Source organism: Pinus tabuliformis, chromosome 9, assembly GCF_031772625.1.
Source record: "Pinus tabuliformis cultivar Carrire ecotype Pingquan chromosome 9, CPIR1, whole genome shotgun sequence".
In the NCBI taxonomy this organism is placed as follows: Eukaryota; Viridiplantae; Streptophyta; class Pinopsida; order Pinales; family Pinaceae; genus Pinus; species Pinus tabuliformis.
In genome coordinates this window covers 1,864,559,829-1,864,704,007 of record NC_142307.1, presented here as the reverse complement: position 1 = coordinate 1,864,704,007, position 144,179 = coordinate 1,864,559,829, and the positions used below count along the sequence as shown (strand labels likewise).

Here is a 144,179-nt window from a genome sequence, read left to right as displayed (position 1 = left end):
TGACTTTAAAGGAACCACTTGGCCAAGCCAAGGAAAAATTGTGGGCCAATATCATTAACTCTGTAAATGATATTTGGCCATCCATCAAAGTAATTTTTGAGCAAAGTGAAGGAGGCTACAGAAGCCATACAGAGAGTGAAAACAGAACTGGGAGATATGCCAGAGGAGGCCACTAGGATCATTCACTTCCTCAACTCCAAAAACAAGTATGAATTACAGGAACTGGAGATACCTGATAGGACAAGTACAATACTAGAAGTAAAAAGGGTCCTCACCAAGAGGAATTTAATGCTAAACCTAGAAGATAAGTGCCAAACCATGCAACTGGCTATAGATAGATTCATGGTTAAATTTGAAGTTTTGAGGCAAAAGGGTCTGCCAAATCCCTTAATAATAAATGATAAATTAATGCCATAGGAGGACTACAATAGAATAATTAGAGAAGTGGCCAGAGATCAAGTAAATACTTCATCTATGAAGGGGATGCCTACTGGCAAGGTCCTATACTAGACTTTTGAGAACTTGTTTTACCTCCAGCATGAGGTAAAACACCTTTTTGTGAATAAGCCCACTTTTGCCAAGTACATGGAGCCAGATGAAATTTATCGGAAGATGATGAATATCCAATTAATAGATGTAGAAACATGGGAGAAATTGAATGACTTACTCTAGAAATACACAGTCAAATGTAAAAATGAACAGTAAGAGTGAAAAAGCATAGTAAAAGGATAATGACAGCCCATCCAGAGGAAAGAGTACCAGGTAAAAGTGTATCAGTTGAAAGGTCAGAGTAAAAAGAAAATCAACTGTGAAGACCAACAACAAAGCAGAGAATAAAAGGAAAAATATTAGAGCTTAAAGATAGCACAACCTAAGAAACAGGGACATCATATAGCAGTTGAACATTTGTCTCTATCTTCTTGCATGAAGATATTTCTTTCTCCTAGAATAATTCCCAAGATAGTTTGGGATATTTTGTAAATTATTTTTGTATAAATACTTCATAATTCAAAGTATTGTGGGTCGATTGCTATACATTTGTAGAGTTATTTTGATCATAAACCTAAGGGTTATTGTACCAATTTTTCAAGTCAACAGACTGGACCAAGTAATAAAGAGATTGCATTATAGGATTCATGTGTTGAGCTATTACAGTGAAGTATTTTCTTTGTCAAATTTGTTATTTTCTTATGTATCTCAAAAACTTAAATGTTATCAAAGTGAATGAATTAACTGGAAAATTATCATAGAATTTGTTTAAGTACACTCTTTTTTGAACAGTTGATCATTTCTATGTTTTCTTCTGACATCCGGATCTGAGAATCCTTAATTTCTCTCCCATCTCGCTTGACCACTTTCACTTTCTTCATAATCTTGGCCTAAGGAACCCTTAATTTCTCCTTGGATCCAATTGGAAACCACTTCACCATCTAGCCTTGAGATCTGAAGTAACTCTATTATCTTGCCCTATAGACACTGTTTTTAGAACTTGATCCAGTCTTGTTTGCTTGACATTTGACCCCATAGCCCAATGGTAAAAAACACCCTTCTTTTCATCTAAGCAAGTGATCCCACCACCAAATCCAAATCAAAACCCATGTACAATCATAACTAGCCTAAAATCAAACAACTAAACAAAGTTAAAACATAAAGAGAGAGCCCTCTCTGAGCATTAGGAAGGCTAGATCCTAATCTCCAAAGTAGGTTTGTGGTTACCTCTAATCATTTCTTTCTAATCAACTCTAGAGAAATATTGGAGTGATAACACTTCCAACTTTAAATTCCGTAGTAGATGGAATCCCAAATTTGAAGTAAGATCATGAAGTTGTCTAAAAGGGATGTGCATTAAGCAAGAATATCAAGAAACCATTTGGAAGTAGTTCTTCACAGTCGAAAGAAATCTTGGATCTCATTCACTCTGATGTGTGTGGCCCTATGACTCCAAATTCACTTGGAGGTCTCTATACTATGTCACATTCATAGATGATCATTCAAGAAAGAATTGGTTTTACTTAATGAAAACCAAGGATTAAGTATTTACAAAATTTCAAGAATTCAAGGCTGAAGTGGAGAACCTTACAAAAAGAAGAATCAAGATATTAAGATCTGATAGTGGAGGAGAATATACATCCATAGAGATTATAGAATTTTGTAAGGAGTTTGGGATTAAGAACGAGTTGATAGTCCCATACAATCCCAAACAAAATGGAGTCACAGAAAGAAAGAATAGATCCATTGAAGAAAGTGTAAAAGAAATGTTACACGAACAAGATCTACCTAAGTTTCTATGGGGAGAGGCAACAAAGACATCGGTCTACATTCAAAATCAATGTCCTCACAAATCTCTAGATAACAAGATTCTGAAAGAAGTGTTCACTGGAAAGAAGCCATCTCTAGAGCATCTCCAGATCTTTTGGTGTCCTGTGTATATTCATATACCAAAGGACAAAAGAAAGAAGTTGGATCCTCCCGATATGAAGGGTATATTTGTTGGGTATAGTAACTCATTAAAATCCTATAGAATCTATATGAAAGATGGGCATCACATTGAAGTTAGTCATGATGCCATATTTGATTAGAGTATAGCATTCAAGAAATCAAAAGGACTTTCTATAGATTCTGATGACGAAGAACTTCCGATATTTGAGGAGGAAGTGGACAAGGAAGGTGAAGAATCACACCATGAAGAAGAAGGACCTAGTGAACCTGTTCAACCCTTGGTCATTCCTGAAACAAGGGAAATACCTAATTGGTGTATATTCATATACCAAAGGAAAAAAGAAAGAAGTTGGATCCTCCCAGTATGAAGGGTATATTTGTTGGGTATAGTAACTCATTAAAATCCTATAGAATCTATATGAAAGATGGGCATCACATTGAAGTTAGTCATGATGCCATATTTGATGAGAGTATAGCATTCAAGAAATCAAAAGAACTTTATATAGATTCTGATGACAAAGAACTTCCGATATTTGAGGAGGAAGTGGACAAGGAAGGAGAATAATCACACCATGAAGAAGAAGGACCTAGTGAACCTGTTCAACCATTGGTCATTCCTGAAACAAGGGAAATACCTAATTGGTTGAATTCCATACTACTTGATGTAGAAGGTCATGGGGCAACACAAGGATCATTTAGAGAAAGTAAGAGACCCAAGAAATATTCTAGGTACGCTGCATGCATGACTAAATTAATAGAAGTAGAACTAACAACCTTTGAAGAGGCTATAGAACATCGAGAATGGAAGGATGCAATGAATGAACAATATCAATCTATAATGAAGAATGGAGTCTAGGAGATCATAACTAGGCCCGAAGACAAATTTGTTGTTACTTCCAAGTGGATCTATAAGATCAAGCATGTAGCTGATGAAAGTATAGATAGTTATAAAGCAAGATTTGTGGCTAAAGGTTTCTCTCAACTTGAAGGCATCGATTATGAAGAAACATTTGCTCCAACAACAAGATACACATCAATTCGATCATTAGTCTCTCTGGCAGCATTGATAGGATGGAACATCCACCAAATGGATGTCAAGACTGTGTTTCTGAATGGCACTATAGATGAAGAAGTCTATATATAAAAACCCTTTGGATTTGAAGTCAAAGATAGGAAGGCATATGTTTTCATATTGAAGAAAGCATTGTATGGCCTCAAGCAAGAACCAAGGGCATGGTATGCTAGAATGGATTCATAACTATAGAGAATAGACTTCACAAAAAGTTCTACTGACTCGAACCTTTATATTAAGGTTGTAAATAATGAAAGTGTAATTATTCTTATGTATGTTGATGATCTTGTCTTGACAGGTGTAGAAGGTCGAATTGAAGAATGTAAGAAGCAACTAGCAGTAGAATTTAACATGAAGGATCTTGGGATGATGCATTACTATTTGGGACTAGAAGTTTGGAAAGGACCAAATGAAATCTATTTGGGTCAAGGAAAGTATGTGATCGAGATATAGAATAGGTTCAACATGATGGACTGTAAACCTATGACTACTCTGATGATCACAAACTTGAAGGGACTGAGTTCTGAATCAAGCCCTATGGATCCTTCCAAGTATAGACAAATCGTTGGCTCATTGATGTACTTTGTGAATACCCAAACAGACATATGTTTCGCAGTAAATGTACTCAATCAATTCCAAGTGGAGCTGAAGCATGATCATTGGATAGAAACAAAACATATTCTGAGATATCTGCAAGGTACCATCAACTACTGTCTGAAATATGATAGAAGGAATAATGTCCAATTAACTGGATTCACAGATTCTGACTAGGGAGGCAGTGAATAAGATGGCAAGAGCACTACTGGAGGATGTTTTAGTTTAGGATCCTCCATGGCCTCATGGATGAGCAGAAAGAAAGACATCGTTGCTTTGAGTAGTGTTGAGGCTAAATATGTTGCAGAATGTGAAGTAAGAAGAGAAGCAGTTTGGTTAAGGAAGTTTCTATCCAACTTGTTTGAAGGACCGATGAACCCTACGATGATACCTTGTGATAACACCATTTGTATTCATTTGTCTGAGGATCCATTGTTTCATGGAAAGGCAAATCACATCAACAACAAGTATCACTATATTCAAGAGCTAGTACAAAATGGTGTGTTGCAGCTACGGTATATCTCCACAGATGAACAGGTAGCTGGCATATTAACAAAATCACTTCCGAACAAGAAGTTTGTATACTTAAGGGACAAGCTTGTTTTGTTTTATTTTTCCTCCCTATTTGAGAGGGAGAGATAGACACACATTCTTGTCTTCACTTGGGAAGAAAGAATGGAGGATTGGGTAACCATATGGCATTCAATACTCTTTGAGAATGTGGTAGGGCATTCAAGATAAGAGTAGTCGTGGACCGATATTCTTTGAGGATTAGCTACCCAAGATAAGAATAGTCCAATGGAAGGTCATACTCTGTGAACACCTGGGTGGAGTATGTACCTTGGGAGACAATGATGATGGTGTCTATACATCATTGGTCTCGCCAACATTGTGCTATGATCTTATGGAGAGATAGAGTAGTTAGTCAAGGCCTTGATATATGACAATGTTGGTTAATATGATGTTAGACAGATGGGTTACCAATCTGACTCTTCTTATGAGATCTCTTCAGATTGAGAATAACCATGTGCCTCTTATGAATACCTCCCTCGTTAAGAGGAAGTGTTGAAAAATGTGTAACTAGGTCCGGTCTTCATAAGTATGAAATGTATTCTTGTAAATATAAAATGAAAAAGAAAAATTATTATTATTGGAGCTTGGGTTTCATGCTCAAGTTCCTTTATTTTATAGGTCAAACACCCATTGAGTGCTTCTAGGGTCTGTCCTAGGTATAAGAGTCATTGTCGTATATTGAAGACCCTATGGGCACATTGCAAATCGTAAAGAAAACTTTATTGTCTTTAAAGTGTTAAAATACGTCCAAGATCAAGTCGGCCTAAAGAGTTGTCAATTCGGCTTACATGAAGAGCCACGTCCACCCTTGAAGAAGCCTATATATAGAGAGGAACTCATCCTCCATTTGGATCATCTCACTCATCTCTTATGCGAAGAAGCAGAAGAAGGAGAAGTCAAAGAAGGAAGTGCGAAGAAGAGGAAGTCGAAGAAAGTCAAAGTGTTTTGGGTCTCATCTATCTTTTTGGGGAAGATCGAAGTTAGGGTTTCTGCATTGGGATCTTTTGGGGTTCAATTTTGGAAGCAGTAGAGAAGGGAAGGCAAGTGAACGTATCTTAGGGAATCTTACTAGCCCTAGGACTCAAGCCAAGGCAACTTCAGTTGCAACAGTTACTAGGGAGAAGAATTTTGGATCTACTAGGAGGTCGAAGATATTGCAACAAAAGGTTGTGGTAAAATTGATCTTGGAGGGTATTTGTCTGAGTCTCTAGGTCATGGTATTCGTCAATTGAAATATCTAAAAGATAAGAAGAGATTTACGAGTTTTCCCTTCAAGAGGAGGGGTTTTGGCCCTGACTTGCAGCCTATATACTGTGTCACTTTTTTTATTGTTTTGGTAGTTGTTTAATGTATTGCACATTGGAATAATAATGAACAAGGCTAATAAGTAAAAGGCAACACAAACAGTTATCAAGTTAAGAGAATTAACATATTCATTTCCCTATTGAATTCTCAACAAGAATAAGTAGTGTTGTACGAAAGGTTGTCGCTTGCCTAGACCATTGAGACTGTGAATTTTTATGGGAGGAACTTACAATTGGAGAGAAAATAGGGAAACAGTCTGCTAAGAAAGTGGTTCAATAGCTTGGTTGACTTGGAAGGATTTCTTCCCATCCTTCATTTGATGGTTCTCTTCCTGTCAATCCACACAAGAAAGATGATTCGGCTGAGGTTTGTGGGCTCATTAAACCATCCTATGTCTTTGGATTAAATCCATATAAGTAGTTTATTCATTCAATCTCATCCAAAGGAGGACTTTTCTATCATAATATGGGAATGAAACAACCAATAACACTTTTTAGGAATTTGATGACCCTTCTACATGAACTAACGATTGGCTATGTCGGAACAATAAGAAATACTTGTGGAAAAATTCTGATTCAATTTGAATATGGGGATGAAATCTCTTCAGTAGCGTGCAATTCTAGCATGGATATTTCCATAGTCAATAATTTGATGTTGATGATGAAGATTCTAGAGAACTATGTGTTACGATATTTGTTATTCCCAACGTTTCGAGTGAACCCTTCATCGTCTTCTGTTGATTTCTCATACCATTAGATGTGCTTTAAGTCTCAAAATTTGCAAGTAGTCTTAGACACATGCATTCTCCAATACCCAGAAATCATTTTAGGAAAAATTCCCCCCAAAGACAGTTTTATTAAAATAACTAAATATTTTTAATGGGACCCAAAGTCTAAACTTAGGAAATTAAAATAATTAAAGGGTATTAATCTACACTATGGGTGAAACTTCTAGAATATGACAGAGATTGAGTCCAAATGATCTGAGCCATTGATTAGAATCTATTTTGGGTCGTTGGTTCTCAACTAGAGGATTATAAAAAGGACATCGATGGGCACTTGGAGAACAAATCGAGTAGAGTTTAGAAGATCGAATTTCTGAAGCAGATCAATTGTTGGTGAGAAATTCGAAGTGAGATTTTGCAGTGAAGGGCAGGGATAGTTCCAGTTGGAGATTTCTCCTAATCCAGGAATACTTAGTAGAGGAGGCAGAGAAAGATCCGGGAGAGGAAGCACAGAGCCAGAAGAGGCTGTTGCAAGGCCACACAGAGGCAACATAGGTTGACATAGAGGCAACATAGAGCCTTCAGTAGATCCGAAATTTGTTGAAGGGATCGATTTCTGTAGCTGGAAGCGAGGTGCGAGAGCAAAAGAGTAGAATTCAAAATCTCATAGGCAAATTGATCAATCGGGAGGATGCAAACCCCAGATAGTGTGACGTTGGGTTGATGCAGTAACTGTGCAGAGGCAGCTAAGGGCTAGTCATTCAGTGGCTAGATCAACCAAGATTTCCAATGATAGTGTGAGGTAATATCACTTATCTCTCTATCAGTGATATTCTCTATATTGGATAGCCATCAGGGCATCCAGAGATTGTGTTCAGAAAACTACTGCATAATAATAAAACCCTCAACCGCTGCACCGATTTTCCCACATTGGATTTTTCCGAGGACATTTGTCCAAAAATAACTATGTAGATGTGTTGTGTATTTCTTTCTTGTTCAATTTCTTGTTTCCGCATATAATGATTAAAGAGTGAAGGCTATAGAGTATTTACTTCGATATTTATAGTAGAACACCGTAAATAACTTGATGGATTAATAGGAGAAGTAACATCAATTTTCTGTAGTAGGGATTCTGATCTAAGAATTTTCACATTTTCAGGGTCTTGAAGCTTACTAATGATGAGAAGAGTGTTGAACACCTATAAAAGAGGATGGTGATGAAATATAGCCATTATAGGAAGAAAATAGTAACAAATAGGAAGATATTTTATTAAAATAATTAATTAATTAATTAGATAGATAAATAAAAATTAAATATAATTGAATTAGTTAAATAAATTAATTTATGGGAGAATGTGTAGAAATTTTGAATAATATAACACTTATTCACAGAGATTATCCTGATTATACACTATTTGCGGAGTGCATGCATAATACATAACCTCCTCTACTATTGATCATCAATTTGCAGTATTAATAAACAATCGCATGCACACATTGAAGCATCAATCACACATATCAACACAATATATCACGGGGAAAGCATACAGCTGAAAACCCCCAACTATATGTATATTATATTGATTGAGAACATGTAACAATACATAGTAAAATACTCCTCGCAAGTACTCAGTACTATCTCCACCTGTTACACACAAACTAGCTCAGATCTGAATCAATCATAGGTTCAAATCTCCTCCGCTGCTTGCCTGCCTCCACTGCGCAATCCTGCATGAGAATAATGATGAATGGCTGAAGCAAACTCATATTTCCTTGGTTGAACCACGCAATCCTCATTGGAAATACTCAATCCATGCATGTGTAAAATCTCATGCACAACTATAGTCACAACTGATAGCAACCTCAACCTCTAACACCTGTCTCCACTGAACTGTCCATGCACTGAGTTAACTGATGTATTCTTTAATTGCTTTATGAGTTAATAATTAGTGAATTAATTAACAATTAATTCACATCACTCATCACTAGTGTATTTGCGGTTAAACCAAACACAACTAGTTTAACCAAGTCAAACTAAACACAACTCCATCAACTCCTCAATCAACTCCACCAAACTCAACCACTTGAGTTCTAACTGAAGTCCACCATGCAATAGCTCAACTGACCCACAAGAAAAGCGTATTTCCTTCTGACAGCTGCATGTGCCACATCTGTAGCTCAAACTGAAGTGCTCCAAGAGGATAAGATTGTTGAGCTAGGTTGTCATTGATGTCAATATGGCAATATTTTGGATACTAGAGGATGACATGAAACCAAGGGGATGCAGAGCAGATTCATGAAGAGACAGGAGCAAGCCCATTAGGATAGCCAAGCCATAAGCAAAGAGGAGTTACCTAAGGAGGCATATCAAAGCATATTATAGGATATCAAAGCAAGAGAGGCATTCATATATGCAAGGAGGTCTTTGAAAGACACTGCCAAGCACGAGGAGCCACATTGGACTAAGAGGAGCTGCAGGGGGAACCATAAAGCAAGGAGGCATATCAAAGTCATCAAGAGCCATCGGAGGAGCAATGGATGCGTTTAAAACAAAAAGGAGCAGACAGAGTCACCAGAGGAGCATATGGAGACGAAGAGGAGCTAACAAAGCACGAAGCACCACCATTGGAGCCATAGAGGAAGCAGACAAAGCTAGAGGAGCCCAAGTGGAGCACACAGAGTGCTGTAACACTATCCACGGCATAAACATGCATATGGCAACAAAGACCTATATATGCATTTAACGCAAACAGAGCTATCATAGGCGGAAGATTTAGACTCATATGCAAATACACTGACGGAGTGAAAAAGGTAGAGTTTATATTGTATGAGCAGGCTACGTTATCGGGCTTGTAACACCCATGTATGCATGCTTTAACAACTGTTGAACACTGTTGAAAAAGTTGGAGAAAAGTTGCTAAAACATCAATTTCTCTGTTGCTGAAACACCAGTTTCGGCGTTGCTGAAACACCTCTGTGAAGAAATTATATTTCTACGTTGCTAAAACACCTCCGTGACGAAATTATATTTCGGCATTATTGAAACACCTCGGCGACGACATTATATTTTTGTGACAACACATCAATCGAAGGTAAACATGAGGAAGATAAAGTGAATGGAGGAGGGAAGCCGGAAGGTCAAGCGAGTGTTGAGGAAGCTGAAGCTCAAGCGAGCGAGGAGGAAGCCAAAGAGCCATTGAGTAAGTGGAAATGAACGGACAAAGGCATGAGAATGTATAAAATAGTAAAAACAGAGAACTGTTCAAGCTACTGTGGTTGTGGCAAAGAACCAAAATGTATGCTAGCAGACGCAACAGAGGTGGTTAAGCTTTGTATGTAGCTACTGTTGGTGTTGTTGTAGCTGCTGTTGCTGTTGCTGTAGCTTCTTTTGGTGTTGTTGTAGCTGCTGTTGCTGTTGCTGTAGCTACTGTTGGTGTTGTTGTAGCTGATGTTGCTGTTGCTGTAGTTGCTGTTGGTGTTGTTGTAGCTGCTATTGCTGCTGTTGCTGTTGCTGTTGTTGTTGCTGTAGCTGTTGTTGTTGTAGATGTTGTTGCTGTTGCTGTTGTTGCTGTAGCTGTTGCTGCTGTTGTTGTAGCTGTTGTTGCTGTAGCTGCTGTTGCTGTTGCTGCTGTTGCTGTAGCTGTTGTTGTTGTAGCTGCTGTTGTTATTGCTTCTGTTGTTGTAGTTGTTGTTGCGATTGCTGTTGTTGCTGCAGCTGCTGAAAGTTGCTGAAATACGCTGTGAAGGCCGTTACAACTGCTGAAAGTTGCTGAAATACGCTGGAGGAAATAGAGGTCGTATGAGGGTCCAACAGAACAGAAAGAGGGTGCCTCAAAAGTGAGAAGGATTGAAGTCCTTGGGCTGGTGCCTCAGAAGTAAGTAGGATTGGAGTCCTTGGGGTTGAAGCCTCAGAAGTAGGAAGGATTGAATTCCTTGAGAGTTTGTGCTCCTAAGTCCAAGATTGGTGTCTTGACAAAATAGAGTTGGTGCTCTGGAGGTTGGAGCCTCACCAAAGTCCAAGTTGGAGCTTGGCAACTGATTGCAACCATCTATATATTGTATCTATTTTACTACACAATTTATATTAATAAAAGCATTTATTCTTGCTGTTCATCTTGTGTTCTGAATATATATGTTTTAACTAGTAAAACAACAGTGAGAAAAAGAAATATTGATTCACCACCCCCTCAGTATTTCCAACAATTGGTATCAGAGCCAGTACCTTCATTCAAAGCTTAATAGCTTGAAGGTCAACATTAGGAACACAAATGGCGAAGTCAAGGAAGAAAGTCTCCAATCCTCCTAAGGATGTGTCTCCCTCTACTACTAAAATAGAAGGCAATCAATTTGATGAAGCTCCAAGGCTCAATGGGAACTTTAGTATATGGGAAGCAAGAATGAGGAATTTCCTACAAACTCAAGGCATTGAAATCTGGAAATCAGTGATTGCTGATAGCAGGATGGATGAGGAATCCAAGGATTACAATGCAAAAGCAATGAAGGCAATCTTGAATGGGCTACCTGATTCTGTAAAGAACAATCTAGGAAAATGTTCATCAGCAAAGGGCATTTGGGACAAACTTCATGATCTTCACTCAAAAGGAGCATTGACCATGACCATCAGCCAAGAAGATGATGGAAATCTAGAAGGAAATCCAAAACCCATCATAGAAGCTGAACATGAGAATGATGACATCAAGGCTAAAACAGACTTAGAAGATGAAGAGAATGAAAAAGATTTTGTAGAAGAACTCCTCGCTAAACTTATGATTTCCATGGAAGAAATTAACAATTTGAAAGAGGAAAATGAGGAACTTAAGAAGAGAGCACTAGTTGGTAACCAAGATCAAACAAGAAAGAAAGTTGACCTCATCAAGCTTCAAGTACAAGAAAGGGATGAAGAGCTTGCCAAGCTTAAGAAGGAATATCATCAAAGCAAAAGAAAGCATCATGAAGAAGTCATATCCATGACAAATCAATTGGACAAAGCAAAGAAGCAGGAAGATATCTTGTCAAGCCAACTTGAACAAAGGCACAAGAGCTTGAACAAACTTGAAGAAGAGATTGGTCAGTACAAGGTAGAGGTCTCCTCCCTTAAGTCTCAATTACAAGAAGCCAGGAAACAGGCACAAGGAGCTGAGAAGAGAATGGAAAGCAATCAAGCAAAGAAGGAAGAAATCTTCAAAATGAAGTCAGATATCATCTCCCTTAAAATAGAAGCAGATGAAGCTACTCGTATCAAGGAAGAAACTGAGGAAAAACTTGCTAAGAATAATAATGAGTGTGAAATATTGGAAGAAGAGATTATCTTCCTCAGAACAAAAGTTGAAAGGATGAACAAAACCTTGAAGAGCTCTCAAGCCTTGGATGACATGCTCAGCTATCACAGATGTCCATATGATAAATCAGGTCTTGGATATGTAGGTGAATCCTCAAACAAGAATGAAAATGCTTCAAACAAAAGAGATGTGAAGAAGCTAGAAAGAAATGATGATGCTCCCAGCTCCAGCAAAGGCAAGGAGAAAAATCAAGGCTGCAATAGAACAAATCCTCTTCTAAGGAGAAAACCAGCTCCAAGAAGAAATATAGATAATGACAAAGATGCAAGAAGAAATGGTTATCATCAAAGGATATCAAGGCAGAAAGGCTTTAGAAGTACATCAAGGAAATCCCCATCTCCCAGGTACCAAAGTTCATTTTTTGGTTATTGTTATTCTTGTACAAACTTTGGTCACATGGAAAAAGACTGTAAAGCATATCATAAAGATAAATGTTATGGTGCCCAACCACTCTATAGAGATAGATATTATAGTCCCCAACAATCTACAAGAAAGAATTTTGCAGGAAGAAATCATGAATTCTTATTCATGAACAATGTAGAATGCTTCAACTATCATAACATTGGTCATATGGCACATGATTGTAACTTACCATGGGCTCTTACACAAGCTAGAACCATGCAAAAGAAGAAAGTTACACAAGTATGGAGAAGGAAGGAAATACAATCTGAAAGTCCCTTGAGCTCTCCAGCCAACAACATATGTCATTGGCCTAAATTTTGACAATCTAAGCATCTTATAAGAAGACTCTGGCAAAAGGAGATGATGCATATAGTTAGGGGGAGCCTGTGATTCTTGATCATTATTGCTGAAGCTATTAGTGGAAGATTTCTTATGAAATCCTTGCTGAACTATATTAACAGTCATTCCTTGATAAAGATCATTTCTCAGGAATACTCCATTGAAGAACATGATTCTGTAATAGGGCAAATAATTATGGTGCTGATATTACAAACGCTGAATGTATTGACTTAGGAATTTTGATATGAGAACAGGGAAACTCTAGACACTAATAGAGGCAGTCTTCAAAAAAACAGATACATCTGGAATAGAGTTTGAGGTTAGAGCAGCCGGGAGCATATAACAAAACTGAAGCATTGCATGAAGATGCAAATCAGCAGAACAAATTTAAAGGACAATCACAGATTGGATATCTGAATCTACAGAGATATGTACAATAACACAAGGAAAGGATGGCAGTGAGTTAAGAAGAAGCACAGAGACACAAATGAACTCAAATCTGAAGAAAGACAACAAGAAAGACAATCTCAATGGCAGTTTCTCTTGATTTGGACTATGAAGATTTCTCAATGTTACCTGTGGAGACAACAATATGGATTGAAGTATAAAAATCCTGGACTTGGACACTTGGTGTATGACCGTTTGCAATCTAAATGAAAGCATTAAAGTAGAGCATCCTTAAGTATTGTTGAAGCCATGATAAAGCAATTCTGAGACATGAAGAGGGAATAATGTGAAAATTGATAATAAAATATCAATCCTTCTATCTTGAGTAAAAAGGAGAAGAGCACTATGACAGGGGGAGTCACAGACCCATGAAGATCTACCATTCATGAAGAACAGAAGCAGTTTGATAGGGGGAGTCCCAGAGCACTCCTTTGCCATTGATGTCAAAGGGGGAGAGAAGAAGAATATTGCCATCAATAACAAAGGGGGAGATTGTTGAGCTAGGTTGTCATTGATGTCAATATGGCAATATTCTGGATACTAGAGGATGACATGAAGCCAAGGGGATGCAGAGTAGATTCATGAAGAGACAGGAGCAAGCCCATTAGGGTAGCCAAGCCATAAGCAAAGAGGAGTTACCTAAGGAGGCATATCAAAGCATATTATAGGATATCAAAGCAAGAGAGGCATTCATATATGCAAGGAGGTCTTTGAAAGACACTGCCAAGCCAGAGGAGCCACATTGGACTAAGAGGAGCTGCAGGGGGAACCATAAATCAAGGAGGCATATCAAAGTCATCAGGAGCCATCGAAGGAGCAATGGATGCGTCTAAAACAAAAAGGAGCAGACAGAGTCACCAGAGGAGCATATGGAGACGAAGAGGAGCTAACAGAGCACGAAGCACCACCATTGGAGCCATAGAGGAAGCAGACAGAGCTAGAGGAGCCCATGTGGAGCACACAGAGTGTTGTAACACTATCCACGGCATAAACATGCATATGGCAGCAAAGACCTATATATGCATTTAACACAAACAGAGCTATCGGAGGCGGAAGATTTAGACTCATATGCAAATACAATGACAGAGTGAAAAAGGTAGAGTTTATATTGTATGAGCAGGCTACATTATCGGGCTTGTAACACCCATGTATGCATGCTTTAACAATTGTTGAAAACTGTTGAAAAAGTTGGAGAAAAGTTGCTAAAACATCAATTTCTCTGTTGCTGAAACACCAGTTTCGGTGTTGCTGAAACACCAGTTTCCGTGTTGCTGAAACACCAGTTTCGGCGTTGCTGAAACACCTCTGTGACGAAATTATATTTCTACGTTGCTGAAACACCTCCGTGACGAAATTATATTTCGGCGTTATTGAAACACCTCGGCGACGACATTATATTTTTGTGACAACACATCAATCGAAGGTAAACATGAGGAAGATAAAGTGAATGGAGGAGGGAAGCTGGAAGGTAAAGCGAGTGTTGAGGAAGCCAAAGCTCAAGCGAGCGAGGAGGAAGCCAAAGAGCCATTGAGTAAGCGGAAATGAACGGACAAAGGCATGAGAATGTATAAAGTAGTAAAAACAGAGAACTGTTCAAGCTATTGTGGTTGTGGCAAAGAACCAGAATGTATGCTAGCAGACGCAGCAGAGGTGGTTAAGCTTTGTATGTAACTATTGTTGGTGTTGCTGTTGCTGCTGTTGCTGTTGCTGTAGCTGCTGTGGTGTTGCTGTAGCTGCTGTTGTTGTTGCTGTAGCTGCTGTTGGTGTTGCTGTAGCTGTTGTTGCTGTAGCTGCTGTTGGTGTTGCTGTAGCTGCTATTGCTGCTATTGTTGTTGCTGTTGTTGCTGCTATAGCTGTTGTTGCTGTAGCTGTTGCTGCTGTTGCTGTAGATGTTGCTGCTGTTGTTGTAGTTGTTGTTGTTGTAGCTGTTGTTGCTGTTGCTGCTGTTGTTGTACCTGTTGTTGCTGTAGCTGCTGTTGTTATTCCTTCTGTTGCTGTAGTTGTTGTTGCGATTGTTGTTGTTGCTGCAGCTGCTGAAAGTTGCTGAAATACGCTGTGAAGGCCATTACAACTGCTGAAAGTTGCTGAAATACGCTTGAGGAAATAGAGGCCGTATGAGGGTCCAACAGAACAGAAAGAGGGTGCCTCAAAATTGAGAAGGATTGAAGTCCTTGGGCTGGTGCCTCAGAAGTAAGTAGGATTGGAGTCCTTGGGGTTGAAGCCTCAGAAGTAGGAAGGATTGAAGTCCTTGAGAGTTTGTGCTCCTAAGTCCAAGATTGGTGTCTTGACAAAATAGAATTGGTGCTCTAGAGGTTGGAGCCTCACCAAAGTCCAAGTTGGAGCTTGGCAACTGATTGCAACCATCTATATATTGTATCTATTTTACTGCACAGTTTATATTAATAAAAGCATTTATTCTTGTTGTTCATCTTGTGTTCTGAATATATATGTTTTAACTAGTAAAACAACAGTGGGAAAAAGAAATACTGATTCACCCCCCCTCTCAGTATTTCCAACAAAGATAATGTTTATAGTCCAAATATTATTATGGCTAATAATATTCGACTGTTCTATTTTTAGCCTAGCAGTCTAAAAATAGACTCTGCCCATATGTCTAAAAATAGAAGTCCATCTATTTTTACCAACATGACCAATCATCCACAAATAGCATCCTGCAACTCATAGACCATGATCCATATGTCTAAAAATAGACTTTGCGCCATAAATAGCCTGCGGGCCCACTTAGTGAAGGCGACTCCTTTCACTAAGCTCCATCATCTTGTTGCATTTTCAACAGAATGAAAAAATATTTGAAGTTAGAAATTAAAAGAATTTAAAAATATAGAAGAAAAATGGTCAAGAAGAAATTAATGAAGCTTTTTTAAAATAGGAATAAAGGTTTATAATAATTAGTAGAATAATAATAGTGAGTAGAATAGAGGAACTGGAGTTGAATATTGGCGAACATTCAGAACACTAGAAGGGGAGCTCTGCAACTCGAGCTAGGGTTGAAGTTGGCGCTAGGGTTTTGACTTTGGGTACCATGGCGGGACGCGCAGGGGGAAGTGTTTCTCCCTCCTATAGTCAGGTAGTTATAGATAGAAGTAAGGACGCGGGAAAGCAACATTTTAAAAAACCTTTGGAGAAGGTATCAAAGGCAAGAAGCAAAGGAACATTGGGAAGAAACGGACTTCAGGAACACGAAGGGGATCAGCCAGAAACAAATAAGGAGAAGGAGAATGGAGGCAGCAGTGGAAAACCTAATTCCATAAGGACAAATGGGGTCTGCAAACCCAAGTCGAGCATTATTCCCTAGGTCATATTGAGCGATCCAACACTTCAAGCACGTAGGGATCATATGACGGAACATGCGATCATATGCAATTTTATGGGGTTATGGCTAACGGAGAGGGCATTACACATCTGGATAAGGAGCCATTGGAAGCCAAAGGGGGGAATACACCTACATCTGGGTTCTAAGGGTTTCCTCATAGTGGTGTTCACGAGCCTAGAGGATAAAGATAGAGTATTCGAGGGAGGACCATATTTCTACGCTGCTGCAAGACTCTATATATGGCCATGGATGATGAACTCTGTCCCGAAACTTGAAACATTCACATCGGTACTGGTATGGATTAGACCATACTCCCTTCCTCTGGATTATTGGCTACCAGAATCTCTGAAAGCAATAGGAAACAAGCTAGGACATTTTCTAAAGATCTCAAAGGTGACTCTGAAAGGAAAATATACCTCCTACGCCCAAATATGTGTGGAAATGGACTTATCTGGAGCCCTTCCAGAAGCGATAATTTTAGAAGTGTATGATTAAAAATGGGTGCAGATTGTGGACTATGAGCACATCCCATTTAGGTGCCGCAAATGCCATGAACATGGGTATTTATTCAGAGACTACCCATTAAACAATATGGAAGGAAATGTGAAAATTACTGAGGATAAAAGTCATGAGGGTTTCACCAAGGTTGGGAGCAAAGGGAAAGGTGGTAAACATCCACAAAAGAAGATGAATGAGGATAGACATTCAAGACACAATCGTTTCAAGATCCTAGAGGAAGAAGAGGGGAACAAGGAAACAATCTAGGATATGGAGAACATAATCAATGAGAAGGAAAAGGAAGCTGACATGGAGGATATCACAGTGAACAACCAGCAAAAGGATGATCTACCAAGTTGTATGGAGATAAGTAGGGACCATGAGATGACTCCAAGTGAAGTGGGAACGGAGGACCATGAACTATAGGAGATTCTAGATAGGGAAAATCTAGATCTAGAAAAATTTGTGGAACAAGGGATGATCACAGGAGTGGACTCCCTGCCAAAAGAGGATTATGATAGGGTGCAACAAATCTTTCTATGGAGATCACAATTGAAGGGAATTGGAGTCAAAAGAAATCATGAAAGCTAGGAGCACAGTGGGGTCAAAATGATGGAGAATGTACAAGCACAATCTCCAAAGAACTCAGGTAGGAAAAGAGGAAGAAAAAGACAGAACGAGTTGCTGAACGAATGTGGAAAACTACTAATTAACTCAGGTAAGATGAAAGATCTTACCAGTTATTCCTTTACTAACCTTTCTTAATGAAGCTCACAACCTGGAATATTAGAGGCATAGGAAATAGAAGGAAACAAAGGAATCTCAGTAATAGAATTAAAGAAGAAAAACCAGATATGGTTTTTATTCAGGAGACAAAATGTTCGATGGATAAGATTAGAGAAATTCATAATAAGTGGCTAATCAAGTATGAGTATCTAGAGGTTAAAGCAAGCAACTCGGTGGGGGGGATTCTCACGCTGTGGGATCCACAAAAATTTGGAATCCTGGATGCTTCTATCTTTCTTTGGTATGTCAACCTATAGGTGATAAGGAAATATACATGATCACAAATGTTTATGGACCTCAAAAGCTAGTAGACAAACTCAAGCTTCTCATCTCCCTTGAGGATCTAAGAGCAAGACACCCCAATATGCCCTGGATCATTACAGGAGATTTCAATATGATAAGATCTCTCTCAGAGAAAAAAGGTGGTATTAGACAGCTAGGAAGAGACTCCATGGCCTTCCAGAACTTCATAATGAACATGGGGCTAGTGGACACTGAAACAATAAATGGAACCTTCACCTGGAACAACAAGAGGGGAGGGGATTCTCAAGTTGCCTCCAAACTTGATAGATTTATTATTTTAGAGGACCTCCTTCTCACAGGCCCTGCCATGACAACTTCTATTCTACCCTTTGGAGGATCAAATCACTGGCCTGTATAGCTGGAAGCCACCTTTATGCGCACACCAAGAAACAGACCTTTCAGGTTTGAAAATTCCTGGCTCTCCCACCCTAAATTCACCCGTAATATTGAAAAATGGTGGAGAGAGGATTTGAACATTCAAGGCACTAGAATTTTCATGCTCCAACAGAAACTCAGACACATCAAATCCAAACTTAAAGATTGGAACAAAAAGGAATTTGGTGATATCTTCAAAGCCAAAAGAGAAGCTGAGCAGAAGCTCCAGGAGATCAATCAGATCATCATCACAAATGGCTTTATCGAGGAGCGGAAAAAGCTAACTAACTCTTTGCAGGAAGAATGGGAAGAGCAATGCTTGCAAGAGGAAATTTTCTAGAGACAGAAATCAAGGATACAGTGGATTAGAGAGGGAGAAAGGAATACAAAATTCTTTCATAAATCCACCATGGCTCACAGGGCACACAACAGAATCACAAAGCTCAAAGATTCTCAAGGGATAGAGCTTGTCTCTCACAACAATATGGAATCAGTCCTTGTACAACACTTCCTCAGTATAGCAAAGGAACCTCTGGAGGATAGATCTAGGTTCATTGACCAATTCACTCAGTATATCCCTCAGCTGGTCACCAGAGAGGACAACCACAATCTTAACAGGCCAGTGTCGGAAGAGGAGGTCAGTGGAGTGATTAATGAAATGCAAAATGGAAAAGCCCCAGGCCCAGATGGGTTCAATGTAGACTTCTTCAAAGCCTGCTAGGAAACAGTCAAACAGGATATCCTTGAGGTTGTGGAAGACTCAAGAAAATCCAAAAAGGTTCTGAAGGCTCTTAATGCTTCCTTCATAGCTTTGATCCCAAAATAGGAAAATGCCATGACTCCAGATGGTTTCAGACCCATAGCCTTATGTAATGTGGTGTACAAAATTATTTCCAAAGTGATAGCCAATAGACTCAAGCCCCTTCTACCATCTCTCATCTCGGAGGAGAAAACGGGCTATGTGGAAGGAAGACAAATCCTCAACAACATCATCCAAGCTCATGAGGTGGTACACTCTCTCAAAAGCAACAAACAAGCTAGTATGATCATTCAGTTGGACCTAGCGAAAGCCTATGACAAGCTAAGTTGGTCTTATATAAGAGCAGTTCTAAGAGCCTATGGCTTCGACCAAAATTGGATAAGATGGGTTATGGCACTTGTCACCACGACCAGTTTTTCCATACTGCTTAATGGAGCTCCATCAAGAACCTTCACACCCTCTAGAGGTCTCAGATAGGGAGATCTGCTCTCACCTTTCCTCTTCATTCTCATGATGGAAGGGCTAGGCAGAGTGATCAAAATGGCAAATGCTGAAGGACGAATCCAGGGTATCAAACTCACCTTAGATGGAGCGGCAAACACTCATCAACAATTTGTGGATGACACTATGTTGTAGGGCATACCCACAGTCAGGGAAGCCAAAGAGATCAAACACATCTTAAATGACTTTGCTATGGCAGCAGGCACAGAGGTAAGCCTCAACAAATCAATTTTTTTTTCTTTAACACTAACATTTCTATTCAGAGAAATATTACTAGAATTCTTGGGTTTCAAAGGGAACAACTACCTTCCAAGTATCTAGGCATACCCCTTACTGATAAACCTCTAAGAAAGAAAGTGTGGGAGCCAATAATAAACAAACTTCAGGACAAGGTCAGAAAATGGACATGTAGGTCACTAAATTTGGCAGGGCGCCTTGTGCTCACACAGGCAGTCTTGCAGGCAATTCCCATTTTCATGTTCTCAGCTCTTCCTGCTCCTAAAGGTATTAAGTAGCAGATCAGGAGCATACAAAGGGATTTTCTGTGGGGCAGAGGAGAAGAGAAAAAGAAGTGGGCTTTAGTTTCCTGGGATAAGATATGCAAGCCCAAAAGCCATGGTGGCTTGGGGCTGCATGACCCTGAAACCCTCAGTAGAGTTTCGGGAGCCAAACTTTGGTGGAGATGGATTAAGGAGTCAACAGCTCCCTGGGCTAAGCTTTGGAAACAAAAATATGCCAAGTATTGGCAGGAGAAGGATCACATTAGAATGTCAGGGCAAATCAGGGGCTCCCATATTTGGAACCTTGCCTGGGAAAATAAAAGTATTGTTCAGCAACATAGCTTCTGGGAAATTCGAGCAGGGAACCTAGCACAATTTTGGGAGGATAACTGGAAACAGGAACCCAACCTATATAAGGATGAATCAACAACTCTCACAAGCGACACAGATAACAAAGGTCTGCTTATGGTCAAAGACTTCTGGGACTAGGAAAGGAATAATGGAAAATGGAGGAATTGGAAGGATCTAGGCCACAGTGATGAGAGTCCTCTGAAGGCCCAGGCAAAAGCTCTCACTCAAGATCTAGAGCATAGAAGGATTCTAGTATCCTCCTTACCTGACCAATTAATATGGGGAAAGAACATCGAAGGTAACTTTAACCTCAAAGAAGCTAAACAAGAAGTAACAGGATTTAACTATCTAAATCCTGATCAAGTCTAGAAGAAACTATGGTAGAGCCCCCACTGGATGAAAATAAAGTTATTCATCTAGATAGTGCATCAAAGGAAAATCTTAACTTGGGAGAATCTCCTAAAAAAATCTTTATTGGCCCTTCCAAATGTTACCTCTGTGGCTCACAAGAGGAGACGATGGATCACCTTCTCAACCTCTGTCCCTTCACATCCAACGTGTGGGACTGGGTAGCCTCAATCTTTAGACATTCAGATAGGGATAGTCTCAGCATATCCAATACTTTGAAGAATTGGAGGAACAACTTCTCAGGGAATGAAATTATTAATAAAGCCTGGATTCTGGTTCCAGGCTTTGTTATCTGGAATGTTTGGAAAGAGCGCAACACTCGGATCTTCAAAAACAAAGCAAGCAAGCTACAATACATAATTGAGAAAATTTTAAGGTAGCTCAAAGACACAGTAAGAAGCTTGTTGAGGACACTTCCTAAAGATATGGAGCTATGGTTTCACAAGAAGGATCGAAGTGGTTCAGGAGATAGGCGGGAGGATAGAGAACATTAAACTGTCTGCCCTTTTTGGGTATTGGCCACAATCCAAAGCTCAGTATTCCATCGGATGTGTGGCGAGAGGATCGACTCTAGAAGTACCACAGGTTTGGTTGTCCATTGACCAAAACTTTATGTGGAAATTTTGATGGTGTTTGGGGTTTGGCTGAGAATCTGGGAGGAAGGCACAAGAACCGTCCGATGTTCTTGATTAAAGGCTATCGCTTGGCGAAAGAGCACGCAAGCTATTCCGCGAGGCGATCGATTCTAAAACCACAAGTGGTTTATCAGGCAGGGTCCAAGTGGTATCTGGTTTTTCTAAGGAAGGCCCCGATTCCACTCTTCGTGCAACACGTAGCAGCGAGAGGTGAGAGAATACTGCTTTCATCGGGTGGTTATCTCTCGCGCTACTTGTCCACCTGATATCTGCGTAGACGGTTGGATCCTCGTCAGGTGATTAATGGTGTAGGTTTGATCGTGCATGTTGTTTGGCGTTTCAGAACGGAAAGAGTTTAGAAAGCTGGACTAAAGTTTTTGTTGGGTCCGTAAGACAGGTTTATATGTGGGTTTATAGTGGGCTCGTATTCAGAGCATATACGATGATCTTGGCAGGTCGGATCGTACGGTCTGTAGCTCTACAAGCTTACTGTTGTTTATAGTTGGTCTTTGGTGGCAGTCTTGTGGACCCTCAGCAGGTCACTTGTGGCATTTTTGTGGGCCCCGGTTCTGGGGACCCATCTTCCAAGGCATTCAGGGTTTCTTTTGGTGCTCGACAATATGACCAGAGGATCTACTGCTTTCTTTTGTCCAAAGTGTTTGGAGGTAACTCTTCGGTTTTCTTGTTCGGGCTTCTCATGTTTTTGGGTGCGTGGTTCGGAACTTTGCTTGCCCAGCTGCCTGTTGAACTCTCACAAAGTTGGTGCGGCTTCTTGTAAATTATGTATTATTGGCTAGATTAATAGAAAATACTACTTTTACTTGATCAAAAAAATAGTGAGTAGAATAGATTGGTAAATTTAGATTAAAAGAAAATAAAGAACTCATTTTAAGATTGGAAAATTTAGATTAATAAATAATTTATAATAGGTCAAAAGAATTATTATGGCTAATTATATTTAGAGGATAACAAATTATTATTAAAAAATATTAAAATATTAAAGAGAAAAACATTGTTAAAGGAAATAATGAAGAATTGAAAATATAATGGATTATTATAATTATTGAAAATGTAACAGTAAAATAAACTTTGTAAAAATAAATTAATAAAGGAGTTAAAAGAATAGTTTTTTTTTACTAACAAGAGAAGGAAATTAATAAAATAACTGAATTAAATTGCATTAAATTATAATTAACTAAAAATTTAAAATTAAATAAAATGGAAACAAAAAAGGCATAGGGAAGGAGGGAGTTAAGAGGGGTTAGAACTTGAAACAACGGAAAAGGGTTTAGAGGATAGGAAATGAATCATTGGTTTCTAGGATTGGCTTAAATGATATCCATCATCTTGATTAAAGTTGTTAGGGTGCTTTTCAATTTTGAGGGCTTCCCTAATGACTCGGTTGACATGGAAGGGCGCAGAGGCCAAGATTTTGGTTTTATCAAAACTAATAAGATGCTTGGTATTATGGGAGTGCTTGGCAATGACAAATTTAGTAATGCAATTATGGTAGGTGTCAGCCATATGTTCTTTGAGTCGAGCTTTAAAGGATCTATCTGTTTGTCCTATGTAAGACATTCCATAGGAGCAAGGGATTTCATAGACTTTGGGGCCTAGCATAGGCTCTTTTTTCTCCTTAGCTGACTTTAAGAGCTGACTGATGGTTTTTTGGGGCTTGAAAAGGGTCTTGATATTCCTTTTTGAAAGAATTTTGGAAATATGATCAGTGACACCTTGAATATAGGGTAAGGTTACCTTGGCCCGGGGGGCTTGAAAAGGGTCTTGATATTCCTTTTTGAAAGAATTTTGGAAATATGATCAGTGACACCTTGAATATAGGGTGAGGTTACCTTGGCCCAGGGAGTGTTATTAGAATGGATTTTTGGTTGCGGGTGGAGAGCAGAATGAAAGGCTTTGTTAATCTGGGATGAGGAGTAACCCTTGTATTTTGATTATATGGGATTTTTCTTTGCGAAATGATTGAGAGGAGGAGATCTGAATGGCTCTGGAAACAAGGGTTTTAAGCACAACAAACCTTTGAGTTGAATGATGGTGGTAGTTGGCATGAAGGTACCTATTGATATGGATTTTCTTTCGATAGACTTGGTGAGAGAGGGAGCCATCAAAGAGGCGAGAGACAAGGATATCAAGGAAGGGAAGGGAATTGTTCTCTTCAAGTTCCATTGTGAACTGAATGTGAGGGGAAATGTGGTTAAGATGGGAGAGGAAAGCCTGAAGCTTAGGAAGACCATGGGACCAAATAAAAAAGATATCATCAACAAACCACTTCCAAAATTTAGGTTTTAAGTGGAAGGTATCTATGGCTAATATTTCAAAGTGCTCCATAAAAATGTTCACCACAATGGGTGAAAGGGAAGAACCCATTGTTGTGTCTTCAGTTTGCTTCAATTTGCTCGTAGCAAACATTGTTAAAGGTAAAAAATGTGGCGGTAAGGAAAATTTTGATAAGGTTGAGGGTTTCAGAGTCAACCAGCTTGGAAATGAGATCAATCAATTGGAATTTTAATAAATAAGGAAATAACATCAAAGCTAACCATGATGCCATTTTCATCAAGATTGAAGTGTTTCCTTCCCTTATTAGTCCAAAAAAAATTCTTTAATTAAAAATTTGTTATCCTCTAAATATATTAGTCATAATAATTCTTTCAACCTATTATAAATGATTTATTAATCTAAATTTTCCAATCTTAAAATCAATTCTTTTATTATTTTTTAATCTAAATTTACCAATCTAATTCTACTCACACTTATTATTCTATTGATTATTATATTTTCAATAATTATTATAATCCAATATTCCAATTAAAAAAAGGCTTCATTAATTTCTTCTTGACCAATTTTCTTTTATATTTTAAAATTCTTTTAATTTCTAACTTTAAATATTTTTGCATTCTCCCTTAAATTGATTTATTTAACTAATTCAATTATATTTAATTTTTATTTATCTAATTAATTATTTTATTTTAATCAAATATTTTCATATTTGTTACTATTTTCCTCTTATAATAGCTATATTTCATCACTATCCTCTATTTATAGATGTCCAACACTCTTCTCATCATCAGTAAGCTTCAAGCCCCTGGGGATGGGTGAAGGGTTCACCCAAAACGTTGGGCATAACAAAGATTGTAGCACACAGTTCTCTAGAAGTCCTCATCATCAACAACATGCAATTCATCAAATAAGAGGAATTCTTGGGGTAACCTAGATCCTTCATCTTAAGAAGAACCTTTAGGGACATTGGCTACGTCATCCTATAGGTATACTTGGAACCTTGGCATTAAAGTGTAGATTATGAATTATTTACAGTGGAGATTCTTCAAGTATATTTGGGACCCAAGAATAAAGGTTTGGATTGCTTGGGACAAGTAATATTGGGCAAGGAGGATTGTAATGCCCCATATTTCTTGAGTATGAAGTCATATTCTCTGCTTGCCTTACTATTTCCTTTAGGCTAGCGAGAGGGGAAAATTGCTAAAGAGGCTAGGGAGTTTTTCCCCAACTCATTTAGATACTATTATTCTTAATAATAAAATCGGACAAATTATTATTAATAAAAAACGAGTAAAACCATTATCAGTAAAAAAACCAAAAAAGTCAAGAGAAATGTGACTTCATCAATAAAATATTAGAAGAGGGAATCGTACAAGTTTGGAGAAGATTCGGTGAAGTCTTATAAAAGGAAATTGAAAGCTATTTCACATTCATTCAAAATAGGTTGGGGCTCGAGCAAGTCTAGCCCGAGGAGCTCTCTAACTGGTTTTGGTGCACATTCATTTCCACCCTAGATGATTTCGATGGACATCATTGCCACTCTAGTTGGAATTGTGAGAATTCATTTAGATTTCTCTATTGTTCTTCATTGCAAGTAATTTGGAGCTTAATATCTATTTGTTGGAGACTATTTTCTAGAGGGATAAGTTGCTACAATGGATTGTTTTATTTTTATTTAGGGCTAAATTTCTACAGGAAATTGAAGTTCATACTGCATTTGTCAGAGTATTATTATGATCAGATTCACTGTTGTGGCAAGGTTGAATCTATCTTCTCATTGAGAATCGAATCCTTGGCATAATTCAGGGTTCCTGAGTTATCATTTTGAAAATTGAGATTATTTCCTTGGCAGGATGAAATAGCTTATTTTTCGGGGGCATATTCCCTCCTACTTCTGAGGCCAAATTCTGTGCAAATTTCTTGTCACATTCCTTATTATTTTGGAGGTCTGAATTATTCTTACAGGGTCGAGTTTCCTTCTATTATGGAGGGAAAATTCATCTTCAAAAAGGGGACCAAGTTTATATTATTTACTTAGCAGTTTGAGACCCTTACTTGGAGGCTGAATTCTGCCTTATTTCTTCTTTGAGGACCTTTTCTGAAGAGGCCAAGTTTATCATTTATAGGTTCGATTCTTCTCTTCATAACTTAAAGCTAAGTTTGACACATTTCTAGGTTAGTCTCTAGTTGAGACAAGGACCATTTTGGAAGCGTGTTAAAATTAGCAACTAGGGACAAATTTCACTTTGAGTAGGTCTTTTGAAGAAGATAATTATGGCATTGGATACCTTTTTTCAAGAGGACCAAAATTGACTTAAAGATCACTAAATTTGGATAAGGAAAATTATTTATTTATTCAAAAGAAATTTTATAAAGTATGACCTTATCAAAGCGGGAAAATTGAAAATTTGAAATTTAAATTTGCCTCCACAAGTGTGAAAGTTGGATTCACCTCCATAAGGACAAATCGTCATGTTTATATATATATATGTGTGTGTGTGTGTGTGTGTCCTCCAACCTCATTTGGAGACACATCCTATGAGCATCGAATATCTGAAATAGGGCAGCGAATATGAGGCTAGGGCAAGGAGGCAACTAGCACAAGTTTGTGGTAAAGGTGGTCTCCCTCTTAGGTGCAGATGTCTTGCAGAGAGAGGCCGCAGATGTTTGGGCTTGAAACAATCAAAAAGGAGGTGTCTTAGGGATGATTCAAGATGGTTTAAGACAAAGGACTTCTGGGCATATCAAGACTCATGAGCAGAGGTGAGTTAAGTGTATTTGTGGGTTTGTTTTATGGATCATTATCTTTGTTCAGTGGGCCACGAGATAGTAACACGTTTAAGGACTATTGTGAGAGCCGAGAGACCTAGCCTAGAGGTGTTTTCCCTAGCCACAATCAACCTACAACAAGCCACATATATACAGAGCTAGCAGAGGCTAACCAAGGTGTTTTTCTTGTCCTAGGAAGGCCGCATATAGTGTTGTTGTTGATCCATCTATTGTTGTGTGACCTGCAAAGGTTTTGTTGACCACTCCATGTCAACTACCCCATAGTTGTCAAATAAATATGTGCATGGATTTCCAACATGTCTGAGCACTCAGATCATCCATAGATTCATCATTATTAGCCATATGTACACTTTCTTTTTGTAAACCCATTCTACATTTTGTAATGTAAATGATCATAGTAAGACAAATGTATGTAACAATCTAAGTAAATTTATTTTTCTAATGATGATTTCCATCTTAGGAGGTTTTTCGTCTCACTGATTCATGTCTGTTTTTAAACACGGATGATCAGCAAAGTTTTTCTCTCCAGCCTCACCTCAAAGCTAGGGTGGATTTTGTTATCAGAATCTTAAATGAGTCATAGTGTTATTTAACGAGTTTCTGTAAAAGCGATTTGGGAATAATTCTAACTATTTGATTAGATTATTTTATTACAAGTCACTTAGTCTACTAGATCGTATTTTGGGTCACAGAAATGGGTAAATGTTGAGGTTCTATAACGAACGGATTTCCCCCCTTTATGGGTTAGAAATGTATTATTTCATGTAAATAATATTTTAGCTTTAATGCTAAAGTATTAGAGGGTTGGAAAATTTAATAATCCCTTCATGAGTCAATTAATTAATTTTTCTAGCTAAAATAAATTAAAATGCTAAACTCATAAATTTAATTAATTTAGGTCTTGGGAAAAAATAAATTTTCCAACATTTAAAATTCATGGGTTTTAAAGTTTTTAATTCTTGGAGGTCCCCAACCAAGGGAATATTGAAAATTTCAAGATATTTTGGATTCTTGGGCCATAGTAGTTAAGTCAAAGACAAATTTTTGAGTCAATTAACTCAAAATAATAATTTTTGAGTTAATTAAAATAAAATTAAAAGTGAAATTTGAATTTCCTCAAAAAGTAATTGTATTTTAAAGGTGATGATTGAAAGATCATTTGATCTTCATCGACGATTGAGATTACTTTGATGGGGATCAAGCTGACTAACCATTAGAGAATTTATCTATAAATTATAGGTCTCTTTCCATTATTTGGATCCGATTTATGAATTGTGTACTTGCTCTAAGAAATCTCTTGTAACTTTTTTCTGGTTAATAAAACACAAAGACTTTGGGGTTTCAGACCGTGGTGTTCCTCTTTCAGATTTATGTGGTAATATTGCTCTTAATACTTTGCTTCTTTTATTTGTATTTGCTAGATAATAGTCTTTGAGGATTGATCTGTGCACATGTATCTTGCACAAATTTCTGAGTTTTTAAAATATCATTTTGATTTGATAGAACTAGCAAATATCTCTATTTCTTGATGATTTTATGATTATTTTGAATCTCTATTAATCTAACAATTAGATCTAAGTTTGCAGAAGTTATTATTCAAGATTTGGGCATTTGGGGAAGTCCTCAGCTAGACCAACTGACTCTCAGATTACAGAATCTAAAGAGCTTATTGTTTTTAATTTTTGAAGTCATCTTACAAAATATTTTATTTGCAGGGTTGTTCATGGGCTTGCGCCTCTTTAAAATTTCCAGTTTATTTATAAATATGTGCAAAATTGTTTAATCTGGCTAATAGAGGGCTTTGACATGCAAATCTGCTAGATCTGTAAAATACCATTGTAGATTTGTAAATATCAAATTTTTTAATTCATTGGGGTTTTGGATATTTCATATTTTTGCATATACATATTTCAGAGTTTTCTATCTTTTGTTTGTGCAGGGACAGATCTGAAGATTGGAGTGATTTTTGTGGATTCTGGAGACAGATCTAAAACCTGGAGGGCATCTCCATTTTGTTTGCAGGTTGAAGAAAAATTTCAAGAAGATCGTGGGCAAATGTTTTAGGACCTTGAGGCCCTGCACTAGCCATCTCCAGCCTCCTTCTCAGCCTCCCTTGCCCTCTCGGCCTCCCTTGCTTTCTCAACCTCCTCCTCCCTTCTTGATCATGCTCTTCTCCTCTCGGCCTCCCTTATCCCTCTAGCTCATGGCCTCCCTCCTCCTTTCTCCCTTTACTCCTCTCGGCCTCCCTTCATTCTTGACCTCCCCTCATCTCCATCTCTCGGCCTCAAGGCATCTCCCTCAAGCCTCTATTCTTTCATTCCCTATCACCATAATTTTGTCACTAAATTTTTCCTAAAAATTCCCAAAAAAAATCTGAGTTGAAGATCTTTAGTGACCTGGGAAACTTGTTTCCAAGTGGCTTCAAGCCCCTAAGCACTGATTGGTGCACATCCTCTAAATCTTTCCTCATTTCATTTATCTTATTGAAAGAAAAGTTAATACTAGCATAAATTTTCAATTAGCTGAAGTTTAGCAACAAATTTAATTTACATCTTTTACTGCAGTGCAATTCAAAAATAAAACTAATTTTAGAAACTTTTTTGCATGCTGATTGACAAATTTTTGAACATTGTTTCACTACTTTTCAATAATTTATTTATGAGTTTTTAGATCAAATGCATCAATAGATTAGAAATAGTTAAATTCTGAAATTTTCTGAATTGTTAGTTCTCAATTTGTATGTGAAGTTTATGTTTTTATAAAAGAAAAAATCTGAATGGTAATATGACCACTGGTTTAAAATATATCGCTGGTATTGCCATTTGTTTTAAGAGCATATTACTAGACTAATATTTCATTGAATGTGATCTGAGTTTAAGCACTTAGTTTAATTTCTGAAATACTTTTGCTTTTACTTGTTCATGCAAGTAGGACTAATTTAATTTTACTTATGTATCTAATGATCTTTGATTGCTTACCTCATACAAATGGATTTTTGAATTTCAAGTGTTTTATTTCCAACATTCTACATTGGTTTCCTATTGTATGTTTAAGTAATTATTTATGCAAACTTCATATGTTACATTGCTGGTATAAGTATTTTTGTTTCGCATTAAGATCATTTTTCTGAGCCTTTAGTTAAAAAACACTTAAGACATATTTCGGAAATAATTTTAGGCCCTCCTTTTACAATCACATCATTTCACTTTGCATTTGCATATAAGATAGTCGAATCATTCAACAGTGGTTTCCCATCATTTACTTGGACTTTATTTCGTTCACAAGATAGTTGACTCCACAAGGCACTGGTATCATTTTCCTCAAATCTAATTGAATCATTCAAAATCTTGCACAATCTAAACAAGTATTGGTTGCTTAACACTGTCTCCCAAATTTCGGTTCCCAACTAATCTTCCCTCATTCCATTTCCATAGAGTCTACCCCCTTTAGTCTGCATTTGGGAGACAACTCAATCGGAGAGATTGGGGATCAGTGTAACAACCCCTGATCTGAGCCGTTGTCGTGGTGCCTAGACATTTTGTGCAACAACAGGTTCCAAGGCCTACAATAGTGCAGGAAGGCAGTGTTGAAGGGCAGTAAGTATAACTGTGTCTTGAAGAAGGATTAGGGTCATTGTGATACCCTAACTGAAGCTCAGTACTTTGCTCAAAACCCTTGAGCAGCAACAACGTATGTCACCAGCTTCAGAAGACATCATTTGACTACTTCAGAATTGCAACTCTGACCAGGCCATCTATTTATCTAAAGACAGAGATTGGCAAGTCAATTTTGACTTTGAATTAATGTATTTTCTCTCTCTGCTGAACATTTGATTCGAATAATAAGAAGAATTGATCAAGGGTTTTCCCCATCTTGGGGTTTTTCCCTGGCTTGAGCCATATTCTTGTGTCCTCTTGTCTTGGCTTGTCTTCTACATTTATCATTGATGTTCTTTCTTCAGTTACTGTCAATGATTTATGTGATTACTAATGGAAGTGAAATAGATTGATAAATGGGCTAATATGGATCATTGAAGTAACCATCCTAAGCAAAGAACATGTTTACTTAAAATTAACATGGTATCAAAGCTCAGGAGAGGACATGCCCAAGCAAGAGTAAAAGAAAAAGCAATCACAAGGAGAAGTTTATTGACAAATCTCCTCCCTCTGCAAAATAAGACAACATGAAATGGACTATGAGTGCACATTTGCTGTGTCTATCTTGCTAGAAGAAAAGGGTCTCGAAATCTTCAAATGGAAGCAAAGGGAGAAACCTTTTGGGAAGCCCTAATCAGTGACTAAATTACAGTCAAATGAGTAAAGATCAAGTACCCATGATCCCTGTGCTAGAAGTCGAAGAAGATAGTCAAATTGCCATTTAAGGTTGAGTATCTTATCAAAGGAAGTGTTCTGATATGAGAAGTGATCCAAATCCATTCAAGTGACCAATCCTTACCTGCTAATGGACTATAGCTCGCATCTGTTTCAGGTCTATGACTCTTATACCTCAAAAGGGACCTCACACACTCTACAGGACTATAACTCACTCTATAAATATCACTTTGCATCTCTATGTCAGAGATAATCCCTCATGACTGTCTTGCATTTTCATAGCTACAGGTCTGTTAACTAGCAAGAACTATCCAACTCTTTTATATTGATATGAATTACATCACTATGTTATGTATGGACATTACTTCAGCAGTAAAACCGTATTATGATTGGTCATAGTTAGTCCTGGCACTATAATATATCTCAAATGATTGTATTGATTGAATAGTCATCTCAGATTCGTAATATGCTCAACACTTCTGATATCATCTTCTGACTTAACAATAATACAAGCCTCTTCCTTGGCTTGACGTGATAGTAATATGAGTTTCTGAGTGATGTGTCCAAGGCAAAATAACTATGATATGAGGGGACAACTCTGTAATGACTCAAGTCTCCTATCTTTATCTGAAGAACAAAGTTCATAGGCTCTAAGATACTATTAAAATACTATTAAAAGGTATACTTCATGTTGCCAGATGTTACAGTGAGTATGCTACTGTGAGATCCAAGTTGTTCTAAGGTGACAAATGCTACAATTGCTTGATCCACGCGTTACACAGTTTATATGATCCAGTGTCAAAGTTTTGTTATATGAAGTGCTCAAATTGCATAGAGTATATAGCATGTACAACATAATATGTATGTGATGCAAGTGGTATGCATTTAATCCAAGCCATCTCCTAAGGTACGACAATATATGATGTGAAGCATTATCCAAAGTTGCTATTGTATGGTTGATTTATATAACTATTGCTAAGTAATGATGAGAGTTTGTGTACACCCTTATAGTATGTATGTCATTAACAGTGACAAAGACATGGCTGACAGTATATATGACATGGCAGACACCCTAGATATGTATGTCATGGCAGACAATATGTATGATATGGCAGTCATCTTTATGATATGTGTGACATGGCAGACATGATCCTCATATGGATATGGCACATTATATTAATGGCAGACAGGATCCTCATATGGATATGGCACATTATATTATATGGCAGTCATGATCCTCATATGGATATGGCACATTATATTAACGACAAGCATGATCCTCATATGGATATGACATATTATATTAATCGTATAGCAAACAAAATGTTCATATGATGAGACCTCATCTTTCATAATGGCAAACTTACTATTCGCTTGGCATGGCATACATGATACTCCTATTTTGGAAGAATAGGCTAGTCATAGAAGGGCTAGTATTTCTATAATCATCCCTTAGGTTGGATGCATGAATGCGAAGACTAAGAGGAAGCTGTCTAGATTTCAAAAGATAAGTATTGAACATCTATTTTAGTGTCTTTTATTGTCACTAATGTTTCTTGATGATGATGTAAATTCCTTAATGATGATGGTGATGATATGAACCCATAAATGATAAATGATACGTACTCCTTGTTGATAAGTACTCCTTGCTGACTATGATTGATGTCATGAATAATGTGATTGGACTCTTTAATGGTGATCTGAACTCCTTGATACTTACTCTTTGATGATGATAATCTGGATAATGATGAATTAGATGATATAGTTGATCTATATACTCTATTCCTTGGATTTCTTGATTATATAAATGATGTGGATCTCTTGATGCTAACATAATCTCTTAATGTTGATATGAACTCATGGATAATGATGATGTGGACTCATGAATGATGATGATGTGGACTCGTGGATGATGGTGAACTTTTTGATGTAAACTTCTTGATGATGATATGAACGAAGTTAACTCCTTAATGATTTGGGTAAGGTCACTTTCCCAATATTTAGAGGGAGCAATGATTGAAAATGCAACTATTAATGATGTTTGTTGATATCAATATGAGACTTCCAAAGCCAAGATGAAAATCCTTGATACACTAATCCCTACACTTGAAAGTCTGATGAGACGGAGAAGCTGTTGATCCCTGGTTTTCTTGATAAAAACCTATCACATGCCTCTAAGTCAAGCGATGGATGTGCTTTATATATTGAATCATTGTTTGTTGAGATATAACTATGATGCTACTATTATGGTCAGAAATTCACTGTTGGAATATAAAATTCTATGGATATTTTGATATTGGCTCGATTGGCAGTGTGATGAGTTAAAGGAGTACCTCTAGTGCTATATTTCTTGATTTTGTTGCTTTGGGAGCACTATTGAAGCAGAATGCATGGCTTATTATGAAGACAATGGTTATTGAATCTCTTCAGTGAGCTATTTGAGCACGTGCTAGAAACCACCAATGTATATTGTAGAATAGGATTTGTTTTTCAGAGAATCCAGTGTTCCACGATCGCTTCAATCATATTAGCACTACTTCAATCATATTAGCACTAAGAACCACTTTATTTGGGATATGGTACAACAAGAAGCAACTAAGCTCCAACACTACAAGATGGATGTACATATTACCGACATCCTCACAAACCTTCTTGATATGTTTAAGTTTATCTTCCTTAAGGGAAAGGCGAGTTGTTGTAGACAGACCATACAAAGAGGGTCCCACTTGAAGATTAAGCTCTAAGAGCTCATGGGGACTTGGGTTACTTCTTGATGCTATATGTGACCATAGGGTGAGTGGTTCACCTTCCCCTATAGCTAATGATATAGCATGAGTGGTTCACCTTCTCCTATGACATGTGAGCAGGATGAGTGGTTCACTTTCTCCTGCGGACACCCTAGTGTGAGATGCATATAGGCATTTGTCGGTTGTCACATGTGGACATGTCAGTGGGACATGGTTCATCCTTTCCCCGCATGTAGGATGCTCATTCCCTACAATCGATGGTTGACATGTTAATGGGATGTGGTTCATCCTTTCCCCATGTGCAGGTTTCTTCCTATGATTGTTGTTTGTCATGCATGTAGGATGTGGTTGATCCTTTCCCTACTCTCGATGAATTTGGGTAGGATGTGGTTTATCCTTTCCCTACGATGGTTGTGATATGTGATTATAGATGTGGTTCATCATTTCCGTATGTATGATTGTGAGTAGGATGTGATTTATTCTTTCCCTACTATTGCTCTAGTACCATCCTATCCATGTAGTCTGGGACACATGGGAAGTACCTCTCATCTGTCCAATGAGTTGCGAAAAGTGGATAGGTGTTGAAGAAAAGTGCAACTAGGTTCGGTATTTGTAAATGTAATTTTGATCTTTGTACTTGTCAAGAAAAATAAATATTATGTTTGTAAATTATTCGAAAGAGTTTCTTGCTCATTCCATAGGTCTAGGAAAGTCAAAGAATCAAAGTCATGTTAAATAGCTCTTCTTGAGCATGAATATGGCTCAACCCAGTGTCAAGTAGTCCTCCAATACAAGTACCATCCTCCAAAGAAGAAGATTGTCAGCAAACGATCAAGAAAAGTCATATAACTGTCAAGTCGGCTCATAAAAGACGACACACCGGTTCAGTGGTCATGTCGGCTTATTTATGGAGACTAACTACTATATATAGGCGTGGAAAGTATCTGCATTACAGGCAGAGAAATCTCGGATGTCTCTGAAGTTTCGGTGGTGATTACAGTGAGTAATCACAGTCTCAAAGATCTCCCATACCTCTCAGAAATCTCGGTCAAGTTCAGTATTACAGGAATCTCAAATGAAAGAGTATTACATTGTCTCGGTTGGAGAAAGATACCATTACTTTCAGATGGGTGTGACATGGGATACACTCTCACACAGCCTTGGCATAATTGTGGTCTTAGGGCAAGAAGAATATAGTTAAAATCTCAGTGAAGACATCAATAAGAGAGACACAGTGACATTCTTGACATAACTATTATGATAAGAACTTCGGTGATCCTACAGTAATGTTCTCGGTCTCGACATACATTCTAAGTAACAACCTTACTCTCATAGAAGTAATCATGTAAACATTGTCGCGATCTTGATGAAGACAAGGTCAGTATAAAGATCTAGTTGACATGGTGATAATCTTAGTAAATGTGCAACAATCATCTAGATGAAGGTGCAACAATGGTATTACTATAATGATGACCTCAATGAAGCAGCAGTGATGAAGATGATTTCAACAGTGACAAAGAAGAGGATTGGTGTCTTGGTCTTGGAGTGGCATAGTAAGTCAAGGGTCATGGTCTTGGTGTTCGTCAATTGGAATCTCTATAAGAAGAATTGTGTGTGGGTTTTCCTCTCTAAGAGGGAGAGGTTTTGACCCTAGCAGAACGCCAACATATTGTGTTATTGTCTTTGTTTTTTATAGCTATTTGATGAAATAAGAAGCACACACTCTAATAATGTCAAAGAGAAGATTGTGCTAATAAGAAAATTAAAAAGCCTCACAAATAGTTATAAAGTCAAGAAGAATCTCATTAACTACATGTGCCCTAGATTCTTCAACAATAGGGACCATAGCATTACCGATGGACGCATCGTGTACTGTCGTACTCCCTATGTCTAGGATGCATGATGTTAAAAAACTTGATCACTTGGGATCAAGTCTGATTGGGGTTTGACCCCTGGTTATGTGAACTAACTTTTGTCAGAGGAGAGTGGCAAGGTCTTGTGACTCACTCTCGATCAATTCTTCTTCATTATCTATATCAGTGTTCAACAGAAATGAGACGAGATACAAAGATGGTTCATGACAACAGGATGGCATGATAATGAATGGATTGACAGGTGGAATTCTCCCTAGTTGAGAGGGAGTGTTAAAATTGGAAACTAGGGCCAAATTCCACTTTGAGCAGGTCTTTTGAAGAAGATAATTATGGCATTGAATTCCTCTTTTCGAGAGGACCAAAATTGACTTAAAGATCACTAAATTTGGATAAGGAAATATATTTTCAAAAGAAATTTTATAAGGCATGACCTTATCAAGGCGGGAAAATTGAAAATTTGAAATTTAAATTTGCCTCCACAAGTGTCAAGGTCAACTTCACCTCCATAAGGACAAATCGTCATGTCTATTTGTATATATATGTGTCCTCCAATCTCATTTGGAGACACATCCTATGAGCATCGAACATCTGGAATAGGGTAACAGAAATGAGGCTAGGGCAAGGAGGTGGCTGGCACAAGTTTGTGGTAAAGGTGGTCTCCCTCTTAGGTGCAGATGTCTTGCAGCGAGAGGCCACAGAGGTTTGGGCTTGAAACAGTCAACAAGGAGGTGTCTTAGGGCTGATTCAAGATGGTTTAAGGCAATGAACTTCTAGCCAGATCAAGATGCAGGAGTAGAGGTGAGTTAAGTGTATTTGTGGGCTTGTTTTATGGATCATTATCTTTGTTCAGTGGGTCGCAAGATAGTAGCACGTTTAAGGATTGTTGTGAGAGTCAAGAGACCTAGTCTAGGGGTGTTTTCCCTAGCCGCAATCAACCTACAACAAGTCGCGGATATACAGAGGTAGCAGAGGCTTAACCAAGGTGTTTTTCATGTCCTAGGAAGGCCGCATATAGTGTTGTAGCTGATCTGTCTATTGTTGGGTGACTTGTGAAGGTTCCAAGGCCTACAATAGTGCAGGAAGGCAGTGTTGAAGGGAAGTAAGTATAACTGTGTCTTGAAGAAGGATTAGGGTCGTTGTGATTCCCTAAATAAAGCTCAGTACTTTGCTCAAAACCCTTGAGCAACAACAACGTATGTCACTAGCTTCAGAAGAGATCATTTAACTACTTCAAAATCGCAACTCTGACCACGCCATCTTTTTATCTAAAGACAGAGATTGGCAAGTCAGCTTTGACTCTGAATTAATGTATTTTCTCTCTCTCTGCGGAACATTTGATTCAAATAATAAAAAGATATGATCAAGGGTTTTCCCCATCTTGGGGTTTTTCCTTGGCTTCAGCGATATTCTTGTGTCCTCTTATCCTGGCTTGTCTTCTACATTTATCGTTAATGTTATTTCTTCAGTTATTGTCAATGATTTATGTGATTACTAATGGAAGTGAAATAGATTGATAAATGGGCTAATATGGATCATTGAAGTAACCATCCCAAGCAAAGAACATGTTTACTTAAAATTAACATAGCCGAGCACTGCTCTCGGTAAGGTTGAATCCCAACCATTTGTGGAAGTTGATTGCATATTAGATAGCCAACTCATCTTGAGGCCAAGCTGGTATTTGTGGGCTAAGTTTGTTTATTGAATGGGTCAAAATCATCAGTTGAAGAAGTCCATGTTCTTATTGCATTTTATCCCCATTTCTTCATAATTGGTGCCGAAGTATATTATCTTGCTGGGCTGAGCTGATCTATTGCTGGAGTTATACTCAGGTTCTTATATTGATCATATTATTGCAAATCTCCCTTTTGGTTAATAAGAATTTAGAAATCTCTGATTTTCCCCTCCACCATTACTGTTGTGAATACTGTTGTGAATGTGCAATTATTTAGTCTGTAAACTGTTTGCCGAAAGTTCTGTCCACTAACTGTTTGTTAAAAGCTCTCAAAAAGTTTTTTTTTTTTTAATAATGTCGCTGAAGAAAAGTTGCTTCCCTGGATCCATAGATGATATCCCTAGTGAACCCATCGGCGTAGACTAGTGCACCTAGCCCATAAGATTTGAATCAACCACCTGCAAGAATGGAACTAGCCAAATGCACAATAACAGTGGTCATGACCAATTAAGCTAACCCTATGGGATACAATAATAGGGTTTTGAATGATTACTCTTGAATCTACTTGAAATTGCTCCCAACTGCAAATTGTTGCTCCTAAATGCAAATTTTTTAAATCCTAAGCTTGATCCAAGTATCTATTTGTTGGGGTTTTTAGGTTTTCCAAAAGAATTAACTCCCTGCATTTTTGAAATCTAAAAACAGTCATCACTTTGGAACGAATGTTCTTACCCTTGTCCTAAGGTTCACATGCCTCTTTGCTGTGCCAAATCTCGGTATTAACTTTTAAGTGTAGGTTTCAGATCTGTCTTCAAACTCTCTTGAGATAATTCCCTTATATTCCTCACTTTTAAAGGTCGTGCTTAAAGTATTGGAGTATTTTAATAAAGCTTTAGTTGATTTAAAAGATAAATTTCCCTGAAACTCTTAAACTGATTTTTGGAGAGTACTTGTAAATGAAGAAAAAATAGAAGTCACTGAAAATAAGATAGTCAACCATTTAAAAACCCACTGCACCGATATGAAAAACAAAAATGTTTTGTTGTGAAACAACGATTCAATCCAAGAAATAAACACGCGCAAGAAATAGTATACTCTTAAAAAAGAACATATTTAGAACCATATTGCTGAAATTGCACTTAACCACTACAATTATTGTGCTCTTTTAACTCAAGTCTTCAACTCATGTCTACCTTCAATTCACTGACAACTACGATGGACCATAAAGCCAATCAGAAGGATTTTTTTGGTGTAAAAAGGTTATATAGAAATTCACACATTCCATGAAGATGTTACTACTAGCATCCAATTCAATGCAAACGTAAGCTTTAATGAAAGTGCATATAATATTGCAAACAACAAACAAAAACTTCTAGACATGACCATATGGTCAAACGCAAACTGGTTCCAAGAGAAAAACACATGTTGCAGGTTTCATCTTTATACATTATATATGCTGAAGGTAATAGTTGAAACCAGGCCAACTACCATTGCTGCTTGATCTTGTTATACTTACAAGACTTTTGTGCCAAGCAATAAATATATATCATCTTCAAAAGAAAGACAGAAGCTTTCCCTACCCTTTATTTGCTACCTGATCTTGTTGTATTTTGAAAGAAACATAGACTTACCTTATATATGGTTAGAACTAGACAAAAAGACATAGTCGACTTTCAATATGAACAAATCTAAGTAACTTAAGATTAAGAAAAAAAAAAAAATCTAAGCAACATACATCAGATTAAGCAACAGTCCGTTGCTTCTCTGTTCCAAAATATGCAAAATCATTGTCATTTGTACAAAATATTTAGATGGTCATTGAGTCTAGAAAGTGGGATTTTGCAGATATCAAAGGATGTTCTTTATAATACAACAAAGAGCTAACATCTGACTTGCTTCTTAACCACCAAGGGAGAAAGTTCAAAAGAAAAGCAAATGCAAATCCTTTGAAAAATTCCCCGCTAGAGAATGGTTAAGGTACAGACCAACCTACTATACGGATACCTGTGTGCAAATTTTCTCAGAAACGCATTTCAATCGTCAGAATAGTGAGAGCAAGTACCATCTAACTCGTTCATGCTTACATGCCCTAAACAAGAGTCAATGTTATGTAATACAACATAGATTAGAATACCCTAAAGCTAAGTGAAAGAATAAAAATCACCAGACAAATTCTGAGACCGACACAAGGAAACACCCACCTCTCAATACAGAAAAGGATGATTACTGCCACCCTTCAGTTATATGATGGGTTGATATTGGATATTTCTGCGATGAAGGCAATGCTTGAGGACTACTATCAATGCCTTGGGGTTCAACTACACCAGACTTGTGAGTTTCAGCCGCACCGTGTTGCTGCAACAGGTGTGTGAGTGACCACAAAATCTCCATCCTATGTACATCCCTATTTGCCTGTATTTAGAGCAAAAGTCACCAATGTAAGAGTCGAGTAAAACATATTCTTACCTACTTTCAAAACAAGGGCTCCTATTTACATCCTAGAATGTGTCCGGAAAACTAATAAACACTCTTTGATATTTGCTAATGATGTCTTTCACTGCTGTGACTTAATATCAGAGCACCAGATACCAACTTATTAAGAGTTTCATGTACCATCAAGACATATTTGATATGATAATATATGGTTCAGTAGGTTAATGTCTTTGATATGGTTCTAGCAGTCTGTCTTGCTATTTTCTGTCTTTGATATGGTTCTAACAGTTTGTCTTGCCATTTTCTGTCTAAATAGGTTTACTAAACAAAATATAGTATATAATTTGAAACAGAAAACTCAAATACGCCCACCAAATACAATTCTAATTTCTGAGAGCAATACTTTCTTGACAGTGTCCAAGAAGTCATTAAAGATAAGCTTTGATTAAGATGTTACCTCAACGACAAAATGTGCCCAGATCTTAACATTCTGAGCTTCCATAACGCCCTTTAAGATTGTAAGTCCCAAACGTTGAATAATGTCTGCTATTTCAAGAAAGACTCCTCGTTCCTCACAAAAAATCTGGAGAATATCAAAAACTCTTAGTGAAATTTGAAACATCAAAATAAACAATATCACAAATTCACTGACAATAGGCAGTTATGCTGTAATACGGTTAGCTAACCTCTACAAGCATTTGTCGAGGTTGATTCAAGTTCTCCACAATGATAGGACACCACACTGTCTGACCATCCAAATCTAATGCCCAGCTAGCACCACTATTGAGGTTGCCTTTTCCAAGCAAACTACCTTCCTTCAGAACCTACACAACAAGCAAAGAAATCAGAAACTATGCATGATTCTCAATAGAAACTTGTGGAATATAAACAGATTGAGTGTATTATTTCAATTCCTTCTGAATCCTGTGGATGAAAACAATGATCACCTACAAGATATAATAATTTATGGATAAAAGAACAAACTCATTTCTATAAGGTAAACAAAAGCACATAACAAGCTCAATAATTTTACACTATAGGCGGTTTTATTACAAGATTGTCTAAGCAGAGTGGAGGCAATCTCAACCGTACATTCATGATGATCTTCACCGTTCATTAGTCAACGTACTTGTCACCATTCCCTGTTGATTTTATTGTTGACTTGCTGTGCATGTAACAGCATATAGGACTCAACATGAGCTTGTTGTGCATGTAATTACTGTAGCATTTGGAAATGCTGGGATTCGATCTTGGGTTTTAACATAGTATTATACTTTTCTTGCATCTAATTGTCTGTATTTTTATATGCCAGACGTGATGGTAAGCATGGTTCGGATTACTCCTGATTTGGGACTGCAATTGCATGTTGCTGAATGGGGTGTCTAATTATGAAGAAGGTAGAAGCAGTGCATTGCAATAGGATGACGCAACCACTGCTCTTCTGCTTGATCATAACACAGACGGAAGAAGAATGGTAGTTAAGGTGCTTATTTCACTCTCGCGCAGTTGGCAGTATAAACCCTGACATAATATATTGGTACTGCGAGGATACGTTTGGGGTGGAGTGGACGACTCAGCCATAGAATATGGACTCTGGAGAATCGTGTAATCACAGGTTGGCACAAGAAAATCACAAAAATCACGGCTTGGCAACCAATATCTAGGTTACTACGCAGCATTAGCATTTGATTGTGGATATGGATTATCGAATTATTGATGTTAAGGATTCGAGCATCCATACCCCAGCGTGGAGATCCAACGATTCAAGTAATGTTCACCTGACAGCTGTACCACACGTGAGCACTCACACTCACTTTTGTACGAGCGAGAATACACTTGAGTGCCTCATGCCAGATATATTACACAGATACTACTTCACAGCTTTCTCTTCACCCACAATCACAACCCAAAGCTCTTCACCCACAATCACAACCCACGATCAGAGAATGCTATGGTACAAGATGGAAATTGCAAATTTGACCGAGTCAAGATGTTTAATAATGGGACATGATAGGGAATCACAAACTCCCTTTCACATTGGGCTAAAAAACACCTCTAGCCGCAATAAGAATAAATTATGATGATTGAATCGCAAGTGATCGCTCACACTTCGTAGGTCCATAAATAAACTTGTTACGGCATGCAACATGCATTACACCAACAATTACATACTTTGTGAGCCAGAAAATCATCTTGGGTGCCGCGCCACATGCAATGCACCAACACAATCATAATCCACTATTGGAATAGCTTTGATACTGAGATGGTAGGGAAAAATTAGGAATTGCCCCCTTAAAGTTGCTCTTGGAAGGTCCAAAAAGTTTGTTGTTATAATGTCAATATTTTAAATATAAAATCAAATGAAATGATATTTTAACATCCACGAGACTAAAAATAGTCTATGGAACCATCAATTCCCTGTTTTTTGCCTTTTGCAATTCAATCATTTTCTTATTCAAATTGATGATGAACTAGCCCAACCTTCTAACAATCCCCTCGCTGAAAAGACAATGCAAAGACACTGATGCTAACATATTCCCATAATTTTTGTTGATGTCTTTGAATGCATCACATTCCAAAATGAAATGTTTTTCCGATTCCACTGGCCCAGAAGTGCAAAATGTACACGCACATTCTTCCCAAGCTTCTTTAGGCCTTTTCCACCGTCCTGTTTCACACAAAAGTTGATGCGAGTTGGTTCTTAATTGAGCAATAAGAACCTTTGCCCTCCACGGAGTGCTAGCTCCAATAAACTCTTTTTGTTGTAGATCACATGGGTTGAATTCCTCAATGTAGTACTTTTTCTTTCTACCCAACTCTTTTCCCCATACCCGTTTATGAAACTTCTCCATAACAAAATTCTTTAGCTCCTTGCTTTTTGTAGAATAGGCATTGAGGTAGATATTCCACTTGTGCATCCATGTGTAGTTTTGTTTCATCTATGTTTTCTTTTTTTCACTCATGTCTTCATTGAAGATAACATTAGGCCATCTACCTACTCTCATTTGCTCAATTTTTTTTAGATATCTTATGACCCGCACCATAGCAATTGCTTCGATGGGAGATTCTCCTGTTTCACTCAACATTATCTCATAAGGTACTGAACTTTTTATTTTGAACTTGCTCATGATCAAGCGTTTTTGGATTTTCTCAATTTGTTTCCATTTTGAGACGAGGGTGCTGCTAGCCCACAATTCACACCCATATAGCATCACTAGACAAACTAGGAGTCCAAAAAACACTTTAATCGTTTTCCAATCCCATAACTTTGCCTCTCTACATCTGTTTTGAAGAGAATATAATGCTTTCCACCCTCCTAAAATTATGTTCTTTCTGCAGTCCTCACAATTAAGTTTGTTGTTGAAATCAATCCTGAGGTACTTGTACTCATTTACTTCTTCAAGAATGTTGCCTTCAAATAAGAATGTATGCTGGCTCTGCTTCCTTTTATTAGACAAAATCATTATTTTGGCCTTGCTAGTATTGACTTGCATCCCCACTGCTCTACAAAAATGCTCAAGGGCATATAGGTGCATCTGCAATCCATGGGCCGCTTTAGAAACAATACAAGATCATCAACATATAAAAAAAGCTTTATCACAAACTCCTCCAACCAAACACCATCTCCACCTTGCAGATTTAGCCACTCTTCCAGTTTATCAATATATAAACCAGAATGAGTAGCGGATAGAGGGCAACCTTGCTTGACTCCAATGTCACTTCTAAAGTTTTCTAAAGTATCCACTGAGGTTCTAATTTTGACTTTCACCTCTTCATAAAGTCTATGGACAACAGCTCTATAATACAAAGAAATTTCAAAGTTCTTCCATTCTACGTCACAACTTATCTCTAGGGCCTGTATCAATTACATTTTTGAAGTCAACAAATACTTCTTCTTTTTCCTCCCAAACCTTTTCAATGATGTGTCTCAACATGATACCATGATCCACTGTAGAATGCTTCGGCCTAAAACCCGCTTGTCCTCTTGCCCTCTTTTCTTTTACTTCTTCCCACTTACTGATTCTATTTTCTACCATGTTGCCGAAAAGCTTTGCAAACAAAGGATTGATCATAATGGTTCTATAATTGGAAGGATTATTAATGTCTCCACTTTTAAAAAGGGGTATTGCTAGGCTAGTTGTCCAGTCTCTTGGGAATCCTTGTTGAATGATGTTGTTGAATATTTCCATGATGTGCGGTGCAAGAGTGTTCATTCCCCATTTTAGATACTTTGCTTGAAGTTCAACCAAGTCCTTTGCCTTTCCTGTTTTCAGCTTCTTAATTCCAATCTCCACCTCCTGTAACGTGAAGAGCTTTGTAGTTGTGTTGATCCTGGGGGGAGGCTCAGCCTCTGATTCTTTCTCATAGAGTTGTCTTGCATATTCAAACCATTGATTGGCTGTAATATTATTTTTGATTTGCTTCTTCCTTGGTTGAAGTTCCTGCCAGAAAAGATTTGGGTTATTTTTAATTAGATATATTAACTCTTCTCACCTTGTTTGCATCAACTCATCTTTTTTCCTTTTAAGTATCTACTTATATAACTTTACATTCATGAGGCTCTTTCTTGTCCCTTGATCGAACTTCTGCAATGCTTGATTGATGATCCTAGAATGAGGTCGAGTCTTCCTATATATAGACTTCCTCATCCATGATTTGAGGCCAACTTGAAGCTATCCCTAGGCCGACTTGTGATTTGCTCTTATGACTTGGTCTTGGAGAGTTCTTTGACTAGACTTTGACTCAAATAAATTTTTCTTACAATATGTAACATGCCCAAATGGGTCTTTTCATACATGACAACGACTCTAATGACTTGATGACTTAATGACAAATCCTAAGAGCTCTCAATGGGAGCTTGAACTAAAAATAAATCTTCTTGAGAATGAAACCCATCCCTTAATATCAACAATAATTTATTTTTCTCATTACATCAAAATCATGATTACGTATGTCATTATGAAGACCGAACCTAGTTACATATTTCAACATAACTTCCATCAAAGATTGATCTTTTTAACCCTTTCCTTGTCCTATCTTGACCTGGCATCCTCTTAGGAGCCCTCCCTCTCATGATAAATCTTCAAATCCTAGGTCTCATGTGGACCCATCCTAGGACTCCAAATTTAAGCAACACTTATCTTGGAAGCAATTGCTTATTTCAAAGATCTTATAAAGAAGTCTTATATCATCTTAGGGATCTTGATTCTAGGCATACTCAACCCCATTGTATCATTATATATCCCTCAATCTTGTTTCCCTCTCCTTAGGCCTTTCTTGGAGAACCATCAAGCTTCACTGAAGCAAGTCAGCCTCATATTGAGCCTCTCCATTGGATGGGCCTTGGAAATCATTGCATATATCATCATTGATCTTATCATCTTAATTGATTTTCCCCGTATTGGTACTCCTCCCATCGATGAAAATCCGAGAAGAGAAGGGGACATAGGGTATGGTGACAGTAGGCATTTGTCCCAAATTGTTGTTGTGCCCTCTAACTTTAGCCTATTCACTAGGCCTTCTAGTGCAACTATTGGAAATAATACTGGAGGGGGGGTGAATCAGTATTATCAGAAAAACTTTTTCATTTTATGCTCAGAAACATATACGCTACTTCAGTTAAGTGAAACAACGTGTACACGCTACTGTGTCTAAAGAAACCAGCGTATAACAAGAAAACTTATGATTCAGTAGCTTATCTTCAGTGAATGCATCAGGACATTATTAACCATGATAGTAAAACAGGTGCAGTATAACAGAACAGATCATCACACAGAAAACACACACATGAACACCATGATATAAGGTGGAAACCCAATGTGGGTGAAAACCACCTGCTGCAAGTCGTCTCTATCTCTCTTTAATATGAAAATTCAGTTTACAATCTTTTGTACTGGTGCAGCCTTATACCAGTACGCAGGCTACAACCTGCTGAAGGCTTCAACCTTCTCTCGTTCTCCAAACTTCCTTGGAAGGGAGCTCCAACCCCCTTTGCTCTTGTAGGTGCTGGCCTACAATCTTCTTTCCTTCAGGTACCACTTTTCATACATTTTCAGACTGGATATTCCTGAAGCACAACATTACAATCTGAAGACCACAATTCATTCAACTTTCATCACAGATCATTGAAGCACAAAACAACCAATACTAGCATCATCAACCTTTGAATCACTGAACCACTGAAACCCTGTCAACACCAGTCACCAGAACACAGAGCAGACTACAGAACTCTGCAATAGCAGTCAGACTCAACTGCAACCCCAAATATCAAACTTCAAAAGATATACGCTACTTCAATGAGAGGAACCCGCGTATACACGCACTTTTACCAAAGACAACCTGCGTACAGATCTAAAAATAAATTCTCTTAACTTGCAGCTGTACCAGACATCAGTTAGACCCAGAACATAACATTGCGTCAGTATGTAGATCTAGAAATAGACATAATCATAATAGTGCATTTCAAACCATTAGATCCCGATCTGTCCTTAGATCTAGTCTTCCATCAACCGGTGTGATCTCTCCTTAGCTTAGATCAAGCCACCCAGAACCTGCATACAAGATCTCTTTCTTTTTCAGATATTCAAGACTTCTCAATTGTGTTATGCATAATGATCTTCTTCTCCTTATATAGCCTTAGGCCTTGCTCAATACCAAGAGCCAGAACCATAGAAATCCAATACCATCAACTTCAAAACTAGGGATCAACACGTCCGTCGAGACACCATGGTTCGAAACCATAGGCACAACTTCCAAGGAATAACCGCCACGGACCAAAGATAAGTTTTCCACATACACGCTCTTTTATTGAAGCCAACCTGCGTGTACACGCGACTTGGTATATAACGAACCTGCGTATACGCGACTTGGTATATAGTGAACCTGCTTGTATACGCGACTTGGTATATAGTGAACCAGCGTGTATATATTTTCTCTTCATACTTGTAGTCTGATCATCAATTCCTTGCTGCTATCCTTCTGCACTATGATTTGTCATCAGTGTGATTTGCCATCAAGGCCAACACTTGTCTCATACTACCAACAATCTACCCCTTTGAACTTGATGGCAACCCCAAGATCCTTAGAACCATTCTCCCCCTTTGTCATCAAGGGCAAAGGGCTGTGCTCCCCCTGAGTACATGCTGATATCTCTGCTTGGCTGTGCTGAAACATGCTCCCCCTGACTGTAGGCAATATCTGCAAAAGATGTTCTTCAAAAGAACGAAGACCTTCCTATCACCAAAAGACTCAATACATACATCCATACTCCAAGAGGGGATACATCAGAAAGTTACATATAACAACCAATTATATTACATCATTCATCCCAGGCATAGTGGGGAAACCAACATAGGTCATTACATGACCTTGACACCATAAAAGAGATACATGACATAGAGACAAAAAATCTAGACCAAGACTTATGAAAGTCACAAGCAGCATCTGATAAACATCTTTTAGATCAGCGACCAAGATTTCCTTCTGAGCTCCTTCTCCTAAAATCAACAACAGTTGTGTACTAGAACCAAAAGCATCTAAATGCCAACAATGCTTTATGAGACTTTAAGCTGTTCCCCCTGAACCTGTGCCTGCTGCACCCCCTGAAACTGTGCCTGAAGAATTCTGGCATACCCATCTCAGACCTTCTCCAACCAGAGTCTGCCCTTGCTGTTCAAAACTCCATATACGCGACTTCTCCTCCATAAAACAGCGTATGTACGCGGATATGCTTTCTACAACACGCGCACGTCATACACGCGACTTTCCCAACATAAATCTGCGTATATACGCGGATATCCCTTACGTGACTTGCGTATACCAACTTTTCTGTAGAACAGACAAGCTTCAACAGCAGGATGAAGCATCAACTACTCCCAGCTTTTGTCTGAGATATTCAAAAGTTTCCCTGGGCAGTGGTTTTGTGAGAATATCAGCAACTTGTTCCTTAGAAGGAACATACTCCAACTTGACCTTCTGCTCAAGCACTTGTTCCCGAAGAAAATGATACTTGATTGGTATGTGCTTGGTCTTTGAGTACATGACTGGATTCTTTGAAATGCTGATTGCACTTGTATTATCACATAAGATAGAGACTGGTGAAGTGCAAGTGATTTGAAAATCCTGCAAGGTCTGCATCATCCAAAGAAGTTGTGTGCAACAAGATGTCGTAGCCACATATTCTGCTTCAGCTGTAGATAAGGCAATCGAACTCTGTTTCTTGATGAACCAAGATACTAATCTGGAGCCCATAAAGAATGCACCACCACTTGTGCTCTTCCTGTCATCCACGCTTCCGGCCCAATCTGCATCTGTATAAGCATGAAGTGTGAGATCTGTATCTCTAGGATACCATAATCCATAATTTTGTGTCCCTTGAAGATATTTGAAAATTCTCTTCACTGCCTGAAGATGAGTCTCCTTTGGATTTGCCTGAAATCTCCCAACTATTCCGACTGCATGCATGATGTCTGGTCGGGTACCTGTCAAATAAAGCAAACTCCCAATCATGGATCTATAAGTTGGTTGATGAACTGCTACTGATTCATCATTTGCACTGAGGCTGCATCCTGTAACCATGGGTGTACATACTGGCTTTGAATCTTCCATGCCATACTTCTTCAAGATCTGCTTGAGGTACTTGGTTTGAGACAAGAAGATGCCTCCTTCATTTTGTTGGATTTGCAATCCAAGAAAGTATGTCAATTCTCCAAGTAGTGACATTTCGAATTCTTTCTGCATAACTAAGGCAAAGTTTTGACTCATAGTCTCTTCATTGCTGCCAAAGATAATATCATCTACATAAACAACAAGTATTAGCAATTTGTTATTTTCAACTTTTATATAGAGATTGCTATCTGCTGATCCTTTTGAAAAGCCTTGTTGGTGAAGATATTTGTCCAATCGATAGTACCAAGCCCTTGGAGCTTGTTTGAGACCATAGAGAGCCTTTTTCAATTTGCATACAAGGTTTGGATCATTCCCAAGAATGAAACCATCTGGCTGCTCAATATATACTTCTTCTTCTAAGTCTCCATTCAGAAAGGCTGATTTCACGTCCATTTGAAATACCTTGAAGTTTTGAAAGCTTGAGAGAGCAAGGAACATTCGGATGGCCTCAAGTCTTGCAACAGGAGCAAAGGTCTCTTCAAAATCTATTCCTTCTTGCTGCGCATACCCTTTACAAAAAAGTCTGGCCTTATTTCTAATTACTTCTCCATTTTCATTCAATTTATTTTTGAAGACCCATTTTGTCCCTATGACATTTTTATCTTTTGGTCTAGGAACCAATTCCCAAGTGTTGTTCTTTTCGATCTGCTCAAGTTCTTCATCCATTGCTTTGACCCAACATTCATCTTTGCATGCCTCTTTCGCATTTTGTGGTTCAGTGGAAGAGAGTAATGCCAAATAGCTTGAAGCTTCGGCAATTCTTCTTCTTGTTTGTACTCCTGCTTCTTTCTGCCCCACAATCTGAGATTCTGGATGATTCTTTTGAACATATCTGGATGGAGTCTTCTCTCCTATTCTTGCCTGCTCCTCTGGTTCTTCTTGAGGTTCTTCTTCTTCTTCATCATTCTGCCTTTGAGGGTAGCCTTCATCTTCTTCAATGTCTTCATGATGAACTTGCCTAGGAATATATCCCTTCTCATCAACCACTACATCAATGCTGTCAACAATTCTGCCAAGTCTTTTATTGTAGCACTTGTATGCTTTGCTATGTGGAGAATAACCAAGAAGAATGCCTTCATCTGCTCTTGGTTCAAGTTTGCCAAGTTGCTCATCAGTATTCTTAATATAACATTTGCTCCCAAATATTTTGAAGTGCTTCACCGAAGGAGTCTCACCACTCCAGAGCTCATGAGGTGTTTGAGTGCTGTTTACTCGGACATTTGTTTTGTTAAGAATAATAACCGCAGCATGTGCAGCTTCACCCCAGAAAGTTGCGGGAGTACCTGATTCATCAAGCATAGCACGAGCCATTTGTTGGATTGTTCTGTTCATTCTTTCCACCACCCCATTTTGCTGAGGAGTTCTAGCTGTAGAGAATTCTCTTCTTATCCCATGTTCTTCACAGAAATCGAAAAATTCGTTTGAGGTAAACTCTCCACCTCTGTCAGATCTGAGGCACTTAATTTTGTGTCCTGATTCATTTTCAACCAAGGCTTTGAAGGATTTGAATTTTTCGAATGCTTCATCTTTGTGCTTCATAAGCCCTAACCAGAAAAACCTGGAGAAATCGTCAATGAATAATATCAAATATTCTTCTCCTCGAGGTGTCCTTTTCCTAAATGGACCGCATACATCTGTATGGACTAGCTCAAGAGGTATGCTGGCTGATCCTTCCTTCTCTGGAAAGTTAGTTCTGGTTTGCTTCCCAAACTGACAAGATTTGCATATAGTGTTGTCTGGAATTTTGATATCTGGAAGACCACGAACTGCCTGATATTTGCATGCTTTCCTTATTTGTGAAAAGCTTAGATGCCCCAACCTCCGATGCCATAGCCAGTGTTCATCATCCTTGCTCAAATAGCATTGTTGTGGTCCTTCTTCAAATATGTATAGATTATTTGGAGTCCTTCTTCCTTTGATCACTGTTTTACCTGTATCAAGATCACGAACACAATATCCATTTGATCTAAATATTACCTCTGTTCCTTGATCGCACATCTGACTGACACTCAGAAGATTATGCTTCAATCCATCAACATACAAAACATTTCCAGCTTTGACCTTCTCTTTCAATGGAGCAACACCTTTTCCTTTTATGGCTACAGAGATATTGTTTCCAAAAGAAACTTTCTTCCCCTTTTCTAATGCGGTATATGACTCAAGCTTTTCTTTGTCCCCTGTCATATGCTTCGAACATCCGCTGTCAATGTACCATAGACTTTCTTGACCTTCTGCATAAAAGGCTATCCCACATCTTTCTGGTTGCGGTTCCTTTATTCTCCATGTTCTGACATTTGAGGTTTCTTCCTTCTGAGTTGTCTTCTGAAACCTGCTCCTGCATTCAGAGTCTTCATGACCAAAGTTATTACAAATAGAGCATTCAATTTCATTTTCAAGAACCGAAAAGTTGTTATAAGTCTTTTTCATGGTTCCAGTCATTCTCCCTTGCTTTTGAACTTCTCTAGTCATGATTGTCTTGTAGGCAACACATTGAGCTGCTTTGTGACCGAAGTTATGGCAAGAAAAGCATTGGCCATTAAAGAAACTTCTGCGATAATCAGATCTATCATCCAACCGATTGTAGCTTCTATTCACATTCATTCTTGGAGCAAATTGGGAAGATTTTACCTGTGGTTGATTGTAGCTTCTGTTTGTCCTTAAGGCAGTTTGTCCCCGAATTTCTTGATGGTCTTTATTTGTTCTTGAGATAAACTGTCATTGATTCACCTGATGACTTTTATTTGGCTTTTGCTTGCTTCTCCTTGCTGCATCAAGATAACTTTTAGAGGTAGAGGCTTGAGATGTTTCTCCATTATATCCAAGACCTGTCTTGATCAGAGGAGATCGTTGCACATTGATAATCTCATCCAAGGTTTCAGATCCTTTAACAAATTTAAGATTAATTGCTTTTGTTTTCTCAATCTCCTTTCTAAGGCAAACAATCTCACATTCCAATTTTTCAAGATGTTTTTCCTTTTCAGCTAGTTGATATTGTAGAGAATCAATAATAGCATTCTTCTCTTCTAAGCAAACTTTGAGATCTTTCATTTCTTCACAAAAGCCTTCTACATCTATAGCATCCACGTAGTCATCATCTTCAAAAGCCATTAAAAGTTTATATCTATTACCTTGTTCATCTTCATCACTATTTGAAAGACCATCACTATCTTCATGAGTGTAATAGCTTTTCTTCTTTTCATTTTGTTTCTTGTTCCATTTAACAGGTTCCTTTCCCTTGTCATTCTTATCTTTGTGAGGACATCTGGCAGCATAATGACCTACTCTTCCACAAGCAAAGCATTTAAAAGGTAACTTACCTCTGAACCTTCCAGAACCCCTTTGAAGATTTCTGACAAAATTTGATTCTTCTTCTTCATCTTCTGGCATGTGACTTGCTTCATAATAATCTCCTTTGCCTGAAGCCTTGAAAGCAGCTTCTCTTCTGTCTGATGGACCTCCCTTTCTCATTTCATAAGCAGTTAGAATTCCATGAAGCTGAGACATAGTAAGAATTCGTATATTTTCCTTTTCTTCTATTGCAGACACTTTAGATTCAAATTTGGGGGACAATGACCTTAGAACCTTTTCAACCACAATAGCCTCTTTTATTTCTTCACCCAAGTTTTTCATGCAATTAACAATCTCATTAACTCTAAGGAAATAGTTAGCCACAGTTTCATCATTATACATTCTGAGAGTCTCATACTTAATCCTGAGAGTTTGAAGTTTAGCACGCTTTACCTGTTCGTCTCCTTCATAGCTCGTGACAATCTTGTCCCATATTTCTTTTGCAGATTTATAGTGCATTACCTTCATGAATTCTGACTGGGATATACATCCCAATAGAGTACTGATTGCTTTCGCATTTGTTTCATATTTCTTTTTCTCGTCTGCATCTGTAGGAGTAGCTGAAGGAAAAGTGTAGCCTGTCTCTGCGATGTCCCAAACTTCTGTACCAAGAGATTGAAGATAGGCAGTAACTCTTACCTTCCAATAATTGAAGTTTGTCCCATCAAAAACCGGTGGCCTGATTGATGCTTCTCTCTCATAGTTGCTCATGATGAACGATCTACCTTCAAGCGATCAAGCTTCTCTGAAGGACCCGCTCTGATACCAATTGTTGGAAATAATACTGAGAGGGGGGGTGAATCAGTATTATCAGAAAAACTTTTTCATTTTATGCTCAGAAACATATACGCTACTTCAGTTAAGTGAAACAGCGTGTACACGCTACTGTGTCTAAAGAAACCAACGTATAACAAGAAAACTTATGATTCAGTAGCTTATCTTCAGTGAATGCATCAGGACATTATTAACCATGATAGTAAAACAGGTGCAGTATAACAGAACAGATCATCACACAGAAAACACACACATGAACACCATGATATAAGGTGGAAACCCAATGTGGGTGAAAACCACCTGCTGCAAGTCGTCTCTATCTTTCTTTAATATGAAACTTCAGTTTACAATCTTTTGTACTGGTGCAGCCTTATACCAGTACGCAGGCTACAACCTGCTGAAGGCTTCAACCTTCTCTCGTTCTCTAAACTTCCTTGGAAGGGAGCTCCAACCCCCTTTGCTCTTGTAGGTGCTGGCCTACAATCTTCTTTCCTTCAGGTACCACTTTTCATACATTTTCAGACTGGATATTCCTGAAGCACAACATTACAATCTGAAGACCACAATTCATTCAACTTTCATCACAGATCATTGAAGCACAAAACAACCAATACTAGCATCATCAACCTTTGAATCACTGAACCACTGAAACCCTGTCAACGCCAGTCACCAGAACACAGAGCAGACTACAGAACTCTGCAATAGCAGTCAGACTCAACTGCAACCCCAAATATCAAACTTCAAAAGATATACGCTACTTCAATGAAAGGAACCCGCGTATACACGCGCTTTTACCAAAGACAACCTGCGTACAGATCTAAAAATAAATTCTCTTAACTTGCAACTGTACCAGACATCAGTTAGACCCAAAACATAACATTGCGTCAGTATGCAGATCTAGAAATAGACATAATCATAATAGTGCATTTCAAACCATTAGATCCCGATCTGTCCTTAGATCTAGTCTTCCATCAACCAGTGTGATCTCTCCTTAGCTTAGATCAAGCCACCCAGAACCTGCATACAAGATCTCTTTCTTTTTCAGATATTCAAGACTTCTCAATTGTGTTATGCCAAATGATCTTCTTCTCCTTATATAGCCTTAGGCCTTGCTCAATACCAAGAGCCAGAACCATAGAAATCCAATACCATCAACTTCAAAACTAGGGATCAACACGTCCATCGAGACACCATGGTCCGAAACCATAGGCACAACTTCCAAGGAATAACCGCCACGGACCAAAGATAAGTTTTCCACATACACGCTCTTTTACTGAAGCCAACCTGCGTGTACACGCGACTTGGTATATAGCGAACCTGCGTATACGCGACTTGGTATATAGTGAACCTGCTTGTATACGCGACTTGGTATATAGTGAACCAGCGTGTATATATTTTCTCTTCATACTTGTAGTCTGATCATCAATTCCTTGTTGCTATCCTTCTGCACTATGATTTGTCATCAGCGTGATTTGCCATCAAGGCCAACACTTGTCTCATAATGCCAACAGCAACAACATCAATGGCTTTGTTCTCGTAAATCAGTTATCACTTGGACAATTTTTTAGGAAGAATTGGTAGCACATTATAAATATACAAAGAGCAATACCTTCTTTAGCCAATTGATAGATCTCAAACAAAAGGGTTGAATGTTGGAACACATTGAGGACTTCCAAAGATTGAATATCAAGGTAAATGATATTCCAGATGAGCATAGGATTGATGTCTTCATGGGGACTTTAAACGATAACATCCAGCATGAGGTTCGCCTTTGGGAACCTAGTTCATTGGAGAAGGCAGTCAAACTGGCAAGAAAAGTTGAAAGAAAAAATATGGAAACAAGAAAGTCTACCACTCACAACTATAAATATGGAAGTGTTGTTGCTCCTAGCCTCCCACAACCTACAAGGTTGACACTACAACAACTGAAGGAACAAAGAGAAAAATGGCTTTGTTACAGTTGTTATAGCAAATACACTAAGGGTCATAAGTGTGTTGAGAATAAATTATTTTACATAGATTGCCAAGAGGAGGAAGAAAATGAACAAGAAACATCAAAAGAAGAGGATATACACCAAAAACCAACCCTAGAGAAAGAATAAATGAATCTGACCATATCTTGTAATGCATTGGCAGGAATTACCACTCCTCAAACTCTCAAGATAGAAGGATATATCAAGAAAAAAAGGTAATATTGTTGATCGATCCTGGTAGTACCCATAATTTTATACATTGTTAGATAGCCAAGAAATTGAATTGCTTTCTATATCCAGCATCAAAGTGTCAAGTCATGGTTGCGAATGTAGGAATTATAAATTGCTCAGGGAAGAGACCTAATATCAATCTAACCATTAGGGAATATATATTGAATAGTCCAATGCTTTCCATTCTAATGGGTGGTGTTCATGTTGTATTAGGGGTCCAATGTTTACAATCTTTGGGGACGATAGCTTTTAATTTTTAAGAACTTTTCTTGAAATTTTTTGAAGAAGGAAAAGAAATTGAATTAAGGGGCACCACAGGGAAATCAGGGAAGATAATCAACTCTAATGTCATGATAAAGCTTTTTAATAAAGAAGAACAAGTCACAATTGCACAATTATGCTCATTAGATGTTCAAACATTGAAATCCTCTGTTTCTCCATATCTCCAAAGAATCTTGGACATTCATTCCAAGGTATTTCAGACTCCCATAAGCCTCCCACATATTCGCGATCATGATCATGTTATTCACTTGATTCCAGGGAGCATTCCTCCAAAGTTCAAACATTAAACCTTACATATATCCATATGCCCAAAAAAGTGAAATTGAATGTATGGTTGCAAAAATGCTAGAGGTAGGCATAACTCAACCTAGCCAAAGTTCTTTCTCTGCTCAAGTAGTATTGAAACACAAGGATGGATCATGGCATATGTGTCCGAATTATAGGGAGCTCAACAAGCTCATTATTACAGATAAATTTCTCATTCCTTTCATTGATGAATTGTTGGATGAATTAAATGTAGCAATTTAGTTCACCAATTTGGATCTTCGTATAAGATATCATCAAATTAGAATGAAGACTGAAGATGTTCTGAAAACAACATTCAGAACTCATGAAGGTCATTATGAATTTTTGGTCATGCCTTTTGGCCTTACTAATGCACCTTCCACATTTCAAAGGTTTCCATTTTCAAACCCACCCTTAGAAAATTTGTGTTAGTATTTTTTGTTGATATACTAATCTATAGCAAGCCTTGGAAGGATCATGTTCAACATGTTGACCGGGTGCTCAAACTATTGGAGGAGAAGCAATTGTATGCAAAAACCTCTAGATGTTTCTTTGGGGTATAGGAGCTGGAATATTTGGGTCATATTGTATCTCATGAGGCTGTTAAGTGTCGAAAAATCTCAGGGCAGCTAGATTAGGTGATTTCTCTTACTTTGATAACTTCTTGTGATGTTCTTTTACTTAACTTTATGTTCTTGTTATTAGCTTCTTCTTTCACTTGATTAATATTGTGTTTTCTATCATCAAAACAACTAACACACAATGAAGATCAATGAGACAAAAGGACACAAAATGTAGGCTTCTTGTCAGGGCCAAAACCTCTCTTCTTGAGAGGAAAACCCACAAGAATTCTTTGTGAAAATTCCAGAATCCCTGAATCACTACTGCAACAAACGGATATTACTTCTCCTACTTGTTAATCCATGCAAATTATTTACTGTGTTCTACTGTAAATATTGAAGTAAATACAACTGCAGCCTTCACAACTTTAAATAATATGCGGAAACAAGAGTCTGAGCAAGAAATAAATAACACACACAAATGACACCGTTGTTTTTGGACCAATGTCCGTGGAAAAACCCAATGTCGGAAAACCGGTGCAGCAGCGAATGGTTTGTATTATTAAGCAGTAATTTTTGAATAAAATCTTTGGATGCCTTGCTAGCTATCCAATATAGAGAATCTCACTAACAGAGAGATGTGTGAGATACACCCCACACTATCACTAGCGATCCAGCATTGATCCAGCCACAGCTTCTGGGGACTGCGTCACTCCTTTGGCTGATTGATTTGCCTCTGGAACTTCGACTTTCTTCCCTACCAGTCTCACACCCCAACATCTGGCTCTGGAACTTGATTCTCCATAAAATTTTGGATCTCCTCTGAAGCTCTGCGTGGCCCTACGCTGCCCAACGTGGCTTTGCGCTGCCTCTTCTAGATCTCTCTCTGCCTTCTTTGCGATGTATCTCCGGATCAGGAAATTCTGCAACCAGAAATTATCTCTGCCCCTCACTGCAAGAAATCACCTCGATCACTTCTTCGACAATTGGTGCACTGCTCTCTTCAAAAATCGATATCTTGATCTCTTACTCGATGTGTCTTCCAAATGCCCATCAAGCTTCTTCTTATAATCTTCTCGTTGAGAACCAATGACCCAAATTAGAATCTAATCAAAGGCTCAGATCATTTTGGCTTAATCCTTGTCTTCTTCTAGAAGTTTCACCCCTAGTCTAATTAATACCCTTTAATTATTTTAATTTCCTAAGTTTAGACTTAGGCATCAATTAAAAATAATTAATTATTTTAATAAAATTTTCTCTAGGTGGAATTTCCCAAAACAACTTCTGATTATTCTAGAATACATGTGTCCTAGCCTCCCTACAAATTTTGAGGCTTAGAGCACATCCGATGCTACCAGAAATCAACACTTCCTCTTAGCGAGGAATGTGCTCTAGTAATGCAACCTGTTGAAGCATTACCCTTCTCTGTAACATCTCCCTCTGCGTTGCTGATGTCTGACATCACTGCCCACCAGCTACTGCGCAAACGCTGCATCTGTGCTACTGCTGGCCTTGCCCCTGCCAACACTGCAGCCCTCGCAAATGCTGCATATTTGTTGTTATTGGCCCTACCAACACTACATCTGCACTGCAACCCTCTCCAACTGCTGTTGTTGCTACAACAACAAAAAAGAATCCAAAATACTAAACCAAGGGTGTTCAACATGATGCATCTGCTGCTGGAGTTGTGATTGTTGCTAGTCTCTAAGATGTCACTAAAGCCACTATGTTGTCGCTGACTTTGCTCTGTGCCAACTGCACTGCTGCCAACACTAGCTCTGAATTGTTCAAACTCTGGCACTCCTAGCCACTACAACTGTCACTCTGACACACCTCTGCACCAACTGACCCAGTCCATCCTACTACTTATGATATTGGCTCTCATAGCAACGTATTGATCCAAGAGGTGGACTCCTCAAGGATCCTACCCATCTGAAAGTTTTTCAAACTACAATACTAGATCACCCCACCTCCCCTGGAGGTATCTGGGTCATCATGGCAAATTCCTCTTCCTCGATCTTTGCAGATGTTTCTCATCCTTGTCCTTCTTCTTGAGAGAACACTGTGTAGCTTAGTGACCAAATTCACCACACCGGAAACATTTGATCTTTGAGACATATCTCTTCTTCTTCCGTTGCTCTTGCTGCCCCTTGATGCAAGGGCTGCATTCTCTTCCTCCTTGGGCTTCGTCTCACTGTCGTTGTTGCCATCAAGTTTGCACTAGACTAAGTTTCACCTCATCTCCTCTCGCTAAAGAGCAGCCCACATTCCATCCCAATTCAGAAATCTTTCTCTACCCAAGATACTCTAGACAAATACTTTCCATTCTTCAGAGATTAACTTCAGGGCCAACCTAACCATTTCTGTAAGCTAAGGTGTTGATCGTACAACTGCCAACTGATCTCGGACTTCCTAAAGCTTTGATAGGAACGGATCAATGTGTTCCCCTTTCTCCATCCTTGTTGATCTCAACTTCTCCTCCAAGTACATCTTCTGCTGCTCGGAAGATCCTTGATATAGTGTAGCCAAGGTATCCCACATCTCCTTGGTTGTCCCTTTTCTAGCAATGTGACATACAACGTGATCCCTCACTCCATCGAGGATCAACCACTTGGCCTTCGCCATCTCGGCCTTGTACTTTTTGAGTGGATCTGCATCACCAGGTACAGCTACCACACTATCAACATACATCTTGAGATCATGCTCATCCAGAAGGCATGATATCATCGCCTTCCAGATCACATAGTTGGATGATCCATCCAACTGATCTTGATCTCTCAGTCTGTTAGCTGCCATCTCTGCCAACAAAAAAAGTCTCTCATTTGCACAACTGCTAAGCTAGCCTACGCACTCCTTGCTGGAGTTAGTAGATCTGCTCCTCTCTACTGCTGCTCAGCAAATAAGAAATCAGACTTCTTGGCTGGAAGTCTTCTGAGGAAGAACTTACCTCAATTAGTGTCTCCTTCCTTCTTCTGACGTTTTTCTGCCTCCGCAACCGCTGCAGAAAACTATATCTCACTAGAAATTGCTATCCGCTGAAGTTTCTACTGCACTGCTCCCTCTGCCGCTTACAAATCTCGATCTGGAAATCTTACCTCTCTATTGACTCACTCAAAGAGATATCTTCCATAAAAATCATGCTCTCGTGGCTTGGATTGTGCAATCCCTCTAGGGATTTGATCTGCTGCTTATGCAACACTTCGATCTCCCTCTTTCTCTTCAGCGTTGGCTCTTCCGGTCTGCGTCGTTGCTTCACCTATGCTCTAATACCATGTGAAAATTCAAGAAGCCCGAAATCACCACTGCAACAAACTAATATTACTTCTCCTACTTGTTAATCCATGCACGTTATTTATTATGTTCTACTGTAAATATCGAAGTAAATACAACTGCAGCCTTCACAACTTTAAATAATATGCAGAAACAAGAATCTGAGCGAGAAAGAAATAACACACACAAATGACACCATTGTTTTTAGACCATTGTCCACGAAAAAACTCAATGTGGGAAAATCGGTGCAGCAATTGAGGGTTTGTATTATTAAACAATGATTTTTGAATACAATCTTTGGATGCCTTGCTGGCTATCCAATACAGAGAATCTGACTAACAAAGAGATGAGTGATATATACCTCACACTATCACTAGCGATCCAGCACTGATCCAGCCACTGAATGGCTAGCCCCTAGCTACCTTTGCACAGTTTCTACACAATCACTGCGTTTTTCTACGTCACAGATTCTAGGGACTACATCACTCATTTGGCTGATCGATTTGCCTCTAGAACTTCGACTTTCTTCCCTCCCGATCTCACACCCCGGCTTTTGGCTCTGGAACTCGATTCTCCAACAAATTTTGGATCTCCTCTCAGGATCTGCATGGCCCTATGCTACCTAGCGTGGCTCTGCACAACCTCTTCTGGATCTCTCTCTGCCTTCTCTGCGATGTATCCCCGGATCAGAAAATTCTCCAACTAGAAACTATCTATATCCCTCACTGCAATAAATCACCTCAATCACTTCTCCGTCAACTGTTGCGCTGCTCTCTTAATCGATCTCTTGATCTCTTACTCGATGTGTCTTCCAAATGCCCATCAACCCTCTTCTTATAATATTCTCGTTGAGAATCAACGGCCTAGATTAGATTCTACTCAATGGCTCGGATCATTTTGGTTTGATCCTCGTCTTCTTCTAGAAGTTTCACCCCCAATTTAATTAATACCCTTTAATTATTTTAATTTCCTAAGTTTAGACTTAGGCATCCATTAAAAATAATTAATTATTTTAGTAAAATTGTCTCCAGGTGGAATTTCCCAAAACGATTTCTGGGTATTCCGGAATACCTGTGTCCTAGCCTCCCTACAAATTTTGAGGCTTAGAGCACATTCAATGCTACCAGAAATCAACATTCTTATCTTTTAATAGAATGTTTAGATGACGAATTCCAAGACCTATGATCCTTGACAAACACCAAGACCCCTCCAAAACAAGTCAAACCTATTCCTTGATTAGATTCTCTTCCATAAAGTCAACGCTAGTCGAACTTGCTCCAATGTTTCAAATTTTGGCCTTTCTACAGAATTTCAGCTTGCTTCTTCTAGACTGCAATTTTCGGCTTTCATTGCAGAAACCCTAGGTGGCACGCGTGAGAGACTAATGGTGATTCTAGCCTCCTTTCTCCTTTGCTTGGTCAACCTTTTCTCCCTTGGTAATTCGGCCTACAATCTTGACTCTTTATGACACTAGATTTGGCTCCTTGTAGTGGATGCAATTCGGCTTTTCTGCAACAGAATTTTGCCCTAGTTCTTTTGCATGTGTGAAAGATTCTACCCAAAAACTGTCCTTAAAATTTGGTTTCTGATTCCTTCTTTTCTTTCTTCTTCTTCGTTGGTTCTAGATATTCTTCTCTTGGTAAAATGAATTTGATTGGATGCCTCTTCAAAATGGCGTCGAGCTCCTATCTATAGTCTTCTTTTGGTGGACAAATAGCCCTTTCATGAGGCTGACTTGTCTCCTTTTGAGGGACGACTTGATGCGGCAAGGTTGATTTGTCTTGAAGGGTCTTTTATGACTCAAATAAATTTCTCTTACATAATACAAGATGCCCAGTGGGGTTTTACATGTATAATAATGACTCAATAGACTTCTTGTCTTAATGAAAAAACCCTAGAAGCAATAAATGGGTTCTTGAACTACAAATAAAATAATCTTGAACATGAAACCCATGCTACAAAAGGATAATAATAAAATTTATTTTTCTCTTTACATAAAATCATGATTACATTAGACATTATGAAGACCGAGCCTAGTTACACATTTCAACACTCCCTCTTAACTAAGGAGGTATTCATAATCCATACAATGTATTTGGACATTCTCATACTGAAGAATTCTAATAAGAAAAGTTGGATTAATAAGCCATCTCATAAGCTATCATATCAACTTATATCTATGCATCTCATCATACTAACAACTCTATCTTTCCACAAGATTAGAACACAATGCTAAGGAGACAATGATTTATAGACACCATCATTTTCTCTCAAGGCACATACCCCATCCAGATGTTCACAAGGTATGTCTTTCTAGGACCATTCCCATCTTGGATTAACACATCCTCATGGAATTTCCTCTTCAACTACTCTTGCCTATTGGATGCCCTACAACATCCTCAAAGAGTATTGGAATCAATCTCAAATGATTACCCAATCCTCCATTCTTTCTTCATAACATGAAGACATGAATGACGTGTCTATCTCTCCCTTTGAACTAGGGAGGATCTACTCATTCCTATAAAAGAAATATACCCAAGCTCCCTCTTAACAAGGGGGCTTGTTGCCAACAACAACTCTCTTCGGTGGAGATACTATCAGCTACTTGTAGGGCGCATTCTTTCTGCACCATGTCATGAACTTCAACTTATTCATCACAGAGCCTTCTCCTTGTAGGGCATCGACCATCTTCTTCATCAATTCCCTTCAACGAAACATCGTGTTGAACCAATAATCATGTCATCCTTCTCTTCATCGGAATTCTAGTCAACAACTAGGTATCTTCATACAACTAGCTCTTCCAAGTCATGTTTCTTTCCCAATATTCCATCGCATCTCATGAATACTAGTTGTAGGTGACTTCTACAACTCTCTTTCAATAGCCCTGTTTCAACTTGTTGAAGCCCAAAATTGTCTCTTTTTGATAACCTTCTTACACTACATCCTCCTTTTTGAATAACTCTAATTGAGCATCAGTTTACAAGGTTCATGGCAATCACAGGGACTTAAACATCTTTTATTTCATAAGTTTCATTGTTCTTTATTATTTAACTCAATATTTGCATAAGCTACTGAAATGCACCAATTTTGCAGCTAATAACTGATTCTGCAGCATAGTTGAAGGTTCAATGGGTTCCGAAACTCCAACCGAGGAAACGAGAATTATGGGCAGGTGGCTAATAACTAGCATAATGATATTTACCTATCTTGATGACCTGGATCTATGATAAGAACATCGTATAAGCCCAATCAACACAGAAGTCAACCAGCGAAGAAGAAGCCAAAGGTGAACCAAGCAAGCGAGAAAATTAATGGAAGCAAATATTTAGCCTTATGATTTGGTTTTCCGATAGAAAATCATGTCATATTATCTTCTTTTGTTATTTTTAGTCTCTGTCGAGTAGGATAGATTCATAAATCTCTAAAACAGTTATTGATAGAGGTTATAAATCTACCTCTCAGCATAATAAATGACAGACCTAAATATTAGTTTTGAAACTCCATTTATAGTTATATAAAATCTTTATTTTGTTTGATACCCTTGTTGTGCGTTATCTCAAAGCGTAGATAATCCTTTAAATAAGTCGCCTTGTTACCTAAATCTCGCAAGAGGGCCCCCTGGAGTTGTAAGGTTTTATCATTTTTAATTAACATTTCAATTCTTCATTTTATATAGTGTTTAATTAGTTCATCTAACTGTCCAGTTTTGATTTTGAATGAATGTTTAGGTCTGAATTTAAAGCAGGATTTGTTTAATCATTTTGTTGTAGGATGGATGCGTGAAGTCGAGATCTCTTATGCACATGAAAAGTAGTATGACATAGTGTGGATTGATTTAGGATTTGTAGTATAGTTTGAGTTACATTTGAGTGAAGAAGATTTCAATTTCCAATTAGTGTGATTATAGAGTTAATTTATCTTTTTCTATCAGAGTGATTTAGATTTAATTTCATTATTTAGTTAAGCAAATGTGATATTTATTTCAAGCAAGTGTGATGTTTCTTTCAAGTAAAGTGTGATATTTCTTTTAAGCAAGTGCAATAATTTTGATTTCATTTTTGTTAAGAGTGATATATTTACTTTCATGTAAGAGTGATAGTTGTTAGAGAAAACATGTGCATCTCGATATCTCAATTTAATCTAGGAATTGCTTGAATAATAAGGACTCCTAACACAAACAATGCACATACATTTCATCAATATACTAGCCCTGGTCGATAATTTATGTAGTAATTTAACATCAATTAAATTACCAAACATTTTGACGCCGTTGCCAGGGAAGTGTATATAGGAGTCTTTTATTTTTCATTAAAAAAAATGATAAAAAATATTTATGCAGAGGGAAAGAGATTCTAGAGGTAGATTCGTAAGTAGAGGTAGGAGTTCAATTCCAACATCACCGCTCACCCCACCACAACCTCGTAGTGCCACACCATCCACCCAAACTCATATTCCATCAATTGCAGTCACACAGAGACTTCCTGAGGTACATAGATCTGAAATCTAACATAAAGATTCACCAACTTCCTCTACTGAAACCGTAATAGAAGAAGAAGATCCTACATCCCCAACAGAAAGAGTAATCTTTCTATCTTCAACTGGAGAAAAACTTCTAAGACAAGAACTAGAAATCCCTAGTGAAGAAGAAGAAGAAACCAATTTTAACATTCCATTGATAGAAGAACCAGAGGAGGAACTAGAAAATCCAATTTTGGAACTTTATATTAGCTCTCAAAAATCTACAATGGCAGATGGGGAAGGAGAAGTCTATAATGTGAATGGTGAACATAGGGTTGGAGGTGGAAGAGGAGGAAAAAAAAGAGGTGGAAGAGGTGGAGGAAAAGGAAAAGGAGCTGGTAGAGGAGATCTTGAACCTTTTGGATTTCCCATCTTTGATGAAGATACCACAACCAATGAAAAATATCTCACCCTCTATCCTCCCTAATTTCCATGGATTAAGAAATGAGGATCGTCAACCATTTCTCTTTGAGTTTGAAGTTTTGTGTTGATCCTATGAATACTTGCTTGATACTCAAAAGTTGAAATTGTTTTTAGCGACTCTTAAAGATGCAACCTTAAAATGGTTTATGGGCTTAGGAGCATATTCTATAAGAACATGGGAATAAATGAAAAATGTGTTCTTAGAAAAATACAAGAATTATTGCATGCCCCATAACCTAAAAAATGAAGTCTTTAAATGGCACAAAAAGAAGATGAAAATCTTGAAGATTTCGTTGAAAGATTTGCTTATAATGTAAAAAGGGCTAAAATGCATACTCTAGATGAAGAAACCTTTGAAAGCTCTCTTGCTGAAATCTAACAGAGATGAGTGGATAGATCTTCTCAATTTGATGGGTAAAAGAGATATTTCTCAATTATCATTTGGAGATATTTGTGAGTTATGCATACGCATTTCAAGGGGAAAGGAAAGAACTGGGAAAAATCCAAGAGACCTTATTATGTATAGGATTAATAAATCTGCAAATGGGAGAGTAAGTAGGGCTGGAATAGGCAATTTGCTTGACATTTTCAAAACAAATATTTTGGGGAGTCTTAGTGAACAAATAGATACCCTTAAAATACAAAACAAGCAAAAGGTTGAAAATGCTGCATTATCTATCTTTTGTCCAAAATGTAAAAAGAAGCATGCCTTGAGAGAATGCCTCTTGACTTAAAAAGTGTAGAAACTTGTGTTATATGTGCATAAAATCATGATACAAAGGAATGTCCTTCAATACCGGGTCTTAAAGTTTTCTATCAAGAGGAAGTAATGCCAAATCAAGTAGAACCTCTTTGTTTTATTGCTAAGAGACCATGGAAAAATCCACAATCAAATATGACTCAAGGTTTCAACACTCAAACATATGGACAACCACCACAAAGTGATTGGACTGCACCCATGCCTTGCCAACCTTGGGCATCCTCAATTTCAACAACCTTACCCTATTTTTCCACCACAATATTTTCCTCAACCTATTCAACCCTCTCAACCTCGAAATCCAAACCCACAACTTTCATTACCATTTCCACAAAAGCCAAATCAACTTCCTGCTCAGTCACTTCCAAATCCAGATAATAAAAACTCATAATCTGTTTACAACATAGAAAGGCAGAATTTCCAAACTTACATGATAAATCCATTAGATCTAAACAACGTCCAACTTAGATCTGGCAGAATATTGGAAAAAAGTCACCATCTGTTGTTATCCAAGAATCTGGGAAGGATGACCTCTCTGAGAAAGAGACATCTCTTCATCAAGAGGAAAATCCTCAAAAACAAACCACCCCTGTACATTCTGGTGATACTCCAATAAGATCAAATCTCATTATAGAACAACCTTCCGTTTCTGTTCAAAATCCACTTTTTCCAAAATGATTGAAATTTGAGGGGTAGAAAAACAAATTGTGTTTCCTGATTATGATATGATAGATGAACTGAAGAATGTTTGTATAAAAATTATTTTGTCACAAGATATCAAAGAAATATCAATATTTGCAAAGACAATCAGGGAGTTAAGTATTAAAAAACCAGGAAGAAAAAGAAAAGAAGTTAAAATAATCCAGTTAGTTGGGAAAATTGTAGATATCATGATGGGAAAAACAACAGTTCAGAAATATCTAGATCCAGAAAGTCCCAGCTTGAAAACACACATTAATGGTATTGACATTCCAAATACATTGATTGATTTAGGAGCAACTATAAATATCATGAATAAACAAACCATGAATCAATTGAAACTTCATAATCTTCAATATACACCTACACTATTGCAATTAGCAGATAGATCAGTTATCAAACCTGACGATGTGTTAGAAGATGTATTTGTATCCTTAGATTCTTGGGAATATCCTGTTGACTTCATTATCTTGACACCCAAGAATAATCTAAGAGGACACCCATTGATTCTAGGTAGACCATGGTTAGCTACAACTGATGCTTTTATAAGTTGTAGATCTAGTGATATGTTTATCTCTGATGAAAGTTCGACAAAGAAATTCACATTATATCCTCCTGCTAAAACATCAATAGAAGTAGAAAGTGAAGTATGGATAGATGATGATAATGAAAACTTTGATATACTACCAATTTTTGCTACTTCACAAATAGATGAAGAAGATCAGATTTTAAATTTAATGGAAAATAATGAATCTTCCTCATATTGTGAATGAAATCAATTTTTTCAAGAACAATGTAATATTGAATATCTATCATCTCGTCAAATGGCTTTACATTCTATGGAATTTGGAAATTCTTTAGTAGAAATTTTTCAAGGGAAAACTTTGATATTAATTATAATTTGGAAGAATCTCGAAAGAAAGAATTAGTGAAGATGTTACAAGAACATTCCTCTGCTTATGCATGGGAATACACTAATATGAAAGGAATTGATCCTAACACTTGTATGCATCATATCTATATTGAAGAAAATGTCAGAGCAATCCGACAACCCCAGAGGAGGATGAATCCAAACCTAAGGGAAATTGTTAAAGAAAAATTGCAAAAGTTGTTAAATGTGAATTTCATTTATCCAATATCAGACCTCCAGTGGGTCTCACTTTTGGTAATTGTTCCGAAAAAGAATGGAAAATAGAGAGCATGCATTGATTATACGGAATTGAATAAGCTACTTTAAAATATCATTTTCCACTTCCTTTTATAGATCAAGTTCTTGATACATTGGCAGGGAAAAAATATTTTTCATTCTTGGATGGTTTTAGTGGATATAACCAAATCGAAGTAGCTCCAAAAGATCAAGATAAAACAACCTTTACCTGTCCATGGGAAACTTATGCTTATTGAGTACTTCGTTTTGGGTTATGTAATTCACCTGCAACATTCCAAAGGGCATTTTTAGGCATTTTTTCTAATCTAATTCATGATTGTGTGGAAGTTTACATGGATGATTTTACTGTTTATGGAAACTCTTTTGAAAAAGCTCTTAAAAATTTGGAAAAAGTTCTCATTAGGTGCAAAGAAGCAAATCTCTCATTAAGCCATGAAAAATGTTTTATGATGTTCACTAAGGAAATTGTTTTAGGCCACCATATTTCAGGAAATAGAATCAAAGTGGATGCATCTAAGGTAGAAGTCATTTCTAAATTATCAGTTGCTACTTGTCAAAGGAATATAAGAAGTTTTGTTGGTTTTATTGTCTGATATAGAAGATTTATAGAAAACTTTACAAAGATAGCCTCTCCACTTTTCAAATTGCTTACAAAAGATTTCAAATTCATCTGGAATTTTGACTGCCAAAAAACCTTAGAAACATTTAAAGAAAATATTTTTGAAGCACCCATTTTAAGAGAACCAAACTGAAAACTACCTTTTCACATTTCAACTAATGTTTCAGATACAACTTTAGGAGTTGTATTAGGACAGAAAGATTTAAATCCTTATGCCATTTACTATACAAGAAAGGGATTGATCGTCATATTAACTGCTTGAAATATTTGATGTTCATTGCACGTTAAATATTTTGCCAATATTTAGAGTAATTATCAAAGTACTCTGTCATAGAATTGTGCTAAATTTCATATCTTTTGTTCATAAGCTGAGAATTTTTGTTCGCATTGATATTAAATTGTAAAGAATTTCTTTTGTTCTCTTTGAGCTATAATTGTATCAAAAAGATTTGAAGTAAGCTTGTGGTTTAATTGTGATATTTTAAGGGATTTATCTTTAAGTATTTACTTGGTAAAGTGAACATTTCATTTTGGTGATTAAGGGCTTTTGCGACAAAAATGTTTCTGATCCTTAAGTCTAACTTCATTTCATCATCTCATGCATTTGCATATTGTTAATTTAGGTATGTTCTATGCTTAGAGCAATTTATTTAAATTTTCACAATTAGCTCAATACCTTTTCCAGATTAGCAATCACATTAGCGTTAAAGTAAACTGCAGATAGAACATAAACATAAATCGTTGAAGACAAGCCAAGACAAGAGGACACAAGATATGGCACTAGCTAGGGACAAACCCCAATGTGGGGAAACCCTTGATCAATTCTTCTTATATGTTCTTCAGTAGTTCAGTAGAGAGAGAGAGAGAGAGAGTACATTTACAACAGAAGTCAACACTTTGACTTATCTAGATAAGATCATAGATCATCTATTAAGAAGAAGATACATTAGATCAGTTGAAGACAAGTTGCATCAACTAATTCTCCAAGGTGACTCCTTCACCTATCATTGTGTTGCATCTCGTCATCATGCGACACCTCACCGTGCTGCACCATGTTGCACCCATCATCACAATGCTGGACCTCATGACCATGTTGTACACTTCATACCATTGCACCTGTCACTGTGCTACTCCCAATCATTGAGCTGCTCTCATCACTGTGTTGCTCCCATCATTGAGTTGCACGCAATGCTGCACCCATCATGTTGCATCTATCACTGCATCTAATATGCTGCAACCATTTACACTCACCAATCTTAGCTTCTTTCTATGGCTTACAGCCTAGCAGAGCAGTTAGACTCCTTCAACAAGTCCAAAGTGCAGTCAACTAATAGCCACAAAATCTGCCCAGAGTTGTCTGCAATTGTCCTCTAAGGGAAGGTTGTCACTGCCTTCCACAAGACTGTCCTTCACTTGACATCACAAGATATGGCATCATGGCACTGTTGTTTCATTACTCAATCTCTGTCCATTCATTACAGTATGTATATATCTGACATGCCATACATCAGACTGAAGATATCACTGTCATGTGTTCACAAGATAACTACTTCTCCTTATGACAGCGAATTCCCAGCCTTGGTAACAGTCCTCAACTCATGCTTTGTAACTGTCTTATTTAACATGCTGTCACCTAAAACACACACAGATTTCCATGATTCTTCATGCTTATGATAAGGGTCCTTCTTATGTGGCTAGGTCTCCTTTTTTGCTGCAAATTTTGGCTACACTTTACAGCGGATCAGGACTTCCTTTTCATAGCATATTGGAGCTCCTCTTGACTATAGATTAGACCTCCTCTTCTAGCTGCGTATAGGTTTCCTCAATTGCTGTGAATTTGGCCTCCCTTTATTGCGGATTTAGGCCTCCTTTAACTACGGCCAAACCTCTTCCTTAACTGCTGCTAGAGATCTCCTTCATTTGCGGCTGAGTCTCCTCTCCACCTGCAGTCAAGGCTTTTATCATGATTGCAGCCAGGGCTTGTTTGTAATTATGTCTATGACTCCATTTAGATCTGCGGCTAGGGCTAGATATCCTCTCTAGGACAATAGCTTAGGGTCTCTTCTAGACCTACATTTAGGGCAGTTAAAACATCTCCTTGCTGCGCTATAGAAGTCTCCTCCATGACGGCGTTAAGGCTGGTTAGGGCTTCTTCATTAGGGCAGCGTAGAGCCTAGGGCACTCCCTCTAGATCTCTCCTTCATCAAAACCCAAAACAAAATGAAGAGAGAGATCACAAGAGTGTGAGTGTGTGTAAATGACTTGAAGGCTACCTCTATTTATACTAAAACGTTGAGCACAAGTGGGGGTAGTTTGGTTGCTAGCCGACCTTGTCGAATTGTCTTATAACACATAAATTCATAACTGCATGAATACATATCGAAATCAGATGATCTTTCGATCAATCTTATACCTCTCAATGAGACGGATCTAAGAAAAATATCAACTACCATAAATAAGACGACCCCCATGGAGTTTGGCCCTAGTTGCCAATTTTAACACATATAAGTTAGCTCTGCATAATTGAAATTTACTTCCAAGCATAAGCTTGGTCGATAGAGAGATAGATATCCATCCATATTTTCTTGAGAAGCTTGCTTTTAATAGTACTTAAAACGGCGACCTTGCAGTCATTAGAGCCACAACTCTCTTCAGTGCCAGAGGCACCGGGTATGTTAGATTTTCAGGAGAGGTGTCGTTAATCACACCTTAGTGTGCTTCACCTTATCTTCTCTCTACCAATTACTACAAAATCAGGCTCAACATAGAAAAGATTGAAGGATTAAAACTTAGATAGGAATTTAACTAAAATTAACCAAGATTCTTGCATCTCACACTAGTTTTAGTATCTGCACTTCATATAAGATAGTCATTCATCTAAGCAACAATTGTTAATCGATTACTTGGTCTTAATTTCCCTAACAAAATCGTCGACTCCATAAGGCACTGGTATCAATCGTTTAAATCAAATCGTATAAGTCTTTCTAAATCTTAATCAAGTACTTGGTCGCTTCACTTTGTCTCTCGAACTGGTTGGTTCCCAACGAGTTCTCCTTCATTCCATTTCCATAGGGTCTACCCCCCTTAGCCTGCAATCGGGAGACAGCTTAAATAGAGAGATTGGGGATTAGGGTGGCAGCCACGATCTGAGCCATTGTCATGGTGCCTAGACATTATGTGTGACAACATTTTTTGGCGTCGTTGTCGGGGACCAGTTTAATGGACTTTGGCTTTACAACATTCGATATTCATCTCATTTCATTCTTCTCATCCTTTCGTCTCTCACCAGGACAAGTTCCTTGTCCTTGGTTCCTTTTATTGACTTTCTTCCTTGCATTCGGGTTATTTGAAGTTAGATTTTTTTCCTAGTGGCGACTCCACTTCCTTTATCTTCTACAAGAGTGTGTACTAGAACACATCCAAGCAGCTTGGTTAATCCTGCTCCTGATCCTGAAAGGGCTCTCAGAGTACGATTACACAAACTCTCTTCTCGTACCCTTCTTGTTAATCTCGGACAAGAAGCTCTCTCTGATATCCATTTGCTTTTTCCTAACCCGGTTGAGCACGACATCATGGACGTGTTCACCCCTTGTAACTTTGCTAACATTCAAGGTTATCCCAATGATCTTTTAGACAATGGGATGGATAAATTACCTTCCTTTCAAGGCAATAATGCAATTAGTGTTAATGCTCATCTGAAAGCCTTTGGTTCTTGGCTAGGTAAGTATGCGAGGGCTACTGATTATAATCATGAAGATGTAAAAATGAGCCTTTTTGTTCTTACCTTGGAGGGAGATGCTTTGGATTGGTTTACGGAAAAGCTTGATGATTCATTTGATTCTTTGCAATCGATTAATAATGCCTTTAAGGAAAAGTATGGAGATAAGAGAGGAGAGGCATCTCGTAAAAGCTATCAATGTCATTAAAAAGAAAGAAAATGAGACCGTAAAAGAATTTAATAAGAGGTTTAATGATATTATTAAGGAATTACCTCAAGATTATAAACCTCTTGATAAATCTCTTCGAGACTTCTATATTGATGCTTTTAACGCTGATACCTCTTATGAATTAAGACGTGCTAAACTTCCTAATTATAAGGATTGTCAAGCTTTAGCGGTAGAGCTTGAAAAAGATAAGAAGGCATCTGGGAAGTCTGAAATCCCAGGTTTTGATAGGGCTTCAACAAAATTGAAAGAACCTAAAGGAAAAGAGGTTAAAGAATTTGATGACGACCCTATTCAAACGTTACTGCAAAAATTGAAAGCATGGAGCTTAACCCAGCGAAATTAATCTCTAACCATGCTAAGGAGATAACTACTTTGCAGTCTAGGTTGGTTCAAATGGAAAGAGCTCAAATGCAGAATTTCCAGCCTAGAAATAATAATAATAATAATCGAAATAATAATACTTGGCATAAAAAAGGTCAATCTAGTGAGCAGAGACCGCCAAATCTGCTTGAATCCACTAATTTGGTCGATGAAGCTCCACCTTATTGTCAGGCTTGTGATGCTCTTCATGAGGAGGCTACTTGCCCCACAGTTAAAAGGATTTTGGATAGTGGAATGTTTGGGGCAAGTAATCAAATAAATGTAGTGGGTAAAGAGTTTTCTTTGTCTATGGAAGATTGGATGGAGGTTAAGGAAAACAATCAAGATGTTAGGCCTTCCACATCATCTTTTAGTATAAATAATTTTGATCATGAAAAGGATGTGATGGTTAAATTATTTGGGGAAAAACCTTCTCCAGAGCAAGTCATGGAAATTGCTAAAGATAAGGGTTTAACTTATCAAAGAAGGGATAAGGATCAAAGTGGGAATCAAATTCCCCCTCGAAGTTTTAACCCGGGTTCAAACTTTGGATTAAATATCGATTCAGGAAGTTGGTTTAATAATTCAAAAATCTGGGTTCCTGTTGCCGAGATTGCGAAGATTCCTTCCCAAAGAGCTAAGTTACTAAAAAATATTGAAGCTCCTCAAGTGAATGTTTCTCAACAGAAGGCACCTGAAGCTAACTATCAGGATTTTGGATTCAGATAAAAAGGATCATCAAACATTCTTTATTACTTTGATGGTTAATGGATATAAATTGAATAATTGTACGCTGGATTCTGGTGCATCAGCTTGTGTCATGACCAAGAGGGTCATGGAACAGCGTAATTTAAGAGTTTCTAGGCCTTACTACAATATATGTACCATGGATTCTAAGAAGATTGAAGTTCACAGGTCAATCAAGGATTTACAAGTTCATTTATCGGTTTACCCTAACAGTATGATTGTTATGGACATTGTTGTTGTTGATGTGCCTGATGCTTGGGGTATGCTATTATCTAGAAAATGGGCCTCTGATCTAGGAGGGAGTATTCAAATGAATTGGTCATATGCTACGATTCCTTCTCCTAGAGGTGATGGGTTTGTAAGACTTAACAGAGAGCTAGAGAGAAGATTCCATGTTGAAGATCCTAAGAGACCTCATAATGAGATAATTAAAGAACAATTTGACATTGGAAATTATGCTATTGTCTGATTCCATAGTTCCTCCTGATGATAAGATTGATGAAAAGATTGGGGATCTCAAGGATAAAGTTTTGTACATGTATTTTGATGGTGCATCGTCTATGAATGGTAAAGGTGCAGGAATAGTATTAAAATCTTCTCTTGGTCATGTTTTCAAATTTGCCTATCGATTGGAATTTGAAGCAACCAACAATGTTGCTGAATATGAAGCTTTGTTGTTGGGTCTTGAGTTGACAAAGGCTTTAAGAGTTAAGTTGCTTAGTATCAAGGGAGATTCTGACTTCGTTATCATGAAAATTAAAAATAAATTTACATGTAAAAATCGAAGGTTTATCGAAATGTTGTATGGGATACTATGGAATACTTTGATGCCCTTGACCTTGAAGCTATCCCAAGAGAACAGAATAGTTTGGCAGATGAGCTTGCCGTAGTTGCTTCTACTTTGCAGTTATCTGATGGGTTGATCAAGGATAAGATAAAAATGGAAGTTATTTTTAGACCTTCTGTTCTAGATAATTCAGAGCATTGGCAAGTTTTTGATGATGAGAAACAAGTGATTCGTTTTCTTGATAATTTGGATGAGTTTGAAAATTTTCGGATAGATTTTAGGCAAGATAGATCTGATGATCATGAAGATATTATAAATCCTACTCCTAAGAATGTTGTTGCTTTAGAACAGCGCTCTGATCGGCACGATGCCACAAAGATGAAAGAGGAAAATAAAATGGATTCAGGTGAATTCATCGAAGTAAACATTGGTACCTCTAGTGATCCCAAGATTGTCAAAATTGGTAAGGGTACTAATGATGAAGAAAGAAAAAAGTTAACCGATTTACTTCATGAATATCGAGATGTTTTATCATTTTCTTATAATGAATTAAAAGGTTATAGACAAGATATCATGGAGCACACTATCCCTTTGAAAGATGAAAATGCTAAACCGTTTCGTCAAAATATTAGGCAAATAAATCCTAAGTTAGCTCCTTTAGTTCAAAAAGAGTTTTCAAAGATGCTTGCAGCAGGAATTACTGCTCAAACTAGGCATTCAACATGGTGTTCCAACTTGTTGATTATTAGGAAAAGGAATGGGACAATTAGACTTTGTGTCGATTTTTGAAACCTTAATCTAGCATGTAAAAAAGATAATTACCCTTTGCCAAACATGGAGACTATGTTGCAAAGAGTAACTGATTCTGGAATGATGTCATTGCTAGATGATTTTTCTTGATATAATCAGGTATGGGTTAAGAAGGAGGATCGTCACAAAACTACATTCACCACACCATGGGGTACTTTCGAATATATTAGAATGCCATTTGGATTAACCAATGTTGGGGTTACTTTTCAAAGGGCTATGGATTATGCCTTCAAGGGTTTAATTGAGAAGATTATCGAAATTTATCAGGATGATCTCACTGTTTTTTCTAAGGATGGTATTAGTCATATAGGTCATCTCAGACAAGTTTTGATAAATGTAGAGAGTATGGGATTTCCTTAAATCCAGCTAAGCTTTTTTTTGGAGTAACAGAAGGGAAATTACTTGGTCACATCATTTCTAAAGATGGAATCAAGATTGGTCCTGAAAGAGTTGAGGCAATTCAAAAGATTCCTCTCCTCCATAATCTTAGATCCCTTCAGTCTTTTCTTGGAAAAAAAAAATTCTTAGAAGATTTATTCCAAATTACGCAGAAGTAGCTAAGCTTATTCAAAGTCTCTTGAAGAAAGATGTAAAATTTTTATGGAAAGAAGATGGCAAAAAGGATTTTCAGAAAATCAAAGGTGTTATTGCCAAAGCTCCTATTTTAGTTAGTCCTGATTACTCGAAGGATTTCATGATTTTCTCTTTCGCTTGTGAAAATATTATTGTTGGTGTCTTATTCCAAAAAAATAAGGATGGTCACGAGAAGCCTATTGCTTTCATGAGTAGAGCGCTTCAAAATTCTGAATTAAATTACACTACTAGGGAAGAGCAAGCCTATGCCTTAGTCAAATCTCTTAAGTATTTCAGAACTTATGTGGATTATTCTAAAATCATTGCTTTTGTCCCACATTCTGCAGTTTAAGATATATTAACTCAAACTGATTTCTTAGGGACTAGTGGTAGGTGAGTTACAAAAATCCAAGAATATGATTTAGAGATTAGACCCACCAAGTTAGTAAAAGATCAAGGCTTGGCTGAAACAATGACCGAATGTAATGAGAAAGCTCTTGCTTTAATTTGTCTTAACGATTCATCTTCATCTAAGTTGCAAAGATTAGGAGAGCATGAGTGGTACAAAGAAATTATTTATTACTTGTTAAATCTTACATGTCCTAACCATTTAGTTGCTCATAAGAGAAGGGCTCTTAGATTAAAAGCCACTAAGTATTGTCTCATGAAGGATGGCTTTGGATGGAGAAATCCTGAGGGCATAGTACTCAGGTATGTTGATGAAATTGAGTCCAAAAAGTTAATTTCTGAGTTTCATTCGGGATTTTGTGGTGGTCATTATGCTACTACAACTACTGCCCACCAAATTCTAAGAGCTAGTTATTATTGGCCTTCGAATTTTTCTGATGTGCATAAGTTTGTTAGAAGTTGTCAAGCTTGCCAACTATTCACTGGGAAATAGAAGCTTGCTGCCCTACCCTTACAACTTGTGGTTGTGGAGGCACCTTTTTAGCATTAGGGTCCGGACTTCAATTGGAAGTTTCATGAAAATTCTAGCAATGACTACTCATGGATTTTGACTGCTACTGATTATTTCACTAAATGGATAGAATCCATCCCCGCCAAGAATGCCACTGAAAGGGTCATTATGGATTTCATTGAAAATAATATCATTACTAGATTTGATGTCCCTGCCAAGATCACTACTGATAATGCCAAGGCTTTCAGTTCTTCAACATTTTCATCTTTTTGTTTCAAGTATGGAATTGTCTTATCTCATTCGTCTAATTATTATCCTCAGGGTAATGGCCTTGCTGAATCAAGTAATAAAAATCTTATAACCATTATCAAGAAGATAGTAGGACATAATAAGCGATCTTGGGACAGTAAAATATGGGCAGATAGGATTTACTAAAAATAAAGCTACTGGTAAAAGTCCCTTTGAATTAGTTTATGACTTGGATGTAACTTTACTTGTGCACCTTAAATTGCCAGCTTATTAACTCCTTCAACATATTTCTAGTGATAAAGATGTTGTTCAAAATAGAATTGATCTGATTGTGGAGTTGGATGAAACTCGTAGGAAAGATTTTGATAATGTGTGTAAAAGTCGGTCTAACATTAATAAAAGATTTGATAAATCATCTCGATCTAGATCTTTGCAGATTGGAGATATGGTACTCCTTTGGGATCACAAGAATGAAAAACCAGGAAAACATAAGAAATTTGACAATTTGTGTCTGGGACCATACATTATCCGAGACATTGCTAGGCCAAATTCATTCCACTTGAGCAGATTGGATGGCGAACCACTTGACTTACCTGCAAATGGCCAAACGATCAAGCTATTCTTCAAAGATGACATTTGATGCCATGGGGCATCCTTATATTGTATTTCTAACCCCACACCTTGTCATTTCAGCATTTCATCTCTATTTTAAGATTAGATTTACTTTTCATGTTAATAAAATTATTGATGAACTTTCATTTCATGTGCTTAATGTTATATGATGATATTTGGGCAGACACTAATGTAATTTTGTGTGTTGCTTGGATGCAGATTCTAGATTCTCACATTCCTTCGATGCAACAACGTGTCCCCAAGTAGAGCCAGATGTTGACCACAATGTGTCAATGATCCCATGGCAAGTACATCCCCTTTTTTGCAAAAGGGATATCGCCTGATCTATGTGCTCATGTCGTCCAGTGATCATCATCAGCCTGATCATCATGTTATAATGTAAACACATTTTGCATGTATATGATGTAAATAATCTCATTAGAATCGTGTCATATATGTAACAACCTAGGTAAACTTATCTTTCTAGTGACGATCTCCATTCTAGAAGATTTTTTGTGTCACTGATCCAGTCTCGGATGGTCGGCAAAGTTTTCCCCAAAGCTGGAATGGATTTTGTCGCTAGGATCTTAGGTGAGTCTTATTGGTCTAGATCGAGTCTATGTAAAAGTGATTTGGAAATAATCATAACTATTTGGTTAGGTTATTTTAGTACAAATTGCTTGGTCTGTTGGATTATATTTGTGTCTCAAAAATGGGTAGTCTGTGAGGGTCTATTACAAATGGGTTTTCCCCCTTATGATATAAAAAATATGAAAATCATGATGTAAAGTGTCTTGAGGGTTTGGAAAATAATTTATTCCATCATAAGTTAATTAATTAAATTTTTTGGCCCAAAATTAATTAAAATCCTAAGCCAGAAATTTAATTAATTCTAGGTCCTAGGTACGTTTAAATTCTCCAAAGGCAAAATTCATCGATCCTAAAAAGTTAAATTTTAAAGGGTCCCGGGACTAAGGTAAATTATTTTGATAAATTTTAAATCTTTAATCCCTGGGGGTTAAGTCAAAGTCAAAATTTTGGGGAAATTAACTCAAAAATTCTATTTTTGAATTAATTAAAATGCATTTAATTAAAAATTTCGAATTTCCCCAAATATTTAAATATTTCGACAAATGAAATTAAAAGAAATTTTAATCTTTATCAACAATCGAGAGACAATTGAGATTTCTTTAATGAGAATCACTCGAACTAGCCGTTGGAGGATTTATCTTTAAATAGGTCACTTGTCAATCGATTCATCTGATCTCTGAATCATGTGCCTATCTCTCAAGCTCTCTTGTATACTATTTTGAATTAATGCAAAAGTATTTGGGGTTTCAACATGTTGCGGTGTTCCTCTTCACAAATTTATGGTAACATTGTTTTAATTTCTGCTTAATGTTATGTGAAAACTATCAATCAATAGCTCTTTTAGAATAATTTGAATACAGGTATCTTATTCAGTTTGTTAGATCTAGGGTAACTTTCTAAATTTTTATCGAAGTAGCAGGGATCTTTATTTCTTCATAATTTCATCGTTGCTCTATTTTTCTACTTGGTTTGATGGTTGATCTAGTGTTTGCAGAAGATTTTTCGAGTTTTTTTAGCGTTTGGGGATAGATCTCGGTTGGACCAACCTACTCTCAGCATGTATTTTCTGAAGAGCCTACTTCACATAAAATCCGGGATTTATCTTAAGATTGAATTATTTTTCCTACAGGATGTTTTTGGGCTAGTACCTCTCCAAAATTTTCAAAATTTATTTTTAAACAATTGTGGAAAATTGATAGATCTGGGTTTTGAGAGCCTTAGATTATCATATCTGGGAGCAGAGTTGGAATCATACTCTTCAAGTCTAATAGATATACCATCTTTGTGCATAGATCTGTAAATTTTTTTGGTTTTCTGACTTGGGTTTCTAGGGTTTTGTTTATTTTTGTATATCTCGGTTCTGGGTGTTTTTGTTTTTCTAGTGCAAATCAGAAGGGAATTTTTTTTAAGCCAAATCTAGGCCCTGAAGGGTAAGATCTAGCCTCAATACCATCTTGCAAACGACATTATTCCAAATTATTTTTAGTTTGAGGATTTCAAAGTTTAGATCTGAGGGTTTTTTTACACGAGTTTCGAGGACAAATCTCAAGCAGAGGCACATCATTTTAACAAAATATTTTTTTGGGAAAAATTTTCAAGTTTTTGGGCTATTGTCTGCTACTATGAAGCTCTTCAAAAAATCGCAGCCTTCTCTGTTTGCGTTTTTCTTTTGCTACTGCATTTTCTCTTTATTTAGCCTTCTGCATTTTATTTTGCCATCGTTGCCATATCTACGTCCTCCTTGCTGTCCTAGCTCTCCTCTATCCCGCAATCTTCATCCCTTGCCCTCGTCTCCTAATCGGCAGCCCTAACTTCAGCATTTCGAAACCCTTGTCCGCTGTTCATTCCTTCTCCTCCCACAAATTTTCCTTTCCTCTACGTTGTCAATCCTTGAATCAAATCTCCTTTGCGTGATTTCCCTCGCATCCGTCATCCCCTTCCGACCTGCGTCCTCCCTCAAGCTCCTTTTCCTCGCTGCCTGCCATCCCCTCGAAATTTCTCTCCGTCGTTGTCGTCGAGCCTTCCTGCAAAACCAACATTCGATTTTTTATTTTTTTTTCGTTTTGGTTTTTCTCTCTTAGTTTTGATAAGCGTTAGGTTTAGATTTAATTTCCTTTTAACATAGTTCGATTTTTAGCTTTTCATTTTAATTTTGTTTTGAATTTTTATTTATTTTTGTTTTGGTTTTAAATTAAAAAAGAAAACTTAAACATTTTAATTTTAAATTAAAAAAGAAAACTTAAACATTTTGATTTTAAATTCTTTTTAGTGTGTGACTTTGATCGAATTTTTTTTTTTTTTTTTTTTGCCTTTCCTTTTGGTTTTGATTTCTTTATGACCTTTTTAATTTTGAAAAAACAAAAAATACAAAAATACAAAAATTCATTTCCATTTTTATTTTTAATGTCACTTTGAGACTTCGAAAAAATTAAATCTAAAGATAAATTTTCACATTAAAAGATTTTAATTTTTTTTTATGTGGCCTTTGGCCCATTAAAAGATTTAAAAGTTATTAAATCCTTTTGATTTGTTTTACTTTCGTCACATTAAAAAATATTAATTAATCATTGGCCACATTAAACTTACTTCATAAAACTTTGCGCATCGAAGAATTTTTCCCAAGGAATAATTAAATTGTTAATCTAAAGTTCCTTCTTGGTGTCTTTTTGTGTTAAGGGTAAAATATTTAAAAGAAAACTTTTGTGGTTTTAAACATTTCAACTTCTCCATAGTCAAACACGCTTAATTTTTAATCATATCTAAAGACTGACTATAGGAAAGCGGCAAATTTTCCTAGATTTGGGTCACTAAGGACAAATCATTTTAATTCTAAGATTGTGAATTGTTTAGCATTTAAATTTCATGGTTATTTAAAGTATTTAGATCTCTAGAAATTTGATTGCTAGAATATTTTGCATCTATTGAGATTGAACTTCATATTATTTGTTTGAATTATTTGATGTTCATTGCACGTTAAATATTTTGCGAATATTTCGAGTAATTATCATAGTACTCTGTCATAAAATTGTGATAAATTGCGTATCTTTTGTTCCTAAGCTAAGTATTTTTTTTGGCATTGATATTAAATTGTAAAGATTTTTTTTTATTCTCTTTGAGCTATAATTGTATCAAAAAGATTTGAAGTAATCCTGTGGTTTAATTGTGATATTTTAAGGGGTTTATCTTTAAGTCTTTACCTGCTAAAGTGAACATTTCATTTTGGTGATTAAGAGATTTTACGACACAAATGTTTCTGATCCTCAAGTCTAACTTTATCTCATCGTCTCGTGCATTTTGCATATAAGTTAGCTTTGCATAATTGAAATTTACTTCCAAGCATAAGCTTGGTCAATAGAGAGATAGATATACATCCATCTTTGCTTGAGAAACCTGCTTTTAATAGTACTTAAAACGGTGACCTTGCAGTCGTCAGAGCCACAACTCTCTGCAGTGCCAGAGGCACCGGGTATGTTAGATTTTCAGGAGAGGTATCGTTAATCACACATTAGTGTGTTTCATCTTATCTTGTCTCTGCCAATTACTACGAAATCAGGCTCAACACAGAAAGGATCGAAGGATTAAAACTTAAATAGGCATTTAACTAAAATTAACCAAGATTCTTACATCTCACATTAGTTTTAGTATCTGCATTTCATATAAGATAGTCATTCATCTAAGCAGCAGCTTCTAATCGGTTACTTGGTCTTAATTTCCCTAGAAAAATCATTGACTCCATAAGGCACTAATATCAATCGTTTAAATCAAATCCTATAAGTTTTGCTAAATCTTAATCAAGTACTTGGTCGCTTCACTGTGTCTCCCGAACTTGTTGGTTCCCAACTAGTTCTCCTTCATTTCATTTCCATAGGGTCTACCCCCCTTAGCCTGCTATAGGGAGACAGCTTAAACGGAGAGATTGGGGATCAAGGTGACAGCCCTCGATTTCAGCCGCTGTTGTGGTGCCTAGACATTCTAAGCAATAACAGGGTGTAAAACCCAAGTTGATTACGATGTGTGAAAATTTCTAAATCTAACACATCATAAACCCCTACTGCATTTTCTGGTTTACTATCTCCTACTTGTTCTTTGCATTAACAAGTTATTTAAATGCATAAATATCGAAGTAAACACAAATGCAGCGTTCACAAATATACAGATCAACAATTAAAATAAATTGAGACAACACAAGGGACACCGTTATTTTTGGACAATCATCCCCGGAAAAACCCAATGCGGGAAAATTGGTGCAGCATATATGAGGGTTTTATTATTAAGCAGATTTATGAATACAACTAGGGTGCCAGAAATGGCTCATCCTTCAGAGAATATCCTTGGCAACAATACCTCTATCTGGGGACAGATATTCCGACTGATCAGCAATTAGATGAACAATCCCAAAGTGACTCCAGATGTTCCTTGTGCTGGACAGCAAAAGCTGCTCCACGCACTCCTCTAGAACTGCATCACCCTCTCTGGCTCTGCGTCAGCCAACCAGCTGTCAGTTTGTCCCACTAAATCACCTCAATGCAACCTCTGAAGCTCACTGTATCCTCTGCGTCAGCCTCTACAGCTTTTGAGTCAGCTTCTTTGATCCTCTGCATCCTCTGCAGTGGGCTCCTTAGCCTCTACATCAACCCTTGTTGCCTCTGCGTCAACCCTCCTAGGCTCTGCGCTGCCTCTTCCAGCACTCTGCTGCCTCTCTAACATGTATTCATCAGCCTTGGATCGAAATCCTCTTGCTGAATTGTCCCTCGCTACAACTGATCACTCACTTGATTTCCTCAGCAAACCTTGCCCCATAAAATCGAATTCTTGATCTCTCTTGGTGTGTCTCCAACTGAACCTGAAGCCTCCTCTTATACTTTCTCTGTTGACAATTCAACGGCCGAAATTAAGTCCCTAATCAACGGATAAAATTAGCTCTGGCTTGATCCTCATTATTTAGAACTTTCTCACCCATATTATATTAATACACATTAATATTTTAATTTTCCTAAGTTTAGATTTAGGAACCCATTAAAAATATTAATTATTTTAATATCTCTCCATTTGGGTGGAATTTCTCCAAACGACTACTGGGTCTTGGAGATCTCATCTACCTTAGCCTCTCCACCAAATTTCATGGCTAGAGAAAATCTGATGCTACCAAAAATCAACACTCCCTCTCAGCAAGGAATATGCTCTAGTAATGCTTCACCATAGAAACATCACACTGATCTTCCACAACAGTACCTGTGCTAATGCTTGGCCTACTGCCTCACATCCCTTGCATTACTGCTTCCTATACTGCTGCCCATGACACTGCCACATTTGTACTGCAACTCCCTCTCAACATGTTGCATCGTGCTGCCCATAGCACTGTCACTGCTAACTGTTGCATTGCAACTCAGTTACTACTATCCTGTGCTCCCTCTGCTGCCACTACGCTGCTGCAACCTCTTTTGTGCCTTGCACACTGTTGCAACCTCCACTGCGCTGCTACAGACTTTTGCGCTCTAGCACTGCCTTGCCGCTCCATCACACCTTGCTCCACCTGACACCTGTCATCATTCTACTGTCATTAAGAGCTCCCGTACCCGGATGTGATCCAAGAGTTTGGGTACCTCAAGGATCCTGCCCCTGCATGTAGTTTTCCTAACGACAACTTGATGTCAACCCACCTCTTCTATAGAGGTGCATGAGCACTCATGGCACAATCGTCATCAGCCTCGACATCCTTCTCCACCTTTGTTGGAGTTGCCTTCGAGTCGAAAGCTTCTACCTTGCCTTTCTTCCTGGGGCACTAAGATGCATAACGTCCCAGCTCCCCACAGTTGAAGCACTTGACCTTGGAGATGTCCTTCTTCCTCTTCCCTAGCTGTCTAGCAGATGCTAGAGCTGCATCCTCCTCTTTCTTGACTCGAACTCTCTTACCACTACTCTTAGCCTTGGTCAACCTCCTGATCTCTTCTTGTCGAAGAGCTGCCCACATCTCTTCCCAATTGGGGAGAGTCACTCTGCCCAAAATGCTTTGGACAAACGTCTCCCAATCCTCGGAGACTGCATTCAGAACAATCCTGACCATAAACTATGGATCTGGTGTAGACCCCACGGAAGTAAGCTGGTGGTGAATTCCTTGCAACCTGAGGAGGACATGATCTATCTCCTCTCCTTTCTGCATCTGATATGACCTCAGTTGATTCTCCAATAACATCTTTCGTTGCACGGAAGAGCCTTGGTATAAGGTGGTCAGCGTCTGCAATATCTCATTCGTTGTGTTCTTCTCATAAATATGTGGTATGACATGATCCTTGACCCCGTCTAGGATCATGCATTTCGCCTTCGCCATGGCCTCCTCATACTTCTCATTTGCATTCGGGTCAACTAGGACAACTACAGTTTTCAAGGCATAGTCCTTGATGCGATGTTTATCCAGGATTGCCAGGATCTTGGCCTTCCAGATGACAAAATTGGAAGCCCCGTCCAATCTGTCATGATCCCTCAATTCATTCACTACCATCTTTGCTCCTCTTCTAGACTCCCTCTGAGTCTCGACTTCCCTCCTAGAAATCCTCTTGCCAACTATCGAATCACTCCTCTCCAATCCCCCTTTGCTGCTGCAACTCGGATCTAGATCTCTTGGCTAGAAATCTGTCGAGGTAGTGCTTCCCTCTACCTTAGTTCCGTCTCCTTAGACATTATTCTACACAGACAGAAACAGTGTCCCACCAGCTCCTCAAATCACAATCTGCACAGCTCCCATAGCCCCGACAACTGAAGAATCTGAGCCTTTCTAGCTCTGCGCAATCACAGTGAGAGATGGATCAGCTCCTCCTGGCCTCAACGTCGATCCTTCCTGGCTGAGAAAGATGACCGAGCACTGCATAGGCCTGATTTGCCCCCCCTCTGCCTCTACGTTGGCCTTTCTCCTGACTCAAAATGCTAATGCAGGCTCTGCATGAATCTCTGCGTCACCCTCTTAGCACTGCATCACTCCTCCTCTTGCCTCTTGAGCTCTGGAACAGCGTTGTCTCTCGGGACAGCTGCTTCTCTGTTGCAAACTCTTCATATTTTCCCGCTAGTGTCTTCACTCTCCTATCATCTGCAATCCCTCTAAGACCATGTGAAACTTTCTGAATCTAACACATCAAAAAACCCTATTGGATTTTCTGGTTTACTATCTCCTACTTGTTCTTTGCATTAACAAGTTACTTAAATGCATAAATATCGAAGTAAACAAAAATGCGACATTCACAAATATACAGATCAACAATTGAAAGAAACTGGGACAACACAAGGGACACCATTAGTTTTGGACAATCGTACCTGGAAAAACCCAATGCGGGAAAATCGTTGCAGCATATAAGAGGGTTTTATTATTAAGCAGATTTCTGAATACAACTAGGGTGCCAGAAATGGCTCACCCTTCAGAGAATATCCTTGGCAGCAATACCTCTATCCGGAGACAGATATTCTAGTTGATCAGTAACTGGATGAACAATCCCACAGTGACTTCGACTGTTCCTTGTGCTAGACAGCGAAAGCTGCTCCACGCACTCCTTTGGAACTACGTCACCCTCTTTGGCTCTGCGTCAACCAATCATCTCTCAATATGTCCCACTGAATCACCTCAGAGCAGCCTTTGAAGCTCATTGTGTCCTCTGCATCAGCCTCTATGGCTTTTGCGTCAGCTTCTTTGGCCCTCTGTGTCCTCTTCGCTGGCCTCCTTAGCCTCTGCGTCAACACTTGTTGCCTTTGCGTCAGCGCTCCTAGGCTTTGCACTGCCTCTTTCAGCACTCTGATGCCTCTCTGATATGTATTCTTCAACCTTGGATCGAAATCCTCTTGCTGAACTGTCCCTCGCTGCAACTGATCACTCACTCGATTTCCTCAACAAACATTGCCCCAGAAAATCGAATTCTTGATCTCTCTTGGTGTGTCTCCAACTGACCCTCAAGCCTCCTCTTATACTTTCCCTATTGACGATTCAACAGCCAAGATTAAGTCCCTAATCAATAGCTAAGATTAGATCTAGCTTGATCCTCGTTATTTAGAACTTTCTCACCCATATTATATTAATACACATTAATATTTTAATTTTCCTAAGTTTAGACTTAAGAACCCATTAAAAATATTAATTATTTTGATATCTCTCCATCTTAGTGGAATTTCTCCAAACGATCTCTGGGTCTTGAAGATCTCATGTGCCTTACCCTCTCCACCAAATTTCATGGCTAGAGCACATCCGATGCTACCAAAAATTAACATGATGCAGGTGTTCTACCTCATGACTTTTGAGGGTCATTGATGGGAAGATTGGCAAGCAATATGATTGGGTTGAGATTTATCCCTTCTATGGTTTCGGGTTGAGAATGAGCTCCCCGATGTGATTCCAAGGGTGAGATGTGCTCCCCGATGTGATTCCAAGGGTGAGATGTGCTCCCCTGTGTGTTTGGATATCCTATTGCTCGATATGCAGTTGAGGTATGTGACTCCCCCATGAAATAAAGGGTGGAAGCTAATGCTCCCTGATTCTTCTCCTTTTAGATTCGAGAATGTTTCAGCGGACAAAGTTGAGCAGAGATGAATACGGCATGATGACAGTATAACAAGATGACATGATGATCTACGGACGAATATTGGCAGGTGGAATTCTTCTTAGTTGAGAGGGAGTGTTAACTATGCAACTAGGGTTATATTCCACCTTGGACAGCTCATATGATGGAGATGATGTTTCCATTGAATTCCTCTTTTCGAGAGGACCAAAATCGACCTAAAGATCACCTCATTTGGACAAGAAGAAGTTGGTTTTTGAATTTATGTACCCACTCATGTACATTGGGATAGGTCAGCCTCACACACATGTATAATTGGATAGATCAGCCTCAACATCAAATGGACCCCCATGGAAGCCTATAAATACAAGAGACTTCAAGCTCATTTGGTTATCATCATGAAGTATCTTCTCTTCTTCGATTGTTTGGTTCGCACAAGTCTGATGGAGGAAGCTCGCGCAAGGTCTGAAATTACAGGTCTGAGGCTCGCATGTGTTTAGGGTTTTTGTTTTCTAGTCGCACGCTTGCCACATGTCAGATCCGACTACAGTCGCACGCTTGCAGCACCTCAGAGAATGATTGGGAATCCACAGTCGCTCGCATAACATCTTGAAGGGTGCGACTGAGGCTCTGAGATAGTTTTGGGCAGATCCGACCACAGTTGCTCGCTTACAATGCTTCAAAGAGCAACTAGGAAGTCATAGTCGCTCGCTCACAGTGTCTCAGGGAGCGACCCAGAACACAGAGTCACTCGAAAATAACTTAAGAGTGCGATTGGGGTTCTGAACTAGGGTTTGAGAGTTGACGGCAGCTGACTATAGATGTTTGAAGGTTGGAAGGTTTCTGTCTGTTGTATAGTGATTCCAAAAGTCTCTTTCTTATTTGTATTGGGTAAATATTTGCTAGATGATTATGTATTGGACTCATTATAGTCTCCGCTGAAACATTTTATGACAATCTAATAAGAAGAAAATTTGAAAGGGTTTTCCCCTAGTGGGGTTTTTCCCTGGTTGTTGATCAATCTAGTGTCTCTTGTGGTTGTGTTATTGTCTCTTTTATCATTGCATATATTGTTCTCTCTTCAATTACTGTTTGTGATTGGAAACATTATTAATAATTGGATGCATTGCTAAATGAAGAATTGATTTGGGCTGAAGTAATTGAAACAACATAAAACAATCTGAAAAGATAACATTCACAAACTGTGTACATAGGCTGACCTTGTTTGGATTCTGAATATTTATATGGTTTATTTAACTTCGCTAATGTTGTAGCTTGCATCTATTCTTAGAAATACACTTAGCCATTTATCAAAAAGTTTCATAAAAAAATATTTCTCAAAATTATTTGTAAAAAGCATTGTATATCTGTAAATAACTTTTGTATAATTTATTTTTGTAAATTATTTTTTCTAATTGGGGTTTTGGGATTTTGAGATTTCTTGTATATATTGGGGTTTTGAGCATTTGTAAATTTATTTTTGCAGGTGTGATTAGGAGAGAAGAGTTGGAATAGAGCTAGATCTAGACCCTTGATGGTAAGATCTAGCCTCTAAAATTTTCTGCATGGCCAGGAATTGAAGAATTTGCGGTAAAATTTAGATCTGAAGCAAATTAATTTTTTTAGCGCTGGGGTTTCGAGTTTTGGGGCTCCTAACCCTAGATCAAGCCCCCTCAAGCCTAATGTCTCCCTCCTGATCCCCTACATCACCCTTTGAAGGCCCTACATCATTGTTTTTCGGCCCTTGGAGGCTGGTCGTGAGCCCTAGGGGCCTCAACCTCAGCTTCCTTTCCTTCCCCCTGTCATAGTGTTTTAGGGATTTTTTAGGCATGGTCGTGGGCTTTTAAGGCCTCAGCCTCCCTTCCTAAGGCAACTGCAGGCCTTAAGGGCTTGATTGCCCTAGGACATAGCCTTCTAAGGCCTCTTGGCCTCCTCTTCAGGCTGGACAGCAGCTATTAGGGATAGACGTGGGACTTTCTTGAGCCCCTCCTCCTCCTCTGTGCCCTTCCTTGGCCTCTTGGCCCTAGCTGCTGACTCTTTCAGCCTTTTCCTCTCTTCTTTGGCCCTCTTCTTAGCCCTAGCTTGTCCCCCTTCGTCCTTGGTTAACCTCTGATTTTTCTGAGACTAAAAACTTGGTGTGTTTTGCAGAGAAATTGCCTCAAAAATTTGTGTTTCAGGTGGCATCCACATTGGAAAAATTTTGGGCAAATTTGGCAAGTGTGCTACAAGGCCTTGGGCCTAGGGTTTGTTCTCTAAACCCTCATTCTATCTTTGTTTTACTGCAGCTGTAATAAATTATTCATAACAGTGATATAAGTGCCCTAAAATCTCATCTAAATAGCCTAGACACACTAAAAATTCCATGATAAAATTTTACTTTTGTTTTGGCTACTTGCGCATTGTTTATTAGGCCTAGATCTATTTATTTGCTTGCTAGAAATTTTCTGCATAATCACTAGATCAAATCTGATATTTTCTGAATATCACATCTTTAAGGGCTTAAAAATCAATTTTTTCCAATTTGGCAAGCTTGCCCTAACATTTGAACACATTGAACATTTCGTTTTAAATTAAATTGCATGATCTGGGTGACTGTCATCTCTGATATTTCTGCATATTAAAGGTCTGATATAACACTGGTTATTGCATCACAAGAAGACTAGAGTACTTAAGATCTTAGTTGGTAAATTTATTTTGGCATTTGGGTTGCTATTGCTTACATTTGGCATTAATTAGCTCACTGATTTCATATATAAAAATTTTTGTCATAAAACTTATATATTCTTGTCATATCATTCATTTATCTCTCATTAAGAGAACATTGGAATATAAATCACATAAGTGCTTTCATGGTTTTACACTTTATTGTCCCTTGTTGCTTGCATTGATATTGTGGAAGTATCTAACACTCATGGTTTCATTGTGAGCTTTTCAAAGATCTCATAATCTCACATTTATTAAATTCACTCACTCAAATGCTTAATCCATAATTATATCTCTTAAATGAATTTGTGATCTTATTGGCATATCTTGTTCTAATTAAGCATTATTGAACAAATTGTGATCTTGAGGCTCTAAAATCTTGTTGATGGTCTAATTTGCTTTGGCATTAATCTTGAAGCATTGACATTGTGGTTGAAGCATTATTGAATAAGTGCTCTAAGTTAAGTTCTTAATCTTGTGTTATTATCTTGGCATTGTTAATTGTATATCTTGAGTAATTGGCATCTTGTGGATTGGTTAACATTGGCATCTTGTGGATTTGACACTGGCACTAAGTTAATTGGCACTTTCTTGGTTGTGAGATTGCGTACAATTCATTAATAAGTACTCATGTTGTTAAAGGTTAATCATAACTTAAAGTACTTAAACATTAAGTTAATCTCAAACTAAAAATTGCACTCATAATCACTACATAAGCATTCTAGGCTTGATTTGCACTAATAATTTACCTCCAACCAAGCATACACTTGGTTGATAGACTCCTAGGATAACCCTTTCTCATCTAGCTTGAGGGATTCAGCCCTTTTTAGTGGTTAACATAGTGACCTTCCAGTCGCCAAAGCCACAATCTCTACAACACCTGAATCACTGGGTGGTTGGAATACATGGGAAGGTATTGTTAATCAAACCTATGTTTGCTTCCCGCTGTCTTCCATCCCACAACCTACTCTAAAGACTGATCTCAAAAAAATTAAGAGAGAGGTTCCACTTAGAGTAGACATATAATCTAAAAGTAACCAAGATCCTTGCATTACACCTACCTTCTAGGACATGCATCTCATATAGGTTAGTTGAGCATCTAAGCAACAGTTTTCCATCCGGTTACTTGGTGCTGATTTATAATAAGCAAGAATTTTGACTCCACAAGGCACTAATCTCATTTCTATATCTAATAGAATCCTTAAGCCTTGCTAAATTAAACCGAGTAGCTAGGACACTCAACTGTGTCTCCCGGATAAGTTAGTTCCCAACTTGTCTTTCATTCTCTCATTTTCATAGGGTCTAACCCCCATAGCCTGTTGTTAGGAGACAACTAGAATGGAGTGGGTGGGGATCAGAGTGATAGCTCCCACCCTGAGCAGTGGTCGCAATGCCAACACAACCTAAGCGACAACAAGAAACACCTAGACCTATGGTCAAACTTGGTCTTCTCCTCCAAGTCAAGTCACCCAAATCTGATCCTGCACTTCACTCTTGATCTTGCACTTCTAGAATTTTGACTCTCTTGCAATACCAGTTGCCCCAAAATTTACGCCCTGCAGTGTTTGCCCCAATAACAAAACAAAAATTTGTTCCCCTACAATAGTTTCCCCAGAAACTATGAATCACAAAGAGAGAGATTAATTCATACATGCGAGTTCCTATAGAGAGATAGGAGAGAGAAAATTCGACCTTCTTTTTCATCCTTCTTTGTCCTTCTCCTTTGCTCACTTGCCCAGAAACTGTCTTGAGAGAGGAATGTTAATTGCCCAAATGAGGATCTCAAGCTGCCTTTATATAGTAGTCTGTCTAGGGTGAATGGGCATGTCTCTTGTCCAGGGTTGACTTGACTTGCTGGGAAGCCGCCTTGTCACTTTTGGAGCCAAAAATTTCATTTTAAAAATTCAAATTTACATCTTTTAGAAGTCACAATGGGACTTTGACTCAAACATTTATAATTATGCTTTACAATGATAAATATAATTGCATCAAGTGATCACAAGTACAATATGAAGATCAACCATAGTTACAAATTCAACAATAAGGAGAGAATTAAGCCAAGTCAGAATTCCTAAAAATGGTTTAAGGGAGAAAAATATGCCAAATCGAATTAATCAAGAAAAAATCAATCAAGTCGAATTGGCTAAATTAATCCTATAGTTATTTTGTCTCATGCCAAATCAGAGTTACTTCAATTCAACTCAAGCAAAGGTCACTTAACTAGATTTTTTTCTCCATTCAAAGCTCAATTAATTCAGCCATGTGCAGTAACGGCCAATAATGGAGAATTTGACCTATCCTCCTCTTGGTCATAAATTGAAGGATGAAAAAACTATATATACAAGTGGAAGGCCAACCTTTCAATATGAATTTGTCTTGAGCAAAAACAAACAACCATACTTTCTTCTCTCCATTATTCTTCGCTCTCTATTCTACCTCTTATTACTTTGTGTCTAGATATCATTGTATTCAAGTTATGTGATAAACATCTTGGTGCAGCCAACCTCTTGGCTCTCGTGGAATAAACTTCAGTTTTGATCCACTCACTCTGGTTTGTTTGATTCAACATTATCTTGTGCACATTATTAAGAGTATTCAGCTAATTATTTGGGTAATTAACCACTTAGATACACTTTCTTCTCACAATATTTTCCTCATAAAGGGCTGATCTGTGAAGGACTATTCCACACTTTAAACTTAAGGAATTTTTTACACTTCATTGGCCATTAACTTGCTAGTCAAACAACCTTTATCTTGCTCTTTTTTGAGTGTTTATTTGCATATTTACAAATTAAAACAACACATTGAAAAACTAGGGCTCTGAGGCTGGCATGCACCAACCCAAAAGGAAAGGAAGATTGGCCGGTGACACTTCGCTTATTTTTACTGATGATTTCTAAAGTTTATATTAATTCACACTGTAAAAAATAGTGCTAACAAGTCCAAAACAGAATAGAAATATCAAAAGAGTACACAAACCAAATGTCAGAAAATATCATTAATATTTTGAAATATTGTCATGCCTATATTTTAATATCTCATGGCTCTCACTATATGATCAATCTCCATTAGATGGCACTAGACTAGGATTCCATTAGACCCTTCTTTTAAGATCAGCGCAATGTTTACAATAAGTGCTTAGCATTATGGCATGTTGATATCAGACTTTTGACAAACTGTGTAAATCAAGCTGAACCAAGAAAAGCTGTCCAAATGGATTAGGGTTATATTGATTTATAAAGATTCATGGATCACAAAGCACATTTGACTACACTAGTTGTTCTTGTACCTTATGGGCTACCTTGGATTCACAAACTTGCAACAAAGTAGGAGCTGAAAAAGGGAACATGTCATTTTAGCTGGCTGCTGAACTATACACTGGTGGAGCAGGGTATAAATTTACGAATAAAATATTCATATCACTAACAAAAGAGAAAATGTTAACTATAGTTGATGATTGGCCCATGTATGGATGTTCCAGGTTATACTTCAAGTAAATCATGAGGCAAATATCTCCAATTTCTCCCAATATTTCCTATTTTCCCCAAGTGTTGCAGGTAGCCGATTTGTCCAATATTTTCAGAAAAGTCTAAGGTTATTCTTGTGATATTTTTTGATAATTTCCAATATTTTCCCCAATATTTTTGATAAGTTTCTTTCAGAACTCTCGGCGATATATTCCCCAAAATGATATTTGCAACATTGGTATTAATCCTCTTTTTTCTTCGACTAAAAATTTCATATAATAGAGTTTTTATATTTGACTTGCACATAGAAGACAGCCCACCTTTGATTCACCGTTGTGCTTCAATCTATCAGCATGCTTCATGACAGACTCTAAGAAACGCACGTGCTTGATGGTACGCTCCAATAATAAATCAATACTGCACTGCATTGTTGAAGAATAAAATGTCAATACAGTTGCCAGGTCTTGAAACTTTAGATACCTTTTTAAATTTAATATATTTATGGTCACAATCAGAACAGAAAGAGAATTGAATGAAACAAGTGTCACAGTGAATGTCACCTTAGTTCCATCTGGTACAATTTCCCGTAGTTCTCTTAGACGATCTTGAATCTGCTGCCTATCCTTGGGCCTTGGCCTAGCATTCTCCCTCGATCTGGCCTTCTTCCTATCTGTTTTCACTGGCTCTTCTGATTTTTGTTCTTGCATAATCCTCAGGTCCTCATGATTTGCATTCTGATCTTCTTCAATCAATGAATAGAGCTGCATATTTGAAGAGGCCATATGTGGAGAGTTCCTTAAAACTGTCTTTACTCTTACATCATTAGTAGTATTCTCCCAGTTTACTGTGCTCAAAGTCTCAGTTTGGGAAGTAATTACAAATTCAGATTGCTTTTGCTCACATCTGCTGGTTTGTTTGGCTGAGCATGAATCAAACCCAGTTGAGAGACCATGCAAAGGTGACTGGCTACTTGAAAAGGTAGGTTTACTAGAGCTATTATCATCTATCCCTTGGTAAACAATTGGATGCACATAAGCCACTACAGCGTCTAAAAGATTCTGAGACTTAGCTTTAGTAAAATATTCTCCTTCAATCCCCTTATCTGGAGATGCATTTCTACTCTGATCTGCTTCCTTTTCAGAAAGGCATGCTGAACCAGAAGAAGGTTCCAAGGATTGAGTGCTCATATCTACCTCAATTGCATCCCCTATTGGCAATAACATTTCACCATAAATGTCCTCAAATTTCAGCTTATTGTAGGATGACCCGAAGGCTTGAAAGAGCTCATTACATGGTGGAAGCTCTGATGCTGTTAGTGAATTAATCTCTTGTCCTCTTGTAGGAAAACTAGCATGTTTATTGTATTCTCCGACTCTTTCTCCATTATTATCATCTCCAAGGGTGGAAATCTCAGCAAGGCCCATTTTTGTGTTCTTCGGTACTTCAGTGAAATCCAATTTATCAGCCATAAAATCCCCAAAGACAACAGATTTGTCTTCTGTTAAAATCTCTTTGGGCCAGCATTGTTCTATTCCAAGTGTTTCTGAAAATGAAACACCATCCCTAGAAGATGAAATAGGAACACTGCTTAACACTTCTAGTAGCCCTGCATTAAGGTGCTCTGCTGAAACATCAGGAAAATCAGCAGAAGCTTTCTTCAAATAATCAGCCTTCATGTCCAGTGAAGATAATGGAGGAGTGAAGCAGGAAGCATTTCCTTTGTCCATCTCACTTACAGGCACAAGCACTGTGTTTACTGCTGTTACTCTATTGGCCTGATTAACTGATTTTGTAGATGTCAAGGAGTTGCCATGATCACTAACAACATTCTGACAAATTGGAAGATAATGCTGCACACAGATCTGTTTGAGGTCCATCACATGAGGTTTTGGCTCATCAAGCAAACCTTTTCCAGTAGCCTTTTCATCACTATTAAGCATGGGGAAACTGTTCTCCATTAATCTATCATTATGATTCGGTTCAGAGGAATTCAAATCAAAAGCTGCAGGGAGGCAATATGGTATGCTACAATGCATCTGAGGCTGAACATAATTCTTCCCATTTGTTGAAGATGAATACAACTGCTCTCGTAAACCCATTTTTTTCTCAATCTGTTGCTCCCTAAGTAACACACAATCATTAGTTGCACCTGAAGCAATATGTAATGTCTGTTGATTATCAGCTGAAGACATGTTTGTTCGTATTTGACCTTGAAAAGGATATATTTCCCCAGCACTCAACGGTATATTCATTCTTCCTCTCAGTGACACTTCTTGATCGTTATGTACTTCAGGCGAATAACTGTTTAATTGCATACTATTTATTTGTAACTGAAATGGATGACCTAAACCTCTAGCTGGAGCATCAAAACTGCACGTAGATGACAAGAGGCCTGGTTGGGTCTTCAAGCTACTAAAATCAGCCACCACAAATGGACCATTAGATTTGGCTGGCATAAGTGAGCTTTCATTCATGGGAAAAGGCCAAATAAATTGCCCTGTGGCTGTAAGTGATGCAACAGGTTTTCCCTCTAATGTGGGTGAACGCCCTGCAGAACTTGGTAACAGAGGTACTGCTTGCAAAAATGGCCCTTTGATCATCCCAATCAAGGAATCTTTCACTGAGTTTGATAGAAATGCTGCTGGAACATTCTGAAGTGTTGCAAATAAATTCTTAATATGGTCTACAAGCTCCAAATTCTCCATAATCTGCACAACAGGATTTGTCAAACAAGTTCAGACAAGCAAATCACACTTGCACCAAAAGTAAAAATTGATGGTAGAAGAAAATGATGCTGATTTCGACTATCTCATGTGACCATACAGTTCTAGTTCTTAAATGAACTTAGTCAAAATATGCATTATATTTGCATTGTATTCCTTTTGTACTTAAAATTTTGTAGCTCACCTATCTCACTGTAATATTTCATAGGTGCCATGGTCAAAGATGATGAATCACCTAAATGTCTCTTTTATAACTAACCCTAGGAGAATTGGTCAAAGATGACCACTGTCCACCAATTTTGTACTTCTATAAATCAGTGTTTTTAAAACCGGAACCGGTGACCGGACCGGTCCACCTAATGAACCGGTTTACCGACCGGAACCGGTCTAACCGGGACTGGTTTGGTCTAAACGAACCGGTTTTAGAAAAATACATTAAATAATTATTTTTTAATGAAAAAAACTATTTTTAAGATTTAAAACCATGATTCCAAGCCAATAGAGACAAAATATGCAAAGATTGCTCATTGATATACCATGTAAAGCCTTAAAGGTGAATATATCAAAATGGCACCGAGTGCAATACATATCATCGACAAAATACATAAGCAATGAGGCTCTAAATGGCCACTAGAGTGCAAAAATAAAGCCTACAAACTATGGGGCCAGTGGCCTACTACAAGACTTCAGTCTAGACTCTACATATATGATAATAGTAATACTATAATAGTGATCAACATTATCACTTGAAGTTGAAACTACTTATGAGTCTCAGTCATCATGATCAAACTCAGTTGGTTGAGTCTCGACTCCCAAACTGTGTAGCCACAAACTTCTCTATTGGTTCAGTGACTTGAGTCTCAAACTTCTGAAGGTATTCTGCCCTAATATGCCCTATTATTTCATTTGGTGCTCCACATGGCTTTACATGGCCTCCTATCCCAGCCAAGTGTTGCTTGAACCTGTTAATACCCCCTCCTTGAATGGATTTTTGGCAATATTTGCAGATCATTTTGCCATCAATCATATCACAATGAGCCCATGTAGTATCTTCGGCTTTTGGAGGCATGATGACTCCCTGGATGGTAGATCATAGAAGTGAGAAGTTTATAACACAAAAAAAAAAAAATTCATGGACAGCAGACTCAAATGAGGAATTATCAAGTGCAAATCCTTACCTAGAAATGCAAACTAGCTCCCTTAGCCTCCTCTTGAAGATGGCAACTCCACTGACAGCTACACACTATCTCCAAAATAGCTCCAACTCCAACTCCAAGATGACTACTTCAGCAAAAACTCCACACTCTCCAAGCTCACAAACAAACTCACAAACACTCCAAATCAGTTGTGTGAGAAAAATGAGAGTGAGAGGGGTCTCTTATAGCAAGTGTGAGGGTGTTTTTGGAGGGAAAATACCTTTCCCTCACCCCCAAAACCCCTAAACCACAAAACCGATGTGCTTTTTGTCATAATTCGGTGGGCTGTCCATAAACCGGCCGGTTCCGCCCTAAACCGGCCGGTTTTGACCGGTTAGGGCCAGATTTCGGGCACATGACATATCTAACCGGGTTTTTTAGGCCGGTTCGGACCGGCCAGGCCTCTAACCGGCCGGTTAGACCGGTTACCGGTTTTTAAAACTATGCTATAAATACATGATACAATACACTATACAGATATGTATGATTCATCATTCCCTTTGTTCTTGCATACTAGAGCTTTAGTGTTTTCATTCTTCTATATTAATATTCACACTGTTGTTCATTGTGCTCATATTAGTTAGTATCAGAACCTTAGAAAATTGCTTCTCAAAGTTCTCCAATTCTGGCCTCTTAGTGGTTTGACTGATGTAGATGTGTGTCAATACTTCCCTATATTTAGTCCCTCAACACACAGGTAATCCATCATTGCTAAAACTTTTCTCTCAATCTTTCTGACATTTAACACTTTTTGTTGGCAACATTTTGCAGGTTCTCACAGTTGTGGTTTGTCAATATGCAACTCATGGAACTACAAATTATTCTCCTTACTACAAGTAGTCCACAACGTCCTGCAAATTTGACTTGTGAGTTACTAAGAAATGTGTATTGTTGCCTCAAAATCTAGCGGACCTTTTGAGAGGCCTCACAAAGCAAGAACCAGACTAAGAGGCAACAATGAGGTGGTTGCCACTGTCACCTTAGGACTCCCCCTCCTGCTCTTTAGTGGACTTTCACCACATGGGAGGCTTCCCAATATATATCACCGAAAGATGTTCTAAGTCAATTAGTTCAAGATGAAGTATGTGGATAGCTAAGGTAATTCTTAGCTGGATTAGGGCACAATGCTTTATGTAAAGGAGCAAGAGTACTTGAGACCTAGGCTTTCAATATATAGTTCAACAAGAGTGTATCCAAGCAGACAAACACAAAGAAAAGGTTTACTTAAAGGTATATCAACAATAGGAGATGGTAAACCTTCAACAAGCCCTAAGTTGATGACATCAGCCCTATAGAGTTAGGGTTTAATAGGGCACTAAATTTCATAGGTTGATGACATCATCCCTAATGAGGAAATTTTCACCATGAACAAAGCTAGATTTTGAGTGCGTGAGGTTAGTCAAAGTGAAAGAATGCCAAATCAGTTCCAACATTTCAATGGTTGAAGCCCTAGTTGAATTCGGCCCTTGCCCTTGTTAAGTTTTGTAGCATCGGACAAGTGTTCTAGTCTCAACTTTGGTCAAAGAGGCTAAGGAACACTAGATCTCCAAAACCCAAAAAAGGTTCCAAGAGAAAACACTTAGAGATGGCTTAATTAAGTTAATTGATCAATAATTAAATATTTCCTAAGTCTAACTTAGAAAAAGTGATTAATTAAAAACAATTAATTGAGAAAGGTGAGAATGCTCTAGAAACTCACACGAATAGAGTTGGAGATTATCTTAGCCATTGATGGGGATCTAATCATGGTCGTTGGTTCTCCAACGAGGGATTATAAGAGCAATTTGATGGGTAGATGGAGAATACACTTGTGAGTTCGAGTTCCTTGGCAGATTGAGCTACCCAGTTGCAGAGATTGAGCAAGGGAGAGATTTTCGAGCAAGAAGGGAAGAGACACAAAGGGAGAAACAAAAGTGAATTCCAAAGGAATTTCCAGTTCCGGAGAAGCAGCAACAAGAGGTGGAGTTATTCCACTAGACGTTGTGCAAGGACTACGCAAGAAGCTTCAGTGAGGCAGTTCGATTTCGCTGAGCAAGAAGTTGATTCAATAGTCGGAGGCCAAGATAATTTTCCAAAGGGCTGCAGAATCACTTCTAGAGGCTACAACAGGAAGGACAACTTGATAAAAGGCAGATTAGGGGTATGTGTATGAGGGTCTGTGCAAGGGTCCTTGGAGGGCCAACTTATCTGCAGCAAGTTGTGCCAAGATTGCTAGTGGAAAAAGGAAAATTTCCCTTAATAATTTTTGGCCAGATTATCTTATAGAGGATTACCGGTTGGACATCCAAATTGTACTTGGAAATTTCACTACATAATAATAATAATAATAGAACCATCATTTGCTGCACCAATTTTCCCATATTGGGTTTTTCGGGGACATTTGTCCAAAAACTAACGGTGTCATTTTTTATTGTGTGCACTCTATTTTTTCAGTTCCAGATTTACTTTTCCGGAGTGTATTTTATTTTAGTGATGTTAGTTTTTGGTAGCATCGTAAGTGCTCTAGCCTTGAAAATTGGTGGAGAGACGCACATGAATTCTAAAGGACCCAAAATCCATTTGGTGAAATTCCACCCGGATTGTATTTTATCAAAATAATTAATATTTTTAATGGAGTCCCTAAGTCTAAACTTAGGAAAATTAAAATATTAATGGGTATTAATCAAAATATTGGTGAAAATGATCTAGAATGTGAATCAAGTCATGTTTTAATCTTAGCCATTGATTAGAGACTTAATCTCGGCTATTGAAGTCTCAACGAGAAAAGTATAAGAAGGAGGCTTGGGGTTCAATTAGAAACACACAGAGAAATCGAGGAAATTGATTTTTTGAGGTGAGAAGTTTTTAGGAGGAAAATCTATTGAGGAGATTTTGCAATAGAGGGTCAGTGAGAATCCAGGAGAAGGAATTTCCAAAGAATACAAGGCAAAGAGAGGACAGAAAGACATCAAGAGGAGGGTTGACGCTGGCCTACGCAATGCTGACGCAGAGGTAGCACAGTCAGTGAGGGGAAGTCGAGTTTCTATTGATGGAATTCGAAGTTCAGTTGCCAGAAACCAGGGTGTGAGACTGGAGGCAAGAAAGTTGATTTCTCAGCTAGCAGAGGATCCAGAGCAGAGAGGCACCGTAATACCCAGGAGGGCTGACGCAGAAGCTGACCAGGGTGATGTCGATTGACTCAGAGGCCATCAGAAGGTGACACAGAGCCTCCATAGTTGAAGGATCGGTCATTGATTCTCCAGTGACAGGGTGAGATCATTTCACTAGTCTTTTGTCTAGGATTTTCTCTGTAAAGGATTGCTAGTTAAGCATCCTAGATTTGTATTCAGAATTTTCGACTACATAATGATAAACCCTCAGAGTTGCTGCACCAGATTTACCGCATTGGGTTTTTCTGGGGACTATTTTGTCCAAAAATAATTGTATCCTATGTGTCTTGTTCTTTGCTCAATTATCTGTTTCATGTAATCAAATATTATAGTGCAGGCTGCAGAAGTAATTTGCTTCAGTATTCAGAGAATAACATGATGAATGTATATCAAAATCAAGTAGGTGAAGTAGATTCATATTTGCTGCAGTAGGGTTTCCTTGAGGATTAGGAATTTTTTATTGTGTGCGCTCTATTTTTTCAGTTTGAGATTTATTTTTCTGGAGCGTATTTTATTTTGGTGAAAATTGAAATTGTGATTTTATTCGTTGTTTCCCATAGCAAATAAACTGCACTTAATAATAATTAGTTAGAAGAATAATTTCCAGTTGCTGCAATAGAGTTGAAAATTCACAGCCCTAGCCCTAGTGGCTTGCCTTAAAAGGCCAAAAAAGTAAGAAAAGAGGAAATAGGCAAGAATTTTGATGAATTTTGATCATCAATAAGATCCCAATGCCTTTCCTTACTTGGGTTATCTAGTCTTAGAGATTTAAACTATAGATATATCAAATTCATGCATGGAGTAAGGGGTAAAACCCCAGTTTTCTCTTCTAAACCCTAGTTGTCTTTCTATGATGGGAGAAATTAACTAGATGAAATGCTCTCTAGGGGGTCTTCTAGGGATTCCAAGGAACTAGATCAAACATGAAATAATTCACCAAGACTTTACAAAAAAAAATGCATTTAAAGAAGGAATGATAGAAAACCTTAGCAATATTCCATTACATGTAAAACCATCAAAGATATGCAATAAATACTCACAAATTTTCCAAGGAAATGCCTTATTTCAATCCCAAAAAGATGTCTCCAATATACAAACAAGTCTCCAATAGCAAAAACTCCACATAAGATCACATCTCAACAAGGAGCGAAATACAAGACTATAAGTCGAGCTCTTTTAAAGAGACTGAAATCCACAAGAGTGATGATGAACAATAAGAATGGAGTAATCCTCCCTTTATAGGAGGCCCATCGCATCCATTAATCCAACTAAAAGTCTTATAACAAGTTTGATTTTGAGTAGACATAAAGTAAATGGGTTAAGCCAACCCAATAGCTAAACAAAATAAAATATGCCACTATTTTACCACACATGTGAGCCCAAATGCCTCTCGAAGCATGACATTACTTTTAGGGCTAATAAGGCTCCAAAATTGCAATACAAGGGCTCGATGCAACTCCAACTACCATGATCAACCATAATTTGAGGAGGGGTCCTCAAATCAAGCCTTGAAACATCTCCATATGTCCAAGAGCCAACTCCGGGTGCCTTGCATCATCTCCATGGCTATCATTTAGACAAAGTGTGACACTCTCTCTCCAGTGTTCGGGATCCATGAGTTAATACAAGCCATCCCTAATGATCCTGGGGATGGTCGTCATCATTTGGGCTCCAGATCAAGGCATGCCCAATAAGTAGTGTCAAGGCTTGCTTGGGGGCATGTTAGGCTTGCTAGGTACATGATTAAGAATCCTCAATTCCAAGCAAAGTGAGCTTAATGTCCTGGAATCTGAGGGTTCTCTGGGGTGTCAATCAATTGTCAAGAACATCAAAGTGGCCAATGCTTTGTTGTGGAAGGGAAACACTGAATTTGAAAGGTCACTATGCTCTCCAAATGTGTAGTACAACCTGGGAATTGTTGCCTCAAAATATAACAGGTCTTGTGAGGGGATCTCACAAGACAAGAGCTAGACCAAGGAACAATAACATGAGGTGTTTCCCAGTGTCACCACAACCACTACATCTCGCTCTTTTGTGGACTTTCACCACTAGAGACTCGAGAGGCTTCCTTATATTAGGTCACCTAAAATATCTATCAAGGACAAGGGATTAGGTGACAAGATAGGCTTAAAGAGGTTTACACTATTTAAGGACAGGGCTCAGCTAGCACAACAAGGCAATTCGCACCCCCCTATAGGCCTAATTAGGGCTCAATGTGACCTAGAACTTGACAATTAGCAAGGTAAATAGGCTTATCTAGGATTACAAGGCTAATAAAAGGCTTCCAATAGATGTACACCTTCAACTTATGGAGCAAGAAGCCTTCAATAAGCCCTTAATTGAAACCTAGTGACAAATAGGGCTTTTCTAGGGCAAAATCTACCTAGGGCAAGTGACATTTTCCCTAAATAGAGAAATCAACCATGAGGCCGACTTCATGTTGAAGCAAATACCTCACCTCCACATGTTGAATCCCTCTGCTAAGGAACATTTCAAACCCTAGTTGAGAAATGTGCCCTAGCCCTGTGAAAATTCCTAGACTCGAAGGAACCCCTACTGTAACAAATATGAATCTCTTTCACCTACTTGATTTTTAAATTACATTTATCAAGTTATTCTTCTGAATATTGAAGCAAATTACTTTTGCAGCCTACACTAACTAAATATTTGATCTCATGAAAAAGAAAATAGAGCAAAGAACAAGATACATGTAACAAACTTATTTTTAGACACAATAATCCTCGGAAAAACCCAATGCGGGAAAACTGGTGCAACAGTTCTGAGGGTTTTATTATTATGCAGGAGAAATATCTGAATACAAGTCTAGCATACTCATGTTGATTTGGGGTACCATCAGATGTGCTCCAGCCACGAAAATTGGTGGAGAGGCTAAGGCACATGAGATCTTCAATACCAAGAAAAGGTTTGGGCAAATTCTAAACAATTTGGGAGATATTAAAATAATTAATATTTTTAATGGAGTCCCTAAGTCTAAACTTAGGGAAAATAAAATATTAATGTGTATTAATATAAAACTGTGTTAGAATGGTCCAAAAGTCATGGATCAAGCCAAATCTAATCTTAGCCGTTGATTAGGGACTTAATCTCGGCCATTGATTTGTCAACAAGAAAAGTATAAGAGGATGCTTGAGGGTCACTTGGAGAAAACACTGAGGGAGACCAGTGAGTTCAATTTCTGCAGTGAGGTTAGCTGAGAACAATGTTACTTGGGAGCGAGAGCAAAAGCGGGGAGCGGGAGCGAAAACGAGAGCGGGAGCGACATTTTCAGAAGCTCCCGGTTTGGGAGCGAATCCCAGAGCAATTTTTTAAAAATATATATATATATATATATATATATATATATATATATATATATATATATTATATTTTTTAATTTTTGATACATATATGTCAACAAAAACATGTAGAATGATGAATTAGATATAAAAAACATTAAAAAAAAAACATAGATTGATCATTGAACCATATCACATCAATCATCTAGAAGTTATAATCTTCATCAACCATGTCCACAAGTTAGTAACATACATATTACAACTGCAACATATTGAGTCTCGTGAATCATGATTCATCAAATTCAATCTTAAAGTTTCAACTTCAAGCTTTCAAAATTGAAAATTCAATATATAACATTTATCATCATTGATCACCAAAGTTGCACTTGTAAGCTAAGTTTAACCATTACAAGAAATAATATCTTAGATATTTCTAAGTTCTAAGTTCTAACTGTTAACATGAAATGAAATGTTATAAAATGAAACATGAATAATGAAATGAAATGAAACAACTTTAGTCTTTCACGAAGCATCATATTCATAACTCACAATCATTACCAATGAGTTATAATTGCCAACTTCAAACTTCAAATTTGTATTGTCACAGTCATATATTGTTTACAAAAAATATCATTATGATATGAAAGAGTCAAGAGTCAAGAGTCAAGGACTCAAGACTCAACAGTTATGAAAACTAATAGAAACTAGAAAAGACAAGTAAACTGTAAATCTACATGTGGCCCTTACCACGAGAGTCTCTAGGAGTATACGTAGGTCGTGGTGGTCTTCTAGGAGTCCCCCGCACAGACCAACGACCAGAACTAGAAGGCACATGCCCTCCACGTGAGGGTGTAGATGGAGGTGGCGACAGCAAAGGAGCAAGACTCGGAACTCGAGCACTGCTACTGGATGGTGGAGGTAGCATGGCTGCTGCAGCTGCTTCATCTTCATCCCTTATAAGTTCCCCTTCCAATTCTTCAAGATGTATAGTGCCATCCTCCAAATTGTCTTCCTCTGGGTGGTTGTCCCAAATTTTATATGTGGGATCCTCATAAGCCTAATCACAGTAATGACTCAACAACCTCAAGTTGTAGTGCACATAAACCAAGATTTATGCCCGGTTTTCATTGAGTCTGTTTCTTTTCACATTATGTATGAAGTTGTAGGTGCTCCAACACCTCTCTGCAAAAGAAGTATTTACAACCTGTCATAGAACATTTTTTGCCAATTTTGGTAAAAGTCCATGGCCGCCATATGTTTCCCACCATGTGAGAGCATCAAATCTGTCTCTGTCTTCCATTGCATGGAAGGTACCAAACAAACCAGTGCCACTGAAGTATTTGCCTATTTCAAGGCGCACAGCTGCACATTCCTCCCTCTTAGGTATCAACTTTTCCAATGCTTGCAAATATCCACTAGTTACCTCTACATCAAAATGGGGTTTGGTCCTAATCCCACCCCCTGGTGCAGGTTGGCCCAACCAAGATGTAGGGTAGTATTTTTGTGTAAGGATATACGCCAAGCAATGTAGTGGAAGATTAAGTTTATTCCACCGTACACACAAAATCGTCAATCATTTTGTACAAGTCGAGATCTCTGTTATGAACAATATCTTTTATTTGCCCCAACATGGTATCCATCTGCTCATACACCTCGCCAATCACTGGTTTATCTATATCTGCAAACCGAATCATGTGATAAATGGGCTTGGTGAAATCCAATACTTGCCTCACACTTGACCAAAACTGACCATCAAGAGCGGCCTCCTCCACCAGTTCAAAACCTCGCCTGTCAATTGCATTTGTAGCCCTTTCCTTTAATACCTGCCAATGTGGACTTGATACCATGCTAGCGAATGAATCTCTTACCTTCAAAAGGCGCCTGAAGGTGAGGTAATAGCTACCAAATTTGGTCTTTGCAATCTTCAACAACTCCAATCTTGAGTGACTGCGGAAAAGGCCATGGGTATTGCTATGATTTGTAATAAATTTTATCATTTGTTTGCCTTTATTGTACAAATCACCAATCCATTTGTATTGTGCATTTTTGTTCTTGACAACATCATGCATCAGAAGGTTCAATGTGTGAACCAAACATCCAGACCAAAATATGTTGGGGTATTTATCTTCAATAATTGCTCCCGCTGCCTTACAATTAGGAGCATTATCAGTGATGACTTGGATGACATTGTATGGCCCAATACGGTCAATTGTTTCAAGTAATGCTTCTGCAATGTTGATGGTGGTCTTGAACTTGTCTGAGTAATCGTATGCAGTTAGAAAGATGGCACCACTAACAGACACAGCAAGAACACTTTTCAATGGCTTGCCTTTAACATTTGTCCATCCATCAGATACAATGGACACCCCATGGTCAGTCCAAGAACTTGTCTTTCTATTCAAAGAATGTGATATTTTTGCTCTTTCATGATCAAGTCCAACGGTTCTTGCCTTGCCATACCCAGGGCTCTTGTATCCTTTAGGGGCATCATTTATGGCAAAAACCATTTCGTGCCAATAAGGTGAGTGAAGAACATTGAATGGTATCCCACATGCATAGAGAAACATGTAAACCTTTCAATCCACATCATTCCTACACCCCTCATCAAGGAAATCTGATATGGTTCTACGCTTTAAAGCTAGTGACCCTGTGCCTCCATATCCACTGCCTTGGGAGGATACCGAAGGAATTCTTTGTGCTTGTGATTATGAGCTTGGTTCAAAGAAAACCCTTGATTTTTTAGATTTGTATTGGGCTTCCTCCTCTTCCCTTATGTATTTGGCTCTATCTGTTGTTGAAACAACTGCACAAGTTTTGATTCCTATTTGTTTATCTCCATCCCATGGCCTTTTCCAGCAGAGGTGTTTTCTGGCACGGGTGTATGAACCTGTGTAATTATTCTTGCAATGTGGCCAATGAAATTTAGTGGTTCCACCCCCTTTCCCTGCTTCAGGCCTGTTAACATATTTCCACAATGGGGTTTGGTCTTGTTTAGTTTTTTGAGAGTCATGTTCACCCTCCTCCAGCTTCTCGTCACCAGGGTTTTCATCAAATCCACTTTCTCCAGCTTCTTCATCCCCCTCTTCATTTTTGCCCCTCCATTTCCTACTCTCCAACACCATAATAACCAGAAAAGGGACCAAGAAGAGGAAAATGCCAAGAAATATAGCCAGGTCCATGATGTTTGATATTTGTAGGCTTTTGAATCTGCAAAATTTAATGTGAATGGGAATGGGAATATGAATGAGAAAATTAATTTAATTTATTTAGATTAATTAATTTAATTTATTAATTTTATTTAGATTCAAGATTTTTTTACTAAATAAATTAAACTAACTAAAGTATACTAAATTACTACCTAACTAAGGTTTAAAATACTAAATTACTAAGTTACTAACGTAACTAACCTCTTTGCAGGCTTGCTCCTTTCTCCTCGGTGCTTTCTCCGCTTCTCCTCGCTCCTTTGCTCTTGCTTTCCAGCTTCTCCTTAACTCATTCAAGTGACAATGAATTTTTTTTTGCCCCCAAGTCATTTTAAAACATAATTTTTTTTTTAAATTAACTTTTTTTTCACGTCCACCATTTTTTCCGCTTGGATCGCTCTCGGCGTCGCTCGAATCGCTCCCGAAGTGAAAATTAAACGCTCGAGAGCGATCGGGAGCGATCGCTCCCAAGCTGTAATTTTCGCTCCGGGAACGACGCTCCCGATTTTGGCAGGGAGCGCAATTTTTTTTTATCGGGAGCGCGCTCTCGAGCCGCTCCCGCCCGGAGCGCGGATTGGGAGCGGGTTCGAGAGGGGGGGGCGCTCCCCCGCAACCCTAGCTGAGAAATTGAACAAGTGGTCTGGTGAGCAGTCAAGAGGCAACAAGTACAGAGCAGAGAGGCGGGATCAGCGACTAGAGATCAATGCTGAGGTAGGAGAGGTAGACACAGGGCATTTCAGGCAGACGCAGAGGCAGCAGAAGACTGCGCAGTCACTTGTTGGGCCTGCATGAGTGACGCAGAGAGGCCCAGGGCTGACGCAGTCAAGCAGGGGCTGACACAAAGGGTTTGAGGGCCACGCAGAGGTCAGTCAAGCTGAAGCTGGGATTGGGAGAAGTGTTGGAGAATTATTTCTCTCTGTGGGTAAGCCAGTTTGGCACCCTATTGTACAGAAGAATTGTTAAATAATAAAATCCTCCCTTGTTGCACCAGTTTTCCCACTTTGGGTTTTTCTGAGGACTATTGTCCAAAATATCTATGTCAACATGTTAATGCTTGGGCATATGTTTGTTTCTATATTACGGTGTGATATCTGCAACAATATTTAGTTTAATGTTTATTGAAGTAAGTTCATAAATAACTTCTTATGGAAAAATAAATCAGTTGCTGCAGTGACAGAATTTTTCACAGGGTACCAGAGGAGGTAATCAGAGACAGAAAGGGAAAATCAGTTATGGGTCGAGGCCACGATGCAGAGGCATCCACATCAGGGGACTCACACATATTTTCAGAAGATTGCACAAGAGAAAGAGATTTTGATTTCTCTATGTCGGCTTCCACGATGGAAGAAGCAGTCGCGTGTATGACTAGTGCTGCATCATCAGATGTATGGTATATAGACAGTGGAGCTTCGTGGCATATGACAGGAATCAGGGAGTGTTTCTCAGAATATCGAGAAGAGAAGATGAACTTTCATATCACCATGGGGAACAAGGCAAAGTGTACTCCAGTAGGGAAGGGTACCATAGTTTTTCAGACAGAATCGGAAGAATAGTTCCGTGCTACAAATGTACTACATGTACCAGGATTGGGGATGAACTTACTTTCCGTGTCGCGACTACAAGGCAAGGGCTATGACATCTACTTCATCAAGGAGAAGGTATACATCAAAAACCTGAGCTGGAAAAAGAAAGTGCAAATCAAGATCAAAAGTAATCGGTTGTATAGATTGCAACTAGAATCACCAATGGCACTAATAGGCAGTCATGGAGACAAGGACTTGAACAAACTATGGCACAGAAGAATGGGTCACTTGCACCATGGAGCTCTGAGAATTCTCAGAAGCACTGTAACAAGAGTTATGGATCTGAGTAGGGAACGAGATGATGTATGCAGGGGATGTGTTATAGGAAAGTATGCCAAGGCAACATTTCCTAGGAGCAAAGACAGGGCTAAGAGTATACTAGGATTGATACACTCTGATATTTGTGGACCTATGTCTGTCAAAGCTCTCAACAGAGTCGAGTATTTCCTTACCTTCATTGATGACCACTCAAGGAAAACTTGGATTTATTTTCTAAAATCCAAGGATGAGGTTTTCTGTCGATTCAAAGAATTCAAGGCTCTAGTGGAGAATCTGACTGGGAAGAAAATAAAATTTTTGCACTTAGATAATGGTGGAGAATATGTCGATAAGGATTTCACTGATTTTTGCGCTAAGGAAGGCATCAGAAGAGAGTGGACAGCACCATATAATCCGGAGCAGAATAGGGTAGTAGAAATAAAGAACAAGAACTATTGTAGAAGCAGCTACGACCATGATGTATGATCAGGATATGCCAAAACTCCTATGGGCAGAAGCATGCAACACAGCAGACGCAGAACAAGACTCCTCATCGGGCAGTGGGCAAGATTACTCTAGAGAAAGTTTTCACAAGGAAGACCCCTGAAGTTAGTCATTTCAGGATATTTGGGAGTCTGGCATATTGCCGCATACCCGAAGAAAAGAGGAAGAAGCTGGATCAGACTGCGGAAAAGGGATATCTGGTAGGATATAGCAAGAACGCTAAGGCATACAGAATCTATCTTCTAGGGAGTAGGAAGGTAGTAGTACGATGAGATGTAAAGTTCATGGAGGACAGGGCTTTCAGAAGATCTCACGAGATGCCTTCCGAGGAGCAATGGAAAGAGGAGCTGTTGGTTAAGCCTCTTCAACTAACAGAAGCAAAGAATTCTTCCTCAGGACAGGAAGATTCTCAGGATGAGGAGGAGGAGCAAACAGAAGCACCTGTTGGCAGAGGAAGAACTAGCAGGGAACTTCGTCAGATTTTGCGAGATGCAAAGGACTTCGTTGGTGCGTCAAGAAACAATAAGAGGGAGCGAAAACAGCCAGATAGATATCAGGCATTAGTAGCTCAAGATGGAGAGCCTGCCAATTTCAAGGAGGCAGCTCAACATCATGTTTGGCTAGATGTGATGGTAGAAAAATACAAGTCCATAATGGTAAATGAAGTCTGGGAGGTGGTGCCAAGGCCTCAAGACAGATCAGTGGTAGGTTCAAGATAGATCTACAAGATCAAATGCGTCGCAGACAGCAGTGTTGATAAATACAAGGCCAGGTTTGTGGCTAAGGGGTATGCTCAAAAGGAAGGGATTGACTATGAGGAGACCTTCGCCCCAGTAGCCAGGTATACATCTATTAGGACCGTGATATCTCTTGCAGCCCAGATGGGATGGGAGATCCATCAGATGGATGTCAAAATGGCATTTCTTAACGGGGTAATAGAAGAGGAGGTATACATTGAACAACCAGAGGGCTTTGAAACTCATGAGAAGAAGTCTCATGTATGCAGATTGAAGAAAGCCTTGTATGGGCTGAAACAAGTACCGAGAGCATGGTATGGTCAAATAGATGGCTACTTGCAGAAAATGGGGTTTGTGAAGAGTGACACGGATCCGAATCTCTACTATCTAGTTCTAGAGAACGAGCAGCTAATCTTAGTATTGTATGTGGATGATCTCTTTCTGACAAGATCATCCAAACTCATTAGGGACTTCAAGAAGAATCTAGCCACAGAATTCGATATGAAGGATTTGGGACGAATGCACTACTTGCTAGGGTTGGAAGTTTGGCAGCAGAAGGGAGAAATCTTCCTTGGGCATGGGAGGTATGCTATAGAAATCCTGAAAAGATTCAGGATGAAGGACTGTAGACCTATGGCTACGCCAATGATCACCAACTGGAAGGAGATTGATGCATCAGAAGATAAGGATGTCGATCCCACCCTATACAAATAACTCATAGGGTCCATGATGTATTTGGTCAACACCAGGCCAGACATTTTATATCTGTCAACACCCTCAGTCCGTTCATGGTGGAACCGAAGAGGGCACACTGGGCAACAGGGAAACATGTTCTCAAGTATTTACAGGGAACAGTCGATTATGGACTCTTGTACACCAGTAGTAAAGATATCAGATTGAGTGGATTTACTGATGCAGATTGGGCAGGAAATTTAGTGGATCGGCAAAGTACCTCTAGGTACTCTTTCAACATTGGATCAGGAATGACCTCCTCGTGCAGTAGGAAACAAAAGTCCGTGGCTCTAAGCTCATGTGAGGAAAAATATATGGCGGCAAGTACAACTTTGTGTGAGGCCATATGGCTTAGAAAACTGCTTGTGAACCTATTCAAAAGGAATATGGAGGTGACCAGGATCATGTATGATAATTAGAGTTGCATCGAGCTCTCTGAGAATCCAGTGTTTCATGATAGGTCAAATCATATTGATATCCGGTGTCACTTTGTCAGGGACTGTGTCAAACGAGGAGCTGTATAGTTGAGCTAAACTCCTACAGGAGAACAGGTGGCAGACATCCTCACCAAGGCCCTTGGAAGAACAAAATTGGACTACTCAGGGAAAATATGGGGATGGTAAAGAACCCGTTTCGGTAACAGAAATGGGAGTTATAACTCCAAGGATGCAGAGGGAGTTGCAGTGCGGATGCAGTGTTACAAGAAAGGACCAGCAGCAGCACGGATGCAAAGGAAGTTGTCGTACAGATGCAGCAGTGGCAGTAGCAGAGCCATGGGCAGCAGTACAGGATGCAACAGTGTAGAGGATGTTGTGCAAGGAGGTTTAGCATCAACACAGGGACCGATGTCGAATGATCAGGGTGGTACTCAGTGAGGAGTATTACTAGAGCACAGTGCTCGCTAAGACGGAGTGTTGATTTGGGGTAGCATCAGATGTGCTCTAGCCACGAAAATTTGTGGAGAGGCTAAGGCACATGAGATCTCCAATACCCAAAAAGGGTTTGGGCAGATTCTAAACAGTTTGAGAGATATGAAAATAATTAATATTTTTAATGGAGTCCCAAAGTCTAAACTTAGGGAAAATAAAATATTAATGTGTATTAATATAAATCTGTGTTAGAATGGTCCAAAAGTCATGGATCAAGCCAGATCTAATCTTAGCCGTTGATTAGGGACTTAATCTTGGCCGTTGATTTGTCAACGAGAAAAGTATAAGAGGAGGCTTGAGGGTCACTTGGAGAAAACACTGAGGGAGATGAGTCAGTTCAATTTCTAGAGCGGGGTTAGCTGAGAAATTGAACAAGTGGTCTGGTGAGCAGTCAAGAGGAAACAAGTACAGAGCAGAGAGGCGGGATCAACCACTAGAGATCAACGCTGAGGCAAGAGAGGTAAACGCAGGGCTTTTCAGGTAGACGCAGAGGCAACAGAAGATTGTGCAGTCACTTGCTGGGCTTGCGTGAGTGGCGCAGAGAGGCCCAGGGCTGACGCAGAGGGTTTGAGAGCCACGCGAAGGTCAGTCGGGCTGACGCTGGGATTGGGAGAAGTGTTGGCGAATTATTTCTCTCTGTGGGTAAGCTAGTTTGGCACCGTGTTGTACAGAAGAATTGTTGAATAATAAAATCCTCCCTTGCTACACCATTTTCCCAGATTGGGTTTTCCCAGGGACTATTGTCCAAAATATCTTTGTCAATGTGTTAATGCTTGTGCATATGTTTGTTTCTATATTACGGTGTGATATTTGCAGCAGAATTTATTTTAATGTTTATTGAAGTAATTTCATAAATAACTTATTGTGGAATAAGTAGGAAAAATAAATCAGTTGCTGCAGCGATAGAATTTTCACAACTCATCTAGCAATCCTTTACAGAGAAAATACTGGCGGAAAATCTAAGTGAGTTTTACCTCACTTCACTCGGCAGAATTCCGACTAATGCAACACAAGATTGGCTAACCCCGACTATTTCTGCACTGCCTTTGCGTCACCTTCTTTGCCCTTTGTGTCAGCTCTCTCTGTTGTTCTAGCAGTTCCCGACAGTGCCGGTTGTTCTCGACAGTTCTGATAGTTCCCGACAGCTCCAGCTGTTCCGACAATTTTGGGCATCTTTTCTACTCTGCACTGGCCCTTCTGCCTCTGTGTCAGGACTGCGTGGACCTAGACTGGCCTAGCGTTAGCTCTCCGCCATATATTTTGCCTTACATATTCTGTGTGTGTTTCCAAATGAACCACAAGCCTCCATTTTATACTTTTCCTGTTGAATCTTGAACGACCGAGATTAAGTCTCTAATCAACGACTAAGATTAAAATATGACTTCATCCGCCTTCTAGATCACTCTCACACATATTTTGATTAATACCCATTAATATTTTAATTTCCCTAAGTTTAGATTTAGGAACTCCATTAAAAATATTATTTATTTTAATAATATACAATCCGAGTGGAATTTCACCAAACGGTTTTTGGGTTCTTTAGAATTCATGTGCCTTAGCCTTTCCACCAATTTTCAAGGTTAGAACACTTTCGATGCTACAAAAAATGAACAAGTCCTACCTAGTAGCTTACCTTAAGACTCAAGAGGCCAAAATTTAGTTTTTAGAGAAGAGGAGATTTAAAGTGATAAATCATGTAACAAAATCTAGTGCCTTGACCTTGGGTGATGGAGTCTAGGGGATGGTTTAAAATGACTAAACCTTGGAAAAAAAAGTAAGGGAATATGAAACCCTAAGTTTCAAGCCCTGCCTATCACCTTTATGAGGGAGCAAAGTCAATGACGACACCTAGTTGAAAGGTTCACCCATGGAATTGTCATTAACATTCTGTAAGTGGGTAATAAATGAAATACTATCATCAAGGGTCCATACAATAATTTACAACCATAAATTTGCACATAGAAACCCTAAATAATCAACCATTCCATACAACAACGACAAAATAATAAAGATATATCAAATACAAGGTACACTTACAAAATAGAATGTATGAACAAGTCCTTTATTGCTCCAAAATGACATCTCCAAAGCCAAAAAATAGCTCCATTAGCAAAAATCCACCATACATCACATATCCACAAGATACAAGTCACAATTCAACTAGGCCGAATTCTCTCGGAGGGCCAAAATAGTCACAAGTGATGATCATGAAATGAGATAAGCCTATCCTCTATTTATATGAGGATTAGATCACCTAATTATGATTTAGAAAGCCCCTAAAACAAGTTTGACTGCTAATTGACCTTTGGTTACAGGCCAACCCATTAGTTAACAAAACATTATGCCTAATTTTCCCACACGTGTAAGCCATAGCCTCTAAAATGTTGACATCATCCACCATAAATGCTCCAAATGCCATGTCCAACAGTGATGAGGTGTCAAAGAATCTATAGATGTCTAAATCATCCATGATTTGAGTGTTATCCCTCAAATCCACCTCAATATCTCCTGTGGGGTCCCAAGATCCAACTAGGGTGCCATCAAGTGGTCTCTGTTGTTGCCAAAAATGTACACCTAAGTGTGGGAAAAGTTTTCAGCCCCACAAGGTATAGTCTTTAAGGCACAACGCTTAGAGAAGGGGTTGTCACATATTCCCAACTCTCTCTGTTTAAGCTCTCTCCTAGGCAAGCTATGGGGGGTAGTCCTTCTTACCACTCAAACTAACAGGGGACCTAAATGGGATCCATAAGGGCAAATGCTAGGCCAAGGGAAACAAATGGAGACGTAGCCCACTGTCACCTCAGCTAAGGCTCCCTTCTATTTACGGACATTCACCGATGGGAGGAGACCCGATATATTATGGAGTCACCGATGAAGGATAAGCCAATGAAATGATGTGGAGTGACCCAAACAATCCCTTTCCTAGAAGAGTTAGAATGATAGAGCTTGCTTGCTTTCTAAGCAAGGCACACTGTCTTCTAGAGAAAGGAAGGGAGGATTTGAGGGTTAGGTTTATGGGATATGACTTATGAAGGAATTTCCTAATCCCTAAAATCCTTATTGAAATTGGAATCCTGGATGGTTCTTGAAGAATTGTCTTTTCAAAGGAACAGGACCACACGGGACCAAGTGGACCCAGTCTAGGGTAGGGGAGAAGAGTATGGCAACCAATGATTATCCCTAACCTACACAAGATATGGAAATGGATCAAAAAAGAATATCTACTTAAAGGTTTGAATTGATCCAATAAGGTACTAGCCTTTGGGGATGCTAGGGCAAAGTTTGATCCCAAAGCTAGGGTTTCGATTTTCTCACACCTTCAAAGTCAGAATGGAATCAAATTTGGAAGTCTTAAGGAAACACCAGCACAGGATACCCTAAGAGATCGAACATTTTGGATGGGTCGTTTGTTGGGAAAACGATGCCCTAGGTGACCCGAATTGGCTAGACCTAGGGAAAGGTGAATAATATGTGATTTTAGGTGACCACCTCTTGGTAGATCAATGCCTTAGTCTTGAGAGAATGGAGTCTATGATGAATATGAGTGAGGACCTTTGGTTCTTGGTCAAGGAGGCCTCAAAACTACTTCACTAACCTTCTAGGTCAAAGGGAAGCAATCTTGCAGCTTTTATACTTTGATGCACAAATGAGATGGCTTATCAAGGTCAATTTATTGTTAGAATTAACCCTAGGAGATTTCATTCACATTACATGGCCCATACATTGGGAGATGCTATAATAGAGACAAAATTCCACAATTTAAAGCAGTGAGCAGCAATTAGCCCTAAAAATAGCGAAAATCCCAATCCAATGTATATGACAAAGTGAAAAAAGAATAACATTAATAGCATGTACTTACATGTAATAGAATATATCCAACCATCCACAATTGACAAAAGAGAAGCTCCAAGATAAGATAGACCAATATCCACACATCAAAATTCATCCATAAAGCCCCAATTCATCTTCTAGAAAACGTGTGAAATTCTCAAGAGAGAGAAAAGATCCAATCCAAAGTGATGATGAGAAAATGAACTCATCTCACTTGTATTTATAGACAAATTAGGAGTTTGAACTAGCTTCTTTTGACTACATAAACCCCAAATAATTCAATTTTTGGTGACAAGCCCACCAAACTAGCTCATAAATGAAAGAGTAAGTCTCTCAATAGGTCAAACAATAATATATGCATGTCGTAGGGCCCTCTAAGAGGCCTAATGAGGTCCATGGGTGCCAAAATGAAGAGTAGGACCCTCAAAAGCAGTGGACAAGGGGTTGGCCCCTTGCAATAACCTATAGTGCTCAAATGACATGTGGGGGCACACAAGTGTCCTCATGGATCTCCAAACAAATTGAAGATTCGTGTAGATCACCTGCAAGGGCTAGGATGATGGTGTAGGTGATGCCACATCAACGTGCAAGTCTTGGATCATCTGTCAAGCGTATGGTGCAAATCTGCGGTCAGTTGGGCATGATGGAACAAGTGCATCTTCCTCGTCCAATAAGTGAACCACAAGCAATCTTTGAATGGTTGTGGGGATCCATGGAGTGTTGTCTACTGCTGTGGAGGCCCATGGCTCTCAACGCACACCTTACATGTGCCAATGTAGCCCTATGGAGGATTAAGACCCTGTGTAGGTAGACCAAACCCAAAATGGAGACCATCTGTAATCCTGCATAAGATCCAATGCATCCCCTAGCCTTCCAGTACAACAAGTAATTAGAGAAATCGAGTAAATGAGCTTACCAAATCATGGACCACAGATGGGGACTTCATAATGGCTTACCCTTCCATAACGAGCTTCGCGATGTGCCAATGTCGCCCAAACTCCAAATGGGGTTAACCAATAATGCTATTAGGTGGTTTCTACTTATAAATGGGGTAATATAGTCAAGGTACATCCTTAAAAGGTGGTGGTATGTGACAGATAGGTGAATGAAGTAAGGGATGAGAAGGGGCAACCCTGGGTCACATGTTGGGGTACAAGGGTAGCTAATAAAAGGGAAGCACACACTTGCGTTTATAAAGTATAGGAGGGAGCAATCATGGTACATGAGGTGCTCCGACCTTGATTTTTCCACTTTTCTTAATATGCCTTTTTCCTTTTTATGATTTTCTTTGGTTAACTGCTCGGAGCTAAAGGGGTAGGAGCATGATGTATAAGATATAGTAGTGAATACCCCCTTTTAAAGTGGGGTGGTCCATTGCCCACCAGGGGTTGGGACAATCATGGGTCACTATATGATGAAGAAGGTTCATAGAACTTGTAGGAACCAGGGTGATGGCCATGATGATGGAGTAGAGCTCATGTATGGCCTTTTGCCAACGTGCTAAATGTCTCTGTCCCTACCATCTTTCGCATTTTGTGGTACATTTTCCTATTGAATGTGGCCAAATATGCTTTTATCTTTCTTTTTAGCTGCATCAACCTTCGGGCTTCATTCTAGGCCATGATCCAAGGTGTGGGTTAAGGGGAAGGAGCAAGCTAACCCTATGTTGACCCATTCGAGGAATGTGGACCCAGGTGGGAGAAATGATGAATGGGGAAATAATGAGTGGAAAGATGGTAATATAAGCGGACAAGGGAAGAGGACAATGCAACAAAAATCGGGGTTTCCCATGAAATACCATCCCTAGAACCAAATGGTCAGTAGAAGAGATCCCACAGGACTAGAATCCAAGATTAATACCCAAAATGGGGCTAGGGTGCAAAAGTACAGACCTAGCCCATTCTTTCTGTTGAATACCCCCATTAATCCATGCCTAGAAGTGTCCATGATAAGCAAACTACAACACTCAATTTCCAAATGACAAGGCATACCTGTAGGTTCGGGAGGCCCACCTTCAAACATACGATCATGGTAGATGGGTGAGGGACCACATGGCTTGTTGAAAATAGCAACAATAAATGCTAAAAATAGAAGTGCTAAAAATAGCACTGCTATAAATAGCATTTTGGGATACATTCCAATTTTAGTTAGTCCCTGAACTAGAATTGAGAATAAAAATTCGAATTTGATCTTAGCAGTTGTTTGTAAAATAATTAATTAATTCATCTTGAGTTAATTAGTTGTAGAAAATCAAACATGAAGTCTATGTGAAGACATGCAATAGTTTTCCCTTTGATTGAGGAAGTTATCCCTTGATTAAAGTGATCAAGATGAGTTGTACTTTGAGTTGTAATTAGTTAGCTCAGTTAACTGAGTTAAGTCCAGTTAGATTAGTTCCAACAGTGTTGAATTGATTGTGAGTTCAGTTAGTTAATGCATGCATGCATGTAACTACTGCACTTCAGATAACTGAATATTCTCTCATAAATAACTCATGCATGTCAGTTCAGTCACAGACCCAGTTGAGATCAAATGATGGGGCAGTGTACTATCAGTTGTAGGCATATTCCATTGAGGATATCTCTTGCATGCAGAAGGAATTCATTCCTTCAGGATTGCGCAGTTATTTTTGAGTTTTGATGAATGTGTGAGGTGGGAATTCACACAAGTGGCAGCATTGGACCCCAGGAGAAACTGCGCAAGGAAATAGGAGGCTTGGAGGATTGGAGGAAGGCATATGTTGTGTCTATTCAGTCTATGAGCAGCATTTGAGGGATTGTACTGAGAGTTGGATAGCTTGTGAGCTAAAACTTTGTGTAATCCGGACATATTTCCACTTGTATGATAATACAGAGATCGGGGTTTTTAGTTGAGGCTTTCCCCATAGTATTCTTCTGTGTTCATGTGTGATTGTTTTCTCATTCTCTGTTATATGTGTTCTATTTGATCTTTCTCAAAATCGATTAAGCTTCCGCAAGTTTGTTTATAGAAGTAGATCAAGTATTTTGCTTTAATATATTGCATTATCAGGTGATCTACAGTGGGAAATTCTATATGGTATCGGAGCAAAGATGATCAAAGCGAAGAATAGAATACAAAGAAGGGAGAAGTTCGAAGTTTGAAGTTCCTGATTATAGAATTCGAATTCTTATCACATCTCAAATTTCACCAATGGCGTTCAACGGTTTGAGACTCAAGTATGCCCTTGATGGCAACTCGAATTCTATAGCCTGGAAGGATCGCATGGAAGTGGTATTAGAGGACAACGATTTGAAAGACTTCATTGATCAAGAAGTCCCCAAGCCAGCAGCTGCTAATTCCCAAGAATTGGCGGAATGGAAGAAATGTGTGGCTAGTGCAAGGAGAATCCTTCTGGAGGGAGTTCGAGACCACAGTCTCGAATCTGCATGGGAAGGAGACACTGTTTTCAATGTGGAAAACATTGAAGGATCTATATCAGAACAGTAGTGATCAGAGAAAGCTGGCGCTGAAAGACAAGCTTCAGAAAATCAAGTGTGAAAAGGGCGACACAATCTCTACATATCTAAACAAGCTCACCACCTGCAGCGATGAGCTTGGAAGTGTAGGGATCACGACAATCGATAATGACATGGTGAGTCTTGCTCTCCTCGGTCTTCCTAAGAGCTGGCATAGCTACCAAGACTCGGTAAATGGAAGAGAGAAACTATCAGATTGAGAATGACTTTGGTCAGATCTGATGCAGGAGGAGATAAGAAGAAGCACCAGAGATGTATCTTCATCAAAGCAAGATGATAAAGAAAATATAACCTTAGCGAGCAAGGCGAGGAAAGGGAAAGCAAAGGCGTCCCATTCCAAATCCAGTTCTTCCCATGGTGGGAAGAAGTTTGACAAATCGAAAGTGAGATGTTTTAGTGTCATGAGGTGGGCCATTATGCTACGAATTGTCCACGAAGAAATCCAAGAAGGGATCCTCGAAGTGATTAGATGGTGAGGCACTGGCCTCACAGTTCGAATTGGATTTCTCCCTCATCGCATGCATGGTTTCATCGATGGTGGGATGTGTTTGGTACCTGGACAGTGGAGCTTCATTCCACATGACCGACGACAAGAATCTTTTCAGTACCTTGGAGGAGAAGGATCTCCAGATGCGGATCGAGATGGGCGATGATGGAAAGTACTGTGTTTCAGGTGAAGGTACGATTGTGTTTCAGAGGGAGCATGGAGCTCCTCTCACCCTGACTGATGTAAATTATATACCGGGTCTAAAGAAAAATCTTGTGTCTGTCGCTATGCTGGAAGACAAAGGCTATGATGTAGTCTTTAGTAAAGGAAAGGTATTCCTGAGGCATATCGGCACTAGACAGACCAAGAGGATTGGGATTCGAGTAAAGAATCTCTACAAGCTAGAGGTAGACGACTGTGCTGCATTGAGTTCCAAAGCAGAGTTGGTGCAGAGCCAAGATGTTGGTGAGCTATGGCATAGAAGATTGGGCCACTTGCACCATGGGGCCTTGAAGATCATGTAGCAGATTTCTACCAGACTTCCCAAGGGAAAACTGGAGCAGACAAATACATGCAAATGTTGTACCTTGGGTAAGTATGCAAAATATTCCTTTCAGGATTGAGACAGTAGAGCTGGAGCAATCCTGGAGCGAGTTCACACAGATGTGTGTGGACCATTCTCTACAGCCTCCACCGCTAAACAAAGGTACTATGTTATTTTTATTAATGATTTTTCTCGTAGATGTTGGATCTACTTTATGCAGAAGAAGGATCAGACCTTCTCAAGGTTTTGTGAGTTTAAAGCCTTGGCAGAGAAAGAATCTGGAAAGAAAATAAGGGCCTTGCGTAGCGACAATGGTGGAGAGTATGTCTCCCAACAGTTTAAGGACTTCTGCGCAGCAGAAGGAATTAAACGGGAGTTGACGACACCCCATAACCCACAACAGAATGGGGTGGCCGAAAGGAAGAACAGATCAATTGTGGGAGCAACTCGAGCGATGTTGCATGACCAAAGCCTACCACTTCATTTGTGGGCTAAGGCATGCAATATAGCAGTATACTTGCAGAACAGAAGCCCGCACCGTATACTGGGGATGAAGACACCAATGGAAGCCTTTTCCGGGAAGCGACCAGATGTGAGTCACTTTAGGATCTTTGGATCATCAGTTTATTGCCATGTGACCAAAGATGCCCGGAAGAAGCTAGATCCAACAGCTGAGTTGGGGATACTTGTGGGGTACACTGATACACCCCACAACTATTGGGTGTTTCTACCTACCAGTCAAAGACAGTGGTGCACAGAGATCTGAAGTTCGATGAGCAGAAAGCCATGTGAGTGTCCCTTGAGAGGGAGCTCAAGTTGCATGCAGAGGAGGAACTTTTGGTTCCAAAGGAGGAGGAGCCTCAGACTGATGCAGAGCAGCCGCATGCAGAGGATCCGAGAGTGGAGACATCCACTCATGTAGAGTCTTCCAGAGATGGGCAGAAACGCTCAAGGGAAGCTGATAGATTGGTGATGGATGCGCAAGAGAATGTGGGGCAACCATCCTCTCAGCGCAGACAAAGGAGATCACCCGAGCGGTACACTGGTTACATGGACCTGGTTGGGGAGTGTGTAGAGACCGAACTTTCTTCATTTGAGGAAGTAGTGCAGCAACCAGTGTGGGTCGATGCAATGGTGGAGGAGTACGACTCCATCATTCGGAACTGTGTTTGGGATGTTGTCCCAAGACCGAAGGACAAGTCAGTGGTGAGTTCCCGATGGTTTTACAAGGTAAAGCATGCAGCTAATGACAGTGTTGAGAAAGATAAGGCAAGGTTTGTTGCCCATGGTTTCTCACAAGTCGAGGGGATTGACTACGATGAGAATTTTTCTCCTGTAGCAAGGTACTCATCTATCAGATCGATGTTGGCACTATCAGCTCAGATGGGTTGGAAGATACATCGGATGGATGTGAAGACTGCATTCCTCAATGGGAAGATTGAAGAAGAGGTGTACATTGAGCAGCGAGAAGGTTTTGAAACCTTCGATCGTGAGTCGCATGTGTGCCGACTCAAGAGGGCTTTGTGCGGGTTAAAACAAGCACCTCGTGCTTGGTACACTAGGATCAACAGCTATTTCACCGAGTTGGGTTTCACCAAGAGTGAAGCAGATGCGAACCTTTACCACATCATGGTAGAAGGTAAGCCATTGATCATTGTTCTTTATGTGGATGATCTGATTTTGACAGGTGATGATCAGTTGATCAAGTCTTGGAAGGAGGACCTTGCAAGAGAGTTCAATATGAAAGACATGGGTCTTATACACTACTTTCTAGGCATGGAAGTGTGGCAGAAGGATGGGGAAGTGTTTGTGTTTCAAGGCAAGTATGCCAATGAGATACTCAGGCGATTCCACATGGAGAAGTGCAAGCCCATGCAGACTCCTATAGTTGGTAACTAGAGGAAGGAGGATGCTACTTCAGGTGAGGTAGTAGCTGCTACTGTTTATCGACAGCTTGTGGGTTCATTGATGTATCTAGTGAACACACGACCAGATTTGTGCTTTGTGGTGAACCAGCTGAGTCAAGCTATGGTTCAACCTACCAAGTTGTTTTGGAAGGTAGCGAAGCATGTGCTGAGATACCTCAGAGGCACATCTCAGTATGGATTGTGGTATAGACGGACAAAGGGAGTGAAGCTTCAGGGCTTCACAGATGCAGATTGGGTAGGGAGTCCATCAGACCGGAAGAGCACTTCTGGAGGAATCTTCAACCTTGGTTCAACTGCAGTTTCCTAGTACAGCAGGAAACAGAGGTTAGTTGCACTTAGCTCAGTAGAGGCTGAATACATGGCTGCCAGTCAGGCAGCATGTGAGGCCATTTGGATGCGGAAGATTCTAGTGGGATTGTTTGGTTAGAGGATGGATCCAACTATGATCTATTGTGATAATGAGAGTTGTATCAAACTCTCTGAGAATCCAGTATTTCATGACAGGTCCAAGCACATTGATATCCGGTATCATCATCTTCGAGACTGTGTGGTGAAGAGGATCATGTTGTTGCTGTATGTTTCGACCGAGGAACAAGATGCAGATATTTTGACTAAGGCATTGTCAAAATGCAAGTTCGAGTTCCACAAAGACAGGATTGGAGTGACTGATAATCCCTTTCTTGTTGAGAGGGAGTGTTGAAAATAGCAACAAGAAATGCCAAAAGTAGCACTGCTATAAATAGCATTTCGGATACATTCCAATTTTAGTTAGTCCCTGAACTAAAATTGAGAATTAAAATTCGAATTTGATCTTAGCAACTATTTGTAAAATAATTAATTAATTCATCCTGAGTTAATTAGTTGTAGAAAATCAAACATGAAGTCTATGTGAAGACATGCAACAGTTTTCCCTTTGATTGAAGAAGTTATCCCTTGATTAAAGTGATCAGGATGAGTTGTACTTTGAATTGTAATTAGTTAACTCAGTTAACTAAGTTAAGTCCAGTTAGAATAGTTCCAACAGTTTTGTTGAACTGATTGTGAGTTTAGTTAGTTAATGCATGCATGCATGTAACCACTGCACTTCAGATAACTGAATATTCTCTCATAAATAACTCATGCATGTCAGTTCAGTCAGAGACCCAGTTGAGATCAGATGATGGGACAGTGTATTATCAGTTGCAGGAATATTCCATTGAAGATATCTCTTGCATGCAGAGGCAATTCATTCCTTGAGGATTGCACAGTTATTTCTGAGTTTTGATGAGTGCGTGAGGTGGCAATTCACACAAGTGGCAGCATTGGACCCCAGGAGAAACTGCGCAAGGAAATAAGAGACTTGGAGGATTCGAGGAAGGCATATGTTGTGTCTATTCAGTCTATGAGCAGCATTTGAGGGATTGTACTAAGAGTTGGATAGCTTGTGAGCTAAAGCTTTGTGTAATCCGGACATATTTTCACTTGTATGATAATACAAAGATCAGGGTTTTTAGCTGAGGCTTTCCTCAAAGTATTCTTCTATGTTCATGTGTGATTGTTTTCTCATTCTCTGTTATATGTGTTCTATTTGATCTTGCTCAAAATCGATTAAGCTTCCGCAAGTTTGTTTGTAGAAGTAGATCAAGTATTTTTCTTTAGTATATTGCATTATCAGGTGATCTACAATGGGAAATTCTACATGGCTGGCTCAGGTCACAGAGAAATGGCACAAAGAGCTAGTTGCTAGCTGCAAGGAGCTACTGAGTGCTGGTTGAGGACCATCTTGGAGAAAAAAAATTCTCCGACGGATATCACCCACAAAATGGTGGGTAACATCTGGCTCCAACTGCCCTTGATCAATTCTTTTTATATGTTCTTCAATAGTTCAGCACAGAGAGAGAGAGAGAGAGAGAGATAGTACATATACAACAGAAGTCAACACTTTGACTTATCTAAATAAGAGCATAGATCATCTCTAAGTAGATGATACATGAGGTAGCTGAACTCAGTTGAAGACATGCTGCTTCAACTGATTCTCCCAGGTGACTCCATCACCATGCATTGTGCTGCACCTCGTCATCACGCTGCACCTCACTGTGCTACATTGCGCTACGCCCATCATCACTATGTTGGACCTCATTACCATGCTGCACACATCATACAACTGCACCTTATGTTGCAGCTTCCGATATTGCAACATCTTGTTCTACCTTATCATCTTGCTGCACTTACCAGTGCTGCCTCATCTTGTACCTTATTGTGCCCATCATGCTGCATCTCATTGTAGCATTTAATATCACTGTACTATACTAGCAAGTGCTGCACACAACATGCTACACTTCACATTGTCATGATGCCCATCATTATGTTGTAGCATTTCACATCATGCTGCCCCTTATCACAATGTTGTCATTGCTCATACTATTGCACCATGATTGCTTGATGTCCCATGCAGACACCATGTCCTTGTTGTCCCATCTACCATGCTCCACCATGATTGCATTTTCTACACCTTGTTGTTGTTGCTGTCTCGTTGTGCCATCATTGCACCATGCCATTATACTACTAGCACTGTTGTCCCACTATGCTGTTGTCCCATTGTTGTTGATGTCCCATTGTGATGTTGTCCCATTGTTAGTGACATTGCTATTCCATGTTTCCATACTGTTGTCATACTATTCCATGTATTCTGGCAGCCTTTATCATCAACAGTCTTCACACTTTAGCATGCTGCTCCAACCCTGTTTATTAGTGCACATTGCTACTGTCCCATCATTGTTGCTATGACTGCACCCAACACACAACAAGACTAGCCCTCTAGCAGCCAGCCTTGAAGAGGCTCCTCCCATGCCACGTTATCCTCAACACAACCATGGAATAACTCCAACAGCTTGCTATGGCCTGCGACCTAGCTTGTTGTAGCTTTTAGCCTCCTCAACGTGCCCAAACAGCCACTCAAATTCTAGCGTTTAGCTTCCCCCTACTCGACCTAGTAGCCTGCCCTCTCGGCCCTAGACTTGGCCCTCCATCCATCAATTTGGTCACTTGAAGTGGCTTGCGACTAGGGCGTCATGGACCTACGGCTAGGGCATCATATGACTGCAGCTAGGTAGGCTTCACGACAGCGACTAGGGCATCATGGACCTGCGGCTAGGTAGGCTTCAGGAAAGCGGCTAGGACAACTTGTTTAGCGTCTGCCATAGCTACGTTAATACTCCTTCCATGATTGCGTTAAAGGTAAGGACATCTCCTTTAGGTCAGCATATAGGTCCCTTTCATAACTGTGGTTTGATCTCCTATTAGGGCAGCATAGAGAAGCAATGATCTTCTCTCTAGGACTGCAGCTAGGGCAGCTAGATTAGCCTCCTTTCCTCCTGCGTTTAGGGCTTCCTCTCTAGATTTCTCTTGCCACTAAAACCCAGAACAAGTGGAGAGAAATCAAGAGTGAAGTGTGTAGAAATGACTATCAAGTTACCTCCTTAGAAATGAGCACATGTTGAGTACATGAGTTACCCCAGCCTTTGTTTTTCCACCGTTCTTCATATGCCTTTTGCCTTTGATTGATTTTTCGTCATAACTACTCAAGGCTCTAGGGAATGAGAGCATGATGCGTAGGATGTAGCAATAACTACCCCTTTTAAATTTGGGCATTTCTTTGCCCACCAGGGGTTGGAGCTCCAAGTTTGTTTTGATTTGATGATTGGATATGCTCGTTGTACATGTAAGTGCTCTTTGCATGTATATTCTTTACTTTTATCTTGTCACATGAATGTTTCTGGGATTTTCACTATCTAAGTTTGAAATTGCCTCTAATTTATGCGAAATTGTGGAAGTTTTTATCTATTATAGTGCTTCATATGTTACAAGTGTCATGTATAACGAGTGGATGTTGCTAGAAGTCAATTTGCATTGAATACACCTTGATAATTCATCAATTCTTATACATCGAAGTATAAAATATTCTGGTAGCTGCTCTCATGCCCTAATTGCCTTGCGAAGTTACCTAGAAGTTTCCTTGATTGGGTATATTCTCACCAAATCACAAATTCACCTTGACTCCATTTCTGCCAAAGGCAAGGCACTGATCCAACCACTCGTGGTCACTTAAAAGATTATTTTTCTTGCCTTTTTTCTCTCCACCTAGGCCTAACCCTAATAGGTCGTCTAGGACATCAATCAAATTCCTTTCTAGCCATCCAAACACCTCAATTTTCTGTCCACTACTACATTACAGTTATCTCTAGAGGTCCTCCAAGTTTCAAGCAAATCCGACAGTGGATTCCCAGATATAGCAAGCCCTAGCCATAAGACCAATTCTTGCCCTAGGTTGATTTGGGTTAGTGTCCTCACTTGGATCATTGCATTCAAATCTCAAAAGAAGATTAGTCCTTTGATCCTATTCTCTTCCCTAATTAGGTCAAGTCCCTCCTTGATTGATCAACTCCATACCCTTGACCTAATCTAGGCCCACTTGGGTTCTTTGTGGTCCCACAACTCTACAACTCAAATTCCACGAGGATTACACAAAATCCATTTCTTCAATAGGATCCCTATGGCTAGGAAGCCCCTTGACAAGGCATATCCTCCAACCCTAGGCCTAGGCATCCTTATAGCCCTTCTTAGAGAGCCAATCACCTTGCTTTCAAATAAAGCAAGCCATCTAGTTGAGCCTCTCTTGTGAATAGGTTTTAGGAATCACCTCATATCTTATCATTGACCCATCCATTCTTTTGATTCCTCTCATACAGGGACTCTTCCCATCGATGAAAGACCGTGAAGAGCAGGGAGCCTTAGCTGAGGTGACAATGGGCTATTGTTGCATTGTTGCCCTTTGACCTAGTAGAGTCTCTATAGGATATCCTCCTAGGACCCCTGCTAGTTTGAGCTATAATAAAACCCACATTTGGGATCCACTAGATGATTTACATCGAGATATTGGGGCCAACCCATAGATCCTGATTTTAAAAGTATTCTACACTTGTCATGGCACCGAAAGGCCTCAACATCAGACCTCAAGAAGCCCATGCAAGCATGATGTCAACATTTCGGCTAGCATTTGTGGAGATAAAATGAAATTTGCAAAAGCTACTAGGTCAACTTGTGAACTAGGCCATTACTTGCACATTATTTTATGATTACGGGGTTTGTAGGCTAAAATAGGCTTGATGGAATTCCTCTAGCCCTCGTCTCTAGTCCCTGCATGTGATCACTATATAGGCTCCATATATCATGGGCTAATCTGATGCATGCTAATCTAACCTGTGCTTGCCACTGTGTAGTACCGGTGATCGTTGGAAGCCACATGTGCCAAGGAGCTACCCCCTAAATGTAACCAAAAGATGGGTATCAGATACTCGTAATCGACTTAGGGTATGTGGATCCCTCCTTATAGCCCTTCTTAGAAAGCCAATCACCCTGCTTTCAAAGAAAGCAAGCCATCTAGTTGAGCCTCTCTTGTGAATAGGTTTTAGGAATCACCTCATATCTTATCATTGACCCATCCATTCTTTTGATTCCTCTCATACAGGGACTCTTCCCATCGTTGAAAGACCGTGAAGAGCAGGGAGCCTTAGCTGAGGTGACAATGGGCTATTGTTGCATTGTTGCCCTTTGACCTAGTAGTTTCTCTATAGGATCTCCTCCTAGGACCCCTGCTAGTTTGAGCTATAATAAAACCCACATTTGGGATCCACTAGATGATTTACATCGAGATATTGGGGCCAACCCATAGATCCTGATTTTAAAGGTATTCTACACTTGTCATGGCACCGAAAGGCCTCAACATCAGACCTCAAGAAGCCCATGCAAGCATGATGTCAACATTTCAGCTAGCATTTGTGTAGATAAAATGAAATTTGCAAAAGCTACTAGGTCAACTTGTGACCTAGGCCATTACTTGCACATTATTTTATGATTACGGGGCTTGTAGGCTAAAATAGGCTTGATGGAATTCCTTTAGCCCTCGTCTTTAGTCCCTGCATGTGATCACTATATAGGCTCCATATATCATGGGCTAATCTGATGCATGCTAATCTAACCTATGCTTGCCACTGTGTAGTATCAGTGATCATTGGAAGCCACATGTGCCAAGGAGCTACCCATAAATGTAACCAAAAGATGGGTATCAGATACTCGTAATCGACTTAGGGTATGTGGATCCCTCCTGTCCTTGCCAACCATCCCCCTTGGGTCTACCATCCGTCCTCTTGATAATGTGCCAATATAAGGTCTAGAGCCCAGAAACATACAGGGAAACTACCTCAGTCGTACCCGGTACCCTCTGCTCATGCATGGTACCGACATGCCCTGAGAAAAGAGTGACACATCACACATGTCTCCCTCGTGACTATATCCCTACACGTAGGCTCGGTGATGACCGATATGCCACCCCTGCAGATGATCACCTCATCCCCCAACCTGTGGCTGTCAACTGACGCACCAACCCAATGCCACTACTAGAAAGCCTATGCCCTAATGCGCTGAGTGTCACCCAAATATCTCGGGTGAGCTCCTCGTCCTCCGTTGCTCCTGCCTAGAGTGCAAAAGTCAACAACAAAATCAACTGCGTCTGTGAGGGATATAGAAGAGTTTTAGGCGTGCGAGTCCCCGCAGATACCATCAAGTATTGCTCATCTGTGTCCCTGTCAATCCTGGGTGAACTACGCCCAAAGGTATGCCCGGTGTTTCCGTCCAAGGGTCTCCCTAGAGGCAACACTCCAAGACCTCGTTGTGCGGCACTATACACCCCTGCATAACACTGATCATCCCAGTAATCCTGGACATACCACTATACACCACGGCCTACCCCTGTACCCTGCTGGATACCCTCGGCTACAGCTATGCCATCCTGTATTGGCTTGTGTCCTGCCTGTGTCACTGTACCTGTCACTCCCCGCATGTACTCAATGCGATGTGAGGCACTCCCACTCCACAGCGCAATCTAACATACTACAACACACCACCCTACATCTCCATGCTCCTCTACCAGCCCCTGTTCCTCGCTCTATAGCCCCGCACACCACTTGATGTTATGGCCTAACATTGGGTCTGTATGCATCGGACTGCATCCCTCTACATAACACTGGACCCTATGCTATAACTCTATATAGTCCTGCGTACCACTGCCCACTATCGTACCACCCTGTAACATACAGTATCTTGCATGGGCCAAAATATCCACATCTCTGCTAGTACACCCTCCATGATGTACATCCCCCCATCTGCTCTGAAAGACCTGAGCGGCTTTACTCCCCACATTCTAACGAAAATGACACTACTGCGCTTATCCTCAATAGTCCCTGCGTCCCATATGCTAGTAAGAGAGCACTCTCTCCATACCATGCCCTGTCTGATAGCCTGTTGGTGCCACCTCCTCCTACTAGCTCCTGCCAGAGTAAGCCAATCACCCTGTGACTCCACACACCCTCAATATGCCAAGACAACTCATGAAATATGTCTGCTCGCCTGTCAAACCATCTTGTCACTAGTGTTGACTGAGGCTCTGATGGAGATTTGAAAATGTGGGTGCGCTCAAGCGTCAAGTCCATCACATAGCTACTACCATCACCTACCAGCTCTATGATGTGATGGAAATTCCACCTGGATCCCAAAAACAGTCTGACCCTCGAGTCCCTCTGGTAATCCATGGCCTTTGCTGACATGTGGCCATGGATGTATCCAACCGCCTAACCTACTCCATCGAGTACCAGCTCAGTACCTCTCGCCATCCAAGCCCAATGCAGAGATCAAATGTGTAATCCTCCGTGGAAGGAACAAGCCCTCCAAGCTAATGTGGTATCATATTCAGCTCAATCCTGCTAACCTGGCCACCCCGCCAGGTACATCTATACAATTCAGTGTCCCTCAATCCAACGCATAAGGGTGGGTTGATAACGCTATAGACCCCACTAATGGGCCTTTCAAGTGAACTGTGCTGAAAACCCAACGTGTTGCCTCTATGTTGCCCCTCATCAATGGCTAGCCCAAGGGATGGTTGCACATCCTCCAACACAGGCTCAACATGAGCCTTCAACTGCTCCTCCATATACAACCCAATATGCACGATAAGTTCACCAGTCAGCTGTAGGCGATTGTCGTTTGGCAAATTTGTCATAGAGCTAGAGGCCTCTGTACCTATCGGCTCCTCAACAATGGTGGAGCTGTCTTCCAACACCTCATCAACCTGTGGTGCATTGTTATCACCTAAGAACTCGGTCACAACCCCGAATACCTCATCAATGGATGACGCTTCATCAATGGGTGTATGCTCAACTATCTCCTTGCCAACCATGGCCCCTTCAACTACTCTTTCATCTTTTTCCTTAATACTTCTCATCATCCCTGCAAAATCCCACTGAATCTCCATTGGTTTGTGCATACCCCTTAGTTCACAAAATTCCCAAAAAGAGAGGGATGCCTGCATGCCATAACCCAACCACTGGTATGCCCTCCAGTTCTCCCCCAATAACTCCACATCAGTTGCAATCATGTCCGGATTCCCAACTGACGAATGAATCAACTTCTTCCCCACATCAATCATCATTTGTTGTATCCTCATCACCTCATTCTAGGTGACCGCCATGTTGTTTGATTCCAATCTTTCCCACTGGCTGAGCCAAGATTATGGCTCTGATACCACTATAATGTTCCAAACTAAAATAAGCAGTGATATGCAAAGCAAAAACGATTTACAGCATAAATTTTAAACAATCAGCAAATGCTCATAAAACTCTAGAAGTAAGAACTAGCTAAGCCATTTTATTAATCAATGGAGCAAGTACAATAGTATGGAGGAATGAACCTGAAGTTGCCACAATGGAAAGCTTGACAGAACCCAGGTGATAATACAATGACCTCAAATGCTAGAAATGACTACTCCTCTAATGCTTTGCGCTGCCCAGAAAACTACATTGTTGGTTAGAAAGGGACTGCAAAAAACTCCATCTCCGATGCTCAAAAAACGCTGCAAATGTAACCTCAAGCTCCTTGACCAAAACCTACAAAAACCCAGAAAGGCTTTGGCCTATCTCCGAGCCAAAGTCAAACCCACAAAATGGTGTGAATTCTCGAGTTAACTAGCAATTCACCCTATTATAAGAATTGGGATTTCAAGCCCGAATAACATCTGAGAAATTCTGAAATTTTAACCACGGACTCCTCTCAGAAAACCCAGAAAAACCCACGAAGGAATCTGGCAAGTTTTGACTTCTGAAATTCGACCCCCTTGGAGCCCAACTTCAACTACAACTACAAAACTCGGCCTACTAGAATCTGCCTGTAAATCCTCCAGGAAATGGAACCAAAGTGTTGGGCTGACCTCTGCTATCAATCCCCTCACTTCCCGGATGGGCTTCGGGCCTATGGCACCTGCTCCTTAGCTCCACGAAATTGCTAGACAAGCCCCCATCGCTATCCCCAAGCCCAGTAATTTGAATTTCTAGGATGTTGACTCTGCTGGCTCCACAATTCTCAAGAAAGGCTAGCCCTTTTCTGCTCTCCCAATCCCCTAACTCTCCCAGCAAATGCTTGATCACTAATAGCTCAAACTGCCCCTGCATATTCTCCAACTAGCGAGAAATACGCACTCCCTATTGTGGCTAAATGGTAGTGTTGTAACACACTCCCTGAACCCCTGAAATACTTATGGAACTTCCTCTCTAGGGCGGGAATGTATGGTCCCCCGAAGTAGAGGTTGAATCTCTAGCTTGGGAGATTCGTGGCTAAACAGCTAGTTGACTTAGCTAAACAACAGAGCGAACAGTCAAGTAATTTTGATTGCAAGGTGTAAGAATGATCCCAAATGAAAGCTCTCTCCTCCTTTTATCTTTGTGGGACTTCCTTGCCTCATGTGGGCCCCTCCACCCAACACTTTGAATTCCCTGCCATTCGAATTCTCATGAGTGGCCCCCACCTTCCACTAGCAATCAAATTAAGTCGAATTTCCTCCTAAGTCCCTAGGTCGAAAATGTTGGGTTTTTCCCTTAGCCAAAATTGTGCAAAAATGTGTGGAAACACCCTGTTACAAATGTGTTTAAGAAGGGACATGACATTACATTTGTCGGCCAGTATCCTTGCCAGCTATTTGGGGTACTACATGATCTCGAACCCCGTCGAGAATGATCCTCTTAGTCTTCGCCATCTCAGCCTTGTACTTCTTGAGCGGATCTGCATCGACAGGTACAGCTACCACACTATCAATATAAGTGTTGAGATCATGCTCATCTAAAAGGCAGGAGATCCTAGCCTTCCATATCACATAGTTCGAGGCTCCGTTCAACTGATCTTGATCTCTCAACCCAGTTGATGCCATCTCTCCTAAAAAAGTCAAACTGCTCCCTCTTCTTCTCTGCGCAGCTGCTGCCCAGCTATTCGCACTCCCTTCTGGAGTGAGAAATCTCGCACATAGCTACTGCTGCTCTACTAGAAAAATTCGGACTTCTTGGCTGGAAGTCCTCTAAGGAAGAAATTCCCTCAATATGTCATCTTCTCTCCCTCTAACGCTATTCTGTCGGCAACTGCTGCAAAATATTTGCATCCCAGATGAAGATCTTCTATGTAAGGAAAATACATTGCTCCCTTCTGCCTCTAGAAAGCTTTGATCTAGAAATCGAATTTCTCTGTCAAATCACTCAGAGAAATCGATCTTCCCCCAAAAATTCGACATCCTTGGCTCCAGGACTGCGCTGCCTCTGCAGTAATTTTGAACTCCCTCTTCCTTTCTGCAACTGAGCTCTTCTGCTCACGATTTGCGCTCTGATACCATGTGAAAAATAGGTGACCCGATTTTTAAGGCAACAAACTGATGATATTTCTCCTATTTGATAATTACTTGAACAAATTACTTACAGTTTTCTACAACAAATATTGAAATACATACGCTATAGCCTACACAAAATAAATACTGCGAAAACTAAATACTACACTGCAGAGAAATAAACACACACATCAACATTGTTGTTTTTGGACAATGTCCTCGGAAAAACCCAATGTGGAAAAACCGGTGCAACAAATGAGGGTTTTAATTATTATGCAGTAGTAAATCTGAGTACAAATCATTGGATGCCCAAATTGCCTATTCGATATAGAGAAATGCTGGCAAAGAGTTAGTGAGAAAAATCTCACACTGGTTCAGGAGATCCAACACTGATTAGGGGCTAGTTGGCTGGTCCCACGCTGCCTCTGCGCAGCTTCCGCGTCAATCCTATGTAGATCTTCGTCACACTCGCTAGGTTCTGCAACACCTTCTCTATTGATCTCTTGTTGTCTAGAAATTCGACCTTCTGGGCCTCCAATCTCACACCCTAGCTTCTGGCACTAGATCTCCACTCTCCCAACTGAATTTTGAACTGCCTCTGCGTAGCACTGCACTTCCTCTGCATGGGGCACTGCGTTGCCTCTCTGAAATCCTCTATGCCTTCTCTGCCTTGCACTCTCCGGATCTGGAAAACTTTCCTCCAAACTACTATCTCTGCTCCTCACTACAAGAAGATCACTCGATCTCACTCCAGCAACTCAACGCTGCTACTCTTAAGAAATTCGATCTCTGATCTCTCATTCAATGTGTTCTCCAATTTCCCATAAAACTGCTTATAATCTCTCATTGGAGCTCCAACGGCCAAGATTAAAAAATAATCAAGGGCTAAGATTAACTAGGAGTTGATCCTCGTCATTTTCTAGAAGATTCACACCAGATTTAATTAATACCCTTTAATTAACCAGATTTCCTAAGTTTAGACTTAGGGAACCATTTAAAAATGTTAATTATTTTAATTAAATCATCTCTAGGTGGAATTTTCCCAAAGATTTCTGGGTATTGGAGAATGCATGTGGCTTAGCCTCTCTGCAAAATCTCGAGGCTAGATCACATCTGATGCTACAAAAATCAACATGGAGCTATTCTTGGATTAATGGATGGATTTCTCGCACATTTTCTTGTAAGTACTCTCAATTGTTGAAGATCTATTTTCTATATCTAATGTATGGAATGATTGATTCTAGTTCATGCTAAAATTGTGCCCTAATTTTATTGAAGATTAATTGAATGCTAGCTAGATGAATGTGGCATGCATTACTCATACATGACATGTGAAGAATTGTACTAGTGGTGAACTCCTAGTAACTCTCCCATAAAACTCCAATATTTCATTGAGCGGGTAAAAGCTTGAAATTTGTTGCTATAACATCAAATTTCAGCCTCTTCGGGAACAAGGTTAACTAATCTAACACATCCTTGACTCCATATGCCCAAAGGACAAAGAACTAATCCAAATTGTTGGTGATCATTCTCACATTCTCTCCATATTTTCTCCCTCTTCAATTTTGGTCTTTTCAAAGCTAGAGAAGAGAGCTAGAGCTTTGTACAAATATCTAGGAAGGGAAAATTTTGGTGTTTGGACAGCCTAAACATGTAGTAGATAGGGTTTTCCACAAAACCTATCAATTTGGTGGGAATCCACTTTAATTTCATCCATAAGTTCTCCTTCCATAGGTCTTTTTCCTAACAGGGAAACCCTAGTTTTTCTTCACTCAACTTAACGACTTTCTTGAAGGTTTCATGATCCTTGACTTGGCTAATATACATTGTAAGAAACCTTTTTTGCTCACCTTGACCTTGAGTTATTCTAACACTCGCCAAATCAATCAAACCTTAGGTCTTGTGCCTTCATCTCTAGGTATCTTCATAGAAAGTGAATTGCCTCCTTATGAAGACGTGGACCAAAATTGTGTCTTTATTGAAGACCTCCTAATGAGATCATTTCATACTGTAAACCTAGAATGCCTATTATAAGCGATCTCTGGCTTACCTAGACTCCTCCCATCAATGAAAGTCGATAAGAGCAAGGGGATTTGGCTATGGTGACAGTGGACCACTACACCACTGTTGTTGATAGGTCTAGTTTATACCTTGTGGGGTTTCCCTCTCTGTTGTCACTGCGACAAACACCCTCCAAAAATTTTCCTACACTTGAATTTTGGAGCCTACTAAGGATCTTGTGATCTGTCATTCCATTGTCACCTCACGGTCGGTTGATGCTTTGTTAAGCGCTCAAGTCTTCTTCTCGGATTCAAAGTGTCAAACTCACTTGCTCATACATGCTCAGTCAGCGATGAACTCATAAATGCACTTCTTTCTATACAAGCTTAGATAAGCATTGTGCATCTCCTAAAAGTAAGGCTTGCGCAATCTCTAGGAATAGATATTGTGCAATGTTCAATTATAGTACTTTGGTAGTCATTGTTGATAGTAACTATGTAGCCCATAAGAACAGTGCACTGTGCAATCCATGTTGATAGTCAATGCACACTTTCCATTGAGAGTCTTCCTCTCACCTTGGTTGCAATTGTATTACTATTCCAGTGAGTTTTCTCAATTGTCACTTTCGCACACCTTTCTTTTGCAAGTGTCGCTTTCACTTTCACAACTGTCATTTTTGCTTGCCTTCACTTTAACAAGTGGCGTTTTCACGTTTCTTCACTATAGCATGTGTCGTTTTCACTTTCTTCAGCATTTTCAAGTGTCATTTTTACGTTTTCTTATTGTCACAAGTGTCGCTTTTAACTGTATTCACTCTTGCATGTGTTGCACCTTTGTGCATCACTAGAGGCAACTCTAACACACTCATCCACATTAGATGTTCATATATATCATAAGAATATGCGCTAAATATATTCCCACATCTTAGCGCACTTCTGGTCGTAGTCGACTCTCGTGTTGCAACTTGTATTCTAAGTGTCGCAGTGTGACGTTTAACTATTGCACATAGAAATAAGTGTCTCTTTGTTGTCGTTTCAAGGTGTGATTTTTGATCATGAGTCCTATGCATCCACCTGGCTTGTATTGATGACATTCATGTGTGTGATCCATGTTTGAGTCTCGTTCGAACGCTTTTCTCTCTTACCCTATTAGTCCCACACTTAGCCATTTTGAAACTCCTCTTGGCCCTTCTGTTCAGTGCAAGTTATTGTTGAAGAATGTAACTAGTGTCAGTCTTCATAATTATATTTGAGTAATGATGTAATGTATTTGTCAAAAGAAAGAAAAAGAAATTTTATTATAAAAGAAATTGGTGTATTAAAGCATGGGTATCATGCTTGGATCAATGTTTTTAGGTCAAAGCCTCCATTGTAGGCTTCTAGGGTTTATGTTGTGTCCTTGTCCATGTCATAATGTAAAAAAACCTTCTTGGGTTTCTTAAGTCAAGAAAGAAATTTAATTTTGTATAAAATAAGTCATTTAGGCCTCCTCCACCAACTCGGCCTCAACCTGGAGAAGTCGGCCTAATCAAGGGTCAGAATCTACTACATAAAGGCAACAACTCGACCTCATTTGAAGAACATCACCAACAAGTTCAATCTGCAATTGATGAGGGCGGAAAAAGGTAAGAAATTCAAGGAAAAAAAGAGAAGGAGGTATTTATCAAGCATAAGAAGTCAGATTTTTCTCTCTTTATCTCACACGTGTAAAGTTGTTGGGTTGTTGGAACGGCCGAAGTTGCAGTACTTTAGCTAGGTGGAAATTCTGGAGTTGTTGGGGGCCGAAATTTTGGGTTGTCGCTAGGTCATATGTTGAAGTTTCAAAGTCTACCAGTTAGAAACCCTCCATGCACTTTACTGATTTATTCCTATCTACTTGTTCTGTTACTTAACAAGTTATTTACAATGTAAATACTGAAAATAAACACTAGTGCATGCTCAACATATTACAGATCATCAACTGAAGGAAACAGATACAAGCACACAAAATGACACCGTTATTTTTGGACCAATGTCCCCGGAAAAACCCAATGCGGGAAAACCGATGCAGCTATCTGAGGGTTTTCTTATTAAGCAATTTCATAGTATAATCTAGGTGCCAAATCCAGCTTACCCAACAGAGAATGTCCTTGGCAGTAGTACCTCTCAGTCTGAGACAAATGTCCCGGCTGAAACCCCAGATAAACCCTCCGGCAGCTCCTCAGCTCCAATCTACCCCAGAAACCCCAGCGTCTGCCTTTTTGGACTGCGTCAACCTCTCTCTACCCAGCACTGGCCCTGCATCACCCTGAATGGGTCTGCATCAGCCTCAGGAGGCCCTACGTCAGCCTTCTGGCCCTCTGCGTCAGCAACGCTAGCCTCTCTGAAGCATTGCGCAACTCCTGGCTGCCTCTGCATGGCCCTGCGTGAGCCCTGGCTGCTACTGCGTCACTCTCTCTAGCTCTTGTGCTGATCTCTCAGCACTATCTCTGCCTCTCTGTCTCTCTGTACTCACTGCCCCTCAGCTGCAACTCCGATCACTGATTCTATCTTGCTTAGCAAACCCTGCTCTAAAGAATAGAATGATTGATCATCTAGTGTGCTCTCCAAGTGACCCTCAAGCCTCCTCTTATACTTTTCTTGTTGACATATCAACGGTCGAGATTAAGTCCCTAATCAACAGCTAAGATTAGATCTGGCTTGATCCATGTCTTTTGGACCATTCTAACACAATTTTATATTAATCCACATTAATATTTTGATTTCCCTAAGTTTAGACTGAGGGACTCCATTAAAAATATTAATTATTTTAATATTTCTCAAACTGTTTAGAATCTACCCAAACCCTTTCTGGGTATTGGAGATCTCATGTACCCCAACCTCTGCACCAAATTTTGTGGCTAGAGCACATCCAATGCTACCCCAAATCAACACCCCCTCTTAGCGAGGACTGTGCTCTAGTAATACTCATTGAGTATCACCCTGATCATTCGGCATCGGTCCCTGTGCTGATGTTAGACCTGCTGCCCATCACCCTCTGCACTGCTGCATCTTGTACTGTTGCCCATGGCTCTGCCACTACCACTGCTGCATCTGTACAATAGCTCCCTCTGCATCCGTGCTACTACTCATGGCTCTGCCACTGCCACTGCTGCATCTGCACTGCAATTCAGTTACTGAAAAGTAAGTCACTAGTCTCCCAACTCTAACCTCTCTGTTGGGCTAGAGACACCCGCTGATGCTGAAGCTCCCTCTGCCCCTGACAAGTGCTCCCTCTCTGACCTCTGTGTTGCTGCAACAACTACATACATCTCGCACCGTTGTACACCTCTCTGTGTCATCCTGCACTAGTGCAACACTCCCGTGCCTCTCGCACTGTTTCAGCCTACTAGCCTCGCGTTGTCCCGAGAATTCTGCACTGTAGCTCTCTCTACCACTTCATCCGCATCCGTCTCTACCCACATCGGCCAATCCTGCTACTCCTCATCGGGGCTCCCGTAGCAAGGTCTAATCCAAGAGGCTGGGTACCTCAAGGATCCTACCCCTCATCACCTGTAGTCCGCTCGACTACAACTCTATGTCTCCCCACTTCTGCTCAAGTGGTGCGTGTTCACTCGGGAACAGTCATCGTCTGTCTCCACTTCCTTCTCTGCCCTTGCTGGCGCTACCTTAGTCTCGGAAGACTCTCCCTTACTCTTATTCCCTAGACACTGGGTCGCATAATGACCCAGCTCCCCACAGTGGAAGCACTTGATCTTGGAGAGATCCTTCTTCTTCCTCTTTTCTTGATTTCCCTAAGATGCTAGGGCAACATCTTCCTCTTCTTCCTTTTTGACTCTGACCCCCTTACTGTTGCTTCCCACCTTTGTCTACCATCTGATCTCTTCTTGGCGAAGAGCCACCCACATCTCATCCCAAGGTGGAAGTGTCTCTCTGCCCAGTATACTCTGGAAAAATACCTCCCAATCTTCTGAGACTCCATTCAGAGCTGTCCTCACCGTCAACTCCTGATCCAGCGTGGCTTCTATGGAAGTCAACTGATCTCGGATCTCATTCAGTCCTCCGAGGACGGTGTCAATCGATTCTCCCTTCTTCATCTGATATGACCTCATCTGATTTTCTAGTAACATCCTTTTCTGCACAGAAGTATGATGGTACAATTTCTTTAGGGCCTCCCACATCTCATTTGTCGTTTCCTTCTTGGTAATGTGTGGTACTACATGGTCCTTGACCCCATCAAGGATGATGCTCTGGGCCCTCGCCATTGCCTCTCCATACTTGTCATTCTTAGCAAGGTCGACTGGGATAGCTATCGTCCTCGAGGCAAAGTGCTTGACACAATTTATGTCAAGTACGGATAAGATTTTGGCCTTGCAGACTGCAAACTTTGACGCTCCGTCCATTCTATCCTGGTCTCTTACTCTGTGTAGTGCCATGATGCTCTTCTACTTCCCTCCTAGAAGTTCTCGATGTGACTCCCACTGAGCCTCGATTTCTCTCCTGGAAATCCTTCTGTTGATGTCGAGATGCCCCCTACTCTGATCCTCTATGCAACAGCACCCCTAATTCGGATTTCTTGGCTAGAAACCCTCGATAGCAACTCCCTCCTCTTGACCTTGCCCTGTCAGGTACTGTTCTGACTACAATACCTCACGAGCTCCACTCTGCAACTTTCCCATAGCCTCCTAAACCCCAGCAACCTGAAGGTGAGAGCTCCTAGGCTTTGCGCAATCCTGACACCAGCAACCAGGCCTCCTCAGCAAACTGCGTCAACCCTCCGCGTGAGTCTCCGTTTGCCTCCCTTAGCCTCTGCGTTGCCTCTTCCTGGCTCAGCCTTCCCTTGTTGCTGCTCTACTAGGAACAACTTCTGTCACTCGGGACAGTTGTTTTCTGCTACTATTGCTCCACTCGGCTGATGTCCTCAGTTCTCCTGTGATCTGCAACCTTACTCTGATACCATGTTGAAGTTCCTAAGTCTATCAGTTAGAAACCATCCATGCAATTTACTGATTTATTCCTACCTACTTGTTCCGTTACTTAACAAGTTATTTATAATGTAAATACTAAAAATAAACACTAGTGCATGCTCAACATATTACAGATCATCAATTGAAGGAAACAGATACAAGCACACAAAATGACACCGTTATTTTTGGACCAATGTCCCCGGAAAATCCCAATGCGGGAAAACCAGTGCAGCTATATGAGGGTTTTCTTATTAAGCAATTCCAGAGTACAATCTGGGTGCCAAATTCGGCTTACCCAACAGAGAATGTCCTTGGCAGTAGTACCTCTCAGTCTGAGACAAATGTCCAGGCTGAAACCCCGGATAAACCCTCCGACAACTCCTCAGCTCCAATTTGCCCCAGAAACCCTAGCCTCTGCCCTTCTGGACTATGTCAGCCTCTCTCTGCCCAACGTTGTCCCTATGTCACCCTGAATGGGTCTGCGTCAGCCTCACGAGGCCCTACGTCAGCCTTCTGGCCCTCTGTGTCAGCAATGCTAGCCTCTCTGAAGCACTGTGCAACTCCTGGTTGCCTCTGCGTGGCCCTGCGTGAACCTTGGTTGCTACTGCGTCACTTTCTCTAGCTCCTGTGCTGATCTCCCAGCACTATCTCTGCCTCTCTGCCTCTCTGTACTCATTGCCTCTCAGTGGCAACTCCGATCACTTATTATATCTCTTAGCAAACCCTGCTCTAGGGAATAGAATCACTGGTCATCTAGTGTGCTCTCCAAGTGACCCTCAAGCCTCCTCTTAAACTTTTCTCGTTGACATATCAATGGTCAAGAGTAAGTCCCTAATCAACGACTAAAACTAGATCTGGTTTGATCCATGTCTTTTGGACCATTCTAACACAGTTTTATATTAATCCACATAAATATTTTAATTTCCCTAAGTTTAGACTTAGGGACTCCATTAAAAATATTAATTATTTTAATATTTCTCGAACTGTTTAGAATCTGCCCAAACTCTTTCTGGGTGTTGGAAATCTCATGTGCCCCAACCTCTCTACCAAATTTCGTGGCTAGAGCACATCCGATGCTACCCCAAATCAACATTGTAGCTGCTGGACAAGAAGAGACTACTCAAGTTTGTTGAATCATATTAGAAGGCTGGCTTGGTGGAGGAGGAAGGTCTTTTGGTCAGGTCTAAGGTCTTCGACTATCTCAATTTGATTAGTGGAAGAATTTGTCTAGGTTTTCTCCTAGAGGGGGGTTTTATCCCTAGCTGAGTGCCTACATCTGGTGTCACTGATCTTCATGTTTTGATTTGATGATTGCTTGATGAAAATATGATAAAAGAACATATAGAAGATAATAAGAATACAATAATAACACAAGTAATTGTCAACATAAGAAAACATCTCTACCTTTTTCATTTTCTAACATGGAATCTGAGCTAAGGTGAATATGAAAGAAAAAGGGTGCTTAAAGATCTATTGAAGAAAAGGGGATCAAAGGAAGGTCATTAACGAAAAGGATTATATAAGAAGAGAAGCCTTCTATCACTAAAGAATATGTCAACTACAATCAAAGAAGAATACAAGCTAGAAGGAGCCTCCAATTACAGGGCATGGAAAAAGAGGATAGATCTTTTCCTCGATAAGCATAAAGTATTGGATCTTGTTCAAGGAAAAGTCAGGAAACCTACATATGATGCAGAAAATGAGAAGTTCAGAGAAACCGAAATCTTGTCCATGAATCTAATAGTAGATGGAGTAAAGGACAACCTAATCCCATACATATCCAACATAGACTCTGCTCAAAAAATGTATGAAGCTCTCTCCAAGTTATTCACCATCAAGAACATTGGTCAGATAGCTATACTCAAGAATGAAATAAGAACAATGAAGATGACTAAAGATGATACTGTTTCATCATATTTTGTAAGGATCTCTAGAATAAGAGATGAACTCCAACCAATAGATGAAGTTGTACCAGAAAAGGAACTCGTAATTGTTGCAATTCTAGGTTTATTAAAATCTTGGAGTGCTTTTGCATCAGGAATTAGCAGTTGAAAAGATACTCCAACCTTTAAACAAATGTGGAATGCATGCAGTCAAGAAAAAACCCGCATCTCGTTAGTAAGTGACAAGGAGGATGAAGAAGACAACACTTCAAATGCCTACACAGCTCATCACAAGAAGAAGGGAACATTCAAGAAGTTCAAAGGACCAAGGAAGAAAGTTGACCTATCCAAGTTTGAATGGCACAATTGTCATAAGATGGGTCATTACAAAAGTCATTGTCCTAAAACTCCAAGGAATAAGAGGAGATAAAGAGAAGATGGAAATATTGTCGATGAAGCTCCACCTAAGAGAAACAAAACTGAAAAATCTGAAATCAAAGATCTATTTGTTAAACACTCATAGGGAATACTATCCCTCACATATCCTTCTATTTTAAGTTTTGTAATGTTTCTTCTATGTTTTGATTTCTAGAGTTTGTAGGTCTAATATATCTTGTTAGAAAACTTTGGATTGTTTAAAGTGTAGGTATCCCTCAAAGGACTAGATTATGAGGGAGCCTTCACCATTTTACCAAAAGATAAGTATCTTGTTCCTTGTTTCCTCTTTTATGTTGGGTTTCCTCCTCATAGCGAGATTTGGTTGTATTGTATACTAATATCCTTTTCTTTATATTTTCCATGGTAGGAAATCTTGCAAAATACATAGAGGATATGGAGGAAACTTCAAAGGAAAGATTTGAGTCATGAAAGAAGCTCTATTGCAAAGAAAGCCCTTCAGAATGATACTCTACAAGGTTTGTTTAACAACCCAAGGTATGTCATAAACTACAAGTTTTGTTACAAGGCTCTCTCCATACAAAAAGGTATGATCATTCTCCTTTGAAATTTGCTTTACATTACTAACATCATTATGTCTAGGGTTTTGAATCTTAAAGATTCTTGTTAGGGTGATTAATAATTAGATTGAATCTACCCTCACTATAGTAGCTCTTGTAATTTTGTGAAACCCTAACCTTCAGGGTTCACTATGAAACCATAGCCTTTCAATGGTAAGGATATGTCAATGTTAATAATAAAACCCTAGTTTACTTAGGGTTGTTGATAAGTCTAGAACATATGATGAAATCCTATTCTTTTGATGTTTAGGGTTTTGATAATGTTATGGTAAAAACCCTAGTCCTTTAGGGTTTGTTGTTAATGTCTAGGCTATGAAATGAAACCCTATATTTTTAGGGTTTGATGAATTAGGGTTTATGAACAAAACCCTTGTAATAATTAAAGTAAGATCCTAGGTGTATATTCATCTATTTGATCGAAACCCTAGCCTGGTCAAAATGATTCAATATATTGATCTTGGGTTTGCCTAGTAGATATTGATGTGAAATGCTAGTGCATCCTAGATATGTATATGTGAGTATGCTAACTTAATGTTTTAGTTTGTGAAATCTAGGGTTTGTAACAAAACCCTAGTAGAGTGATATTCTAGGACATGATGATATTATTATTGATATCATTTACCTTTGATGATAAAATGTAGGGTTTGCAACAAATCTTAGTAGAGTCTGACATGTAATTCTAAAAAGCATATTGTTGAAACCTTAGATGTATAGTACTATGATTGGATTGTTATTTGATTGAATTGCTGATATCTAAGGCTTTATATCTCGAAGATGGAATCCATGGTTTATGAAAAAACCCTAGCAAAAAGTTGAAGTCTGGTATGTAAAAAGATGTGTCTCTTGTTGATTATGAACCTAACTAGGTTTAGGTATTTGATGTCTAATATTTTGATGCTTCTATTCTAATTACATGATTTTGATATAGTTAACTTCATGCTTTTATATGTTTGAATTTGGTTATACTTGATATTAAAGTTTTGCAGGTACATGATCTTCAAGATGTTGAAGATATTCATAATGATGAGCATGATGAAGCTATAAGAATGATGATGATCAAGATGACCTGATTCCATGAGAAAGTATGAAGCCTTGAAAGGTTGAAGTTTCTTCGATGTTATAAAAGAAGGAAGTTGTTGATCTCCCTATGTTGAGAGGGAAGTTGGATGAAGGAAAGGGTACATCTCCCCTATTAAGACAGAGGGCATATTATGACAGTCATAGTAAGTACCTTTAAAAAAGAATGAAACCAAAGAAAGAATGAAAGTACTTTAGACAAATGTTTACAATTCATGAAATTGCAAGCAAAAGGCTTGAGAAGTATTGAGGCTATATTTGTTGCTATTGAAGAAGTAACAAAAGAAAGCTTCCGACAAAGTTGTATCTGGATAAACTTGATAATTATATGAATAGTATCAGAGTGATTGAGGACCCTGAAGGTTTGTGTTTACTTGTATATATATTTGAAAGATTATCACTGATTGGGTTGTGATTGTGCAGGACCTCTCTATAAAATGATTGAACGTTTGAAGCATGCTTTGAGTGATGGATATATATCTTATTTAGTTGTAAAGGAGGGATGAAGCATCTTGTGGCAACAAGATGCTTCAGAAAACATCTGGCCGACCTATGTGTTGTGTCTAGATCCCGAAGTAGGGAGGGTGGCATTGGTCATGGAGCTCTAACAAAGTTGTATCTGGATAAACTTGATAATTATATGAATAGTATCAGAGTGATTGAGGACCCTGAAGGTTTGTGTTTACTTGTATATATATTTGAAAGATTATCACTGATTGGGTTGTGATTGTGCAGGACCTCTCTATAAAATGATTGAACGTTTGAAGCATGCTTTGAGTGATGGATATATATCTTATTTAGTTGTAAAGGAGGGATGAAGCATCTTGTGGCAACAAGATGCTTCAGAAAACATCTGGCCGACCTATGTGTTGTGTCTAGATCCCGAAGTAGGGAGGGTGGCATTGGTCATGGAGCTCTAACCTTGGATACACACCTAGATCCCTGGGTTGGTGTTAGAGCTTAAAATCTTGATGGTACCTAGAGTGGCTAAATCTTGAGTACACCTTAGTCCCACCTGATTAGAGTACCCTAGTCAAGTATCTAATCTATAGCATTGTGTGTGTTGTGACTCTTCATAGAGTATATCACTTTGAGATCTTCCATGTACCTCTGTATATATGTAATTATGAATACCTCCCTAGTTAAGAGGGAGTGTTGAAGAATGTAACTAGTGTCGGTTTTCATAATTGTATTTGAGTCATGATGTAATGTATTTGTCAAAAGAAAGAAAAATAAATTTTATTATAAAATAAATTGACTTATTAAAGCATGGGTTTCATGCTTGGGTCAATGTTTTTAGGCCAAAGCCTCCATTGTAGGCTTCTGTGGTTTATGTCAAGTGTCCTTGTCCACGTCATAATGTAAAAGACCCTTCTTGGGTTGCTTGAGTCAAGAAAGAAATTTATTTTTGTATAAAATAAGTCATTTAGGCCTCAGCCTGGACAAGTCAGCCTAATTGAGGGGTAGAATCTACTATATAAAGGTAGCTACTTGACCTCATTTGAAGCACATCACCAACAAGTTTCATTTGTAGTTGCTGGGGGCTAAAAAAGGTACAAAATTCAAGGAAGAGGAGAGAAACATTAGCAAAGAAGAAGGACGTCCTTATCAAGCATAAGAAGTCAATTTTTTCTCTCTTTATCTCACATGTGCGTCATGAGAAGTTGTTGGGTTGTTGGAAGGGCCGAAGTTGCAATACTGTAGCTGGGCCAAAATTCTAGAGTTGCTAGGCGCTGAAATTTCGGGTTGTTGTTGGGTTGTAGTTGTTGGACAAGAAGAGACTACTCAAGTTTGCTTAATCATATTGGAAGGTTGACTTCGTCAAGGAGGAAGGAGGAATGTTGTTTGGTGTAAGGTCTTGGTCTATCTCAGTTTGATTAGTCAAAGAGTTTGACTGGGTTTTCCCATGTAGAAGGTGTTGACCACTACGTGTCAACTTCCCATAGCAGTACACCCCCTTTTCTTCGCAAACGGGATAGCGCTTGATTGACGTGTCCGTGCCATTCGACAGTCATCGTCGACTTGATCAATTTATGTTGTAAACCCAGTCTGCATGTGTGAATTGTAAATAATCTTAGCAGAGTTGAGTCATGTATGTAAATTGCCTAGGTGGACCTAATTTTCTACTGATAATCTACGTTCCAGAAGGTTTTTTGTCTCACCGATCCATGATTGCCAGAGTTTTCCTTCAGCCTAACCCCAAAGCCGGAATGAATTTTGTCATTAGA

At 39.2% G+C, this 144,179-nt stretch overlaps 1 protein-coding gene across 1 annotated transcript; it reads right to left on the bottom strand.

Annotated features, from left to right (window-relative positions):
* Nucleotides 1-39,614: 39,614 nt before the first annotated feature.
* Nucleotides 39,615-122,834, bottom strand: LOC149156329 (uncharacterized). Its single transcript, XM_089444724.1, has 8 exons — nt 122,679-122,834; nt 122,509-122,547; nt 92,579-94,408; nt 92,261-92,461; nt 92,021-92,122; nt 40,514-40,651; nt 40,285-40,410; nt 39,615-39,806 (listed from the first exon to the last, which is right to left on the bottom strand). The coding sequence occupies exons 1-8, from the start codon at nt 122,832-122,834 to the stop codon at nt 39,618-39,620; spliced, it is 2,781 nt and encodes a 926-aa protein (XP_089300850.1). The 3' UTR covers nt 39,615-39,617.
* Nucleotides 122,835-144,179: the final 21,345 nt, after the last annotated feature.

What these genes read in the sequence shown, in the direction of transcription:
- LOC149156329 (XM_089444724.1), bottom strand. Translation starts at nt 122,834, where the DNA reads ATGGCATGGTGCAATGATGGCACAACGAGACAGCAACAACAACAAGGT. An exon ending in AGCACAACGGTGAATCAAAG is followed by an intron (nt 40,652 to 92,020) that starts GTGGGCTGTCTT and finishes CTTGTTGTGTAG; the next exon opens with GTTCTGAAGGAAGGTAGTTT. An exon ending in GGGCACATTTTGTCGTTGAG is followed by an intron (nt 39,807 to 40,284) that starts GTAACATCTTAA and finishes CTCTAAATACAG; the next exon opens with GCAAATAGGGATGTACATAG.